This window comes from Oncorhynchus nerka, linkage group LG26 (assembly GCF_034236695.1).
Source record: "Oncorhynchus nerka isolate Pitt River linkage group LG26, Oner_Uvic_2.0, whole genome shotgun sequence".
Classification (NCBI taxonomy): Eukaryota; Metazoa; Chordata; class Actinopteri; order Salmoniformes; family Salmonidae; genus Oncorhynchus; species Oncorhynchus nerka.
In genome coordinates, this window is record NC_088421.1 from 8,510,984 (window position 1) to 8,655,162 (window position 144,179).

The 144,179-nt window shown below is 42.2% G+C and overlaps 5 protein-coding genes across 7 annotated transcripts in view; 4 read left to right on the forward strand and 1 right to left on the reverse strand.

The window, feature by feature from the left end:
• The window catches only part of LOC115110178 (ATP synthase F(0) complex subunit C3, mitochondrial-like), a 6,119-nt gene extending 776 nt beyond the window's left edge, over window positions 1-5,343 (forward strand). Inside the window, exons 2-5 of the mRNA XM_029635600.2 lie at window positions 805-852; window positions 3,624-3,704; window positions 4,604-4,782; window positions 5,019-5,343. Of these exons, the coding sequence (XP_029491460.1) occupies window positions 814-852; window positions 3,624-3,704; window positions 4,604-4,782; window positions 5,019-5,133 (414 nt within the window). The 5' untranslated portion in view covers window positions 805-813 and the 3' untranslated portion in view covers window positions 5,134-5,343. The remainder of the gene's footprint in view (window positions 1-804; window positions 853-3,623; window positions 3,705-4,603; window positions 4,783-5,018) is intronic.
• A 4,281-nt stretch (window positions 5,344-9,624) lies between these two features.
• LOC115110179 (ubiquitin-conjugating enzyme E2 Z) lies at window positions 9,625-33,091 on the forward strand. 2 transcript variants are annotated; one of them, XM_029635602.2, is made up of 7 exons: window positions 9,625-9,708; window positions 12,080-12,152; window positions 12,649-12,836; window positions 17,129-17,240; window positions 17,620-17,732; window positions 21,707-21,797; window positions 29,394-33,091. In XM_029635602.2, exons 1-7 carry the CDS (start codon window positions 9,680-9,682, stop codon window positions 29,568-29,570), a joined length of 783 nt encoding a protein of 260 aa, XP_029491462.1. In that variant the 5' UTR covers window positions 9,625-9,679; the 3' UTR covers window positions 29,571-33,091. The 2 variants fall into 2 exon arrangements, with proteins under 2 accessions (XP_029491462.1, XP_029491461.1); XM_029635601.2 differs by having other exon boundaries at window positions 9,628-10,411.
• Window positions 33,092-49,569: 16,478 nt separating this feature from the next.
• Window positions 49,570-109,460, forward strand: LOC115110181 (insulin-like growth factor 2 mRNA-binding protein 1). The gene is given in 16 exon segments (XM_029635604.2): window positions 49,570-50,179; window positions 51,427-51,487; window positions 96,476-96,524; window positions 97,328-97,379; window positions 98,114-98,177; window positions 99,192-99,479; window positions 99,805-99,939; window positions 100,147-100,269; window positions 101,124-101,259; window positions 101,478-101,520; window positions 101,523-101,593; window positions 101,819-101,935; window positions 102,561-102,635; window positions 102,945-103,076; window positions 103,284-103,397; window positions 103,571-109,460. Coding segments are annotated over 16 exon segments (1,800 nt in total). The 5' UTR covers window positions 49,570-50,004; the 3' UTR covers window positions 103,736-109,460.
• Window positions 109,461-113,466: 4,006 nt separating this feature from the next.
• On the forward strand, window positions 113,467-118,506 carry LOC115110182 (uncharacterized). 2 transcript variants are annotated; one of them, XM_029635607.2, is made up of 9 exons: window positions 113,467-113,559; window positions 113,785-113,881; window positions 114,021-114,144; window positions 114,297-114,454; window positions 114,657-114,799; window positions 115,080-115,254; window positions 115,695-115,834; window positions 116,463-116,625; window positions 116,915-118,506. In XM_029635607.2, the coding sequence occupies exons 1-9, from the start codon at window positions 113,537-113,539 to the stop codon at window positions 116,978-116,980; spliced, it is 1,089 nt and encodes a 362-aa protein (XP_029491467.1). In that variant the 5' UTR covers window positions 113,467-113,536; the 3' UTR covers window positions 116,981-118,506. The 2 variants fall into 2 exon arrangements, with proteins under 2 accessions (XP_029491467.1, XP_029491469.1); XM_029635609.2 differs by lacking the exon at window positions 113,467-113,559 and adding an exon at window positions 113,595-113,649.
• Window positions 118,507-125,128: 6,622 nt separating this feature from the next.
• On the reverse strand, window positions 125,129-133,715 carry LOC115110183 (nuclear receptor subfamily 1 group D member 1-like). Its single transcript, XM_029635610.2, is given in 8 exon segments — window positions 125,129-126,123; window positions 127,422-127,632; window positions 127,772-127,957; window positions 128,079-128,548; window positions 128,551-128,733; window positions 128,851-129,084; window positions 129,196-129,474; window positions 133,227-133,715. Coding segments are annotated over 8 exon segments (1,821 nt in total). The 5' UTR covers window positions 133,288-133,715; the 3' UTR covers window positions 125,129-125,926.
• Window positions 133,716-144,179: the final 10,464 nt, after the last annotated feature.

The following is a 144,179-nucleotide window of genomic DNA, read 5'->3' on the forward strand; positions in this document are numbered from 1 at the left end:
TCTTTTTGCAAATCGCTGCTACCCTCATTGCATATGAAATGGGTCTAATAAGCCACATTCAAGCATGGACAATTTAGTTGAAGTTTCCCCCATGGTGATTCCTTCCGTTGTCATTCGTGCTAACTACCTGCCCAGGGGCGGAATGGCGACAGGGAAGGAGGGGGGTGTACTGTATTAAAGCGTGTGGTGTTTTTTTTAACCATGAATTTAGCTCGTTAATTTTAACACTCATTCAAGCATAGCTAAAGGCTAGCTTGCCTGTCTGGGTCATATGTGCACTGGTGCTACCTACACAATTGGATTAATTAGCATTAGACATCTCTGGAGTCGAAGTTGATCATCGTTTAACTCCCCACTTAGTGTTTTGAAAGGATCTTGTTTAATGCTTCACTGTCATTTGCTTTGGGCTCTTGCCACATTCAACCAAGCCTTGCTATTTTCATGCATTTTCACTTAACTAATCTTATGACATGGGTGTAAAGATTGTAACTTGATTCTTTATTTGCGCTGAGTTGTAACCTTGTGATTCTACATTCAGACTTTACAACAGAACCTTAGTCTGCCTTTTGCGCATCCTCTTCCCTGATGCACATGGTCAAATGCTTGACTGGTTACACCTACAGCTCAGGTCACCATTACTGTACCTTTAGCAGGGCTGTAGTTAATGGAAGTCATGCACAACTCTTAACTTTTTGGGGGGGTCCAAACGACCGTGCTTAAAGATGCCTGTTGAATTGATAGGACATTTCATGGTGGTGCAATTTAGCAGTTCAAAAAAATGTAATATCTCATCTCTCTCCACAGGCACCAGCCATGTACGCCTGCGCTAAGTTTGTCACCTCACCTGCTGTGGTATGTATTTGACACTACAATGTCACTGTTTGATCCTCTACCAGTCGTACCTTATCAGTCTAGATCTAGCACTTACAATCCTGTTTAGCTATAAGATGCGCAGCAAATGAGTGTCTTGGTAAGGAATATCACATTTTATATGTCACATGCGATGAATACAACAGGTGTCAGGATGCTCTTGATGGTGCAGCTGTAGAACTTTGAGGACCCATGCCAAATCTTTTCAGTCTCCTGAGGTGGAATAGGTTTTGTCGTGCCCTCTTCATGACTGTCTTGGTGTGTTTGGACCATGATACAGGGATGCAAACTATTCACATTTCGGCTAAATTTGCCGTTTTGAATCCAAAATTGGTGACCTACGTGATTCGTCTTGGTCCGATGAGGGGGTGGGGGGCTTTGGCTCACTACTGTCTGTAAGCGAACGAGTGACGTGCGTTTGAAGCATTAACGTTGGATGTATCCAAGGCTCAGCCAATCGTTCACACAACAGAATGCAGCAGGTGACTAAAGAGACAACCAATTTGCTAGTTACATCATCAGCGTGAGGGAGAAAGTTTGAGTTCATGGTGTGAAAATTAGCTTGCTAATAAAGTCAGACTGCTAATGTTGGTAACCCAACCAATTCCCTATAGTATTAACTGGTTTACTACTCCTTGCCGTTCCTCAAGTTATTATGTGTTAACGTTGCTTCCTGGTAATCTGTTTTTGAAATGTTAACTAGCTAACAAACTAACCACATACTGTAGAGGGAAAAGGGTTAATTTTCAGAATGGGAGAATTTGGTGGCAATGAGGTTTTGCTTGTTAAACAAGTGGATTCAGGGATCAAGTGTAGCAGGGCCTGGCTTAAGCTGGATGCCACTATAGAGGTGAAAGGAACACAACACTTTTTAATACAGTGGGTAGAAAGGGGTATGTCAGGTCTACTCGCTGCCTGAAAGAGATCAATTATGCCAACAAAGGGTATCATGCGCTGCTGGCACATTGTACACTTTGCCTGTGGACCTCTGTTCTACAATGTAATGTGCAATGTAGCCTAAAGACATTGCTTTTGTTGCGTTGAACTTGACAGTAACCTGTGTGTGAGGGAGGATTATACTTTTTTTTTACTCGGTGAATGTTATTTTTGCACATGTTGCCTTGTGCACTTGATCGTGTACTATAGTGGCCACTAATAGAGCAAAAGTAGGCATTCTACTTTAAGATTTTTTTTTTTCTCCACCAAGTGCAATATTTAGGTGTGGTCACAAGTGTTCTAGGCTCTCATGGCTAACTGCAATATTAGTGTATTGTTTTTTTCTTAAGGCTTGTGTCATTTGCAGTGAAGTCCAGGCAAACATTGGATTGCTTTCTTTACATTTGTTTTTAGCTGTGAGTTAGGTTCACATTAACCACTTTATTTTACATAGACTGATCCTGTAGATCATATTTGTTCCATTAGTTAAACTGCATTTCCCCCTAGCAGGGACTATATATTTTTTGCATGTTTCAGTGCAAAAAATTGTTTCCTTTCTGGGCCCTCACCAGCTTGTGTCCCTGGTGATCTTTTGCTGGTTATGTGGACACCAAGGAACTTGCCGCTCTCAACCTGCTCCATTACACCCCATCACTGAGAATGGGGGCAGGTTCAGTCCTCCTTTTCCTGTAGTCCACAATCATCTCCTTTGTCTTGATCACGTTGAGGGAGAGGTTGTTATCCTGGTACCACACTTCCAGGTCTCTGACCTCCTCCCTATATGCTGTGTCATCATTGTCAGTTATCAGGCCTACCACTGTTGCATCGTCTGCAAACTTAATGATGGTGTTGCAGTCATGGGTGAATAGGGAGTACAGGAGAACTGAGCACGCACCACTGAGGGGCACCCGTATTGAGGATCAGCATGGTAGATGTGGTGTTACCTACCTTTACCACCTGGGGGTGGCCCATCAGGAATTCCAGGATCCAGTTGCAGAGGGAGGAGTTTAGTCCCAGGGTCCTTAGCTTAGTGATGCGCTTTGAGAGCATAATGGTGTTGACTGCTGAGCTGTAGTCAGTGAATGGCATTCTCACATAGGTGTTCCTTTTGTCCAGGTGGGAAAGGGCAGTGGTGTGAAATAGATTGCATCGTCTGTGGATCTGTTAGGGTGGTATGCAAATTGGTGTAGAATCTAGAGTTTCTGGGATAATGCTGCTAACTATGACCAGCACATGAGATGAGAAAGCACTTTTTTTTAAAGGTTGATTGAAAGAATAGTCTATGGCAGTGTTACCTGTATGCATGACCAGTGGTCAGCTGGGGATATATTGGGACAACATCACCTTGTAGGCTAATCTAACTCTATAGTACTCAATTTTTACTAAGGAGAAGATTTGGATTGATCATGACACCGGTGCACCTGACTCGGTTCCAGTACCCCTTGTATATAGCCCCGCTATTGTTATTTACTGCTACGCTTTAATAATTTATTCTTAGCTCTTACTTATGTATTTTAACTGCATTGTTTGTTAAGGGTTTCTAAGTAAGCATTTCAATGTAAGGTCTACACCTGTCGTATTTGGCTCATGTGACAAATCAAATTTGGTTTGACATTGCCGTTCTACCGGTCTTCATGCCTCTAATCCTCCTAGACGTTAGACTATTAGATGCACCTCTAGGGTCATAATCTTGGCGTGCTCCAGAACTCACCTCCTGGTAATCTACGTTTGGTAGTCTGTTAGTAATGATAGTAAGTAGAGCTTGTTACACGCTTTTAAGTCTGTCTAGGAGTCTGATGTGTAGTTTTCTCTTGCAGCTGCGTGGGGGGTCCAGAGTCCTCGCCCGGCCAGTCTCGGTCTCAGTCTTCAATAGACCTGAAGCCAGAAGTGAGCAGCAGGTAAGCCTCTCTTCAAACCCAAATTAAACCCTGTGACCGAAGCGTTGACAGTTCGGTGCTTAGGTTTGTGTAAACCTTTTGCCAATTGCCCCTTTTTTGTGTTAACCTGAAACCATTTATTAGGCCATTTTTATGTTCATAAAGTTTATTTAACTCATCAGTAACCCTTATTGCCTCTTCAGTTGTATTTATCCTTAACACCAGACTACTTTAAATCCCTATATGGGGAAATGCTAACATGGCCAGTGCTTAAGACTGGTATCCAGGCTGTCCTTGTGACCATTTCAAAGGATCCCTTCAGGACTCTCAGTGCTACCATTTTACTCGAATATCCGCCGTAATGTTTTTCTGTCCCACCCGGAATTTAAATGTAGGAGCACCAGTGTGCCTTTTATTACATGAAATATTTTTCATAGTGCTCCTAAATTTCTTTGTGCCTACACACATGTTCCTTGTAAAAATAAGATGAATTTAAAAAAGGCACTGGAGCACTCTGCACTTGTTGCCCTTGACTGGTCTCTTGAGCAGCACTTTAAACTTCTGCACTAGTCTGTTCTTCTTGATAGGTTCTGTTCTGGGCCTTTATTCAGTGGGGTCAATGTACTACTCATACACCGTAATAGTACTGAAATGTATTACGCCTTACAGTTCCTTCTGTTCCATAACATTCCACTCCTAAACAAACCCCAGTTCCAGATGTGTCCCTAGCCCTTATCTGTTATTACATATCAGTTCAGACTACCAGAAGGGTCAAGGTGAAGGCAATAGGGAGCTAGCTTCCATTGTTTTGGAGTGGTGGGCTATTATACTATCTACACCTGTCAGGTGGCCTCAGGTCCATTTCAGTCTCTAGCTCTATGTTCTGATTTTGACTGTGCTGCACCCTGCATCTTCCCCAGGCCCTGTTGCCTGTCAGTGAGGCTTCTCTTCTAACCCGGGGGTTCCAGACCAGCGCTATCTCCAGGGACATCGACACTGCCGCCAAGTTCATCGGTGCTGGAGCCGCCACAGTGGGTGTGGCGGGATCAGGGGCTGGAATTGGAACTGTGTTCGGTAGCTTGATCATCGGCTATGCAAGGTAACTGATGAACGAAAAGGATTCAATCGTTTGTGGAAGTGGACAGATATAGAAGCAAAATTGGATGCAGATCATTGATTGTGGGTGGCAGGGAAATGCAACATTTTAGCACAAGATTATTGGAGAGAGCCGGATCCTATTAATTTGGGTTCATATCATTAATGAACAAATTGCTACTGGTGCTGTCGGCCAGTTAATCATAACTTCCAGTCCTCTCCTCTTTGTCTCTCTGACAGGAACCCCTCCCTGAAGCAGCAGCTCTTCTCCTACGCCATCCTGGGCTTTGCCCTGTCTGAGGCAATGGGGCTCTTCTGTCTCATGGTGGCGTTCCTCATCCTGTTCGCTATGTAATTTAGTCTCTCCCATCCCTGTCACCTCCCTTCTCCCAGGGAATTGGAACTCTTGATGTGACGCTCATGAGGCCGTGGCACCGCCATTCCAATCAAAATCTACGATTACAAATCCTGCCTTTTTATGTTCCCCTTTTTTTCAGAAGTTTTACGTAAGAGCTCGCTTTGATTTAGACTGTCTGTCTGAATAAATGGTTGGGATAACTATAAACTTGTCGGTCCTTATTTTCAGTGGTGTTTGGGTGCTGGACTTGAAGACATGTAAAAGAGTAACTAAAAGTACTAGTTAAATTGTCACATTGAATACAATATAAGCTAAATGTACTAGTACAGGGATGAGGTCTCAACTTCCTGTTGCGTTTCGAATAATAGAATACACAAGGTGCAATTTCAATAAAATGTAGTTGTGCATCAGCAGTTGCTCAATTAGCCCATGTCACGCAAAGCATCTTTAGATTGGGTAATTAGTCTCGCAACCAGCTATGTGAACTTGTAGGAATTGAGGTCGATTTACCAACTGGGGGGGCCTGTTTTGATCATCAGTTATATTAAAAACTGCAAGCATTTGCCTCTCCTATGGCAATGTGTAGAATTTCAGGAAACTTTTAAACACAATATTTTGGGGGCCTTCACTGTCACAAGCAGGGCTGATAAAATGGTTTGCTCGCAGGGTGGTGGGTACGGAGAGCCACTGCGGATCAAATTTATTTTTGTTGCCCCTACCCCAATTAAAATTTCCATCCCTCTACTAGTTTATACAGTGTAGAAAACATTAGGAACACCTTCCTAATATTGAGTTTTGCCCTCGAACGACCTCAATTTGTCAGTGCATCGACTAGGTGTCATGCGTTCCACAGCGATGCTGGCCCATGTTGACTCCAATGCTTCCCACAGTTGGCTGGATGAGCTTTGGGTGGTGGACCGTTCTTGATACACACGGGAAACGGAGTGTAAAAACCCAGTAGCGCTGCATACATATTCAAACCGGTGCGCCTGGCACCTTCCCCATACCCCTGTTCAAAGGCACTTAAATATTTTGTCCTGTTCATTCACCCTCAATGGCACACTGTCTTGAGACTTAAATCTTTATTTAACCTGTCTCCCCTTTGTCTACACTGAAGTGGATTTAACAGGACATCAAGGGATTATAGCCATCTGGTCAGTCTGTCAAAGAAAGCATGCTTTGTACTTTTGGTGTATATGTAATACAATTTTTAGTCTGTACAAAATGTTGATATACAGGCTTGCTTGCCGCAATTTACTTTTGACTTGATTCAAAAGCTGAATTGGGAAATGATCAATTTTCTTAAGTAGAGTAACTTTGCGCAGTCTAGCAGTAAACCATGCTTTCCTCAGACATTTTGAGTTAGAGAATAGCATGAGGGGAAGCAAGTAATTGATTGACTTGTGAGATTCACCCTTGGTGTAGCCACAGGGTATAGGTGTTTTCCACATTTCCTACACCTGCCCTGTCCATTGCTTTTGAATGCAAGAGGGGGAGCCTATGTGCACACTTTGTGGGGGGAGAATATGACTTCTGCACAGACATGAGTGCCTAGGTGTTTCTGGACAACAATTTTACCTTTTTGGGTGGGTGAGCCAGTGTTGCAAGAGGATGAACCACATCTTTGAGTGCTTGAAATTAAGTACATTTTTAAATTGTCTACTGTACACTTTCGTCATTAATTTAGACGGTGAAGCTGAAATGTTTCGTTTGGTTCTATATTTTGGATTTGAGATGACATGTTTTATATGCTGCAACAATCCTGAATGTCACCTTTTTTAAGGGTATTGTCACCTTCAAATGGGGGAACTAGATGCATAGTGCTTTTATTTCTAAATGGTAGAACATATGCATGAACATGCCCTCAAATGAAAGGTGATGCTCTGTACTGTCACGTAATATAAATGTAATATAAAACATTTGAGCTCAAATCCAGAATGCTGGAGTATAGGGCCAAGTTAAAAGTTGTAGCTTCACTGTCTATATAAATATGAATGAGTTTTATTCTCTAGGGTAGTAGTTCCCAACTTTAACAAATATAATTCTGTGACACTTAAAGTCCCTATAAATGTATTTAGTGGTAATGACCATTTAATCTGATCGATACAGCAAATTATCTATTTTCTCTGACAAATGTTTTTATATATTAAATGGGGTATATTATGAATATTTTCATAGTTCTGATAGTTCCTTACTCATTTTGGTTGATTTTGTGTGTAGCCCTTTAAGTGTATTCTGCCAATCTGGACCAGATTAATGACATTTTTTAGCTCCGTTAAAGTAGGTCTTTAGTTTTTGACGGTTTGGGCTACAGAGAAGAGGTTTTCTGTATTTTAAAGGCACAACCACCAACACAAGCAATGTGCCATTTGTTTCTATGACAGATGCTGTTCTATAGTTTAGCCCAGTCATATATTAAGAAATATTTCTCTGACTGAACCTGATCAGACTTGCCGATTTAAAATGATACAAATGACTTTGCTCTGGTGTCCGCCCCTCAAATACAAATGTAACAACAGTCTGAGCACACTGGACTTGAAACAACGATACATATGTAACCATGTGCCATTTAATGTACTATCTGACCTGCACTAGTGCTCCCAAATCTAAATGCTATGTGCATTCACTATACTGGTGAGAATGTACAACTTCAATCACTAATGGAAAAAGTGACTGTCTGAATGGAATCATTTAACTATTAAATATGTTCTGGTAGGAGACAGTTAAGAGGACACCCAGGATGTTCTATAACCCGGAGTTAAACTAAAGCAATCTTCTATAAATTTACAAGTCAACATTTAAAAATAAAAAAAATTTAACTGCCAACTCATTTACGTTATAATCCACGTCAAGGTACAATTGAAGTCGGAAGTTTACATACACCTTAGCCAGATGCATTTAAACTCCATTTTTCACAATTCCTGACATTTAATCCTAGTAAAAATTCCCTGTTTTAGGTCAGTTAGGATCACCACTTTATTTTAAGAATGTGAAATGTCAGAAATGTTAGAGAGAATGATTTCTTTGAGCTTTGATTTCTTTCATCACATTCCCAGTGGGTCAGAAGTTTACATGCACTAAATTAGTATTTGGTAGCATTGATTTAAAATTGTTTAACTTGGTTCAAACGTTTCACGTAGCCTTCCACAAGCTTCCCACTATAAGTTGGTTGAATTTTGGCCCATTCCTCCTGACAGAGCTGTTGTAACTGAGTCAGGTTTTTAGGCCTCCTTGCTCGCACACGCTTTTTCAGTTCTGCCCAATTCTATAGGATTGAGGTCAGGGCTTTGTGATGGCCACTCCAATACCTTGACTTTGTTGTCCTTAAGCCATTTTGCCACAACTTCGGAAGTATGCTTGGTGTCATTGTCCATTTGGAAGACCCAATTGCGACCAACCTTTAACTTCTGATGTCTTGAGACGTTGCTTCAATATATCCACATAATTTTCCATCCTCATGATGCCATCTATTTTGTGAATTGCACCAGTTCCTCCTGCAGCAAAGCACCCCCACAACATGATGCTGCCACCCCCGTGCTTCACGGTTGGGATGGTGTTCTTCGGCTTGCAAGCATCCCCCTTTTCCTCCAAACATAACAATGGTCATTATGGCCAAACTGTTCTATATTTGTTTCATCAGGTCATTTCTCCAAAAAGTACGAATGTGGAACCTTCAGGCGTTTGGAAATTGCTCCTAAGTATGAGCCAGACTTGTGGAGGTCAATTTTGTTTTCTGAGGTCTTGACTGATTTCTTTTGATTTTCCCATGATGTCAAGCAAAGAGGCACTGAGTTTGAAGGTAGGCATTGAAATACATTCACAGGTACACCTTCAATTGACTCAAATGATGTCAATTAGACTATCATACGCTTCAAAAGCCATGACATAATTTTCTGCAATTTTCCAAGCTGTTTAAAGGCACAGTCAATTTAGCGTATGCAAACTTCTGACCCACTGTAATTGTGATACAGTGAATTATGGGAAATAATCTGTCTGTAAATAATTGTTGGAAAAATGACTTGTCATGCCCAAAGTAGATGTCCTAAACGACTTCCCAAAACTATAGTTTGTTAACAAGAAATTTGTGGAGTGGTTGAAACACTTAGGTTGGAGTAATTAAAACTTGTTTATGTAAACTTCCGACTTCAATTGTATGGTGTTGTAAAGAAACTGTAAAATACTGACTGTAGGCCAGTGGAGGCTGCTGAGGGGAGGACGGCTCATAGCAAGGGCTGGAATGGAGTCCATGAAATGGCATCAAACACATCAAAGATGTACTTTCTTTGTGTTTGTTACCATTCCATTGACCCATTCGAGCCATTATGAGCTGTTCTCCCCTCAACAGCCTCCACTTGTGTAGGCCTACTGCTGTATGTTGCTACTATCCCTGACAGACTCATAACATGGACGTAGAGTCCAACTACAATTCCGATGATCGCCGCCAGGTGGCAGTAAAGGTATTCTGTACTGTGGGGAGGAAGTGGTTATGGAAAACAGAAGAAAAAGCTAACCGATAAACAGGCTGAATCCGCAAACTGCGTTGATGACTGGCAAACTGAGAATTTGTGACGGGTAATATATTATAGCGTTAACTTTTCGACTGACTGTTTGTAGTTTTATATGACATAGCTAAACACGATTAGCTACTTTTGGAGGCGAGAAGAAAGGCATACAATGCCGTGGGAGCGCTTTTTCTCATCTTCGCCTCTCCTTGCTCGTCTTCCTCATTTACCGACTGCGTGAGGACGGACTCAAACAAGAAACTGCTGTATCGACAACTGTCAATAACTGTAGCTAGCAAGCTAGCTAGCTGTAACCTTAACAAGTGTTAATTTACAATGGCGGATAGCGTAGGAGAGGTTGCTAATGGTGAAATTGGGTTAGGTGTTGGTAGTCAGGGAAATGGAGCTCCGTTGTTACCTAGTTTGGGTAATTCTCTGCCGGGCCACTCGACGAGTGGAGCTAACCTGGCCTCACCACCTCCTGCAGCGGCCGCAGAGACTGGCCTAGCTGTCATGTCCCCTGGAGCCACAACCACCTCAACCGTGGTGACTGGGAGCGGGTTTGGAGGTGCAGGTGTTCTTAGCGCTGTAGTGGGCTCTGCCATTCCAATACCCCTCTACTCGGCCACCAATGCTCTGCCAGGCGGTATCGGTTTGGGGGTGGCCGGAGCAGGCCTCTTGTCCCAAATTCATGCAACGTCCTGGGACCCAACACTAAGTACCGACTGGGACAACGAGAAGACGTCCCAGCAATGCATTCTCCGAATCAAAAGGTAAACATCTGAGTAACCAGATATACACTGGTGGGCTTGCCTGTTACAACATATGGAATGTGGTTCCATGCTGTCTGAAAACGAAAGAACCACATCACACGTTTTTGTGACTAAATGTTACTTTTTGCTAACACCAGTGTTGCATACGGCTGGGAGCCTAGTGGTAGAGCGTTGGATAAGTAACTGAAAGGTTGCTGGATCGAATACCTGATCTGACAAGGTAGAAATCTGTAGTTCTACCCTTGAACAAGGCAGTTAACCCACTGTAACCGCGGTAGGCGTCATTGTAAATAGGAATTTGTTCCTAACTGACTTGCCAGGTTTATAAAAAAAAAAAAAAAAGTATATGATCATGACTCACTCAGTTCCATGACATTACACATGAGTCATTGGAAGGCGTCTACTGTATTGGGGAGTTTTGATAAGAGCCCTGACACTGTCTGAACTTTGGCACCTTTCATATCAGGTGCTCTGGAGTGGCGCAGCGGTCTGAGGCACTGCATCTCAGTGCTAGAGGCGTCACTACAGACGCTGGTTCGTTCCTGGGCTGTGTCACAACCAACTGTGAACGGGTGGGGCACAATTGGCCCAGCATCGTCCGGGTTATTTTAAATAAGAATTGGTTCTTAACCTACTTGCCTATTAAGATATAGGTAAAAATACAACATTTGAGGAAATACATTTTAAAAAAGCAATGGGTTAAATTGATACACATGTTCATAGGGTTAGTGTTCCCACACGGCCATATCTCCATGTTACAGCGCTTGTTTAATTAGCTATCTAGCATGTTCTGAACACTTGTATCTAAGCATAACTCGAGAAGTGTAGTTTCGTTGGATGGAGGCACCCATAACTGTATGTTTCTGTAGAAAACCTCTGCAGTAAATGTATATTTTTTATTTGAAGGTTTCTTTCCCGCTGATGGAAGATAAGGGATATGTTTCGAAAGCGATAATTAACGACGGTTAACTTTAAAACGGCGTCAGGATTGTAGTTCCAAATAGGTCGTTTTGGGCGAAGTTAATGGCTGAAAACTAGGGAGAAGGCAGAATGCCGCTTAGTTTTCAAGCGCTAGGACTGACAGTGAGGATTTGTGAAGAGCAGAATCAACAACCTCTGCAAAATCAAAACAATTGCTTTTGTGAGAAGGTGTTATTACAGAAGGTGTTATTGTGAGAATTGTGTAAATTACAGCTGAAAAGTACCAGAGGCCTGCCTTTGGTCCCATGTGAGCGCAGGTCCATTAGAGTATGACCCCGTGAGACACTGGTACTGGCCCCTATAGATGGAAACATAAAAGTCTGAGCCTTTTGGGTGAAACACTGGGGTAAATCCTGTAAGAAAATGGTTACTTACGCTACTAGTTAGGCCAATGGTTAGTATTGATTGGTCAGAGTTACTGATGTCATAACGTGTCAATCCATTTGCTTACTATGATGTGACTCTGTAATTAATATATTGACCTTATATTATGAAAAGTATAAACACAACATTGTCAACATTACATTGTTGACATAAAAGGTGCCACTTGTCTCTTAAAATGTTTTGCCCCTAGTGCCAGTCTGCTTGTGCTAATCATGCCAAGTAGGCGAGAGCACAAACAGATCAGGCTGCTATCATTGTGTATTAGCATCTTTTCTTAAGTTTGCCTTCTTATTCTCTCCTCAGGGATATAATGTCCATCTATAAGGAGCCTCCCCCGGGTATGTTTGTGGTTCCTGACCCCCACGACATGACTAAGGTAAAGCTCACCGACTTCCACCCCCTAAGTCCACAGGGTCTGTTCTGGTACAACTGTACAAAGTCAGACAGCAATGTGAGTTTCATCAATGGCCATTGTCATTTGGCTATGATGTTGAAATATGAGCCTTAGACCTTACTGTGCTACGTTTAGCTAGCCAGACTGTGAAGTGTTTGACTGGTGTATGAAACAATCCAATATGGGACTTGAAAGACAGGGGCTGCCATTCAAATGTTGATGCAGAGTTACAGTTAAAGCAACTCTTATCCCAGGCTCAAGTTGTGTGGGGGGATCCTTCTTTTAATCAATTGTTCATTTTCTTTTGTCAGGCTCTAATTTACTTTATAACCCACAGACTCAATGTTTGTACTAAGTCCCAAAAAATCCATGAAATTGGAATTAGTGTTCTGCACAACTATTATGAGGATTATGGAGAAATTCAACGCATCAACACCCTCACTAAATATTAGTCCTGACTCTAGTCTTCCTTCCTCAGATCCATGCCCTCATCACAGGACCCTTCGACACGCCCTACGAGGGAGGCTTCTTCCTCTTCCTGTTCCGCTGCCCCCCGGACTACCCCATCCACCCCCCACGGGTCAAGCTCATCACCACCGGCCAAAACACTGTGCGCTTCAACCCCAACTTTTACCGTAACGGCAAAGTATGCCTCAGCATCCTCGGGTAAGCCAGGGTCCTGCAGCTCAGGGGAAACCTGCTGCACCTGAGCAACCCATACATCTATGCCCATTTCCCTTTCTAACTAGGGGAGGGGGTGACTAGGGGTCGAAATAGGACAAGGCATTCAGCAGTCGACGTTTTAAACCCAGACCCATAGAATAGTAGCTCTTACAAACTATATACATGGGACACAGTGGGATGTGGGGCGGCAGGTAGCCTAGTGGTTAAAGCATTGGGCCAGTAACCGAAGGGTTGCTAGATTGATTCCCCGAGCTGACTAGGTAAAAATCTGTCCTTCTTCCCCTGAACAAGGCAGTTAACCCACTGTTCCTAGGCTGTCATTGTAAATAAGAATTTGTTCTTAACTGACTTGCCTAGTTAAATAGATTTAAAATGTGACCTGCAATCAATATCAGGATCCCACCTAATTAAACACAGAGAATGAAAAACAGCAGACAGTACTGCCCAATAGTTGCACGTGCTTCTGTATTACTCAAGCCTACCTGGTCTGACCACAACTGTAAGGGGTCATTCTTTGGCAGAACATGGCTATTTATGGCAGCTCTCTATATAGAGACGCAGATCATTTCTTGCATTTCAGCACATCCTCCCAGAGCGCCCCCTCACTGTCGACGTGTGTGACTTTGTCCCAGAAGATGCGATGCCATCATTCTCCTGCTTTCAATAGTACACAACAACAAAAAAATATTGAAATAATGTGCCCATGTTTCGTAATTCAAATCAAATTTTATTTGTGACATACACATGGTTAGCAGATGTTAATGCGAGTGTAGCGAAATGCTTGTGCTTCTAGTTCCGACAATGTACAACCAACGAGTAATCTAACCTAACAATTCCACAACTACTACCTTATACACACAAGTGTAAAGGGATAAAGAATATGTACATAAAGATATATGAATGAGTGATGGTACAGAACGGCATAGGCAAGATGCAGTAGATGGCATCGAGTACAGTATATACATATGAGATGAGTAATGTAGGGTATATAAACATAAAGTGGCATAGTTTAAAGTGGCTAGTGATACATGTATTACATAAAGATGGCAAGATGCAGTAGATGCAGCAGTTTAAATGAGTACAATATATATACAGTGGGGCAAAAAAAGTATTTAGTCAGCCACCAATTGTGCAAGTTCTTCCACTTAAAAAGATGAGAGGCCTGTAATTTTCATCATAGGTACTCTTCAACTATGACAGACAAAATGAGGGGGAAAAATCCAGAAAATCACATTGTAGGATTTTTAATGAATTTATTTGCAAATTATGGTGGAAAATAAGTATTTGGTCAATAACAAAAGTTTATCTCAATACTTTGTTATATACCCTTTGTTAGCAATGAGAGGTCAAACGTTTTCTGTAAGTCTTCACAAGGTTTTCACACACTGTTGCTGGTATTTTGGCCCATTCCTCCATGCAGATCTCCTCTAGAGCAGTGATGTTTTGGGGCTGTTGCTAGGCAACACAGACTTTCAACTCCCTCCAAAGTTTTTCTATGGGGTTGAGATCTTGAGACTGGCTAGGCCACTCCGGGACCTTGAAATGCTTCTTACGAAGCCACTCCTTCGTTGCCTGGGCGGTGTGTTTGGGATCATTTTCATGCTTAAAGACCCAGCCAAGTTTCATCTTCAATGCCCTTGCTGATGGAAGGAGGTTTTCACTCAAAATCTCACGATACATGGCCCCATTCATTCTTTCCTTTACACGGATCAGTCGTCCTGGTCCCTTTGCAGAAAAATAGCCCCAAAGCATGATGTTTCCACCCCCATGCTTCACAGTAGGTATGGTGTTCTTTGGATACAACTCAGCATTCTTTGTCCTCCAAACACGACAAGTTGAGTTTTTACCAAAAAGTTCTACTTTGGTTTCATCTGATCATATGACATTCTCCCAATCTTCTTCTGGATCATCCAAATGCTCTCTAGCAAACTTCAGACGGGCCTGGACATGTACTGGCTTAAGCAGGGGGACACGTCTGGCACTGCAGGATTTGAGTCCCTGGCGGCGTAGTGTGTTACTGATGGTAGGCTTTGTTACTTTGGTCCCAGCTCTCTGCAGGTCATTCACTCGGTCCCCCTGTGTGGTTCTGGGATTTTTGCTCACCGTTCTTGTGATCATTTTGACCCCACAGGGCGAGATCTTGCATGGAGCCCGAGATCGAGGGAGATTATCAGTGGTCTTGTATGTCTTCCATTTCCTAATAATTGCTCCCACAGTTGATTTCTTCAAACCAAGCTGCTTACCTATTGCAGATTCAGTCTTCCCAGCCTGGTGCAGGTCTACAATTTTGTTTCTGGGGTTCCTTTGACAGCTCTTTGGTCTTGGCCATAGTGGAGTTTGGAGTGTGACTGTTTGAGGTTGTGGTCAGGTGTCTTTTATACTGATAACAAGTTCAAACAGGTGCCATTAATACGGGTAACAAGTGGAGGACAGAGGAGCCTCTTAAAGAAGTTACAGGTCTGTGAGAGCCAGAAATCTTGCTTGTTTGTAGGTGACCAAATACTTATTTTCCACCATAATTTGCAAATAAATTCATTAAAAATCCTACAATGTGATTTTCTGGATTTCTTTCTTTCTAATTTTATCTGTCATAGTTGAAGTGTACCTATGATGAAAATTACAGGCCTGGTCTTTTTAAGTGGGAGAACTTGCACAATTGGTGGCTGACTAAATACTTTTTTGCCCCACTGTATACATATGAGATGAGTAATGTAGGGTATGTAAACATTATATTAAGTGGCATTGTTTAAAGTGGCTAGTGATACATTTTTACATCAATTTCCATTGTTAAAGTGGCTGGAGTCAGTATGTTGGCAGCAGCCACTCAATGTTAGTGGTGGCTGTTTAACAGTCTGGTGGCCTTGAGATGAAGCTGTTTTTCAGTCTCTCGGTCCCTGCTTTGATGCACCTGTACTGACCTCGCCTTCTGGATGATAGCGGGGTGAACAGTTAGGTGCTCGGGTGGTTGTTGTCCTTGATGATCTTTATGGCCTTCCTGTGACATCGGGTGGTGTAGGTGTCCTGGAGGGCAGGTAGTTTGCCCCCGGTGATGCGTTGTGCAGACCTCACTACTCTCTGGAGAGCCTCGCGGTTGTGGGCGGAGCAGTTGCCGTACCAGGCGGTGATACAGCCCGACAGGATGCTCTCGATTGTGCATATCTGTAGAGGTTTGTGAGTGCTTTTGGTGACAAGCCAAATTTCTTCAGCCTCTTTAGGTTGAAGAGGCGCTGCTGCGCCTTCTTCACCACACTGTCCGTGTGGGTGGACCAATTCAGTTTGTCTGTGATGTGTACGGCGAGGAACTTGACCTTACTACCCTCTCCACTATTGTCCCGTCGATGTGGATAGGGGGGTGCTCCCTCTGCTGTTTCCTGAAGTCCGCAATCATCTCTTTTGTTGACGTTGTGTGAGGTTATTTTCCTGACACCACACTCCGAGGGCCCTCACCTCCTCAATGTAGGCTGTCTCGTCGTTGTTGGTAATCAAGCCTACCACTGTAGTGTTGTCCGCAAACTTGATGATTGAGTTAGAGGCGTGCATGGCCAAGCAGTCGTGGGTGAACAGGGAGTACAGGAGAGGGCTCAGAACGCATCCTTGTGGGGCCCCAGTGTTGAGGATCAGCGGGGTGGAGATGTTACCTACCCTCACCACCTGGGGGCGGCCTGTCAGGAAGTCCAGTACCCAGTTGCACAGGGCGGGGTCGAGACCCAGGGTCTCGAGCTTGATGCCGAGTTTGGAGGGTACTATGGTGTTAAATGCTGAGCTGTTGTCGATGAATAGCATTCCCATAGGTATTCCTCTTGTCCAGATGGGTTAGGGTAGTGTGCGGTGTCGTTGCGATTGCGTCGTCTGTGGACCTATTGGGGCGGTAAGCAAATTGGAGTGGGTCTACTAGGGTGTCAGGTAGGGTGGAGGTGATGTGATCCCTGACTAGTCTCTCAAAGCATTTCATGATGATGGAAGTGAGTGCTACGGGGCGGTAGTCGTTTAGCTCCGTTACCTTAGCGTTCATGGGAACAGGAACAATTCTATTTTGCACCTATGGCTCCTTGAAACAGCTTTGAAATACTTCCTCTCTTTCCCTTTATAGTAGTGTTGGTCAGTCTCGGGAACCTACAGGGAGTGCAAAGTTGATCTACTATTCAGTCTACAATACTTTTTTTGGTGGAACACCGTAGCTCATATACAACTTAAACTTTATATTTTGCTTGGTGCGCGGGCTCCTGACCTGAATCTTTTGTGCTTTAACCTCTTTGTTCTGGGTTGTTGTCTAGGACTTGGACAGGGCCAGCATGGAGCCCAGCCCAAAGCATCTCCTCCGTTCTGATCTCCATCCAGTCCCTGATGACTGAGAACCCCTACCACAACGAGCCAGGCTTTGAACAGGTAAGCCTATAGCACACTGGCAAGTTGGCCTCTAATTTAGCTGGCAAGCCAAACTATAATCCCCAGAACGCAGTTAAATCCCACCGCCTTATGGGAAATCTGGTTCCCTGAAGAAATGCTGCCATTTTGATCAACAAAGCTACTGTGTTTTTGGCATATGATATTGTGATGTAATATGACTGTTGTCTGACTTACAGAAGACTTCAGCTGTTGTTCTATGTTTTTATTTAGTTGTTTGCTATTTCTTCCCCATTTGTAGACATTTGTGTAAATGTGTTTGTGAAAAGCAACAGACTGACCATATCGGTGTGGGATGTGTCACTTTTTGTGTCTTGAATGTCCCCCTTACATTTGCTCCCTCTGACACTCCCTTTGCCAGGAGAGACACCCGGGGGACAGCAAGAACTACAATGAGTGCATCCGCCATGAGACCATGCGCGTGGCTGTATGTGACATGCTGGATGGGAAGGTGCCCTGTCCAGAAGCCCTGTGGTGAGTTATTCTTGGATTGTTGACTCCAAAATAAAAGTTTGAGACTTGAAACCTTAAAAGTGGACTGATGTCGAGATGAGTCAATGTTCCACGGCATCTATTGTCTAGATCCAGCTACAATTCTTCACAAAGTATTCAAACACCTTGAAGCTTTCTACATTTTGTTGTTACAGCCTGAGTTTAAAATGGATTACATTTTGATTTTGTGTCACTGATCTACACACACTACCCCATAATGTCAGTGGAATTATGTTTTTAGAAATTAAAAACAAATGAAAAGCTGAAATATCTTGCGTCAATAAGTGTTCAACCCCATTGTTATGGCAAGCTTCAGGAGTAATTTGTTTAATAAGTTGAATGGACTTACTGTGTGTAATAATTGTTTGGCATGATTGATGATGCAGATGCTAAGCTACAGAACTGTTTTGCTAGCACAGACTAGAATTTCTTCCGGGATTCTTACGATGGCATTTAGTAGTACACCACATCACTGGCTTCATCAATAAGTGCATCGACGACGTCATCCCCACAGTGACCATAAGTACGTACCCCAACCAGAAGCCATGGATTACAGGCAACATCCTCACTGAGCTAAAGGGTAGAGCTGCCGCTTTCAAGGAGCGGGACTCTAACCCGGACGCTTATAAGAAATTCTGCTTATAAGAAATCCTTTGACGAACCATCAAACAGGCAAAGCGCCAATACAGGACTAAGATTGAATCGTACTACACCGGCTCCGACGCTCGTTGGATGTGGCAGGGCTTGCAAACTATTACGGACTACAAAGAGAAGCACAGCCGCGAGCTGCCCAGTGACACTAGCCTACCAGACGAGCTAAATAACTTCTGTGTGATCACGCTCTCCGTAGCCGATGTGCGTAAGACCTGTAAACAGGTCAACATTCACAAGACCACAGGGTCAGACGGATTACCAGGTCACGTACTCCGAGCATGCGCTGACCAACTGGCAAGTGTCTTCAATGATATTTTCAACCTGTCCCTGACAGTCTGTAATACCAACAAGCAGACCACCATTGTCCCTGTGCTCAAGAACACCAAGGTGACCTGCCTAAATGACTACCGACCCGTAGCACTCACGTCTGTAGCCATGAAGTGCTTTGAAAGGCTGGTCATGGCTCACATCACCATTATTCCAGAAACCCTAGACCCACTCCAATTTGCATACCGCCCCAACAGATCAACAGATGATGCGATCTCTGTTGCACTCCACACTGCTCTTTCCCACCTGGACAAAAGGAACACCTATGTGAGAATGCTATTCATTGACTACAGCTCAGCGTTCAACACCAAAGTGCCCTCAACTCATCACTAAGCTAAAGACCCTGGGACTAAACACCTCCCTCTGCAACTGGATCCTGGACTTCCTGGTGGGCCGCCCCCATGTGGTAAGGGTAGGTAACAACACATCCGCCATGCTGATCCTCAATACGGGTTCTCCTTATGGGTGCATGCTCAGTCCCCTCCTGTACTCCCTATTCATCCATGATTGCATGGCCAAGCACGACTCCCAACACCATCATTAAGTTTGCAGACGACACAACCGTGGTAGGCCTGATCACCGACAATGATGAGACAGCCTATAGGGAGGAGGTCAGAGACCTGGCATTGTGGTGCCAGAATAACAACCTCTCCCTCAACGTGATCAAGACAAAGGAGGTGATTGTGGACTACAGGAAAAGGACTGAGCATGCCCACATTGTCATTGATGGGGCTGTAGAGGAGCAGGTTAAGAGCTTTGTACCTTGGTGTCCACATCACCAACAAACTAATATGGTCCAAGCACACCAAGACCGCTGTGAAGAGGGCACAACAAAACCTATTCTCCCACAGAAGACTGAAAATATTTGGCATGGGTGCTCAGATCCTCAAAAGGTTCTACAGCTGCACCATCGAGAGCATCTGGACTGGTTGCATCATTGCCTAGTATGGCAACTGCTTGGCCTCCGACCACAAGGCACTACAGAGCGTTGTGCGTACGTACATCACTGGCGCCAAGCTTCCTGCCACCCAGGACCTCTATAGTGTCAGTGGAAGGCCCTAAAAATTGTCCGATTCCAGCCACCCTAGTCAGACTGTTCTCTCTCGGAAAGCGGTACCGGAGTGCCAAGTCTAGATCCAAAAGGCTTCTTAACAGCTTCTACCCCCAAGCCATAACTCCTGAACAGCTACCTGGACTATTTGCATTGTCCCCCACCATTTTTATGCTACTGCTACTCTATTATCCATGCATAGTCACTTTACCTTTACCTACATATTACCTCAACTAAACTGCACATAGACTCTGTACCGGTACCCCCTGTATATCGCCTCTCTACTGTTATTTTGTTTTTCTATTTTAATGTTATTATTTTATATATTTTTAATAAAATGTATTTAATACTTTCTTATCCAACAATGCAGTTAAGAAAATAAGAGTTAAGGGCTTGTAAGTAAGCATTTCACTAGGTCTGCACCTGTTGTATTTGGCGCATGTGACAAATCAAATTTGATTTGAATAATTTAAGATGAGTTTTGAATGACTACCTCCTCTCTGTAACCTATACATACAATTATCTGTAAGGTCTCAGTCGAGCAGTGTATTTCAAGCATAGATTCAACAACAAACACCAGGGATGTTTTCCAATGCCTTGCAAAGAAGGGCACCTATTGGTAGATGTGTAAAACAAATAAAAAGCAGACATTGAATATCGCTTTGAGAATGGTGTAGTTATTAATTACACTTTGGATGGTGTATCAATACACCCAGGCACTACAATGATACAGTTGTCCTTCCTAACTCTCTTGACTGAGAGGAAAGAAACCGCTTTGGGAGTTCACCATGAGGCCAATAGTGATTTTAAAGTAGTTGGAGTTAAATGGCTTTGAGATTAAACAACTGAAGATAGATCAACAACATTGTAGTTACTAACATAAATGACAAAGTGAAAAGAAGGAAGCCTGTACAGAATACAGAAAAATATTCCCAAACATGCATCCTGTTTGCAGTAAGGCACTAAAGTAATACTGCAAAAAAAAATGCAGCAACAAAAAAGTACTTTTTGTCCTGAATACAAAGCATTATGTTTGGGGCAAATCCAACACAACACATTGAGTACCACCACATATTTTCAAGCATGCTGGTGACTGCATCATGTTATGGGTATGCTTGCCATCTGCAGGGACTGGAGGTTTTTTTAGGATAAAAAGAAACTGACTAAAGCTAAACGCAGGCAAAATCCTAGTGGGAAAACCTGGTTAATTCTGTTTTCCAACAGACACTGGGAGGCAAATAGACCTTTCTGCATTATAATAACCTAAAATCCCAGGCCAAAGGTACACTGGAGTTACTTAAGACGATACTACATGTTCCTGAGTGGCCTAGTTGCAGTTTTGACTTAAATCGTCTTGAAAATCTATGGCAAGACTTGAAAATGGCTGTCTAGCAATGATCAACAACCAGCTTGAAAGAGATTCAAGAATTTAAACAAATAATGGGAAATATTGTACAATCCAGGTTTTCCAAGCTCTTAGACTTACCCAGAAAGACTCACAGCTATATTTGCTGCCAAATGTGACTAATGTGTTGACTCAGGGGATTGAATACTTATCTAATCAAAATATTTTATTTTCCATCAATAATAAAATTTAGTATTTTGTGTAGATCATTGTCAAATAAATGTAAATCCATTTTAACCCCACTTTTGTAACGCAACACAATGTGGAAAAAGTCAAGGGGTGTGAATACTTTCTGAAGGGACTGTATATGCCTGAACTCCAAATTAATACAGGCCACGTCTAATGTCCTTATTGTATATGAGGCATATAGTTGAACCTTAAGGGATTGCAAGAGACATGTTCAAAGCCACTGACCCACAATCCATTTCGAACACGCATCTTTCAATGGCGAGTCATTTCAATTTTAACTGTTTAGCATTTGTTTTTGTGGGTAGTTAATAACCTGTTTCTGTGTTGCAGGAGTGTGATGGAGAAATCATTCCTGGAGTACTATGACTTCTACGAGGGGGTCTGCAAAGAGAGACTACACCAACAGGGACAGAACATGCAGGTATTGCCAGAGACCTCATTCTCCCTCTCATTCACTGTGTGTGTACAGACACACCACACGTTTCTTTATGCACCTTGAAGAAGCAGAATACACAGGTTATAATGCATCACACTTCCTGATAACTAATGCACTGCACCTTCCCTGGGGTTCTAGCAGGGTTTCCTAAACTGGGTTCTCGGGACCTCAAGGGGTACACGTTTTGGTTTTTGCCCTAGCACTATACAGCTGATTCAAATAATCAACTATTCATCCAGCTTTAATTTTAATCAGCTGTGTAGTGTTAGGGCATAAACCAAAATGTTCACCCATTTGGGTCCTGATGACCGAGTTTGTGAAACCCTGGGTTAGAGGACTGAGGGATGTACATGCCCAAACGTTGAAATGGGGACTTTAGGATTTGGCGGTTAAACCTTGTATCTTCTTCCCTGGACTCAGATGAACTTGTGGATACCATTTCTATATTTCTGCTTTCATTATGAAGGAAGTTGGAGGTAGTTTCGCGAGTCAATGTAGACTAACATTAGCACAATGACTGGGCGTCTGTGGTAACAGCTAGCAATGACTGGATGTCTATGGTAACAGCTAGCATGCTGTTGATGTTAATGCGAGTGTAGCGAAATGCTTGTGCTTCTAGTTCCGACAATGCAGTAATAACCAACAAGTAATCTAACTAACAATTCCAAAATCACTGTCTTATACACAGTGTAAGGGGATGAAGAATATGTACATATATATGAATGAGTGATGGTACAGAGCAGCATAGGCAAGATACAGTAGATGGTATCGAGTACAGTATATACATATGAGATGAGTATGTAAACAAAGTGGCATAGTTAAAGTGGCTAGTGATACATGTATTACATAAGGATGCAGTAGATGATATAGAGTACAGTATATACGTATGCATATGAGATGAATAATGTAGGGTATGTAAACATTACATTAGGTAGCATTGTTTAAAGTGGCTAGTGGTATATTTTACAACATTTCCCATCAATTCCCATTATTAAAGTGGCTGGAGTCAGTGTCAGTGTGTTGGCAGCAGCAACTCAATGTTAGTGGTGGCTGTTTAACAGTCTGATGGCCTTGAGATAGAAGCTGTTTTTCAGTCTCTCGGTCCCAGCTTTGATGCACCTGTACTAATCTTGCCTTCTGGATGATAGCGGGGTGAACAGGCAGTGGCTCGGGTGGTTGTTGTCCTTGATGATCTTTATGGCCTTCCTGTAACATCGGGTGGTGTAGGTGTCCTGGAGGGCAGGTAGTTTGCCCCCGGTGATGCGTTGTGCAGACCTCACTACCCTCTGGAGAGCCTTACGGTTGTGGGCGGAGCAGTTGCCGTACCAGGCGGTGATACAGCCCGCCAGGATGCTCTCGATTGTGCATCTGTAGAAGTTTGTGAGTGCTTTTGGTGACAAGCTGAATTGCTTCAGCCTCCTGAGGTTGAAGAGGCGCTACTGCGCCTTCTTCACGATGCTGTCTGTGTGAGTGGACCAATTCAGTTTGTCTGTGATGTGTATGCCGAGGAACTTAACTTACTACCCTCTCCACTACTGTTCCATCGATGTGGATAGGGGGGTGTTCCCTCTGCTGTTTCCTGAAGTCCACAATCATCTCCTTAGTTTTGTTGACGTTGAGTATGAGGTTATTTTCCTGACACCACACTCCGAGGGCCCTCACCTCCTCCCTGTAGGCCGTCTCGTCGTTGTTGGTAATCAAGCCTACCACTGTTGTGTCGTCCGCAAACTTGATGATTGAGTTAGAGGCGTGCATGGCCAAGCAGTCGTGGGTGAACAGGGAGTACAGGAGAGGGCTCAGAACGCACCCTTGTGGGGCCCCAGTGTTGAGGATCAGCGGGGTGGAGATGTTGTTGTTGGGTCTAGGGTGTCAGGTAGGGTGGAGGTGATATGGTCCTTGATTAGTCTCTCAAAGCACTTCATGATGACGGAAGTGAGTGCTACGAGGCGGTAGTCGTTTAGCTCAGTTACCTTAGCTTTCTTGGGAACAGGAACAATGGTGGCCCTCTTGAAGCATGTGGGAACAGAAGACTGGTATAGGGATTGATTGAATATGTCCGTAAACACACCGGCCAGCTGGTCTGCGCATGCTCTGAGGGCGCGGCTGGGGATGCCGTCTGGGCCTGCAGCCTTGCGAGGGTTAACACGTTTAAATGTTTTACTCACCTTGGCTGCAGTGAAGGAGAGTCCGCATGTTTTCGTTGCAGGCCGTGTCAGTGGCACTGTATTGTCCTCAAAGCGGGCAAAACAGTTATTTAGTCTGCCTGGGAGCAAGACATCCTGGTCCGTGACTGGGCTGGTTTTCTTCTTGTAGTCCGTGATTGACTGTAGACCCTGCCACATACCTCTTGTGTCTGAGCCGTTGAATTGAGATTCTACTTTGTCTCTATACTGACGCTTAGCTTGTTTGATAGCCTTGCGGAGGGAATAGCTGCACTGTTTGTATTCGGTCATGTTGCCAGTCACCTTGCCCTGATTAAAAGCAGTGGTTCGCGCTTTCAGTTTCACGCGAATGCTGCCATCAATCCACGGTTTCTGGTTAGGGAATGTTTTAATTGTTGCTATGGGAACGACATCTTCAACGCACGTTCTAATGAACTCGCACACCGAATCAGCGTATTCGTCAATGTTGTTATCTGACGCAATACGAAACATATCCCAGTCCACGTGATGGAAGCAGTCTTGGAGTGTGGAATCAGCATGGTCAGACCAGCGTTGGACAGACCTCAGCGTGGGAGCTTCTAGTTTTAGTTTCTGTCTGTAGGCAGGGATCAACAAAAAGGAGTCGTGGTCAGCTTTTCCGAAAGGAGGGCGGGGCAGGGCCGTATATGCGTCGCGGAAGTTAGAGTAACAATGATCCAAGGTTTTTCCAGCCCTGGTTCCGCAATCGATATGCTGATACAATTTAGGGAGTCTTGTTTTCAGATTAGCCTTGTTAAAATCCCCAGCTACAATGAATGCAGCCTCAGGATGTATGGATTCCAGTTTGCAAAGAGTCAAATAAAGTTCGTTCAGAGCCATCGATGTGTCTGCTTGGGGGGGAATATATACGGCTGTGATTATAATCGAAGAGAATTCTCTTGGTAGATAATGCGGTCGACATTTGATTGTGAGGAATTCTAAATCAGGTGAACAGAAGGAATTGAGTTCCTGTATGTTTCTTTGATCACACCATGTCTCGTTAGCCATAAGGCATACGCCCCCGCCCCTCTTCTTACCAGAAAGATGTTTGTTTCTGTCGGCGCGATGCGTGGAGAAACCCGCTGGCTGCACCGCCTCCGATAGTCTCTCCAGTGAGCCATGTTTCCGTGAAGCAAAGAACGTTACAGTCTCTGATGTCCCTCTGGAATGCTACCCTTGCTCGGATTTCATCAACCTTGTTGTCAAGAGACTGGACATTGGCGAGAAGAATGCTAGGGAGTGGTGCACGATGTTCCCGTCTCCGGAGTCTGACCAGAAGACCGCCTCGTTTCCCTCTTTTACGGAGGGAAACGAGTCTAATACAGTGACAACTAAAAGCTACCAAAAACAAATTAGTTGAAAAATAATGTGGCTGTCCATGGTTCTGATGTATGTGTGTGAGCGTTTGTGCAAGGAAAAAAGACAAACATGTTGACTCACCCAACTTGTAAAGAAACGCCAATGCCATCCTCTCATTCATGTTGACGAAAACGGTCTATAACTCTGTCATACAGTACACAGTTTTTTGTGTGTTTTTTTTGTCCGAGGCTACCTGGTTAAAATGCTTACTTGCTAGCCTAACTTTCTTTTGTGAGCAACTTTAGCTAGTTAACATTAGCCGTCTATGTATTGATCCCTCAGGCCAGGGGCACAACAAATTATGTTCTGCCCCTGAACAAGGCAGTTAACCCACTGTTCCTAGGCCGTCATTGAAAACAAGAATTTGTTCTTAACTGACTTGCCGAGCTAAATAAGGGTAAAATAAAACGATGTATGGTTGGATCATAATCGCTGTCATAATCATTGGGCAGTAAGGAGAATGAAGTCAAACCACAAGTAGATCTCCATCCATGACTAATTTAGGAAAAACACAATTTTAGCTAGCCTGCAGAGGACCACAACCAAATGCAACAATTCAAGTTTCTGTCAATGATGTATGCTTTTCATGCAATTTGATAGAAGTGACACCAACTTCCCATTACACTTTTTGTCATTATTGGTGTGCCAGGACCTGTCACAGTTGAGTGCACTCAGTTTAGCGCAATGCTGATTGGCTATTATTTTATACTTTTTTAAAATTTTATCAAGCGAGGCCAAATGCTCACTTGCTTCCCTTGCATTCCATGCTATGGGCGGCAACAATGTCATAATATTTTGGATCAGACGGCATCAGATAGATGACCTACACATGGAGACAGAGGGGTGCTGTTTTGCTCTCAGATGCTTTCTCCGGTGAGGTACATTCGGTCTCTTGCGAATTTTGCTGATGACACAATCGCACTCCACACTGCCCTTTCCTACCTGGACAAAAGGAACACCTAGGTGAGCATGCTATTTGTTGACTACAGCTCACGTTCAACACCATAGCTTAATGATGAGCTTCGTGAGCACTAAGAACCCTGGGACTAAACACCTCCCTCTGCAACTGGATCCTAGACTTCCTGATGGGCTGCGCGCTTAGTTCCCTCCTGTACTCCCTGTTCACCCATGACTCCAACACCAAGTTTGCTGATGACATAACGGTGGTAGGCCTGATCACCAACAAAGAGACAGCCTATAGGGAGGAGGTCGGAGACCTGGCAACAACCTCTCCCTCAATGTGAGTAAGACGAAAGAGATGATCGTGGACTACAGAATAAGGAGGGCCGAACACGACTCCATTCACATCGACGGGGCTGTAGTGGAGCAAGTTGAGAGCTTCAAGTTCCTTGGTGTCCACATCACCAATAAACTATCATGGTCCAAGCACACCAAGACCGTTGTGAAGAGGGAACGACAACACATTTTCACCCTCAGGAGACTGAAAAGATTTGGCATCGGTCCCCAGATCCTCAAAGTTCTTGAGCTGCACCATCGAGAGCATCCTGACCTGTTGCATCACCGCCTGGTATGGCAACTGCTTGGCCTCTGACCGTAAGGTGCAACAGAGGGTAGTGTACAGCCCAGTACATCACTGGGGCCAAGCTTCCTGCCATCCAGGACCTACAGTTGAAGTCATAAGTGTACATACACCTTAGCCAAATACATTTAAACTACAGGATGTTCTAGAACACACAGGATGTTCTATAACCCTGAGTTAAACTAAAGCAATCTTCTATAAGTTACAAGTTATTTTTTTAAACTGCCAACTCATTTATGTTATAATCCACTTCCAGGTACAGTTGAAGTCGGAAGTTTACATACACCTTAGCCAAATACATTTTATACTCAGTTTTTCACAATTCCTGACATTTAATTCTAGTAAAAATTCCCTGTCTTAGGTCAGTTAGGATCACCACTTTATTTTAAGAATGTGAAATGTCAGAATAATAGTAGAGTGGTTTATTTCAGCTTGTATTTATTTAATCACATTCCCAGTGGGTCAGAAGTGTACATGCACTCAATTAGTATTTGGTAGCATTGCCTTTAAATTGTTTAACTTGGGTCAAATGTTTCAGGTAGCCTTTCACAAGCTTCCCACAATAAGTTGGGTGAATTTTGGCCCATTCCTCCTGACAGAGCTGTTGTAACTGAGTCAGGTTTGTAGGCCTCCTTGCTCGCACAAGCTTTTTCAGTTCTGCCCAAAAATATTCTATAGGATTGAGGTCAGGGCTTTGTGATGGCCACTCCAATACCTTAACTTTGTTGTCCTTAAGCCATTTTGCCACAACTTCGGAAGTATGTTTGGGGTCAAGACCATTTGCAACCAAGCTTTTACTTCCTGACTGATGTTGCTTCAATATATCCACATAATTTTCCATCCTCATGATGCCATCTATTTTGAAGTGCACCAGTCGTCCCTCCTGCAGCAAAGCACCCACACAACATGATGCTGCCACCCCCGTGCTTCACGGTTGGGATGGTGTTCTTCTGCTTGAAAGCATCCCCTTTTCCCTCCAAACATAATGATGGTCATTATGGCCAAACAGTTCTATTTTTGTTTCATCAGACCAGATGACATTTCTTAAAAAAGTACAATCTTTGTCCCCATGTGCATTTGCAAACCGTAGTCTGGCTTTTTTATGGCGGTTTTGGAGCAGGGGCTTCTTCCTTGCTGAGCGGCCTTTCAGGTTATGTCGATATAGGACTTGTTTTACTGTGGATATACATACTTTTGTACCTGTTTCCTCCAGCATCTTCAAGATCTTTTGCTGCTGTTCTGGGATTGATTTGCACTTTTCGCACCAAAGTACGTTCATCTCTAGGAGACCGAACGCGTCTCCTTCCTGAGCAGTATGACAGCTGTGTGGTCCCATGGTGTTTATACATGCGTACTATTGTTTGTACAGATGAACGTGTTCTCTTCAGGCATTTGGAAATTGCTCCCAAGGATGAACCAGACTTGCGGAGGTCTAAATTATTTTCTGAGATCTCGGCTGATTTTCTTTTGATTTTCCCATGATGTCAAGCAAAGAGGCACTGAGTTTGAAGGTAGGCCTTGAAATACATCCACAGGTACACCTCCAATTGACTCAAATGATGTCAATGAACCTATCAGAAGCTTCTAAAGCCATGGCATCATTTTCTGAAATTTTCCAAGCTGTTTAAAGACACAATCAACGTAGTGCATGTAAACTTCTGACCCACTGGAAATGTGATCGTGAAATAATCTCTAAACAGTTGTTGGAAAAATGACTTGTCATGCACAAAGTAGATGTCTTAACCAACTTGCCAAAACTATAGTTTGTTAACAAGAAATTTGGAGTGGTTGAAAAACGAGTTTTAATGACTCCAACCTAAGTGTATGTAAACTTCCGACTTCAACTGTATATACTATGCTGTGTCAAAGGAAGGCCCAAAAAATTGTCAGACCCCAGTCACCCAAGTCATAGACTGTTCTCTCTGCTACCGCACGGCAAGCAGTACCGGAGTGCCAAGTCTAGATCCAAAAGGCTCCTTAATAGTTTCTACACTGCTGCGTAGTCACTTGACCCCTACCTACATGTGCAAATTTACTTCGACTAACCTGTACCTCCGCACATTGACTCGGTACCGGTGGTTCCTGTATATAGCCTCATTATTGGATTCTTTTTTTTAAAACTTTAGTTAGTAAATATGTTGTTAACGCTATTTTTCTTAACTGCATTGTTGGTTAAGGGCTTGTAAGTAAGCATTTAACTGTAAGGTCTACACCTGTTGAATTTATTTTCTTGGATTGTTTTGGGAAGCCTGACTTCCCTTGGCATCCATGAATACATGCCACTGTCCACGTTCATCTGACTCTTCATTGCCAAAATAATTTGTCCCCGTTTACAGGTTTTCCAAACATGTATAAAGAAATTATCTCTGTATGTATACATTTTTTAGATAAATAAAAAACAGTATACACTGCTGCCACATGCTCCCACAATAGTGGAACATTTCAGATTTGAAATATGAGCTGCACATCCCACACACTCTTTCTTTCCTTACACACCTCCAGGACCCTTTTGGGGAGAAGAGAGGTCGCTTCGACTACCAGGGCCTACTGGCACGCCTGAGCACCACCCAGAGGCGCATTCGGGAGAAGTGCCCACCGGAGGACAACGATGACCACTCAGACTCTGACACCAGCTCCTCAGGCACGGACCCAGATAGCCAGGGCAGCTCCCAGCCTTAGTCACCAGATGGCGCCACACTACCTTTCTTTTTCAGTCTCCCCCTTTCTGTTTTTGCAAGATGGTTTTGGCTCAAGTGGGATGTTGAGGGGAAAGGCCTGATTTCAGGAAGCACTTATGATACAAAGGCAGGGGATAGCTTAATGTCTGTTTTGATTGGTTCCCCCCCCCCCCAATGACTGCCTTTTAATTTGTTTCCCCCAGCTGTTGTAAGTTAACAATGCCAGTCTACACTTAGATGGTGTTGGGAGTTTGGCTTGTAGAAATGGACACTGTTTTTTTTAAAGCAATTTGTCATAGATTCTGCCTTTTTGTCTTTGTTTTCCCATGCCTGATTGGATTAGGAAGAAGCGGTGAAATCTGAGATTGACCATTCTCAATATTCAGTCTGTACAACCACATCAGTCGTCTTAATCAAATCACCAAACTTCTATTCATTCATACATTGGTACACACACCTCAGACTATCCATTTCTAAAGTCCCATTGTCTCATGTTCTTTCCTTAATCTGAACAGTACTTAATAAAATTATGAACCAAGTCATAATTACATTATGAATTCATAATGAATTGCATTAGTAAAAATAAAAAACACCTCCAGTAATGCCTAGTACAAAATATGTACAGTTGCGGGCACATATATTGGCACCTTTGCACTTTACAGTGGAACAGATTGTAATATTATTTTAAAAACTGGTTGGATAGCTATTTTTACCCTGTAGGCACTTGCAACTTATGACAAGTGAGGAAAAATTACACAATCTCTTGCCTCTAACCACTTTTTTATTTTTTATTTTCAATAATGCAGTCCAGGCCATATTTTGACTTTTTTTTTTTTAAATCAAAATTTGTTTCATAACATTTGCAGATACAATTAAGTTTTTTTTTTCTCTACTTATTTGTGAAGAAATAGTGAATCGTTCGAGGGTGCCAATATATCTAATGTATATATGCACAGCGAGAGAGTTTATTGTAGTCTGTGGGGAGTTTCTTAAAATAATTTTCCAATGACTGACTGCTAAAGCCTGCATGGAAAGTTTTTTTTTTTTTTCTCTGCATGAAAACAAATCTCAATGTTTGTTCATGATTATCATTGCGCTGTATGTAGTGTTGTGGATTTCACCTTCAAGAGATGTTTTTCTTCTCTGATGCTAAAATGCTGAGTCTAATAGGGATCCTAATATCTCCATTTAAGCTAAATGGTGGAGTCTATGGACATTAGGTTTGGGGTCACTACAAAACGTTTAGAAAGATGGATTTGTCATTTGACCTGTCCCATTTAACCAATGCCACATTTTCCATTGCATTTTTCATTGAAGGCAGTGGACTGGTGCCTCTTCAGCTCTATATAGCGGAGTCAGCCGGTACCAAACAGGCACAGACCTGTTTGTTAGATCTCCACGGTGTCACCTTTTCAGTCATCTGAAAGCCACCACCAGGATTTTCAAACGAGCCACGGGAAATGTTTTATGATGGTAACATAAATACCAGACACCTGCTTCGATGCCGTGACAACTTTCATTCATTGAGAGTTTCCGCCTGTGATGCGTTTCTGTAGATTGGTTTGTAGAATGATTTTATGTTGTTTTGGCCGCTTTAAGCACTAAATGTTCTACATTGGCTTACATATCTGGTGTCCGAAGTGCGTTCCACAGGTTGAAACAGTCTTAAGATACAAGTTCAATATAAACCTAACCTGGCAGTAACACTGACAACACAAACTTCAAATGGACTTAAAGTGATCGAGGATTTTTTTTTTTTTTTAGTATGAGAAACCGTATGACCCGTTCTAAACAGTGGTCTTGTCTGCTGTAAGGGGTCAATCTTATTTTTTCATATTGATGTAAAGTTCTTATTCTCGCTTTGAAAGACGTTAAGCCTTATCGAGACTTCTTCCCGAGCCACATTTGTTTTCAGTCTCTGAATTGTCCCCCTTCAAAGTGTCACGAAACATTGCCTATCAGCCTGGGCAGCTCACCAATAACCTCTAGTGAGGCCTCAGTGGCTGTTCAGCGGATAGGGGGCTAAACACCTCTACCGTGTCACTTGGTTTGTAGTCCTGTCTAGCAAGATGCAACAAATAATTATACTGTCTTCAGTCTTTATTGCATTTTGGAACTACCCACTCAGGATACAACAAAACCTCTTGCTTTGTAATTGCCTGTCTGGACCACAATCTACTGTCTAATTAAGGTCAGCTCCAATGCAGAGTGGCACCCAAACAGGACTGGACCACACCCTTCTTTTCCTTCTCATGGACATGTTTTTCTATTCCCTCCCATCTGGGTGCATTTCTGCTCACTTCTCTCAGTCGACAGGGACTGGGACTTCCTCTCACAGGAAAAAATGTTGGATTTAATAGATCTAATGTTTGAGAGTACTGCTAACTTTGTTTGCAAAGTTTGAAAAAAAATGTTTAAAATGTATGACTCTACTGCAAATGAAAATATTAAAGCAAAGATACTACTGGCCAGCTCCACTGCAAAGGATTAGGTGTGAGATGCTCAATGTAGCGACCAGTCAGTTTGAAGCCTTGTTATGGTTTGGTGTGTATATTCCTGTAGCATTCTGATGTGACCCGTCTAGTGTGTCCCTTGTCTGATGGTTTATTTTGGGTTTGTGCCCCCAACCCAGAGATTCAAACTGAATCGCTTTTATTAAGGCATCTTCAATCCATAATGATATGGATTTCCATGTAGATGTTTTCAGGAAGTGACTTATGTAAAGTGTAAACTTCTAGAATAAATGTTGGCCATGACATAGTAAAAGTATATAATAATTACAAATGGGGATACCTTATCTGTCAGCCATCTCAATGAGATAAGTAACATTTGTATTGAGTCCCATTGCGTTAGATGTCTCATGGTATGTCCGACCTTCAATCTATGTAATTTCTTATGAGATTAGTGTGACACTATAATAATACTGCACCTTTTCCCCAAGATTGAATTTAGGACTTGGGATGGTGTAGAGTAGACCACATTGCTTCTTAGATGGCTACCAGCAATGTACAGGGCTGCTAAACCTAGCTGCCACAGAGCTGCTGCTCTACGACAGGGTTTCCCTGAACTCTGTCTCGCCCCCCCACCCCCACCCCCTTGTGGTGCACATTTTGGTTTTTGCCCCAGCACTACACAGCTGATTCAAATAACCAACTCATCATCAAGCTTTGATTATTTGAATCGGCTGTGTATTGCTATGGCAAAAAACTAAACGTGCACCCAGGGGGTGGCCCCCAGGACGGAGTCTGGGAAATCATGCTCTACAGTACATTCCCACAGGGGCGTTCAACACTCTAATGGCCATTCATTCTGTCTCAGTCAATGGTAAGTGAATGGTTTACATTTTTGAGTTGACAATATGTGGGACCCATTTTAGGCCTTGACTCAACGTTCCAGGCCAAGGCATTAGTCCCAAAACTTTGACTGCCACGTTTATGCAAGACTATTTTCATCTGATTTAATTTCTGTTTTCATTATATTGTATATGTAAAAAAAAATACTAATAAAATATACAAATGGCTATTTTGATATGTTGCGTTCTGTTTCAGTGCAAGTGTTATATTATTAATAGTGACAATTTTATAGGCATTCAGTACCAAGGAGGACTACAAGTCCCGTAAGCCCCATATGTAGTCAGTTCTGAAATTATGTTGCTTTTTGTGGTCAATTAACAATTTCTTTGTGGATTTTGATGTGTGCTTGGGGTTATTGTCTTTGCTGGAAGATCCACTTGAGGCTAAGTTTGAGCAACCTTGCCTGGCTACCCAACCACATTGCTCTGGGCAAACACCTAGCCACTCCCACAAACGTTTTGCAATCATAGAGCAGCGGAAGAATTCACTTTGAGTCGTCCATCAAGAGGCAACCAGGTTTTTGGCTAAAATGTCCTGGTACTGGGTAAAGTTCACGATGCAGTTGACCTTAATAAGGGCCCCAGGACCAGTGAAAGCAAAATAGCCCCATAACATCAAAGATCCACCACCATATTTTACAGTAGATATGTGGTTCTTTTCTGCTTATGAATTTCGTCACCAAACCCACCACTGGTGTCGGTGGTCAAAGAGCTTATTTTTCCTGTCATCTGACCGGTTCCAATCCAAGTGCCAATGCTATTTAGCAAACTCCGACCCCCTGAATGAGACATGAGTCCTCCTAAATGCAACAAAGTCAAACTTTGGGGAGGTCTCTAAATAATGAATGCTAATTTAACCATTCTCCTATTTGTTAAAATGTAACTTGTACTGCGACAGTGGTAAATATTAAAATAAATGCTTATTCCAAAATAAATGAACACCCCCACCTCTGTCATGGTTTAAACCATTTTTTCCCCAATGTGACTGCACCCGGGACAGTCCCGTATCTCAGCCCCTTTTCAGGTGTCCCAACTTTTCTTTTTACAAAAAAGGTCCTTCTGTCAGCAAGACAAATCAATAAATTCAGGGTGCAAGAGTGAAGACCCAATGACAATTGCTGAATGTCATTACACTTTTTGTTTGACAGTAAGATTGGTTGTGTTCACTCCTAATTAAAAGGTGCTGGTTCAAATCCCCGAGCCAGCAAGGTGGAAGAATCTGCCGTTCTGCCCTTGACAAGGCAGTTAACCCCCAACAATAATTTCTCCCCAGGCGCCGATGACGTGGATGTCAATTAAGGAATCCTTTTAGCTAAAAACCTGGTTGCCTCTGCCAGGAGGCTGACACTTGATCTTCCAGCAACACAATAACCCCAAGGACACAACAAAATCCACAAAGAAATTGTTAATTGACCACAAAATCTTAATTGTGCAATGGCCATCTTAGTCTCCGGACTTGAACACCATTGAAAACTTGTGGTTTTAACTGAGCATGGACTATAAGCGGATATCAATGACCTGGAACGATTCTGTATGGAAGAATGGTCCCAATGTGTTCTCCATTTTTTTTAAAGGTTCAGTGCCGTTATCCTTGCAAGGTGAGGTATTGAAAGGTACTGAAAACATGGGTGACAATCATTTTGATCCTATCTTATTGAGAGAAAAAAAGTATTACTTGTTAAACATCATCTCTTTCTGAGCAATTGTATTAGTATAAAATACAAATGTGGGCATACAAAATACAGTAGCTCAGTATTTGTATAATTTATTTTATGCAGTCTTTTTTTGTTCATCTTTATTAAGGGTGCCAATAATTTTGTCCCCCCCCCCAGTTTTATGATTGGAATGAGATACAAAATGAGCTCTGGTGCGCTTTAGGACCATGCAGATACCTCCAAGCGGTCGGGTATGCTGTTTGGAGTGTTTATCAGACTGGGTAAAATAACTTCTAAATCCAAAATTGTGCCTCTCTTTAACTTCACTATGTATATCAATACACAGGAATTACATGAATCTATGCTACATGTGAGACTTGACTAAAATGAGAGCATTCCATCATGTGAGATAAGGGACTACTGGATAAATGTTGAAATGTTGGCTATTCTGAGGGTAGCCTGCTTTGGACTACGTAAAATAACGTTTTATGAATACATTATTTTCTTTCTTAGACTTTGGGCAATGTTGTGTGCTTGTCAGGCACAGGCAGTAAGGCTTTCATCTGTTAGAGTTTCACAGATTTTATTTATTGATTATTTCTAATTATGTTTTTCTTTTCTCATTTGTAGTTATATTAACAGTTTAAAAGAGGATTAAAACATTGAATTCAGACCAAAAAAAAGACTATTGATCTTAACTATTGATGAAACCATATAGAAAGCCACAACTTCATGATGAAACATTTGTGATTGATAGACTAGTACATTAGTTGATGACAGCTTAATGTGAGACAGTCATTCTCTCCAGTTGTCTCCTCCACGAATAACATGTTGCTATTGTTCTATAGGCCTATTTAATTTATACATTTTTAAAACGACTTTTTGACATACGTTTTATACAGTATTCATCTTCAATCGTGATAATGTTGGATTAGTAAACGCTCCTTCTATCTGACGGACCAAATACCTTCATTCTATCGACCCTCCCTCACACACTGCCTATTATTGAGATGGGCGGGAGGCGCTTTCTTTCAACTCAACAGGTAGCTGCATCCCAACCGACAACAACATAGATTATTGGTATGAAATACAGTATATTGAAAGAATTGAGTCAATTTTGATACCGGGATCCAGTATGTTTTTGTCATTTCGAAATTGTACAAGATTCAATATGATACTGATGGGCTTCCAAAGCATAACTTCGAGGTCGCGCCATACCGTTCCTTGTTTTTTCGATGTAGTAACTGATCAAGTCTCTTGAGTTTTGTTTTGTAATTATTCATATGACATGTGTGTTGAATTTCAAACGGAATATACTCTGCAAACATGAATTGTTAAGTTAGTAGGCAGTCTTGACACTATTTCAGATGTCTATTGTAGTATATCATTTGTATCCTATTATTTATATTATTATCATTATAATTACTACACAATTTATACAATAGAAAATCAAAGAAAACAAAGGTGTATTCAATGACATGTTCACACTTACACCTGGAAAGCTATTTCATGTCATGTTTTCCCTTGTGATGGTCTGATTCGTTTAAGGTGAGCGTTGATTTGTAATTATATGCCTTTTCGATAGCTTTTCGTTTGCGCTTTCAATAGAACTGTTGATGAGAAATGTGAAGAATTGTTCTATCGTTCCAAAACATAAGTTAACAATTTTATAACACAATAATGAACGATGACTCAAAAAAGATGTTCTGTGATAGCTTCTAATAAATTGAATACATTTAAAATACAAAGGGATTTAACCAGATAGTTCACAACAGTTAATTATTACATTTGTTGTGAAATATTCCCGTGGAAGTAAGCTAACATCATTGCAGTCAGCCTCTAGTCATGTTTGAAAAGAGATAAGCTACTTCGATATGCTGAAGAAATCATAGTTTGGCTTTAGCCAGCATATGTAACAATGTAGCCTATATGTGCATGTATTTTATATGTTTGATTTTATATTGTTTGGTAGGCTATTGTATTTCAAATGTGTACTTCGCTGCAGTAGCCTGCATTCAGTATAAAAAAACATCTTAATTTGAAAATAAAGTTTAGTATTCTATGATGATTTGATCATTTCCCTTACAGGCCTGTTAACGGATTACTGTTTAATGAAGGATAATACAATATAAAAATAATGTTCATGGTGGGTTATGTTTTGAGTTGAGGAAAAACATTATACAATTGAACCATTTTAGTTCATTTATGTGCACATGCAATGCGTTATCTCAGCGTGTCCACTTGGTGGGGGTAGCTACGAGCAGAACAATCTGGGTGGGTGACACGTCTAGGACCACCTCTTGATCGATCATTCTTCTGAACACAGAACTGTTTATGTTCTTAAAGATCTTCTGTAGCAATTGATTAATGATTGGAATATCGGGCAGATTTGCTGATATTGCTAGATAATATGACAAACAAGCAATAGATTATGGGTTAATGAAGTAGCAAACAAAATCACATGCACAAAAATTCCAAATCAAAACTATTTGTGATTTTCAAAGAAATATTTAAGCCATTCGTGTTTTGAGCAAGGCAAGTTCATAATAGATTGAAAGTGGCTATTGCAATTAGGCTACCGAAAACTTGGGGATATTGAAAAAAATAACTGAACACCGTTTATTTATTTTCATATTCGTTCAGGGAATAACTCAGTGTTTTTTTTTGTTCCTGTTGGCGCTTTTCTCGTCGGAAATAACTTTGCCCTCTTCTCTCTCTCTCTCTCTCTCTCTCTTTCCCTCGCTCTCCCTCTTTCTCTCTCTCTCTCTCTCTTTCCCTCGCTCTCCCTCTTTCTCTCTCTCTCGCTCCATTTTGAGCATTGACTGAAACAACAGAAACTATCGTATCAGAGAACGACACATGAGACATTTCTGAACAAGTCAATGGTAAGAATTACTAAGATTTTCAATAAGTACATTTTTTAACGTTTTTATTTACTTCGGTTTCGTAGCCTTTGACTTAATATGAACAAACCTAGTAATTTCTACCTTGTCCTTCTACCTAAAATATCATATAACAATGTTTTGATCACTGACTAATATCTCTCATAGGGAATACAATAACCTCAAATTATGTTTTGATATATATAAATTGCGTAAGAATATATTTGGTGAATAGTAATAAGTCTCTAACATGATTATTTTGAGTACAATTCAATTACAAAATACATCCCTTAATGTTACTAAAAACGTGTTTAGTAACTGTTCATCTGCCAAAGTTGTCTTTGTTTCTGTAATGAACAGAATTATGAAGTATCATAAATAAGTCTTTGTTTTTCTGTATCGTTGTTATAAACATGGATCAAATTGACTGAAATGTTTATAGAGTTTTAGCAGTTTTTCCTGTCATGAAATTGAGGTTGAATTAAACTTTTTCACAAATATTTAGTTGTAAATCTTTTAAAGCATGAAACTTTATAACCTTCATAATGTTGTTGTTGTTCAACTTCTGTCTGAATTTACTGTGAACTTCTTGGACTTATTTTCCTAAATATGTGCCTTGCAAAATATATATATTTTTATGTTTTAGTTCCACAAATGCTGTATCAAGTAAGACACACTTTTGAATAATGTTTATACACCCACGCCTGTTTCAGGCTTATTGAAGAACAGGAATGTAATACCCTTTTAGCCATAACTACTCTGTAACATTACAAGTTTGGTTCCAGACTTTAAAGCTGATGTTTTAATACATTTTAGACTAGCATCCTCACTTCCAGTTTGATTTGACATTCAAATTGGAGAAAAAAATGCCATATACTAAATCTGGCCACATTCTCACTTAACACTGTAATTCTCTAAATGGGTAGAAACGTAAGTCACCATGGAAATTTAAACTGCACAAAAAATGTTCCCGAAAGCACACTACCATGTATTCTTATTACATTCATGTAGCCAACCTTCACATTAGGAAGTGTGTAGTACCACAGAAGTAAGAGTGACTGACAACCAGAGGGAAAACACAAACAAGAAACAACACTTAACAAACAGCACCCTGATACCATTGATATTGTATACAAAACTCTGAAAAGGTAGCACACTTTAGGACTCTAATGAGTCCTACTGTCCCCTGAGATAAGTACATCTGGAATAGGACGGGGGTCCTCAATCAAACAGATGATGTAATATAGCTGCAGATGCATCCCAAATGGCACCTTATTCCCTTTATAGTGCACTACTTTTGGCCAGGACCCATATGGCTCTGGTCAAAAATAGTGCATTATGTGGGAATGAGAATGATAAACATCATCATTACCTTACGCAGATTGAACCAATTCACAGACATACACCTGATGTGTATAGTCAAGCATTGTCTAAACTACATTTGGAATCCTTACATACTATAGTAGTATGTATCTGTTGTAGATGACAGCGTATATGAATATCCAGGGTCACAATGCCAGTAAGACTGTATGAATTAAGTTTTCTTTATATCTTAGGATATTTTGGCTGTGTAGGCTATGCTAGCACGTAAACACTCCATCTCCAGTCAGTCAACCTCTACTGGTATCAAAAAGAGCCATCACTGTGATGGTACATATGGCACATTCTCATTGGATGTTTCATGTATCTTCTCCAAAGGTGGAAACGATAAATACAAGATGATGTGTTCTGTGACAATATTGGATAGATGCTGAACCAATGTGTTCTCCCCTCAGGTGTTCCGCCTAAATCGCAGACAATACTTTACATTCTAAAATGTAATACCATGTTTGCAGCATGTCACTTCCCTTCCGGCTCTTGATTGTGTCTTGCATGTCAACATGGTGTCCCTCTTGGCTATTTACAATAACGCTTCACTGTGTTTACTACATGTCTTTTCTTCTAGGTATCAATCTCTTGTTATGATTATGCCACGAAAACAAGTGTAGTGTAGAACACACTCTAAAGACAAACTGACAAACCGTTTTGGGTGGCCGTCCGGTACTGCCTCTTAGGTAGAGCAGCAGCAGCGTAGCCTCGTGTCCTTGTTGGCATGCAGTCTCATCTTCATTGAGAAAATTGCATTTGAATTCTCTTGAGCTGTGGTTTTTTCTCACCTAATTTGATCAATGATCAGTAGACGGTTCATCAACTGCAGCTGTTTTTTGTGGAAATACATGACAGATATTATTATTACTACTATTACTTTACTGGAATTGCTTCTAACTAAACTATTCTATCTTCATCACATCTTCTTTCCATTTATTTTCATTAACTACCAAGATCACCTCGTGTTTTGATGCCTCTAAAAATTGTACTTTGAACCGTTTTATGCAGAGGCTATGCAGTGATGGGAAAAGTACTCAATTGTCCTACTTGAGTAAAAGTAAAGATACCTTACTAGGAAATTACTCAAGTAAAAATTAAAGTCACCCAGTAAAATAGTACTTGAGTAAAAGTATTAACAATCTGGTTTTAAATGTACTTAAGTACAGTGGTGGAAAAAGTACTCAATAGTCATACTTGAGAAGGTGTAAAAAGTAAATGCTTATATTAAGCCAACCAGATTGTAAAATGTTCTTGTTTTTTTTCTATTAACGGACAGCCAGGGACACACATTCCAACACTCAGACATGTCTAGTAAGTCCGCCAGATCAGAGGCAGTAGGAATGACATGTTATATTGATAGGTCTGTCAATTGGACCATATTGCTGTCCTGCCAGAGCATTTGTAATGAGTACTTTAGGGTGTCAGGGAATATGTATGGGAGTATAAAGTACATATTTTCTTTAGGAATGTAGTCGAATGTAGTACAAGTAAAATATAAATAGTAAAGTACAGATACCCCAAAAAACTACTTAAGTAGTACTTTAAAGTATTTTTACTTAATTAGGTACTTTACACCACTGATGTTATGTTATGTGAGCCCAAAGGTTTATGCTGTAGCTTATGAAGCTACATTTTCATTAAATGTAACAACAAAAAGAGAGGACATCTTGGTAAATATAGTATCACCAACATCATTGAATCATTGAATAGAAGCATAATTGAATAGAAACATTCTTACTCATGTACCATGCAGCCATTATACCAGTGTAAGAGTGGGAACGCGGTAAGACCTTGTACGATTGCTGAACTCCATACAACCTTCCTCGTTGCTGACCCACTGCGTATGTTTCATGCAGCTTAGGTTTTAGTTTCCTACTTAGATGTCTGTCTATCTCAGATATAAAATGGAGAATACAGAGAAATCAGAAAAGGGTCCATAGAAAGTGGTTGAGAGGACATCGCTTTGCAAGACAGGTGGAGTGACAAGGATACAGTTAGTTCAAACTCAAAAGAAACTAGCTACCATGTTAGATTAATACAGTTGAACTTTCTTTCATCGCCTTTGGTCCATCAATGTTTTGCAAGCTGTTCTTTCCATCCACAAAGTTCTCCTTACAAATATGTTGTGTGTTAGGCAGTGTAACTTGGAAATGGGAGTCTCGCCCTTTTTTAATTCAACAATATTACGTTTGTGTCACAGGGATTTCCATGGTATTTTGAGGGTATTCCACCTAATCATTCCATGGTATTTTTAGGATAGTACACCTAATCATTCCATGGTATTTTTAGGATAGTACACCTAATCATTCCATGGTATTTTTAGGATAGTACACCTAATCATTCCATGGTATTTTTAGGATAGTACACCTAATCATTCCATGGTATTTTGACGGTATAGCAGCCAACCTAACTAATGGCTCAATTTATAAATGCAGTTTGGTATTACATCACCACTGTTTACTAGGTTTTTCCCATCATGCAAAAAGTGGTGAGACACCATTCTTCTAGTTCTGCATTCCCGCCCAATTTAACCTCTGCTTATCCTAACCTCTTGACCTCCTTCTTTGCACCTCCCCCCAAAACATACATACACACAACCACCACTACCAGTGAAGAAGGGGAGTTGAGCTGATTTGGTGAAAGTCAAAGTAGGAAGTGGGTGTTTTTTGTTTTGCACAGCACGTCCATAACTCTCCCATCTGCATAGCTTTTAACCCACAATGTAAACAGCAACCCACACAACACCCTTTAAACCCCATATATATATATACAAAATAGTTATGCTTCATTGTTACATAGGTGCAGCTTGGGTATTCGAACCAGCTAACTTTCGGTTACTGGCCCATAAATTCTAACTGCTAGGCTACCTGCTGCTGTTACACAGACAGTCATGTTGCTGGTAGACCAGTGAAATAGCAGTGAAGAGGAATGAGGATTTGGAACACCCAACAATGGATGCCCTTATGATGTGCCATCAGGCATCAACTGACATAACTGTTTTTGTATGTAGAAAAACTTTTCATTGGGGTGCCAGAGTTAGTAATTGACCGTGCATAGCACTGATTGAACAGCATTCTCTGTTGTTACCTCTATAACAAAGTTATCGTCAGTGTCCCCCTCACTCATATAGCAGCAGAGAGATGGTTGAAAAGCACAAGAGGGGATTCTGTACAGCAAAAGCACTGGTACTCCTGTATCCTAGATGCCGTCTCCTGCCGTTGTGCACTTGAGCAAGGCACTTACTCCCTTAACTACTCCAGGGGTGTTGTACTATGGCTGACCCTCTGCTTTAACCTCGCCACCCTCTGTGTGTGTACGCTATGGGTGTCTTTCGGAGGGGTTGGGATAAAGTAGAACACATCTTTTTGTTGAACATTCGTGGACAATGGACAATAAAATTATCTTGATTTTCAATATGTTGGCTGCACCATCCAGAGGGTCTTGAATGGCTGCATCACCGCTTGGTATGGCAACTGCTTGGCATCCAAAAAAAGCAATGTTTGGTAAAAATGAGGTATGTGAATTATGGTCATACTAAGGCAAGCAAGTTATGGAGGGAATTAAGGGGCTACAATGTTGTAGTTATTTAATTTAACGTTTTCCATTTAATTAACAGGTATTGCCCCCCCCCCAAAGATTAGTGTGTTAAACTCTATTTTATACATTTTATTTGGACATTTTTTAGTAATTAACTCTTAAAAGTCTAAAATCAAAACATTGAAACAAAATGCCATTGCACATCTCACTATTAATATCCTCACTATGATGAGGTTTTAATGTAAGGGGGGGAAATCCAATGTTAGCCCCAACACACTTGCCTTAAATATTACTGGTTTATTAAAAGCTAATTACAATTTTTATCTCAAAACAAGTGGATTATTTATATTTAAGCTTCCCAATTGTATATATATATATATATATATATAAAGTGTATATATTAGATGATATATATATATATATATATATATAATATTCATAATTTAGATATAACTTTTTTCTAAATGATGAATATTAGATCAAATTACCTCCGAATTTCCAACAGACCCAACAAAAATTATTATAATCATTTTCCTCAGAATCGTTTTGTTAGAATGGCTTACATTTTTGGGATGAAACAGATAATATTTTTAGTTAAGCAACAGTAGTGGCAGCCAGGGAAAGTGAAAAATAGACAACAAAGTGGTTTCTGTGAGAATTATAGGGCTGGGGGCATCTACCGCAGGGGGATAGTTATCCCACGTTTACCCTACATATTACCTCAATTACCTCAACTACCTCCTACCCTTGCAAATTGACTCGGTGCCGGTACTCCTTATATATAGCCTCGTTATTTTATTGTTTGCAACTTTTTCTTTTTTTAATTACTTTTTAACTCTGCGTCATTGGGAAAGCGCTCGTAGGTAAGCATTTCACTGTAATGTCTACACCTGTTGGCACACGTGAAAAATTAAATTTGATTTGTTGATGAAGTTATCAGAACCTCATTTGTTTCATTAAGTTATCAAACTTTTTAGCTGGGTTCAATGTATTCCATTACCAGTGTGTGTTTTACATACCAGTGATCCCATACATCTTAATTAGAGCCATCAGAAAAATGATACTGCAGCAACAGGAAATGTGAATTATTATGTTGATTTATAATCAATGTACATTTTTATAGAGTTTAATACATTTTTCTTAAGGGAAAATTCAAGTCTGAAATTTCAGAGGAAATTACAGATTTCAGAAGCCGTTTTTAACCTCAAATACACTACACGTTTTAAATTGCCTGCATTGCAGGAAAGTTTTCCTGCAACAGATTGATCAAATTAAGATCCTACATCTGTACATACCAGTTCCCTATCATGCACAGTTGTGTGTGGGTCTCCATAATACCTGCATTTATCTTTTTAGTGAGTGCACAAGACATAAGCAAAAAAACATGACTTTGCAACCTTTCCATTTAGACCATTAAAAGTAGTTTGAGTTATTTATTTTGTTGCCCTCGGGGTATTTTCTGCAATTTATGTTAAATATCTTGTGATTTGACCTAATGTAGCAACCTCCTGGGTTACAACTTCAATTCCCTAGTGACTAAGACTTCCACATTGTACCAGACTGAATAACCCGTTAACATTAAGTTAACTCAGAAAAAAAAGACATGTCCTCTCACAGTCAACTGCATTTATTTTCAGCAAACTTAACATTAAACATTTGTATGAACATGGCAAGATTAAACAACTGAGACAGAAACTGAACAAGTTCCACAGACATGTGACTAACAGAAATGGAATAATGTGTCCCTGAACAAAGGTGGGGGGGTCAAAATCAAAAGTAACAGTCAGTATCTGGTGTGGCCACCAGCTGCATTAAGTACTGCAGTGCATCTCCTCATGGACTGCACCAGATTTGCCAGTTCTTGCTGTGAGATGTTACCCCACTCTTCCACCAAGGCACCTGCAAGTTCCCGGACGATTCTGGTGGGAATGGCCCTAGCCCTCACCCTCCGATCCAACAAGTCCCAGGCGTGCTCAATGGGATTGAGATCCGGGCTCTTCGCTGGCCATGGCAGAACACTGACATTCCTGTCTTGCAGGAAATCACACACAGAACGAGCAGTATGGCTGGTGGCATTGTCATGCTGGAGGGTCATGTCAGGATGAGCCTGCAGGACGGGTACCACATGAGGGAGGAGGATGTCTTCCCTGTAACATACAGCATTGAGATTGCCTGCAATGACAACAAGCTCAGTCCGATGATGCTGTGACACACCGCCCCAGACCATGACGGACCCTCCACCTCCAAATCGATCCTGCTCCAGAGTACAGGCCTCGGTGTAACGATCATTCCTTTGACGATAAACGCAAATCTAACAATCAGCTCTGGTGAGACAAAACCGCGACTCGTCAGTGAAGAGCACTTTTTGCCAGTCCTGTCTGGTCCAGCGGCGGTTGGTTTGTGCCCATAGGCGACATTGTTGCCGGTGATGTCTGGTGAGGACTTGCCTTACAACAGGCCTAAAAACCCTCAGTCCAGCCTCTCTCAGCCTATTGCGGACAGTCTGAGCACTGATGGTGGGATTGTGCATTCCTGGTGTAACTCGGGCAGTTGTTGTTGCATCCTGTACCTGTCCCGCAGGTGTGATGTTCGGATGTACCGATCCTGAGCAGGTGTTGTTACACGTGGTCTGCCACGTGTTTTTCAGAGTCAGTAGAAAGGCCTCTTTAGTGTCCTAAGTTTTCATAACCTTAATTGCCTACAATCTGTAAGCTGTTAGTGTCTTAACGACCGTTCCACGGGTGCATGTTCATTAATTGTTTATGGTTCGTTGAACAAGCATGGGAAAAAGTGTTTAAACCCTTTACAATGAAGATCTGTGAAGTTATTTGGATTTTTACGAATAATCTTTGAAAGACAGGGTCCTGAAAAAAGGATGTTTCTTTTTTTGCTGAGTTTATAAGAGTATAGGAACCACTGAACCAATTAAGCTTTGACCAGGCAGTTTGTTCTAGAATTTTAATTATTTTTGCACCCTACAAATTACATCAATGATACAACACCAAACATATGGGTTGACTCAATATTTAGTGACATCAACCATTTGTTTTTGTTGAGTGACTGGTGCCATTGTTCATAGCTTTCAACATAAACAGTGCATGTACTAGGCTGTTGCAGTTCCTCCATACATTAGTCTTTGTGAATCTTTTTTAATCTGGTGTGAAGTACAAGTCCTCATTATCAACTCAATTATCCCAATGTGTTCATTATTCTATTGTTTTGTGCATTATTGTATTGTAAGTGTTTGCCTATGTTGTTTTTCTAATGTTATGGTATGTTTTGGCCATATGTACTTTCAAAATATATGTTCCTTTTGTCTTTTACAGTTTTATATCTTAAACTGACTTTCATTATGTGCATTTGTGTGTTTGTAAAACGTTTTGTAAAAGATAAATAGTGAAGATACAGTACCAGTCAAAAGTTTGGACACCTACTCATTCAAGGGTTTTTCTTTATTTTTACTTTGAAACACACATGGAATCATGTAGTAACCAAAAAAGTGGTAAACAAATTAAAATATATTTTTGATTTTAGATTCTTCAAAGTAGCCACCCTTTGCCTTGATGACAGCTTCGCACACTCTTGGCATTCTCTCAACCAGCTTCAACTGGAATGCTTTTCCAACAGTCTTGAAGGAGTTCCCACATATGCTGAGCACTTGTTGGCTGCTTTTCCTTCACTATGTGGTCCAACTCATCCTAAACCATCTCATTTGGGTTGAGGTCGGGTAATTGTGGAGGCCAGGTCATCTGATGCACCACTCCATCACTCTCCTTCTTGGTCAAATTGCCTTTACACAGCCTGGAGGTGTGTTGGGTCATTGTCCTGTTGAAAAACAAAGGATAGTCCCACTAAGCGCAAACCAGATGGGATGCCGTATCGCTGCAGAATGCTGTGGTAGCCATGATGGTTAAGTGTGCCTTGAATTCTAAATAAATCACAGACCGTGTCACCATTAAAGCACCCTCACACCATCACACCTCCTCCTTCATGCTTCACGGTGGGAACCACACATGCAGAAATCATCCGTTCACCTACTCTGCGTCTCACAAAGACATGGCGATTGGAACAAAAAATCTACAATTTGGATTCATCAGACCAAAGGATTTCCACCAGTTTAATGTCCATTGCTTGTGTTTCTTGGCCCAAGCAAGTATCTTCTTCTTATTGGTGTTCTTTAGTAGTGGTTTCTTTGCAGCAATTCAACCATGAAGGCCTCATTCACACAGTCTCCTCTGAACAGTTGATGCTGAGATGTGTCTGTGTACATTTATTTGGGCTGCAATATCTGAAGCTGGTAACACTAATGAACTTATCCTTTGCAGCAGAGGAAACTCTGGGTATTTCCTGTGGCGGTCCTCACAAGAGCCAATTTCATCATAGCGCTTGATGGTTTTCGCGACTGCACGTGAAGAAAGTTCTTTACATTTTCTGGATTGACTGACCATCATGTCTTAAAGTGGATGGGGCCACAGTGTCTCCTGACCCCTCCCGTCTCAGCCTCCAGTATTTATGCTGCAGTAGTTTATGTGTCGGGGGTCAGTCTGTTATATCTGGAGTATTTCTCCTGTCTTATCCGGTGTCCTGTGTGAATGTAAGTATGCTCTCTTTAATTCTCTCTTTCTTTCTCCCTCTCAGAGGACCTGAGCCCTAGGACCATGCCTCAGGGATTACCTGGCATGATGACTCCTTGTTGTCCCCAGTCCACCTGGCCGTGCTGCTGCTCCAGTTTCAACTGTTCTGCCTGCGGCTATGGAACCCTGACCTGTTCACTGTGATTACTATTATTTGACCATGCTGGTCATTTATGAACATTTTAACATCCTGGCTATGTTATTTTATAATCTCCACCCGGCACAGCCAGAAGAGGACTGGCCACCCCTCATAGCCTGGTTCCTCTCTAGGTGTCTTCCTAGGTTTTGGCCTTTCTAGTGAGTTTTTCCTAGTCACCGTGCTTCTACACCTGCATTGCCTGCTGTTTGGGGTTTTAGGCTGGGTTTCTGTACAGCACTTTGATATATCAGCTGATGTAAGAAGGGCTATATAAATACATTTGATTTGATTTAAAGTAATGATGGACTGTAGTTTGTCTTTGCTTATTTGAGCTGTTCTTGCCATAATATGGACATGGTATTTTACCAAATAAGGCTATCTTCTGTATACCAACCCTACCTTTTCCAAACACACCCGATTGGTTCAAACACATTAAAAAGGAAAGAAATTCCACAAATCACATTTTAACAAGGCACACCTGTATTCCAGGTGACTACCTCATGAAGCTGATTGAGAGCATGCAAAGCTGTCATCAAGGCAAAGGGTAGCTACTTTGAAGAAATATATTTTGATTTGTTTAACACTTTTTTTGGTTACTACATGATTCCATATGTGCTCTTTCATAGTTTTGATGCCTTCGCTATTATTCTACAATGTAGACAATAGTCAAAATAAAGAAAACCCTTGAATGAGTAGGTGTGTCCAAACTTTTGACTGGTACTGTATATCATGTGGTTACATGGAATTTCAAGTTCTTGGTATAATAACTATGTAAGTACACAGTACCTATTCTTTAGGCTTACTAGTGGCTAATTTGAAACAGAATTTTGTCAGTTTCCTTTCAGTACAATTCGGCCATTGTTCTATCTGCACTTACTGTGTGACGCTGAAGAGGTATAGGCTAAAGATTCTGTTATTAATATTAAATAGGTTATAGAGTAGATGCATCTAAGCGAAACTTAGCCTACTGTAAGGTTTAGTCAAAATGTGTAATTCATTTTTTAACAACATTTCATTAGCCTAAAAATAATTTTGCGATTAGTTCTCAAGCCCACGTCTTCGTATAGCATTAATTATTGTGATAGTATTGTCATTTTAATTTGAATTAATACATCACAAATCAAGCGTTCCATAACACCTGTGTTATAACGTGAGCTGTTGCCATGTGTTATGCATAATGAAATTGTTGGAAGATTTTGAGTTTTTAACCCTCCAATGTCTGTAGGCAAGGCATTTTACAACAAAGCGATACAGTATGCCTATATGCCACGTTGAATACAGTATATGCTGCACTCTCAGTAGTTAACAAAATGCCTCAATGCAGATTCATTATCGTATAATTTATTCAAAGTTATGTTCTGTCTGCAGAGATAATTAAATTATTATATTAAACACACTTAACTCACGAAGTTCGTGACTGTTCATTATGAAGTACACGACTTTCGGTGGAGCACACTGTGCACACTGACTGCAGCAGAAGCTCTGCCATTTCCCCTTCCAATGAAAAGCTGCCCTTTGCGCTTTTGGGGCCTGCACCACTGGATCCTCCATTTTGAAAATTAAATCAGGGGATTGGGCGTATTTTGCCTGGTAGAGTAGTGTACACCATGTGCAGCGATCTGTCAGTTTCCTAAAAGCCCTATACAGAAATATGATGAAAACGGAAAACTTGTAAGGCTGGCTATATGGCCAAAGAATAACCTTAAACCAATGAATCGTTGCTCCAGCGAGGCCTTCTAGTTTCAGGCGAATGCAACAATGTTACGAGTGAAACAATGAACCTAAACAATGATACAATGTAACAATTTCCTTCCACGCTCGGCAGTTTGTTACAATGTATCTTGCTTGACTGATGTTGGCCTCGTTGCCCATGTCACAACCTTTGTTATAGACTTTCGAAAATGACTTGAAGTTCATGATTTTACATTCATGTAACATCCTCCTGGCGACCAAATTCTTTATCACAATGCATTTTCATTGGAGAGGCGGGATGACTTCAAGAGCTGGGCTGAAGAGAGAATGTCTTGACCAAATGGTATATGAGCTAAGAGCTGATATTAAACAAAGTAGACCACAACTCGCACACGTCCGACACAATAGTCATCCATTATGTTCATATCCAAAATCTGCGAATGATTTATATATTTTTAAAGGACAAAACACACATCCGCATCTTGAAGGAAGTATCCCCTCCCGGTGACTGATATTCAGCAGACATCAGACATGCCCAGCACACTCGCGCATGTGTGAGCTACGTATGCATAAAGCCTATACGCACACAGCACGGTGGCATAGCATGAAGGCTCGCTTCGTACACTCATCTGGTGAGCTACGCCGCCAGGAGGCTGGCCCTTTCTCTAGCTACTCCAATACCACGTGGTTTCCTCTTCGCAAACAAAAAAAATGTGAATTCGAGTCGGTTTAGAGGCGGTGCCATCGCCAGGCAGAAGGATCTGTGACAGTGCAGGGTACAACTCGAGGTTGAGGGGCAGAGAGAGGAAAACATTTCTCCCGATCCCGCCATACTTCTACCACTATTCCACCATAACCACCATCACATTAATTCAAATTGATCCATTCTACATTGTGCGATTCATTCGCTTGGGTTGCTGCAGTCAAGGTTTCTCCACTTCAATATTGGACTTAATCAGACTACAACATTACCATTACTTTAAACTTTTTTTCCTTTTTCTTTTAGTTTTACTTTGAAAATACATGTATTTCGTTTTCTTTTACTGCTTGTGGACATTTGCAAGTGTTTTCAACCTGTGATCATCCTGGGTAGATCTATCTCGTTGCGTTTTCAAAGAAAAAAAGTTTTGTTGCTCAGATTTTTTCATTTCAATTGGAGGACCTCTATTTTTCAACATGAACAAGCTATACATTGGAAATCTCAATGAAAACGTGACTGCAGAGGACTTGGTTAAAACCTTTGATGACAACAAGATTCCTTACTCTGGGCAGTTTCTTATGAAAACTGGCTACGCGTTTGTTGATTGTCCGGACGACCAATGGGCTATGAAAGCCATTGAAGCATTTTCCGGTAAGTAATTGAACGTAAATGATCACATCAATAGCGTCGTACCTTTATGTAATTTAATTCAATGGGGAAACCACCTAGGCTCAAATATATAAGGGTTTGCCCACTCCCCTCACGCGTCCCAATCCTAATTGTCCAGTAGAAGACATGATATAATTAAGAGACACTTCGTAGCAAATATGTTGCATAGGCCTATAATAATCGAGAAGAGGTTTATGAAGTGCTTAGCCGAACAACAATATACTCAACTTTTACAGGGAGAGGGGGCCCATCACATAGGCCTAACTATTTGAATGAGAACATCAAGATATCCAGATTTCTCGAATCGTATTCTATTTTAGGTCTATTTACATACACTAAAGCGCAGTTTTGTCCTGGATATGATAGCCAAATGCCTATATTTCAGCCTTTTGGCCACACGTTTTTATTGTACTTACCGAAGCCTTGCTCTCTGGTGCCTTGTATGACTAGGTTCTGTGTACTCCGTAGAGCTGTAGAATCAAATCTTACACCTCCCCCTTTTGGCGAAAAGGCCACTATAGCTAAGATAAAAATGCGTTATATGTGTAGTTTAAAAGCATATATCGACACTATTCTTTCATAGATTAATGGCTTTGATTGCCTTGACCGTTACATTGCCAAATTACTTCCCCATTCTTCTCACAAGTCACGAACAGGCTTGATTTCCTTAGATGTATCTTCATGATTTCCTACATATGTAGCATGTGATGTGTTCTATATAGCACGAAGTGTGTTATGCCTGAAATAGATCACTAAGAACTCTAGGGCACGCAAATGTGCATCTTCAGCTTTTAATAAATGTTTGACAATGTCCTTTTCAAATGGACTATAAGTGTTCTGTTGTACTCTATATGACATGAGGGACTGGGAAGAATGAGTTGTAAAAGATCAACAATGTGTGGAAGTGAAATAGTAGTTGATGAGTTAATTCACAACGCAATTGTTGAATGGCTTTCCATTTGAGCCAGGAGGGTAACTTCTTGCCCATCATATTTCAATGACAGGCCTATTGCGTTATTGGGCACTAACTACTTATTTTGAACATGCATTAGTGCATATTAGACAACATAAGACACAATTATTAGACAACATAAGACACAATTAAGCAACACACAACTCAGTCACATGGTAAATATGATTTATATGTGGCAAATACATGCAATACACTGTCTACACTCTGAATGGAGGACATGGCCTCATTTTTTTCAACATAAACATTTATTTTACAGGTAAAGTGGAGCTCCATGGGAAACATATTGAGGTCGAACACTCTGTCCCTAAGAAGCAAAGGTATTTAGCACCCTCCCCCAATAACACTTCAGTTGTTGCATCTGTTAATGTATGGATTTAGCTGGAGAAGGGACATGTTGCTATTTAAGTTAATGCACGCATTAGATGTCGAGTTATATGCCTGGTGTGTGGATGTAGTAGTAAGACTCGCAAATCTAGTATTTTTATGAAGTTTTTGTATTTAGGCTACTCTTTAATTACATTGCTGTAAACGGTGTGGCCTACTCATGTGTGGAGTATGTGGTGTCGCGAGTCTTGTCTACGTATGCACTAAAGGCTACTCTTAAAACGAAAATGAAGGCTGTCCATTAATTACTGGGACACTTATTTGACACTGTGAAGGTAATATCGGTTGCAACGTCATCACTTAAATACCTCATGTTCATTTTCACCTCCGGAAGGCCTTGTCATAGGCCTAGGCCTTCCTGTGTGCAGAATTATTTATTTATAAAAAATGTGTAGGCCATAGCTACTTTTCACAGCTACTTTAGTGGCATTAGGTACGTGGTTACGTTGTGTATGTTGGCACTATATTGTCATGCACAGCCTAGTGACAATTGAGTTGCTATGTCAATATGTGGGATTGAAATTGGTTTAAATCACGTTACGACAACTACTGAAACTTCAGTAATTTGTTGCATTGCGATTATTCGTTATGAAGAGCGAAGCCTTTTAATTGCGTTTTTGCTTTAATTGCACACGAACGTTGTTTTGTTGTTGTCTGGGCGTTGTTTTATAATGTTGAATCTCCAATAAATTTGGTCTCTGGGTTAGAAATGTGAAAAATACTATTTCTGGTTATTAATCATGTAGAAAATAAATGGTTATATGTGCATGCATAGGCTATGCCTATTCTTGCTCTGGTCTAATTAATATTTTGTCATTAAACAGACGTGTATGTCAGTAAATACATATTGTGCTGAAATGTAATGCAATACTCACATCAAGTCAATGGACATTTCGTCAAAAATAATTTGAGTAGCCTAGGTTATTTATCCTGTCTATACATGCTATATCAAAATGGGGACAATTGAGCCCTCCCTCCATTACAGTTGACCCAGTTAAAAATATTACTAAATTTCAGCGTAGTTAAAAATAGTTTCAAACAAATATTCATTACCATTAACCTTTTAACACATGTAGGTTATTTGAAATTATTCGTCTACGAAAGTACGGGTTTGAGATTAGGGTGTAACAGTTTGAGGTTAGGCTAAGAGTTTTTAATTCAGGTGTAGGCACACCTTTTTTTTACCAGACTTTTTTTCAAGAAAACGTTTAATCAAAGGCAATTTATTTTGACTTACTAATATGTTGAAACATATGTTATGCCCTATCTGTAAAAGCGGTATGTGTGGAGGCTGATGTAAACGTATAGACTACATTCAAGTCTATAATAGACCGTAGCCCTGACAAGGAAAAGTCGTGGCTGTATTGCAATAATAATAGAAATATGTGTTATAGCCTGCCATTCATTGGTGGATTCTAGGTCTGTATGGGACCAACAATTATACCATTAAATTGATGCATATAGGCTTTTTACAACCTTTGTCTGTATAACAAATTCACGGATATGCATAGGCCTATGGGGTAATTTGAACGAGGCTGTATGTTCACCCTTCAATGGCATAGAGAAATATAGTTTAGGTTTTCGCCCTTGCAATAGCCTACATTTCAGTGCAACTGTTAGAATATAGCTGTGTTGAGGTTTTCGCCCATGGAATAGCCTATATGTCACAACTGTTAGATATTACCTGTTAGTTACTGCTGCAATGTTGGATCTAGAATCATAAGCATTTCGCTACACTTCCAATATCATCTGCTAACCATGTGCATGTGACCATTAAAATTTGATTTGATTTGAACTGGAGAGGCCTACCTTTGGTGATATACAACACGTGGTCGCCCCCACTGAGAGAAGTCATCCAACGTCACTTGAGTGGGAAAAATGGCGATCCTCATCATGAATGGCAAAGGGTGTTCTTTCTTTCTGTCATTCACTGCTGCAAAGCACGCACTCCTCTCTATTAATGTAGCAAAGCTGTTTAAGTTTTGTTTTCTGTTGATCTTAGGCCTTTATAGCCTTTACCATGAAGTTAAACATAGGCTATAAATGTATGTTTCGACTAGGCCTAATATCTTGCTGACACTCAAAATGGCCGCAACAACTCAACTAGCGGTGGCCAAATTCCTTTAAAACCAGCGTTAGGAATTTAAATTCACGTGAATACATTTTTATAGTTCTGTCATTGTCACCTGAACATATAAATTGTAGTCCTATCAATTATTTGGGAATTCTGCAAACGCTACCACAGGAGCCTGTGCTGAGTTGTGTTGTTTTAAATTTCCAATTAAACATGCTTCGCAATGCCTCATTTGATTTTGATGAGAAGCCCAGACATAGGGGCTTTAATGTAAAAAAAAAAAAATTTGAAGAAAGTGGTCATTTTATGGGGTATTAGACAATGGTTCAAACTCTGCTCCTTTGGCTCATGCCTCTCCTTGAGAAACCATGTGACTGGAGTGCAACACCAACCCATTGTTCCATTTTATTTCGCCCACTGTAAAATAACTCATTTTGACAAATATCTATTCTACGTGCCACTCACTATAGGCTACTTAAAATCACTTCAGCATATTATCTTGATCTAGTTTGTTTTCTGCACACTAGTGCTTAAATTAGGCAACTCTCCAATATTCAAACTATATTGTGTATTTATAATTGTTTCTTTGTATTGGCTTATGTTGCCAGTCTTGTTGATTAACACAAATATATATCTTCACAAGCCATGTCCTTTCTGCAGCGTCCTAAGTATTGAGGTGGACTTAAGCCTGTGAGTGAAGTAGAACCTAGTGTGCGATGTAGAGTTGTGGTTGTGTGTCAGAGAGAGAGAAAGGTGAGAGGGGGAGGGGTGATAGAGGAAGGATCTTCAGACATAACTCTGTCCCGCCTGACATAAGTGCATACACTATAAATTAGAAATGTATGCAGAGAGGGAACCCCCTCCCCTGCAAGTAATCTGTTGATGTGGCCCTGGGCATTGAAATGTACTACAAAATCAAATAAAATGTTATTTGTCACATGCTTCGTAAACATCAGGTGTAGACTAACAGTGAAACGCTTACTTACTATTAGAATTAAGCTGTTGTGACAACTCCTAGTTTGTGTCTGAAGTCTTGAGAAAAAATGGGAGACTTTGTTTGAGATGAGAAAGTTAAAGGTGCAATATGTAGAAATTGCCCCACCATTTCCTGGTTGCTAAAATTCTAATAGTTCGCCTGATTTCAGTTTAACAAGCAAGTGTAGAGAATCAATGTAACATCTAAACCGCCATGAAATATATGTTTAATAACCAAAAATATTGTATTTTCAGCTGTTTGAAGATGGTGTACAAAACCGAAAGTAAAAGAGCCAAAAATTAAACTTAAGAACGGGAAGCATAGAAATAATGCACATAGAACAGATCTACCACTCCTTAGACTTGCTTCCAATGAGAATGAAAAATCTGTTACTCACATTTCTATGGGAATTTGGTGAGGTCACACAAAACGTTAAGTGTTATATATTTTTGGCATGGCTTGCCACAACTCTAAAAAGTCATTTTGGAACATTATGAACAGAATTTTCAGATTTAAAAGAGTAGTTCACTATTTTTACAACTTGATGTCAGATGCTTCCAGGGCCTGAAATTAGTCTATGGGCCAGGAGAAACTGTAATCCATGGTTCGGTTCTCTTTATTAAACAGCCACTACAAACTTCAGCTAACTTTAGCCACCACAAGCTAATAATCAATGGAAGGGATGGGAGCATGTGAGCATTTTCTAAATGGCCAAATCACCTTTAAGGAACATCAAACCAAAAATTGAGTTGATTTGAACTGATTTCAGGTGAAATACTGGAAATACTTTAAAAAAACATACTCACATGGTCCTCTGTAGCTCAGTTGGTAGAGCATTGTTCTTTGCTATGCCAAGATAGTAGGGTCGGTTCCCGGGTGGCTAAGAGTAGCTGAAGTTTGGGGTGGCTGTTTAAAGAAAACTGAACCCTGGATTGCAGTTTCTCTTGGCCCATAGCCTACTTTCAGGGTGAGGAACCATCTAACATCAAGTTGTAAAATAGTGAACTACTCTTTTAATATATGTGTGTTGGTGTGGGTATGTTCAGCTTTTGTGTGTACCACACCTCTTCCACTCACGCTTGCACACAAACCCATGGCCCTGCTTCACTGATTTAAGCTTAATGAGGAATGCTACGTTAGCTCGAGCATGGCCGTTTGCAACGCCGTGTTGGGCCTATTTTGATGTGCCTACACTTCTGAGAGATGTTGAAACAAAGGGAAGTTCCAGACCCCCTCCTAAATGCCAGGTGCTGGTAAAAAAAAAAAAAATCTCCAATAGCCAACTACTACCCCCACATCACCCCCCGCCCCCCTCCTCTAGTATCACCCAACACCACCCTGAGAGAACCTGAAATGAAAAAAGAAAGGTTGGCTTCCTATTGTGACATCATGACCAGTGTTTGCAGGCTTCCAGGCCACTTGTCTATGCCCAGTGGGATGCAGGGATTGGCTATTGAATGCTTTGGGCACATCTGTATTTGGGGGGCAGGGTAGTTGCAGGAGTGCTTAGTGAAAAGAAAACATGCCCTCTGTACTCCTGATTGCATTCATTACTGTAAATATATATGAACTGTTTTGTAATTATCCTCCCATTTTGTCTCCTATCCATCCAGTATGACTTTCTGTTACTGTTGCGCTTATGTGCAGAAAATATGTTGTCCTCAGGGTTTTATAGAATTTGAACTGATTGTATTAGTTTGTCTGATGTCCTATTGATTGCAATAAACATATTTGCATATTTACTGTTTTAAAGTATGTTGGTGCTCTTTTAAAAAAAAAAAGTAGTGTTAAATGAGGGAAGAAAGTTTCCAGGTATGATTTTATTATGAGGGAAAAGCCCAGTATATGATTATTCAAATAATGTTTCACAAAGTTTCATTGAGAATGCTTGAAATTACTTTGAAATGTACATCGAAAGAATGAGTCAAAATGTGTATGCAAAACAGGTCCTATTGGGTTTTTTTCTTTCCCGCGTTGCTAACAAACTTCCTTGAAATATGTGGCACATATGAAAAATCCTTGATCTGCATCAATCAAGCACGTAGTAGTGCTGTAGTATTGCTCCCATTGCCTGTCTCAAGCTAGCAGCCAGCAAACTCAGTTTCTTCCTCTCATGATTGTTGTACTACCAAAGGCAATGCGAGGGAGGGGGCGTTGTAAGAGAGGGGGTGCGACCAATCAGCTGGCTGGAACACCTGTGTGCAGCGCCGAGAGGCCGTTGACGCTGCAGCACACAAAAAGGCAGTCCCTCGCTCCCTCCCTCTCCTTCTCCCTCGCTCTTTCTCACACACACACACATCCACTCACAGCTGGCACACACACCCGACCTCTCACACACCCACAGCAGAAAGGCATGTTCTGCGCTCTATTACATTCCTGATACATAACTTTTTGCCAGCCAGGCAGAATAAGAGAATGAGTGTGAGTGCGAGCGGCTGAGTGAGTGAGTGAATGAGAGAAAGTGAGACCAAAAGACAGAAAGAAAGAGAGCTGTCGCATACATGCACGCACGCTCCTCTACAGGGTCATATGATTAGCTGCTCGCTCTCTTTCCGGGGCTTCAGTTGCGGAATATAGTGGAGGGAGGAGAGGCAGGGGCGCTGCATCGAAGGACTTCCTTATGGGCTTTCAGAAGGAATGAAAATCTAGTGGGGGGTTGTGTGGGTTGTGGAGATGGCGAGAGAGACGTGTCCATTTCTGTGTGTATGGATTGGAGAGAGGGAAGGGAATCTGTTGGAGGGGGCTAGCTGGGGGGAAATGTGCACCGTCTCTTTAAGAAACTGCCAACCCCTTGCTAATGTGCCTTCTTCCCCCTCTCTGGTTTGGACCATCTGTCCTGTTTTTAAAGGGGCTGAGTCCCACTCCCTTCAGATCTTCTCGCAGCTTTGGACTTGCCATGGACACCACTAACCTCTAAATCCACCCCAACCCTGTCCCCCTCCCAACACACACACATCAACCAGCCATGGCTGCTGTGGGAAAAACGCAGGGGGATTGGCAACGTGTCTCGTAAATTTAGGTAAAAATGTGAACTGTTGACCTGGAAGAAGCCAAGGGTGAAAAGAAAGAAAGGCAGGGGGAAAAGACAGAATAAAAGAGGAGATCTTTGGGTTTTGTGTTGAATGGGAGAGCCTATATGGCGGTGGAGCAGGGAAAAGAGCGATCCACTCGGCTGGGATCAATGTGCAGCCAAATGGATTTGTCTCCATATGTGCGAGAGTCAGGATTTTCCGAGCTGCAACTGAAATGCAAGGGAAACCAACCCTTCCCACCTACACAAATCAAATCAAAATGTATTGTTCACATACACATGGTTAGCAGATGTTAATGCGAGTGCAGCAAAATGCTTGTGCTTCTAGTTCCGACAGTACAGTAATAGCTAACAAGTAATCTAACAATTCCCCAACAACTACCTAATACACACAAATCTAAAGGGGTGACTGAGAATATGTACATATAAATATATGGATGAGTGATGGCTGAGCAGCATAGGCAAGGTGCAATAGATGGTATAAAATGCACTATATACATATGATATGAGTAATGTAACATATGTAAACATTATTAAAGTGTCATTATTTAAAGTGTCATTGTTTAAAGTGACTAGTGATCCATTTATTAAAGTGGCCACTGATTGGGTCTCAATGTAGGCAGCAGCCTCTCTGAGTTAGTGATGGCTGTTGAGCAGTCTGATGCCCTTGAGATAGAAGCTGTTTTTCAGTCTCTCGGTCCCAGATTTGATGCACCTGTACTGACCTCGCCTTCTGGATGGTAGCGGTGTGAACAGGCAGTGGCTCAGGTGGTTGTTGTCCTTGATGATCTTTTTGGCCTTCCTGTGACATCGGGTGTTGTAGGTGTCCTGGAGGGCAGGTAGTTTGCCCCCGGTGATGCATTGTGCAGACCGCACCACCCTCTGGAGAGCCTTGCGGTTGAGGGGGGTGCAGTTGCCGTACCAGGCTGTGATACAGCCTAACGGGATGCTTTCAATTGTGCATCTGTAAAAGTTTGTCAGGGTTTTGACTGACAAGCCACATTTCTTCAGCCTCCTGAGGTTCAAGAGGCGCTCTTGCGCCATCTTCACCACACTGTATGTGTGGGTGGACCATTTCAGTTTGTCTGTGATGTGTATGCCGAGAAACTTAAAACTTTCCACCTTCTCTTCTCCACTGCTGTCCCTTCGATGTGGATAGTGGGATGCTCCCTCTTCTGTTTCCTGAAGTCCACAATCATCTCCTTTGTTTTGTTGACGTTGAGTGAGAGGTTGTTTTCCTAACACTCAGAGTGCCTTCACCTCCTCCCTGTAGGCCGTCTCGTCAATGTTGATAATCAAGCCCACTACTGTTGTGTCATCTGCAAACGTGATGATTGAGTTGGATGCGTGCATGGCCACGCAGTCATGGGTGAACAGGGAGTACAGGAGGGGGCTGAGCACGCACCCTTGTGGGGCTCCAGTGTTGAGGGTCAGCGAAGTGGAGATGTTGTTTTCTAACTTCACCACCTGGGGCGGCCCATCAGAAAGTCCAGGACCCAATTGCTTTGAGGGTATTATGGTGTTGAATGCTGAGCTGTAGTCAATGAACAGCATTCTTACATAGGTATTCCTCTTGTCCAGATGGGATAGGGCAGTGCGCAGTGTGATGGCGATTGCATCGTTTGTAGACCTGTTGGGGCGGTATGCAAACTGAAGTGGGCCTAGGGTGGCCGGTAAGGTGGAGGTGATATGACCCTTGACTAGTCTCTCAAAGCACTTCATGATGACAAAAGTCATTTAGTTCAGTTGTCTTTGAATTCTTGGGTACAGGAACAATGGTGGCCATCTTGAAGCATTTGAGGACACACACACACACAGCAGCGAGGCCCCGGGGTAGAGTTGAGCGGTCCCTGTGTGGACAGACAGAGGCTCGCCTCACCGTCCCATCTAAACAATTAGATGATAATGAACCAATGTGGAATTCGTTTGCATTGTAAAATGTGAACGGTACAATGTTTAAAAATGATCTTAGATATACTTTTTTTATCGAACTTTCTCTAGCTTCATTATGAAAGTTAAATATAGTTTCCTAAGAACAGTTGAAGTGTGAGAAACACTTTCTTATAGCTCAGACATTGTGGTAGGCTTGTCAAATATTTGCCTTCCGACAGTACTTAGTACCTCTGAACATTGTCACTTTTGTGTTTACCCAGCAAAGACCTTGAAGTCATCAGCCACTCAGCCTTGTTAAAATACTCCAAACCAGAAGGTGACAGTAGCGTTGGTTGGCAATATAGGTCTATGTGTGGAGCTTATTTTATGGTCTAGATTCCAATGTTAGCTAGCTATAATAGCAAGCTGCGCTAATGTTGCTATTTTGTAGAAAGCCATAGTTGATACTGGCCAGATGGCCACAGCTAGATAACTACCTAACATGAAGAATAATAAACTATTTAATTATCTCTCCATAATCCCCTACTGCCAGTGCCAGCTCATAGCCAAATATTTAGCTAGCTAATGTCAGCATATTCTCTAGCTAGCACAGCATAGCTAGCTAGCTAGGTAAGGAGTCTGCCCTATCTCGGCAGCTAACACAGGCAGGATTTGTAAACAAATCCATTGTGATTTAATTATAGTGTCAATATTAGTTATCTAGCTTGGAGGAATTATTTCGTTTTGTGTGAATTGCATCTGTGCAATTCGCTAGTTACCATCCCATAGCCTACATTGCATATGAAGTGTGACTTGCTCATGACATTTAACCATGGATGTAAATTGCCCTCTTTTTTCCCTTTTTGTTGTCACTCCTGTTGGCTTCCTCACGTGGGGGTTTGTTCTCTCTGATTGGCTCAAAGTCAAGTTATTGGCCACTGATGAGCATTGCGATTCTACAAGTAGAAACGTCCGGTTTGTTGCTACCGGGTCGGCACGAAGCAGGTACCAGTTTTGTCCTAGCAAGAGAAGGAACGGGTTCCTACAGTGATACAATTCTTTCGGCAGTCTGATTCATGCTTTAGGTTGTGCCCATACACTTTAAAGTACTTTGTTAAGTTAAATCCCGTCCTTTTCTCTCCTTTATGACATTTTACAGACTGTTCAATTTGGTTTGAATAAAAACATCAACGTAGGGTTAAATAAATGCCATTTAGAACGTTTATGAATGGAGTAGAACTGAAGGTATGTGGCCCTTTTGTGATGTCTGGCCTGTCTGAAGAGCTTTCACTACTAAGGGCGTTTGTTGATTTGTTTTTATTTATCACTTTTATTTACTCTGGGTCACACAGTCAGCTGATGTTTACTTACTTACCTCACTGTTCCTGGAATACAAAGTCTTAAGTCTCGCTCAGTCTAGCAGAACGCCCCCCCCCCAAAAAAAAGTACTTCCCTGTGTTAGGGGCCTCCCGCCCCCTCACCCCTGACCTCTCTTTGTGTGCCTTGTGAACCATCCTCTCTGGATGCTCGGTTGGGTGAGGAACACAGTAAACACCCCCAAAGTTTCCCCCTGGGGAAAACCGGAGGATAGGAGGGGTGTGTGTGCATGAAGGGGCAGTGCCTCTTAGAACTAAATACTTAAACATATATTTTGCAATGAGAGAAATTTAAGATCAAGGAGCTATAGTGTTTGTATGTCAGTGGTTCTTGTGGCAGAGTTATTCTGTGTAATTAAGTCCCTCTCTTGCTATTCATGTGGACCTTTACAAACCTGAAGTTGACTGCTTTCCACAGGAACTATGTGTACCATGGGTATTATGTCAAAGGCACGTTTTTCTGAAATAGTCTTTCTATTACATAAACTATTGAGGCTGGGATATGTTCCCTCTTTAAGTTGTCACATAGCTTCTGCTCCAATATGATGCAGCTTTTTGTAAATAAGTTAACCTGACACAGTAATAGCTAGATCCGACTGACATCCTCGTATTTAGTACCTTTTTATTAAAATGTATTACACTATCAGTACGTTTGCTGTGGTCTGTGGAAAGACCCATATGTGGTTGTCTTACCTAGTTGAATGCACTGACTGTAAGTCACTCTGGATAAGAGTGTCTGCTAAATGGCCGAACTGGAAAAAGGTATTCAAGGAGAAAGTCTCCTTTTACACTGAACATCATCTTCCCTCTAAATGTGGGAGAACGTTAAAAGATGAATAACATCATAGGTGTGCATCTTGTGTGATCTTCTTCATTTTTGCGAGTCCTTATTGGATTTCTCCTTGACTTTGTTGGATTTCCGTACTCAATGCAGACAAGCTTGTCTCGTTGCCTTGTTATGGCTTGTTATGAAATTGTCTATCAGTGCTATGTCTATCACGCCTGTTCCTTTGTATCCTTCCGAGTTGATATGGAAAAGCAAGGCCAGAGGGAACAGGGCAGAGCCTCTGTATTCTGCATCTGCAAACCCCCAAAGAAACTAAGATAAGCCTCCGGGCTGCAGCTCTAGATGGCATACAGTACGTTGCATCTCTCAGCACCTTTAGCCACAGTCAATCCACAGTGGGTCAGTAGGCAAGACCAGAGTGTCACAGTAAATGACTGGTGACAACTGCTATCCCCTCCATATCGATTCATTGAACATTGAAGGGTGTTAGAACAAACGGGTGATAGACAATCATACGCCACGTCCCACTGCTATATGTCTTGTTTCATTTCCCCGTGTGAAAATTCCAAGAGATCAATTTTTATAAAGGTGTGACTGGTTTATCTTTATTTCTGTTGTCTATTTATTAAATCAAAGGATATTGAAGTAATGTTTTCATTGGGAGGAACTAACATCTTGTTAAAATACTGTTATTGCCATGTTATTGTTAACTTTATGTGCTATAATATATAGTGCTGCAGAGTTTTAATGTAGATACATTTAGGCATCATCAAAAGACTGCTGAATGTTTTTCACTGTAATTCACATTAAGTTCACATGGCCCATGTTGTAGACCGAAACGCTTGTTTCTTTTGGAAGTTTAAATGAAACCACCACATTTATTTTCTCAAAACTTTGCTCTTCATTTATTAAACAGTTGAAATTGAACATGCATTACTTCACAATTTGAATGGATAGGTGTTGTATGCCAAGATGTTGATTTTTCCTTTCAAAGTGACTGAGCTATTCTGATATCGACTATTTGTGGGATTTTTTTAGTATACATTCATTAGTTCACAAATACGTTTGAATGTGTTTGCACATTTTGAATGGATATATATTAAATGCCAAGATGTTGATTACTCATTTCATAGCCAACGATGTTGACAATTTGTGTAGTGACAAGTCTTTCTCTCTTTAGATTTAGTTCACAGCAGTAAAAAAGTCACTTTTCACCAGCTCTGTTGCATTTAATCACCTCTTCTCATCAAGAACCCAAATGTTGTTTGTCATGAATGTGCTTCATCATCCACCTGTTTGATCACCCAGGGCAGCCATTTTGTTCCAGAGTGCTCCCTGTACACTTGGACGCCAATGAGCAGAGAGCCTAGTGGGCGGAGCTTCCCCAGTCAGTCCCCTTTGCTGTTCTGCTCTGCTTTAAGAGGTGTTGTGTCTCGTGTGGATTTTCCAACTGTGCTCCCACCTCCTTTCTGTGGGTGTCACAGTGGGGCTTGGCACCCAAAAGTGCCGGAATGTGGAAGGTCTCGATGGGGAGAGAGGATATTTCTTGCTCGTCTTCAGAAATCCTTGGCCCACTTCTCAATAATTTAGTCCAGGGGTTCCAAAGTAGCGGAGCTCTAAATTGTCTGCCAATTTCTATACATTTTCAAAAAATAAAAAAATAATAATCATAGTTTGCATGTCTTCAACATCCAAATCCTGTTTCACGAGTGGTAACCCAGATGTGAGTGCAGATCCCAGTTGTGGAAAGCGTAGATGCAATTCTAGTGCACATATTGTATGTACTGTACAAGGTCATTAAAGCTCTGAGAAAGATAAAACTGTTGTAGACAGAATGCTCTTTGGCAAGTTGCTTTCTATGGGTTTTCTTCTAAGTTAATGGACTGTTGAGCATTAGTTCCATTTTCATAATACATTTCAAATAGCTCAATGAAGTTATTGAAAGACTGTCTGCAGTGTTTCTGTCTGAAAAGACAGTTTGAAGTGGGAATGTGATAGTCGCAGTAGCAGCATGATCTAAGGATTGTGGAGTTGTGTGGGCTAAAGATTCATAATTGTATTATGTTCTTATATTAACTTAGAATGGGGTTCTTGAATGCTAATCAGACTGTTTACCTTTTTGTAATGAATAACTATTGATTTATGAAATATTGTTTTCATATAAACAATGATCTAATGCTATTAACATGTTCAGCCTCAAAGGACAACTTAAGACTTTTTGAAAACGGTCTTCAAATGACCGAATTAAATCTGAATGACATTTGTCATAGTATTGAATTGGAAAAGAAAACCTGTCTTTAAAGTATGTAATATGACATCACGCATAAAAGTGTTACTGAACCTTAATAAACTATGGTTTATCACAGGTGAGAAAGCAGTGTTATTCTAGACATCCAAAGTGACCAATTGATTATTGAGACAATGAAAATAATTGTGACTGAACAGAGTGTAGGTTTACAGGTCATTTATCTGTATTTTTAAAGTATGTCTTAGTGACCAAATAGCTCGGTCCTTCACGGGTCAACACTCTTGGTAGTGCCATTGCTCTATACAGTGGCCAGAAGTCATCACCATTTTCCTAAATAGTTACTGAAGGTCTACTTCATGTAAACCTTCCCATACAGTTGTATCTGAGGCACATGAAAGGATGACTTAATACTTGTCAACAGTCATGTGTTAATGGGGTTTCCCTTAACATTGAGCTCGGTGACAGTTTGAGGTTTGTTTCCCAACCTTTCCTAAAGTCAAACGACCTAGTTGCCTCATGGGTGGAATGTTATTCATGTTTTTCATAACTTCAGAATGTATAAACATACATTTTTTTTCAAACCTCAGAAAATCTAGTGTTTCTATGTCAAACGGTTTTGTTATATTTCAGTCTTCTGTGATGTATATAAAGTGTAATAGTGGGATGCAAACTCAAAATGTTATGCATTTCAAGACTGTATATCTGAAATTGTACAGGTAGGTGTTGTCTTCCATTTTTGAAGCCCATAACCATTTGTGTGAGGTGTATACTTCTGTAGATTTGTAGATTTGTTTAAGACTACCAAGTAGATTTGTTTAAGACTACCAAGAAACACTCTGTGTGACCCTGATTTAGCCCACGGCAGTATTAAGGAAATACTCAAATATATATATAAAAAATGTGCCTATCTCAAGCTTTAAAATGTGTAGTATTAGAGGGCAACATCAATGGAAAAAGATAGAAATCATCTAATATCATTGAGCATGATTACTTTAGATGTAGGAAGATAAGTGTTGACGTCTCTGCTGCAATTCACATCTTGATATAAGGTGGTAAGAAGGGGGTGTGTCAAATGATATGTAAGTATTTTATTATTATTGTTCTCTTATGTGGCCTGACAAAGCAAAGTGAAGACCCATTTTCTCCCCTCCTCCATTTTTCTACCCTCTATCGCTCCTTCTCGCTCCTTCTCGCTCTTTCCCTTTCTCGCTCTTTCCCTCAGTCTCACAGCTCTGACTCTGAATCAGTTAAAATGGAGCCTCCAGATCACATGTCTGCCAAACAGGCATGTGCTGGTATGGCCATGCTATCCCCTTTCACACACACACACACACACACACACACTACAAGGCAGAGGGAGCGAGGGCGGCTTACAAACCTACACCCTTACTCAACCCCCTTCCCCCACCTCATACCTCTCCCCCTCATACTAGTCACTTCATCACACTGGGAGTGTGTGCCATGTCACACCAGGACACATGCTCACATGGATGTGAGTGTGAGTGTTGGATTTCTGGATTAAGATAATTTGCTGAGTTGCTGCGCACATAGATCGAGGAGCGATGAGATCTAAATCTATTGAAATATGTTTTGTGTTGATATTATTTTTGTCCGGCAAACATACAAAAGCCAACGTGCATGGTTGCTTTGTTATTTGATAATGCACAGCTGTATTTTGCCTCCCCAGTTGTGGTTGCAGGTGTCATTTCAGTCTCATACGAAAAGGATGAGGTTGAACACACTCTGACCGATGTAATGAATAAAACTTGTTTTTGTGTGGTTTTTAGTTAAGGTTCAGGTCTAATTAAAATGACTGGCATGTTGGGATGCCATTGGGTCAAAATGTTATCCTTGTCTTCATTATCCATATACAGATAACTGCCAAAATAATGGAAACACTTGAGTAAATGAGGGTTCTGTCGGCTCTGTTATGGTGTGGGGTGCATTTTCCTGGCATGGTTTAGGTCCTCTCATCCCCTTAGAGGGAAAGGTAAACCCCAATTAAATACACAGCCATTCTGAGTGATCACCTTCAACCTATGGTGAAGCACTTCTATCCTGATGGAAGTGGCCTCCTCCAGGATGACAATGCCCCCATCCACAAGGCACGAGTGGTCACTGAATGGCTTGATAAGCATGAAAACGATGTAAACCATATGCCATAGCCGTCTTAGTCTCCAAATCTCAACCCAATTGAACACTTATGGGAGATTCTGGAGCGGCAACTGAGACAGCGTTTTCCACCACAATCAACAAAACACCAAATGATGGAATTTCTTGTGGAAGAATGGTGTCACATCCCTCCAATAGAGTTCCAGACACTTGTAGAATCTATGCCAAGGAGCATTGAAGCTAGTTCTGGGTTGTGGTGGCCCAACACCCTATTGAGACGCTTTATGTTGGTGTTTCCTTTATTTTGGCAGTTACCTGTTTGTTAACCAAGGTGTTGATTGATCTCTGCATAGTGAGTTTAAATGTGTTTCAATTCCTCTTCAACTCTAGTAATACTTCTGTTACAACTTTGCTAATAGTTACTTTATTGAGGGAAAATGTACTTACTAGACTGTGATATGTGGTTGTCTCACCTAGCTATCTTAAGATGAGGGCACTAAATGTAAGTCGTTCTGGATAAGAGCATCTGCTGAATGACTAAAATGTGTGAATATTAATATTTTGAGTCTGAGAATTTGATAGATTTGTTGAATGTTCATAAAACACACATGTACAGAGAACCCCTGCAGTTTGCTAATTTCTTAGAATAACTTCTGATACCTCAAGTAAATGTGAAAAAAAAATATTGCAATCTACCTGAAACCATGCAATGGAATTATGATGAAGTGGGTCCTTGCTTCAAGGTTCAAGTATTGAGCAAAAGGCTTGACAGAACTGTTATTTGTCATCTAGTTTAGAACTAATTTAGTTGCATTAGATTTAGCTCTTGTTATTTCTCTCTAAGGCTATGTGGACTGTACCAAACATAACACATGGTTAACAGAGTTGCGCTCTAGTGTGTCTTGAAACAGTTTTTTATTAGAATATAGAGCCCAAATATCTTTGCCATGTTGATCAGCAAGGATCATTACCCGACGTTCCTCAATCAATGTTTGGGGCAGCAGCCATGGCGTTGTGCTGTGTGTTGGAAGTTACACATGAGAAGGGAACAAAACAGAGGAAGGGAGGGATGCCGTGGCTGTTCCTAGGAGTCAGTTGCATATAGAATGGACTGGCCCCCCACATTCTGGACGTTGTATAGGTCCTTGGGGTTCATTGATTCAAAACAAAGTCAGAGCTGACGTCACACTCTCCGAGGAAGAAACCACCCTCTTGTTTTTGAAACACAAGTACATTGTGGCTCTCTTTCTCTCTCGCTCTTTCTCTATCAAAGTGAACTTTGAAGTTGGAGATGCTTGTTACTTTTAGCAAGGTTTTGAAAACTGTTTGTGGTCATATTGATTCATATGGATATTTTGGTAGATGTTTTTAGAGAAAGGTTTTAAGCGTTTATTTTTGTTAATCTGTTTATGTGACTGGGGAAAACAGAGATCTATACATGAGCATTGTAGTGAATAATTACCTCACACTTTGTTACTTTTCAAGTGTTCCGATTTGTTCAAGGACTCTAAATTCTCAAAAGTAGGAACATCTTATTTAGTCAAAATACTTATTTACCCTTTTGAATGTAAATGGGGAGAATAACTTCTCTATTCTTCTGAAGTGGATCTCACAGAAGGCTTCTGGTTGGACCACGTTTTTAGTTAACTAAAGATGGTGGTGTTAATGGCATAGAACGTTGTGGTTGAAGAATTTATTAGTTTTTTGAAAATAGAAAACAGTATATGTTGTAGTGCTGGAAAACCAAACTCTGAGCAATTGAATGTCACTTAACACAAATTGTACTTGATAGAAAATGACATTCTTTCCACAGTTGTGTTTTTGTAAATTGTTTGTACAAAAGACAGGCTTTACCCCAATGCTGACCATTTGGAGAGGGTCCTATAAATTAGACTGGAAATAGTACTGCATAATTGAGTATAATACAATACAATTTCTGTTATTACTCTATGGAAATTAATTTGTTATTCAATTATTTTAATTTATGTGTAAAGATATGTTCACTTTTTTGAGTATGTTATGTTAATTAATTGTACAGTTTTCTGCGCTTAATTGATTTGTAGACTAGTTGTATTGAATTGAGAACTTTGCAGTGGTAACGTTGTGATTTCATTAAGCTGTAGGCACAATGCTTTAACACTATCAGATTTAAGACAACTATCTTAATATGATGTTCATGTTTTTCTAATTTAGGAGGAGTTATTTGTCTCCTCTCACTCCCTATTCTCGCGTATATTCACTGTGCATCCTAAAGGTACTCTGATAGTTGTTTTACATCGGAGTTATAATGTAATGTATCTCGATATATAATAAAGCAACAAAAAATAACCATTTGACATTACACCAACTTTAATGTTATTCAGTTTTCAAAGTATTTTTTAAACATTTAAATTCAAACAATTATCAGTGATTGATATCAGATTTATAGCAGTAGATCTAGGCCTATATCAGTTCTCTCAGAATCAGAATCTCCTTCATTCGCCAAGTACATTTAGCATACTCGGAATGTTACTTGGTGATATGGTGCTGTTAGTGATAGACAGCATTTAGAAACAGAATACAGAAAGCAGAGTTTAAACAAAGTTTACATACATTATATTTATTATATACAACTAGGTAGAGTGAGCGTAGAGGTAGCAATAAAATAATGAGCAAATATGCAAATACACAAATGTTCACCAGTGTGTGTTTCATGTAATTGTTTATTGTTTCTTTGGCGTAATACTTTATATATTATTTGTGGGGAATAATTATTTATCTTAAAGAATGTAGTTTGGAAAAATGTACATTTCTCATTTTAGAATTGGAAGATTTCGAAGTTCTGTTCATAGTGTACATTAGACAGCAATGAGTTGACGACACTAAAGTTGTTACTCTGGCAAAACAATGTGGATAAACTTGAGAATTGTACATTTTATTTGAGTTTATATAATACTTACATGAACTATAATTCGTTCAACTAGTAGGCATTCTCCCGTAGTGTTTTAATTATTTGTTTGCAATCATTGGCATGATGCTTGCGGTTGACAACATAGATCTAAAGTACGGATTCAGATGGAACATAGTGTTGTCATCTTTATGCTACATTGTGATTTCGAAGAAACGTAATAAGATGTTTTTCATTGATTGATAATGATATTTCAATAGCCATTACACTCTATAGTGTAGTTGGGTGTTAATCCTTAAATTGGTATGTGTCTTTTCTCGCTATCAACACAAATAACTCGGTTAGTACATCCATTTCAAGTAGAACGTTTAGTGGCGTTTTGTCATGCGTCTCACTTCTTGCCTATTTGGAATAAACAGTGGTTTATCCTCCTCCCATGCTTTGATGAAAACTGACACACGTTGTGTGATCGAATGGATTTGTCTTTGCTTTCTCAGACGTATTATGGGCAATTAAGAAATACATTTTGCACGTTTATGAGGACGCATGAGGCTTTGATAATTCATGTATAGCCTATAATGCATATAAAATGTAGGCTAACCGTTTAAACACTCCCTTATTCTCGGTCTCAGTAGATCCAGTAGACATGTCGACATCACATGAAAAGCGAATGTAAGGATGTGGGGTTATGTTTCTGCTCCATGAGTCATGTTAAACGTTATAGCAAGTAGCCTACGTGGTTCTATGACTTCTCCTGGACAGAGCAGGGACGGGAAGCAAATCGTCCACGTCAACCGCAGCAATGATTAATCTGAAGTAAGGCACTCTTCGAAAACAGTGCATATGTATCAGAAATGTGTCACTGCTCGATATCACCAGCATAACCAAACCCTTGCTATACCCCCTGTATGCGTCAGGCGTGCTCTCTGGCATACATTGTAGCCACACGCTCCCTCCTTTCTTCTATCCAATGACTGCTTCTATCTTCTCCCCCTCCCCTCCCTTTCGCTTCTCTGGGTGGGCGGTGCAGCTACTAGGAGAACCGCCTCTTCCACGATGCTGTAGTACTCTCGAGTAGTTTACAGACTTTATGAATGAAGGCAGGTTTTCCTCCAAACAGCAGCGCTAGGCTGTAGAGCGAGCGCTAGCAGCTGAGCGATGGGGGAGGTGTGTAGCCATCGCACTGACAGACAGAGAGAAGCAAGAGTGTTTGCTTTCTCAATAGGATGCAATGAACAGTCTTTCCTTTCCAACGAAATATAGCCAGACGTGCATTCATAATATGTAGATGTACAATATTGTGCATGTCTTCGACTATGGTTGCATAGCCTATAAAACGCCGATTGTTTAACCTTTAAACAATAGTGATAAAATGGCAGCTGTTTTTTTGTTTTTGTGTGTAAGTTATTAATAGTATATTATCTTTATAAGCGTTTGTTTTACCCATACAGGAACCTAGCCACGAATTCTCAATGTGGTGACTGACTGTGACACTCATCCATATCAATTTATTCAATAGGTGACGCCCAGATGAATAGTGCTCTCAGTGATGTTCCTAAATGTTCTGGTATATTCTGCGCTGCCACATGTGACTGTATTTCATTGTAGTAATTGGGCGTTGTCCAATAAAGATGGCTACCTACTTGCTGGCTCACATGGTTCAGACTTATCTAGGGTGGTGTCATTCGCAGTGAACTAGAAAATACGGCTTTACAGACGTGTGTGTCTACGAGCCCTGTAAGTGTTCAAACTGCAACCATAGCAAGTTATATGCGGTGTTTTGTTTTTATTCTGAACATATGCATTCTCATTAACCAACAGACCATTCACATTCATCCTAATCCGGACTACTTCTAATTTGAAGAATAGCTTTCTTATCTATCTGAGTCAGATGTTTACCCGCTGGGTTCTGCATGGCAAATATGGAATATGGACAGAGAGACAAGTAAGGAAAATAGCCTTCGGTTCTGATTATGAGGTTATAGACCATTATAGCCTAATGTATGAGGAATGTTTAGGCCTATGGTCTCAGTCAAGTAGCCTACATTTCTCTTTTATTGCCTTTTGGGAAATTTACGGCGATAAGTATTCCTATGCCTATGCAAAAACTGGATACAGGTTTCTACAGACTTTTGTCTTTTGACCATCAGTTGATTGGATAAACTGTGAAAGAATAGTACTTTTAAACCTGTATAGCAGTGTTAATTGTTGATTTTTAGAGCAATATAAATTAATTGGCAATCATTTGGGCATTAATATTGCATACACATATCAAATCAATAGGTCTATGTGGGCATAGGGCCTCAGGTGATATGGCAGAGCCTGTCAAATTGGGTGGGTTACCGAGAAAGGGACAACGAAATATCATCGTTTTGGAAGAGAAATACATGCAAGATCATCCACCTAGATAGACTGCTCTTACCAAAATTATTACATTTGACCCTCCTCTTCTCAGTAACTTCAACCCAAATCTGAGTGACAACTTTTTCTAATGATCAAACTGTAAGTAATTAAACGAGTAGCCTGTAGACTATTCTTGAGCTCTTATAAATATATGGAATAATGTCAATCAAAGTTATTAATTTACTTTATATGCTGTAAAGTGGACATATATTTCTCTCGAACCCATGCAGTGCATAAATTGTAGGCCATTGTTGCGCACAAAATGACGCTCGAGGAAGACGACGAGGCGCTGGTAGCATCAACCTATAGCCTACTGCAAGGCTAAGGGACTGACCATATTCACATGGCATAAAGTGACCAGACTCCAGTAGCACATCTACAGTGTAAAGAAAACGTGCATTAACAACTGTCATGCATAAATATGTCTTTATTATTCCATTTCGTATGTTAGAAACAAATAAATGCACTCATAGCCCTGCATGCGTAGGCTTATAGGTAGATTCTCGAAACCTTGCTCTTATCAGAATGGAAATATAGGCTATATATGTGTTTTTCAGGAATCAGAATGTATAACAAAAAATATAAATATTAAGTTATGTGTGAATAAAGTGACAATGGCTAAATATACTCGATGGAGATCAATATCTCACCTACAACGTACTGTTAGGCTACTGTGCCACACAAAATGGAGACCTTGCGGCTGCCATCTTCTCATGACGAACGGGTCATTGTGGAGATAAGCATTAACTTTGAGCCATACTAAAGGCACATCTCTCCTTCTCCACTGCTAAATGAACTCCAGAGTTGTTCTCCCAGGTTCAGCTTCGTCTCACTATACCAGCCACCGCAACGACCACCCCACCTCTTCCAGGCAATGGCGCGAATGCGCTCTCTACTGTGTAGGTCAGACCTGTAGAGTAGACTCATTTCAACAGTGAAGGAGAGGGTCCTTGGCTGCGATTCGCATCATTCATTCATGTGCACAGTGTATTTACGGATGTGGGATCTTAATTTGAGCAGCAACAGGAAATGTTAATTATTATGAGGATTATAATAATCGACATCTTTGTACTCAACTGCTCTGAAAATGCAACAAAACGCCTGCATATCAGATGCTATCAATCTCCCGCTTTCGGGCGGTTGTAGGTTGACGTGTCGGTTTTTGTGTAGCATTTTGATTCAAGCAATTACGTAAAACCTCACATATGATATCCCTATGTAGCCTATCGGCATGTATGATGTCATGTAATAGGAGTGCCAGAGGAAGCTCTGTGAAAAATGAGCAGTAGTGTGTAGCTAGCTGACTGTGTTCCACATACCCTGCACAGCCAATTTTAAGTCAGGGGAAGCCCATCCCCCGTTATGGTGGCTGCACCTCAGCTGAAGCTGCGGCCCATTTGAACAGTTAAATTGTTTGCTGCTAGTGCTACGCCCTCTGGCCCTTTCTAAACTCTTAAACTACAGCATTTCATAATCACTCCGGGGTCAAGGGTTGTGGTGTATGGTTCGGGTCAATCCGCCATTGCTGCGATGGAATGAGCTAGGATCGAAAACCTCTCCAGATTTGTTTTAGGCTCGGGAACTGTGGAATTCGGAGCCTGGAAGAGGGCGGAGTGAGAGGAGGGAGGAGGAGGGAGGAAAGGAGGAGGGAAGAAGGGGGAGCTCGTAACGTGATAATGTAGGAGAGGACCTGTGTTTCCTCCCCTGCTGGTTGCCATGGCAGAAGCCCCACATTCCTCAGCTGAGCATTTTTTCCCCTCAGTCAATCGGTGTTTGTGTGCGTGTGTGGTGCAGCACTGTGATGCATGAGAGAGATGGCACCATAAACACAGAGGCTCCCAGGGGCCTCAAACTGCACACACACACACACACACACACACACACACACACACACACACACACACACACACACACACACACACACACACACACACACCACAGATATACACACACACACACCACAGAGATATACACACACCTTGATGGCCAGGTGTTTTTGTTTCACGTGGTCATCGGCAGAGTTTAAAGCAGCATAATAGTCAGTAACACCTTACCTTGACACTATTTTAGAAAACATCCATAGTTGACTCATAAGCAGTAAATACATATAATACGAAACAGCTGCGGTTTAATTTAAGTAGGCATATTACTTAATGGTTAAGTGAACAATTACATACATTACCTCAACATTAATGTCATATTGTAAAAATGTATAGGCAACATTCTAAACCTATCATTGGTCATTAATAATTTTCCTTGTCATGAAGTGTTAGGCTATTAATACCTAATAGTGTATTCATGCTGTATCTGTGTAATAATATGTTTAGAATGTAACCCTGTAACTCTCGTGTTCCTTTAGTGCTTATGAATGTGTTATGAATGCTTTATTAGTCCATTCATTTTTTTTATGGCTTTGTCAAAAAAATATGGTCGTCGTATATTCGATTAATACGGATGCCTTTTCAAAGATGAGGAGCTTTTATGATTCTGAAATATATGGGACTCGAAGACAAAGTTACTGATTCGATTGAAAGTCGTGTATTGTACCGGAGCAAATCGACAAATTCAAATCAATGCGTTTTTAAAATAAATAAAAAACTAGAATGCCAGGGACACTTGATTGCAAAGAAAATACCATCCTTTACCTGAGTTATGATTTGGTCATTTTCTGTAATTGATTGAGGTTTGTTTAGATAAAATTGGGATGAGAAACAAATCTTATCATGACATGACATATTTGGGTTCTCCAGAGAAGAGGAAGCTACAGTGCCTTGCAAAAGTATTCAGTATTCAGCTCCCTGAATCAATACATGTTAGAAACACCTTTGGCATCGGTTACCGCTGTGAGTCTTCTTGGGTAAGTCTCTAAGAACTTTGCACACCTGGATTGTGCAATATTTGCCCATTATTCTTTCCACAATTCTTCAAGCTCTGTCAAAATGTTGGGGATCATGGTTAGACAGCATTTTCAAGTCTTGCCATAGATTTTCAAGCAGATTTAAGTCAAAACTGTAACTTGGCCCCTCAGGAGCATTCACTGTCTTCTTAGTAAGCAACTCCCGTGTAGATTTGGCCTTCTGTTGTAGGTTATTGTCCTGCTGAAAGGTGAATTCCCTTCCCAGTCTCTGCTGTAAAGCAGATTTTCCTCTAGGATTTTGCCTGTGCTTAGCTACATCACACTTTTTTATCTTGAAAACCTCCCCAGTATTTATTGATGTCAAGCATACCCAAACCATGATGCAGCAACAACATGCTTGAAAATAAGTAGGCAGTTACTCAGTGATGTGTTGTGATAGATTTGCCCCAAACATACGGCTTTGCATTCAGACCAAAATGTGTATTACTTTGCTGTTGTTTTTTTGCAGTATTACTTTAGTGCCTTGTTTAATATATAATCCACAGCATAATTATTAACTTGACCATGCTTAAAGAGATGTTCAGTGTCTGATTTGTTATTGTTGCCCATCTACCAATCACTGCCCTTCTTTGAGGCTGTCGAAAAGATCCCTTATCTTTGTAGTTGAATCTGTGTTTGAAACACAATACTTGACTGAGGGACCTTACAGGTGTTTTCTGTATAGGGGACAGAGGAAGGGTTTGTCATTTAAAAAAATAATGTCAACCCCTTTTATTTCCCACAGAGTGAGAACATGTAACTTATTATGTGATTTGTTGAGCAAAATGTTTACTCCTGAACTAATTTAGGCTTGCCTAAACAAAGGGGCTGAATACTTATGCAAAGACTAAATCTTAGTTATGACTTTTATTTTTAATAAAACATTTTAAAATAATATTTCTTCCAATTTGACATGACAGAGTATTTTGTGTAGATTGTTGACCAAAAAAAGACAATTGAATCCATTTTTAATCCCACTTTTTAACACCACAAAACTGTGAAGAAATCCAAGGGGTCTAAATACTTTTGCAAGGCACTGTACATGGTGTTAGTTATTAGTACATTGTCTTGTTTGTTCTTCGTCTGTCTTTAATCATGAACCATAAAATACTAATTGCGAAGGGAGCAGGACCAGGTCAGTGCCAGGGGAATCACTCCTCTACTTTCAACCACTGCTCCTCACGGTAGCCCTGCAAGCCCCTCTCTCTCCCAAACCCGTTGACCACCTCCGTCCACCGGTACTGTACAACCACAGAGGAAATGTATTGTGACATATCAATACATTTTTGATTGGAAGAGATTCCTCCCTCTCAGCAGGTTTTCTCGTTGGCCGAGTCTTTGAACTCTCCCGGCTATTCTTGGTACTGTAGTCTTTGTAAGGTAAAAAATTATTTGTCTTTTCATTACGTAATACATGTCCACTTGCGCTTGAGCTGGGTAGGTGCACACTTGTAGTGAGTACCAGGACCTTGAATTTAGATTCAAACTCTATCGAATATTGACTCTAAAATCTGACTCCAGTACCTCAAATGAGTACTGGCATCTATTTCATTCTAAGCAGTGGTATACCCAAGCACACTGAAGCTCAGCCTGTGTAAAGAACATGTCATGCATGCTGCCAGTTGACTGCATGCTGCCAGTTGACTGCATGCTGCCAGTTGACTGCATACTGCCAGTAGACCACATGCTGCCAGTTGACTGCATACTGCCAGTTGACTTCAAGAAATCACATCAAGTGCTTGTGCCTCCTACGTCCTCTCCCCTACCACTCTTTCTTTGCACTCCTCTCCACCCCCTCCCTCTCTTGCAACACTCTAGCTATTTAAAGCATGAAGTACAGTATTACATCCACAGAAGGGTTCATGTCTGTCTTTGATTGACACACTGAGGAGTATTGGCACTTCAGGCTCTAGCAGCTAGATCGTACAGTGTTGTGATATTTGGTTGCCTTTGCACCTTCCCATTAACAATTAAATATTCATCTCTGATTTTATGCTCGCTAGATAGTCCCCATAAAATATTTACTTATCTACTTCTCTCTCCTACGTAATAGCTGCTCTTATAGCAGTGTGGGTCTTTCATTTTTATCAATATGTCAACTTGCAAGCTGCTTTTTTGTTTCCTGTCCTCCCTCACTCTGTTCTCTGCTCTTTGAAAAATGTGAGTTAACATCTTGGTAAGCTTTTATGGCGCATTGTGAAGATTTGCACATTGAAACCTTTCAACGAGCATAACCAATCCATGCAAGTGGAGTTTTTAGTCGGTTAACAACCGTCAGGCAGCTGCCATGCTGGAAGTGTGATCTAGCGTGTGTACAATCCCTTGTTTGTCATGCAAATAATTCTGCATTGCATTAATGTGACGCGTTTCTATCAATCATTTATCAAAACAGTTGTCAGCTCGTCTGACATTCATGTAGCCTATCTGTCACTGATGAGCACAGAGCTCCAATCATCTCTTAGTCATTGTTTTGCTTTGTACATTGTTTGAATTTGAGATTACATCCTCAATAGGACTTTCAAGGAGTCTGTTTCAGTTTCAAGTTTTGTGTAAGGAAGCGCACGGTATAAATCGTCCAATGAAATGCTTACTTGCAGGTTCCTTCTCGACAATGCAACAACAATAAGAAATAATAAAATATAAGAATAGGAACATAAAGTCAATGACAGTAGAATATAATGAACATTTTAGCATAAGTATAATACAGGAAGGCACAATTTATAGTCCAATATTTACACGTGTATTGGGGAAGGGGGGCATGTGTATACATTTCACAGTATAAGAGTATGCTAGCAGCAGTTGTGATGTGTGTGTGCAGCATGAATGTATATGTACTGTATGTGTGTGTATGTCTGTGTGGGTGTGTGCATGAGTGAGCGCATGTGTACTATGGTGCGAAGAATCAGAGCAGGTGGTCAGTCCAGTTTGACTGTTCAGCAGTCTGATGGCTTGTAGATAGAAACTGACTGGTGAGGACGTGTAGATTTCCATTTATTGTGTTTGAGTGCCTAGACATGATGGAGGATTTTTCGGGTTTCCCAGTTTTGCTTCCGACTTTTGATTTGGCTCCACATTTTCTTCGATTCGTACCTGGAAAGTGCCCATATCCTTCATTTTGGGCATAGTGTGAAAATAATGGGATTTTGAACTGACAAAACCCACTGGGAACACCATGTCATGTCAACGGGGAAATGTGGAAAATTTTTGTTTGAGACATTAATCAATGATATTTCAACCTTTATTCACCCACTCAAAAAGACAGCAAGAGTTTGCTAAATTCCCAGTATGTTATAACTATGCTCTCAACCATATAAAAGCACAACTCAATTCCAATAAAAAAACTATATCTGATTTTGGTTGTCATCTAATGGCACTTTGAACCATTTAAAAGCACAACAAAATTGAAATAGGAATACACTGTCAGACATTTTTATATAACAACTTAATATGTTATCACTGTGCTTCATCTAATAGCACAACCAATTGACCTGGATTGTAGTTGAGATTATATTAAAAGTACATAGTGCAAGTGATCAATGCTGTTTGAGATTCTACACAGATATTTCAATTGTGAAGATCGCCACAGATCCTGCGACCTTTGCATACTGTCTTGAACATGCACAGTTTCTGTGATTACATAAAGACTTTTATAGTTACAGTAACCTTAAAATGTGACCGTGGATGAGTTACTCATTTAAGGTTGAATAAAAACTGCCAAATTAGTTTGAAAGATAGCCTTAACTTTACTGTTTTACAAAAGGCATATTGAATTGTGTTAGGTTGACAACGCAACAACATTTCAACATTTAAAGGAGATTTATGTAATGCTTGCATAGTTCCATTTGAGCCACTGGCTTAATCCTATTCTTTAACAATATTTTTGGTTTAGTGGGAGACTTGAACATAAATTAATAGGCTATTTACTAGTTAATAGGCTATTTACAAGTTAATAGGCTATTTACTGTATAGCAAAACTGATATTTAAATGTGTTTTGGTTTTAAACACAACCAAATATTTACATTTGAAGAAGATATATATTTTGTGCCACTGACTTAGTCTGACTTTAATTCCAGTTTGTCTACAAATTAATAATTGATATGTTGGATTCATGTCCCCAATCTCAACCAAAAGTCAAAGTTAAAGAATAGGACTAAATCAAATCAAATCAAATCAAACTTTAAATACACAAAATAAAGTTTGATTTGATTTAGTCCTATTCATTAACTTAGATCTTTGGATGAAATGGAGACGAGAATCCAACATATTTATTATTAACTTGAAGATTAAATTTGACATCAACCAAAGCTTGAAATCCTAGGCCTTTATGTATTGTCTATTTTTAGTTGAAACCTGGGTTGAATTAAAACAATAGCTGTTGATGACTTTGCAAATGCCACACTGAACAAAAATATAAATGCAACATGTAGTGTTGGTCCCATGTTTTATGTGTTGAAATAAAAGATCCCAGACATTTTCCATACCCACAAAAAGCGCATTTCTCTAAGATGTTGTGCACAAATGTGTTTACATCTCTGTTAGTGAGCATTTCTCCTTTGCCAAGATAATCCATCCACCTGACAGGTGGCATAACAAGAAGCTGATTAAACAGCATGATCATTACACATGTGTACCTTGTGCTGGGAACAATAAAAGGCAACTTTAAAATGTGCAGTTTTGTCACACAACACAATGCCACAGATATCTCAAGTTTTGAGGGAGCGTGCAATTGGCATGCTGACTGTAGGAATGTACACCAGAGCTGTTGCCAGAGAATTTAATTGTAATTTCTCTATCATAAGCCACCTCCAACGTTGTTTTAGAGCATTTGACAGTATGTCCAACCGGCCTCACAACCGCAGACCACGTGTATGGCATTGTGTGGGCGAGCGGTTTACTGATGTCAACGTTGTCACAGGCGGGTTATGGTATGGGCAGGCATAAGCTACGGACAACAAACACAATTCAATTTTATCTAGGGCAATTTGAATGCACAGAGATACCATGATGAGATACCATGATGAGATCCTGAGGCCCATTGTCGTGCCATTCATCCGCCGCCATCACCTCATGTTTCAGCCTGATAATGCACGGTCCCATGTCACAAGCATCTGTACACAATTCCTGAAAATGTCCCAGTTCTCCCATGACCTGCATACTCACCAGACATGTCACCCATTGAGCATGTTCAGGATGCTCTGGATCGACATGTACGACAGCGTGTTCCAGTTGCCACCAATATCCAGCAACTTCGCACAGCCATTGAAAAGGAGTGGGACAACACTCCACAGGCCACAATCAACAGCCTGATCAACTCTATGCGAAGGAGATCTGCATGAGGCAAATGGTGGTCAGACCAGATACTTACTGGTTTTCTGATCCACGCACCTACCTTTTTTAAAAGGTATTTGTGACCAACAAATGTATATCTGTATTTCCAGTCATGTGAAATACATAGATTAGGGCGTAATTAATTTATTCTAATTTACTGATTTCCTTATACGAACTGTAACTCAGTGAAATCTTGGAAATTGTTACATGTTGCATTTATATTTTGGTTCAGTATATATAGGCCTAAGTAGTATAATGTTGATGATGTATGACTTATAGAGAGTATGGTTGTTATATGTGTTATATTTGCTCTGTTAAACCTTCCCTTTGGAATGATTTAGTTATTAAGAGATCTCTCAATAATTCATTCTCATGATAGCACATTGTTAGTTGTTAGTGATGAAAATCAAAGTTAAGCAGGGCTTGGTTAAAGATGGGAGACCAAATGGAGGTGCTGCCCAACTTGTTATTTTTTTCTTCTAGTGGATATAACGTTGAAGATCTGATGTTGTTTCAACGATAGAAATTCAACATATTTTATAAAAGGTTTGTCTAGGTCGAAAATCGGTTACCATCATGACATCGTTCTGTGGTTGAAATTTCACACGCAAAACAACAGTTTTTGATGACTTTTTGCAAATCCAATGTATTTTCCACGTAGATTCCACATCACAATACGTTGACAAATTACACTGAAACAACGTTGATTCAACCAATTTGTGCCGAGTGGGAACTTTCTCTTTTATTCATATAGGCCTACTACAGTTCACAGTTGTAGCATTTGGGATGTTAACCATTTCCCCAAGTCTTTCCACTCTGTAGTGTTTTTCAGTGAGTTCTATATATGTATGTACCTTCAGAGCACCCTGAGAAAATAAGGCTCGTGCATGCTATTTCTCAACCCTTTTGTTGTTCAGCAATTCTCTCCACACGGGCAAATTTGGAGCCTCTTTTTCTGACCTCTGTTTTTGAAGTGTAATGAACCAGGTGAAGATTGTAATCTTATAGACAGCGGCAGTCTTTCCACCAGCTCTCTGTTCTCTCTTCATGCAACAGACTCTACCTATTTAGACTCTCCCTATGCAAGATCTCCCTGTGTCTGTTTTTGCTAGCATGTCTTGTTTTGGGCATTTCCATATGATTCTACTCCAATAGGCAGTGACATAGACAGCCTGCTATAGCAGCAGAAAGGCCCAACTCTGTCCATGGCGTGTTTAGGGTTAATGTTGCATCGGTGCCTCCTGATTGCCTGGCTAGTGGAGTGACCTTTCACCCGTTGTAGGGCAGGGCGTGGAGCGGAGAGAGGAGGGGGGTAAAGGGCAGGTGGGGGCGGCTATCAGGTATTCTAAGTGGGAGGGGGTCCAGTAAAAAAAAAATAGATTTTTATCAAGTCAAATGAATGTATTGTGTTAGAGGTTTCATGATGCTTGCATCTAAACCAACGTAGATCATTTTAAGATTGTTCAGTTGGGATCTCTATACGCTTCAATATGAGGTCCTAAGCCTAGCATGAAAGTGCATCCTTGTAGATGTGTGGGCTAATATAGTCAACATGTTTTCCTTGGGGTAAGTTGAGCCAATGACCATGGGGTAAGTTGAGCCATTGGTTGAGCCAATGGTTGAGCCAATGGCAAGTTGACCAAATTGAAGTGTTTTCTTCCCAGGCGTAATGCAAGGAATTATCGCTGGGATATGAGGTAACAACAGGGCCTGGCCTATGTTAAAAGTGTTAAATAAAGTACACAATGTTTGTTAAGAGTTAAGCCTGTGTTAAAAGATGCCTAAAATGATTGAAAGACAAAAAGGTGTGTTGAATTATGTTTGGGAAATAAAGATTGTTATGGTTTTAAAAAGGTAGTGATAATATTTCATTCAGTACAGAAATGTGTAGGCGGCTTAACTTACTCTGTCCTGCGGATCAATTTACGCCATATCCGGGGTAAGTTGGGCATAGAGACCACTTTTTTGGACAAGCTATGTTTTAAGAACTGTAAGGTTTACATGAATTTCCAGGGATACCCACCATACTGCAATATATGTAGATATATTTGTTAGAAAGAATACTATATTTCGCTTGACGGAGTGATGCTGAATGTAAAAAATGGCTCAGATTACCACACTCTTCCCTATATCTTGTCTCATGTCAGTGCTCCTTGCTTACACTGTATGTTGATGAAGTCATTTAAGCCTCCATGTTTTGTTGAGAGCTTCTTGGGTGGTAGTAAGGCTATTTCACAAAGAATTGTGATAAACATACATCCACTACTTGTTTCTGAGTAGGTAGCTCCTTGGCTCTCATTTGTCCTGTCTTGTGAAATGCCTTCCTGGAGTCATGGGCACCAACATCCTGGTATGGACTGCATGGAATCTCCGTCAAGATGGCGCCAACAGACACGGTCTCCCTGTTGCTAGCTTTGCTGTGTACATTTTTTTCCCATGTTATTTCTTACATTATTTTCTCAGAACTTTTCTTGTATTATTACCTTCAGCCAGAAATAACTTTTGGACATTAGATCGGTGGTCACTCACCAGAAATTCTAGCAGAAATTTGTTTGCATACCATCCACCGCTTATATTACTCGCTAACGTTCAGTCCTTGGACAATAAAGTGGATGAGCTCAGGGCAAGGATCTCCTTCCAGAGAGACATCAGGGACTGTAACATACTCTGTTTTATGGAATCATGGCTCTCTCCGGATATATTGTCCCCGTCCATTCAACCAGTGGGGTTCTCCGTCCATCTTGCGGACAAGAAGAAAAAAACTCTACCGGAAAAAGAAAGGCGTTGGGTTTTGTTTCATGATTAACAAAATACAAACTAGCCAAATATGAACTTTGCTCTGCAATAAGGAAGGCCAAAACAAACCACAAAAAACACCTGAAAGCACAATTAACTGCCAATGACTCCAGATCAGTCAGGAAACATTTACAAGAGATGACAAATTACAAAAAACAATCCTCCCCACTTCAAACGAGGACCCTGACCTCCCCAGACAAGCTCAATGTGTTTTCTGTGCGCTTTGAGGAAACAAGTGCATAGACACTTAACCCCCCACTTCACGTACCCCCCCTCCCGACACCATTCACCATACAGGAGGATGAGGTGAGAACTGTTTTCAAAAAGCAGAACATAAGGAAAGCCGAAGGGCCGGATCAACTTGCCCCAGCTGTGCTCCACCACTGTGTGGAACAACTGGCTCCAGTGTTCACTGACGTTTGTAACATTTTCCTTATGCCATTGTACAGTACCACAGTATCCACCATCATCACTGTCCCCAAATCACCCAAATCACCCTGCCTCAAACATCTGAGCCCCATCGCCCTGACTTCAGTGGCCATAAAAGCGTTTCAATGCCATGTCTACTTAACATCATGCACATCCCCATTGATGGATCCACTCCAGTTTGCCTAGAGAGCTAATAGGCCCATTGAAGACGCTGTCGACCTGGCATTCCACCACAGATTGCAACACCTGCAGACACCTAACAACTACTTACGCCTCTTGTTCATAGACTTTTGGCTCGGCCTTCAAAACCATCAATCACCACAAACTATTCACTAAGCTGAAGGACATGAACATCAACCCAGCTATGTGCCACTTGATACTGGACTTCCTGAGGAACAGAAGCCAGACTGTCAAGGTAAACAATCTGACATCTCAACCTCTGACCCTCAGTACTGGTGCACCACAAGGTTGCGTGCTGTCCGCTCTGCTCTTCTCCCTCTTCACGAACCAGTTTACATCCCATGAGACCACAGTTGAGGTCTTTAAATATGCTGACAACGGCACAATAGTCAGCTTCATCACAGACAACAATGAAACACACTACCGCCATGAAGTGGCCTTTTGCCTTTTGGTAGGCCGTCATTGTAAATAAGAATTTGTTATTAACTGACTTGCCTAGTTAAATAAAGGTTAAATAAAAAGTGGCTCAGGCGGTGACGTAGTGTAAGGACTACGACCTCATGCTCAATGCCTCAAAAAACACAGAGATAGCCATAGACTACAGGATAAGAAAGAACCCCAAGGTCATAATCACTGACCAACCAATAACCTTGATAGATTATTTCAAATTCCTTTGCCAACTCCAACCACATCATCAAGAAGGGCCAGCAGAGGCTTTACCTTCTAAGACAACTGAAAACGTACAGGGTCAGCTGCTGGTTCAGTTTTACACAGCCATCATACAGTGCACTATCATATCATCCATTATATTTAGGTATGGGAACATGGACAGTCACATTGAGAAGATACTACAGAGGGTTGTGTCAAATGCCTTCAAGATCACTGGCTTTGACCTTCCCTCTGTGAGCTCTCTGCACACCAAGCGCACATTCAAATGTGCGGAAATAAATCATCAACAAGCCAATGAACTCTTTCAGCCCCTACCCTCTGGAAGGTGTTTAAAAAAAGGTTTTCCCCCGCAGCAGTCAGAACGTTGAACTCCCTTCGCATTGGTTGTATGGCAATAAAGTATATTGTATCTTGTAACGCATGGTGTGATTGTGGTAATGTACAGGAACTCAAGTCCTTTTGTTCTCTCGATCTGGAATCCTTCACAATTAAATGCCGACCGCATCACCTCCCGAGATAATTTTCTTCAGTCATCATCACTGCCATGTATATTCCCCCCAAGCCTACACCGTGACGGCTCTCAAGGAACTACACTGGATTATATGCCAACTGGACACCGCATATCCTGGGACCACATTTATTACAGCTGGGGACATTAATAATGGACATCTGAGGAAAACGCCACCGAAATTCTATCAACACGTGTTACACGCTGAACATGGACCCTGGCGCTTTGCTACTCTCCCTTCCGGGACAGCTACAAGGCCCTCCCCCGACCTTCCTTCTGTCACGACTTTCGGCCGAAGTTGATGCCTCTCCTTGTTCATTTTTGTTTTTGTTTTCATTTTCCATTTGTTTTGTCTTTTGTTTTCTACACACCTGGTTTCAATTTCCCCATTACATGTTCATTGTTTAACCCTCTGGTTTCCCCCATGTTTGTGTGCGTGTTTGTTTTATTGTAAGGCTGTATCTGACGGCTGGTATATTGTTGCCGGGTTATGTTATTTACGCCATTTATTTCGTGGTACCGGTATTTTTCCAGCTCCATAGTGTAGTATTTATACTGGTATTTTCTTGTATTAAATACCTTGTCCACGCATCTCAGCAATCCTGCGCCTGACTCCTTTCACCAGTTACCCACAGCCTTGCTTGACACCTTCAGCAATTTAGAACACACCTCCATTCTGCTCCTCCCCACCTATAGGCAGAAACTTAAATAGGAAGCTGCCATGAAAAGGACTGATCAACATTGGTCTGACCAATCGGAATCTATGCTTCAAGATTGTTTTGATCACGCAGACTGGGAAATGTTCCGGGTCACCTCTGAGAATGGTATCAACGTATACACTGACACGGTGACTGGGTTCATCAGGAAGTGCATAGAGGATCTTGTTCCCAATGTGAAAATTAGAACTTATCCAAGCCAAAAACAATGGACAGGTGACAGCATTCCCGCAAAACTGACAGTGCGAACCATCGCAGTTAACCATGGAAAGGTGACTGGGAACATGGACTTGCACAAACAGACCATCCACAACCTCCGTGAGGCAATCAAAAAGGTAAAACGACAGTACAGGGACAAAGGGGAGTCACAATTCAATGGCTCAGACATGAGACGTATGTGGCAGGAACTCAAATTAAATCAAATCAAATGTATTTATATAGCCCTTCGTACATCAGCTGATATCTCAAAGTGTAAAACCCCAGCCTAAAACCCCAAACAGCAAGCAATGCAGGTGTAGAAGCACGGTGGCTAGGAAAAACTCCCTAGAAAGGCCAAAACCTAGGAAGGAACCTAGAGAGGAACCAGGCTATGTGGGGTGGCCAGTCCTCTTCTGGCTGTGCCGGGTGGAGATTATAACAGAACATGGCCAAGATGTCCAAATGTTCATAAATGACCAGCATGGTCGAATAATAATAAGGCAGAACAGTTGAAACTGGAGCAGCAGCACGGTCAGGTGGACTGGGGACAGCAAGGAGTCATCATGTCAGGTAGTCCTGGGGCACGGTCCTAGGGCTCAGGTCCTCCGAGAGAGAGAAAGAAAGAGAATTAGAGAGAGCATATGTGGGGTGGCCAGTCCTCTTCTGGCTGTGCCGGGTGGAGATTATAACAGAACATGGCCAAGATGTCCAAATGTTCATAAATGACCAGCATGGTCGAATAATAATAAGGCAGAACAGTTGAAACTGGAGCAGCAGCACGGCCAGGTGGACTGGGGACAGCAAGGAGTCATCATGTCAGGTAGTCCTGGGGCATGGTCCTAGGGCTCAGGTCCTCCGAGAGAGAGAAAGAAGGAGAGAATTAGAGAACGCACACTTAGATTCACACAGGACACCGAATAGGACAGGAGAAGTACTCCAGATATAACAAACTGACCCTAGGAACTCCAGACAGTCACGGATTATAAAAGGAAAGCCAGACACGTCGCGGACACCGCCGCCTCACTCCCAGACGAGCTAAACACGACGAAGTAAACATACAGCTTCACGAGGACTGTGTACTCTCTGTCTCCGTGGCTGACGTGAGTAAGTCATTTAAGCGTGTTAACCCTCGCAAGGCTGCTGGCCCGGACGGCATCCCAAGCCGCGATCTCAGAGCAGGTGCAGACCAGCTGGCTCGAGTGTTGTCAACATGTGCTTCAAGAGGTCCACCATTCTTCCTGTGCCCAAGAAAGCGAAGGTAACTGAACTAAATGACTATCGCCCCGTAGCGCTCGCTTCTGTCATCATGCAGTACTTTGAGAGGCAGATCACTTCCCCGTTACCCGACACCCAAGACCCACTACAATTTGCATATCTCCCAAACAGATCCACGGAGGTCGCAATCGCCATTGCACTGCACACACTGCCCTATCCCACTGTTTGCGTGTGTGTGCGTGTGCGTGTGAAAAGGTGGCTGTTTTTGTAGTGTTGCTCTTCTTTTCCCCATCTTCACCAACACCAAGGTGGACAATGATCCAATTCCTGGTGGTTTTAATTTACTTCAGTAGCCCGCATGTTCTCTCTCTCTCTCTCTCTCTCTCTCTCTCTCTCTCTCTCTCTCTCTCTCTCTCTCTCTCTCTCTCTCTCACACACACACACATTTGGCATAATCAGCTTAGAACTGCAACCATGGGCCAGGTTCCCAGCCCACCCCATAAAGACAGCACACACACACAGTCAGCTTTCCTGACCACCATTCCCCGGATGTATAGGCTGTTGACCCACACATTACAGTATAGGTCATACAGGATCTTCATTTTTTGTTGTTGTAAGTTTGCTACAGCAGGAAAATGATCCTGCACAACAGGAAATGTGAATAATTATGTGGATTATAATTAATGGACATTTTTGTAGGGGTTGATGCATTTTCCTCAATGGAAAATCAACGCTGACATTTCAAAGTGGAAATGACAAACTTCAGAAGACTTTTATAACCTCAAATGCACTCCAAGTTGAAAATGTCCTGCATTGCAGGAGAACTTACTATGCCCTGGAGAAACCGCTTGAAACCAAAAACATTCCTTTAACATGTTGAACTTTGTTAATATTGCTAAAATTAGAGATGAAGGATTTGAAGTATTTTAAAAAATAGATATTTGTTTGTGTCACTATCAATACTACCAAATCTCAAGGTATGATTGAATGGTAAGCAATATCTGCATCTGTCTTACTATTTCATTACTATTAACAACATATCATAAAATCAAGGTGCAACAACAGTGTCTCCCAACCATCGTTTGGGACAATTGAAGGAGGAGTGTGGGGCTTTAGGGTGTACGTTGTATGGCAACCTAACAAGACACTTATGAGCCAATTATTGGAATGAGCTTTTCAATTAAGTGATTACAATTCGCATTTAGCGCCATCGTTCTCTCTGAGCAGAAGCTATGGTGCTGCAAAGCTACATCCCTTGCTATTGTATGGCCTTGTTGTAACAGTTATTATCTGGAGCCTTTGAGCTTTGTATGGTGAGAGTGGATTTGGTTTCATTTATGGTGGAGATTCAGGCTCGAGTTCCATTGCGTCCCTGAGAAAAACTGCTACCTCTTTTGAAGGGAGTAGGCAGCAGAGAAGGGCTGGTAGGGATGTGAGGTGTATTCAGCTAAGCTGAAATGTTGAATTATCGCTCAAAACAAAAACAGTATTGGATTTAGCGTTTGCTACGAACGTTGCAACTTTAGGCTTTCTGAATGCAACGTTTGTGGAATACAAAGTTCGAACAAGCCGGTTGTGGATGTAGCCCTAAAAATTGCGTGTTGAAATGATTTCTCAACGTCAATGTTGACAGACTGGTCTTTTTTAATGTGAAATCAAAACATGAATTCATTAAAAAAAATTAAATAACAATAAGGTTTTATTGTCAAATTCACCGGATAGTTGCAATGAAATAAGCATCAAGTTGTAAATACCAGATAAAATCTACACATTATGTCGTCTACACGCATAAGGTCACGCATAAGGTCAATCACAGCTATAGGAAGAAGACGTGAGCATTTTGACTGAAGGGCTTTATAGCAGTAGTACAGAGCCAACATATATCACAGCTTTGGCAGTCCGCTGCTTAATCTCATTACCCTACTGCTCTATAGACTCTTAGACAAAAAAGGTCCTATCTAGAACCTAAAAGGGTTCTCCAGCTGTCCCGATAGGAGAACCCTTTGAAGAATCCTTTTTGGTTCCAGGTAGAACCCTTTCCCCAGAGGGTTCTACATTGAACCCAAAAGAGTTCTGCCCGGAGCCAGAAATAGTGTACATAGGAGCCGTTAATCAGTAGCCCTGTTTTATTTGATTTTTTAAGAGGCACCTTTTTGAGGGCCCCACCCCTTTCCCTTCCTCCATCTCTCGCCCCTCTCCTCTGCTCTCCACATGCATTGAGAGGAAGTTAGCTGGGAGTGGGGGTGTGTGCACGTGGGGGAGGGGCGCAGTGCTCGGAGAGAGAGGGAGAGAATGCAAGCTGCTGTCTTTGAAGCCTATTGTTTTTTTCTTCTCTCTCTCTTTCTCTCGCTCGCTCTCTCTATCTCTCTCCCTCTCTGCATTTCATTCCCTACTCCCCCATCATCCTCTGAGCTTGGTTGCTGATTGGCCAAGCTACCGAGAGGGTGAAATTAGGCAGGAAGTAGCTCTGGATAAAAAGAAAAGGCAAAGCGGTGCTACATGACTGAGACTTCCTGTGTGCTCCATTTCCTGCTTGACCTTTCACCTTGCCCATGGGCCCCACATAGTTAATTTGGTGGGATTTGGAGGTCTGCAGCTACCCTGGTGCACGTGTGTGTGTTAGCATGTGTGTGTACTTCTTTCATTCCGCTGAGTTGGTTGAGTTGTCGTGGGCCCCTTTGCTTGGTAGACTGTATATGTATTGTTGTTGTGTAATTGTCGCTATTCTTCGGCTACGCCATCTTCCCTAAAACAAATTTTGGCCTCCATTTTCAAAACTCCATGGTCTGTTGTAGTTATACTCTTAAATGAAAAGGACTGTAAGGGTTACTTAGGCCAACCACCCCACTGACTTAAGTTTAAAAGTGAATCACATAATCACAGTTTGTATGTGTGTATTTGTGTTGGTAGGTGTTTACAGTATGTTAGTATAGTCGTGAGTATTTTATCTATGTGCCCTTTTATTTTAGCAAGTGTGTTCAGACCTACATTTATGCCTTTGTTGGTTTTTGACTGCATCTTGTAAATCAAGGGGCATCTACAAAGTCTGTATGCACTTGATGCTTGTGGTGTGGGTGTGTTTGTGTTTTCAGTACACATAGTGTGTGTGTGTGTGTGTGTGTGTGTGTGTGTGTGTGTGTGTGTGTGTGCGTTCAAACGTGACTGTGTGGAGCCTAAGTGACTGTGTGGGTGTGTTTAAAAAAAAAAAACATAAAAAAAAAAAACTTTTTTACAATACAAATTCTGATGTATGTGCAAATATGCACATGTGCGGACGAGTGGGTGTGTTTGTTTTTAATATGCTTGGTGGGTGTGTGACTTGGTGTGTTATGTGTGGGCGTCTGGGTGTGTGTTTATGATTATGGGCTATGGAATGCTCCTCACTGTTTTTTCCTTCCACCGGGAGGACGGCCGGGTCCTCCAGCCCTGCTGAGACTGTCCCATCATGCATCGGTGAGCCACCGGTGGGGGGGCGCTCTAGGGACCTTTCCAATGCTAAACAGACAGCCTGATGGGAATGGGAGGCGAGCCACCCAAGGCGACATGCATGCCTGTGTAACAGCTCTCTGTGAAAATCGCACCTCCTCTGTGTATGCATGTGTGTATGGTTGTGTAGATTTTACCCCTATGTAAAATTATCTGAGGGTGTGTGTGTTATGCAATTGAGCCCGAACTTGGCACGGGAAGTTTTTTTTTTCTACATTTGTGGTTCCTTATTTGTAAAGTCTACAGTATGAAAGTAAAGGTTTGAATATTGTAGTTGTGTTTGTTTATTAAATGGTGAGGTGATACTATAGAGCAGAGTTCTCCAATAGGCGGCCTGCCGGTGATTTTTTTTTTGCCCCCAAGGTTTCTGAGCAAAATAAAAAAGAGAATAAATAAATATACACTACCAGTAAAAAGTATGAACACACTATACTCATTAAAGGGTTTTTCTTTATTTGTATTACTTTTTACATTGTAGAATAATACTGAAGACATCAAAACTATGAAATAACACATATGGAATCATGTAGTCACCAAGAAAGTGTTAAACAAATCAAAATATATTTGAGATTTGAGATTCTTCATAGTAGCCACCCTTTGCCTTGATGGGGGCTTTGCACACTCTTGGCATTCTCTCAACCAGCTTCATGAGGTAGTCACCTGGAATACATTTCAATTAACAGGTGTGCTTTGTTAAAAGTGAATTTGTAGAATTTCAAATCAAATCACATCAAATTTATTTGTCACATACACATGGTTAGCAGATGTTAATGCAAGTGTAGCGAAATGCTTGTGCTTCTAGTTCCGACAATGCAGTAATAACCAAAAAACAAAAAACTGCATAGTTTCCTAGGAACGCGAAGCGAGGCAGCCATCTCTGTCGGCGCTGGAAGTAATTTCTTTCCTTCTTAATGCGTTTTTTTGCCAATCATTTGTGTTGTGACAAGATAGGGGTGGTATATAGAAGATTTGGTAAAAGACCAAGTCCATATTATGGCAAGAACAGCTCAAATAAGCAAAGAGAAACTACAGACCATCCTTACTTTAAGACATGAAGGTCAGCCAATCCAGAAAAAGTATAGAACTTTGAAAGTTTCTTGAAGTGCAGTCGCAAAAACCATCAAGCGCTTTTTTGGTCTGATGAGTCCAAATTTCAGATTTTTGGTTCCAACCTTTGTATAGACGCAGAGTAGGTGAACGGATGATCTCCGCATGTGGGGTTCCTACCGTGAAGCATGGAGGAGGAGGTGTGGGTGCTTTGCTGGTGACACTGTCAGTGATTTATTTAGAATTCAAGGCACACTTAACCATATTTCTGCAGCGATATGCCATCCCATCTGGTTTGCGCTTAGTGGGACTATCATTTGTTTTTCAACAGGACAATGACCCAAACACACCTCCAGGCTGTGTAAGGGCTATTTGACTAAGAAGGAGAGTGATGGAATGCTGCATCAGAAGATCTAGCCTCCACAATCACCCAAGCTCAACCCAATTATGATGGTTTGGAATGAGTTGGACCACAGACTGAAGGAAAAGCCGCCGACAAGTGCTCGGCATATGTTGGAACTCATTCAAGACTGTTGGAAAATATATATATACAAAAGTATGTGGACACCCCTTCAAATGAGTGGATTCGGCTATTTCAGCCACACCCGTTGCTGACAGGTATATAAAATCAAGCACACAGCCATGCAATCTCCATAGACAAACATGGACAGTACAATGGCCTTACTGAAGAGGTTAGTGACTTTCAACGTGGCACTGTCATAGGATGCCACCTTTCCAACAAGTCAGTTTGTCAACTTTCTGCCCTGCTAGAGCTGCCCCGGTCAACTGTAAGTGCTGTTATTGTGAAGTGGAAACATCTAGGATCAATAATGGCTCAGCCGTGAAGTAGCAGGCCACACAAGCTCACAGAATGGGACCGCCGAGTGCTGAAAATAAAAATCAGCTTTCCTCAGTTGCAACCCTCAGCTTCATGAAATGGGTTTCCATGGCCGAGCAGCCGCACACAAGCTTAAGATTACCATGCGCAATGCCAAGCATAGGCTGGAGTGGTGTACAGCACGCCACCATGGGACTCTGGAGCAGTGGAAACGCCTTCTCTGGACTGATGAATCACGCTTCACAATCTGGCAGTCCAACGGACTAATCTGGGTTTGGCGGATGCCAGGAGAATGCTACCTACCCCAATGCATAGTGCCAACTGTAAAGAATAATGGTCTGGGGCTGTTTTTCATAGTTAAGGCTAGGCCCCTGGCCTGCACAGTCAACCCCATCAAACACCTTTGGGATGAATTGGAACGCTGACTGCGACCCAGACCTAATCACCCAACATCAGAGCCCGACCTCACTAATGCTCTTGTGGCTGAATGGAATAAAGTCCCCACAGCAATGTTCCAACATCTATGTAATTTTCGTTATTGGACATAAAATGCCAGGAAATTATATTGAAAGTACATTTACATTTGAGTAATTTAGCACACTCTCTTATCCGAAAATACTTACAGTAGTGAGCTCCAAGTGATTATAATTTTTGAAATCTGTTCCCAAGTATTCCCATGTGTAAATAGAGGGATATGTGATCGTACCCCGATGTTACCAAGGCATGAAATGATTGTGTTTTTGTAAAATACTGTATCTGTTAAGGATTCTTGTGGTCAATTTGCAGTGTATAAATTATTTAGAGCTATGTCCCGGCACCCCGACCAAGGAGAAATCAGCCCACGGCTGAATGTAATTGGGGACCCCTGCCGTGGAATCCTATCCTTGAATGAAATGTTGCGGGATAGATCTTCAAAGGAGAGATATACAGGAACCAAAATTGATGACATGAGTATAATGGAGGACAGAGAGTTAAGCTATTCAGTTAGGACCTTTCGAAACCTCCAGCAAGTCAATTTTCCCTTGCATAACCAATCAGTGTCTTTACAACATGTACACACTTACGTACATTCAAACACACCTTCTCTCTTTGTCACAGGTCTGTAGCAAACGTGCTCCCTGGCACTTTCACTCTTCCTCATTTTCAATGTTTGGGATGTCTGTCCTTTATAGAGTGCTCTCTCTCTCTCTCTCTCTCTCTCTCTCTCTCTCTCTCTCTCTCTCTCTCTCTCTCTCTCCTCCCCACCTGCTGTGCTTCTCCCACCCCACCCTATATTCCCTGACCATTCTATTCTTTCACATGGTAAACTACCTCCTCCTTGCCCCTCCTATGAGACAATGCTATGGTCTCACCCCCCCCCACCTTCAGACCAATAGAGTCTCCTGATCAGTCTTAAAGGCCCTTCCCATTTGACCCCACAAGCGCAAAGCTGTGGGCTTGAGGCTTCTAAGGGTCCAGGCCCCTCGTCTTTCTCCCATTGTCCTGTTGGTACCACCACAAGCTATATATGTTAGATGCTACCTCAAGGACAAAGTCAGTAACACAGACATAAACATTCCTTAAGCTTCAGCTGAGCTTTGTTTTTCAAGAATTTCAAATGTTTGTTCCTTTTGGAGTATTTGCTATGTGAGGTCTGGAGCATGTGGAGGAAGACCACCCCTGAAGGGAAGAACAACAACAGATGAATGGGTGCAACCATATTGTCTCCTCGCCACTCACCCATCTTCCCCTCCCCTCCCCTGTCGTCATGGCGTCAGCCAATGAGGTGCCTGGGAGTTGGCGGTCAGTGTTGTCTAGGTTCATTTAATTTAACAGTTGGTGTGGGTGTGGGGCCGATAGTTGAGGGGGGTTGAAGGGGCAAATGTGAGTTAAGTGTTGGGTGGGGGAGTATGTAGATGTGGGGGTTGGGTGGATGGTTACGTCTATTGATGTATTGATTTGCGGGACAGGGACTTTGATGGATGAAAAAGGGTTTTCGCCGAGGAGGAAAAGTACCAGGAGCTTGGTGGCCTTGGTAGTTCTGCTCACTGCACCATCCCACATTCTCCCCTAACCCCCCAGACCAGCCCGCCCCCATCACACCAGGCCTAAATCTCAATTCAAAGGCTCACCCATCCCCCCTCACAAATAGCCTACCGTGGGTGGTGAGGCCTGAAGCTCGGCCATGATCTTGGCTGTTGATTTGGTGGCTTTCACAAGTTTACCCAAAATGACCAAAACTATTTGTTTTCAAGACTTTGTGGTGGCCTTCGAGTAACTGAACCATTCTATGTGGCTAAAGAGTCGTTAGTGCCTTAATGGTTACAGCACATTCAACCCATTGCTGAACTACCATCCAACCGTGTTGCACAGGAAACAGGAACATCATCACCAAAATGCCCTGAAACCTTTCGGAATGTTGCTGCTCTTGAAAACAACCTGTGCCGTGTTTGTATTGGGTGGCTTTATGGTAATATATGTGTAGAATGTCATTTACCTGAGGCCCATGAGCTTAGATTTGCCCTTCCATGTGTTTTGTCGTGCAGAGCCCGAGAGGCAAGGCAGGGAATTTTTATTGGGTTGTGTCTCTCCTGGGTGTGGAAACTAGGGTTCAGAGGTCACCAGGGGATTGCCACATATTAACCCTTTACAAACCAGCAGAGCAGTGAGCTGCCCCTCCCGTATGACCCCTGGCGCCCATTCTCTCCTCTACACACACACCAAACACACACACACAACCTCTCACATAGATCATTAGAGCTCCCTCTAGAGTTTCAATCAGGACGCTGGCAACCAATTCCCAGCTCTGTGTTTCAGTTGCCCTTAGGCACACAGATCTAGCATGAGCTTACCCTCTAAAATCTGGTGGTAGATGCAACCTTACATCTAGCAGTGACGTCATCCTACTCCCAGACAGAGATCCTAAGGGGTTAAATCAGGAACATTTGATAGGCTACTAATACCTACCTGCTACCCCTCCTTGTCCTCTTTTCTCTCCTCTCTATATTCCCCTGATCTCCTCCACTTTGCCTTCTCTGTGGCCAAATCTTTGAATACATCTGTGAGTACTACTTTGGTACTGAGTGGTTCAATATATAAGTTATTCAGCTTGTTTGTTTATTCTTGTATTTTGGGGAACCTTGATGTTGTTATGGCAGTTGTCCTCCCCCTGCTCCAGTTCTTTCTCTCTCACTCCTATTTGCGCATTGTGACACTCTGTCCCTTTCTCGCATGCGTTCCCCTGCAGTCAACTCTCTCTCTCGCTTAATGCCAACCTCACACACTCTCTCCCTCTACTATACTCCGTAATAGTTTGACTCCCTCTCTCTCTCCCTCTCTGAGTCCAGGCCAGCAACAGGCAGCGGGATATGCAAGCTGGCAGATGCTGATGAGATGAGACACACACACACACACACACACACACACACACACACACACACACACACACACACACTTTCAGCGTTGCTCATGTGTACTGAACCAGGATGTTTAAGCCTGAAACACAAGACTGCCAACCGTGTGTGTCTGTCTGTCTTTCTTGACAGCTTGTCATAACTTTCAATGGAGGATTGGCGGTCAGTACAATGGAGCTCATCGTTTTCTTTTATGGTCACAGACTTCTCAGTTGAGAGGCTCAAAGTATTGGAGTTGTACATATATAAAATATATGGAGTAGTGACACCGATGCTCTTTCCTCTCACAGTTGCTGCAGGCAAACTGTGATACACTGGTATTTTATGATGCTGAACTGCGAACCAGAGAACACAATCATGCTGCTGATTCAATGAAATAAAGAATGACGTTTTACCAGTTTGGTAAATTTCCATGTAGGTTTACAATAAAAAATATTCCGAATTGGATGGTTAATTGAGTAATAATGCCCGAGAAACTGGTGTTTGGAGGATATATTTAGAACACAACCCAGTCGTTAGTTCTAAATGTTCTATTGCCATACTGGTTGGCAACGTTCTTATCCCTTGCTTGCTAGCTAGCCAACTACGGCTAACTTACAGTCATGTCAAGAAATGCAGCCAGAATAACAGCAAAGTAACTGCATTTGCATTCTAGTGACAGTTATTTGGATACATCCATAACAATGAGCTAATGAGGCACAATTTCGCCTGGCTTTGAAAAGGTGGTCACTCATCAGGACACTGTTGTTCAGAGGAACTAGACAACAACACAATCACTTCAAACTGGAAGCTGGAAAGACTGCAAACTAGCTGCACTTTGTTTCTTTTTACATTTTGTAAATTGACAGTTGTTTATATCTATAAAAAATGATGCCAGCTGATTCATGATTTAGACTGGCTGAGAAACGCAGCCTGCTTGTCTGTCTTGTCCCGACTCCCGACACGTTCATTATTATGGGACAGCTGGAGATTGAATTTCAATATTGAAAAATGTTGCAAATGTTGGTGAGACAGCGAGGTTCATACAAATCTCCGCTGTTGAAAACTAAATGTTAGTCTAAAAGAAATCTAAGATAATGTCTAGATGCTTTTTATAGTGGAGATCAAGTATATAAATTGCCTGGCTGGGGAGATGAGACAGTGGATTACGCAGTCAGATGGAACAGAGTAAATAGGCATTTTAATGTCATAGATTTAGCCGGTGGTAACTTGTGGAATAGACACCGGCTGGAATGAGGTTTCATCCAATCAGCATTCAGGATTAGAACCACCCATTGTATAATATAGTATAACCACACAACAGGTAATAGTTGAACATAATCCATTTGACTGCATAAAATATGTAAATGTTTTACAGGATTGTTTGAGTTGAATATTTTCGAATAGTATTTCTCTCTCTTTCTTTCTCTCTCTTTCTCTCTTTCACTCTCTCTTTCTCTCTTTCACTCTCTCCTAGGACCAGGAAACTCCAGATCAGAAACATTCCTCCACACCTGCAGTGGGAGGTGAGTGCCCCTGGTTTGACCAGGACATAGTTAAGGGGGTAAAAGGCATTTAGATTAACTATGGCTGCGGGCATGAGAGTGTGTGTTCGTAAGTGCATTTGTGTCTTTATTGTGTGTGTCTGTGTGAGTGTGTGCTGGCGTGGGCTTCGAGCGGCGCACGCTGCCGCTGACAGCTGGACGAAGACAGGCCACATGTCTCTGCTAAGGCGGGGCTCTTTTGCTTTCTCTCTCTCTCTCTCTCTCTCTCTCTCTCTCTCTCTCTCTCTCTCTCTCGACTCTCCGTCCTGACGGGCGCTCTCGTGCAGCGCAGCGTGTAACTTCCCTAGCTGGCCACACGAGGGTAACGTTTCTCCACTCATGTTATAGCCCTGCACGTGAGCCACAGTAAAAAATAAAGAGGCCCAATGTCAGAGGTAGAAACAGCAGGGAAGTCAAACCAAGCTTCTGGACGGCCACATATGCCATTCATCCAAGCGACATACAGTAGTGGGTGCCACAATTATACGTATGGGTGGTCCCGGAAATCAAACCCATTATCCTGGCATTGCAAGCACCATGCTCTACCAACAGAGCTACACACAGGACATCAGTGTCTGATTTAGACCAGGGAAGTGTCTCTCCAGTCAGTAACACTAATTAGTTAAGTGGCAGGTTGAAATGATGCAGACACTTTGACTCTTGAGGACTGGAACTGCTTCGCACTGATGTAGCAAGTGAGACAAATAAGAGAACATTGGAGAAACACAGTTTAGGTGCAAATGTTGTAACACAACTATAATGTAATCGTGTTCTCCCCTCCCTAGGTGCTGGATGGTCTGCTGGCCCAATATGGAACCGTTGAGAACTGCGAACAAGGTAAGATACTGAAGTTACCTCTGGGAAAAATAGAGTTATTCTGTCCTTTTCATAACCAGTCAGACTCCGCTCTGAACATCTCACCTGCAAATCCAATGATAAGGCTTCCTTTACACACTCACTGGGCGAGATTATAATGAGATTCACAGTAACTCTTTGCACTTTGCTCAATGCTTTTGCACCGCAAAAATGTCACTCACTGTTTTCTATCCCTGAGACCTGACCGGATCTGCTTACATATCCATCTGAGCTACAAAACAAAAGCATATTCATAAAGCGTCTCAGAATAGGAGTGCTGATCTAGGATCAGGTCCTACCTGTCCAGGTAATCTTAGTCATTAAGATCTAAGAGGCACTCCTACTCTGAGGCGCTTTATGATCAGAGTTCTGACATTCCTTCTGTCGTCCAAGCACCTCTCTTCGTGAATACAGCTCATTAAGAAATAGCTTGAGTCTACCGGAAACACTGCGAGAGGGAAGTCTTTATGTCAGTGGTAAATCACTGCTTCTCAGTCCTTCTCTGTCAGCGAATCAGGTTTGATCAATGGGATATCCCATGCTCTGTCATAGGTCAATCAATATCAATAACTCTCAGTGCTCAACTGTTCAGGAAATGGAAAGGAGGTGGGTTTATAGCCTCTGACTTATGCAATCTCCCCTCCTCTCTCTCCTCTCTTTCTCTCCTTGCGTCTCTCTCTCATCCCGTCTCCTCTCACTCTGGCTGCTTTTCTTAGTGAACACAGACAGTGAGACTGCGGTGGTCAACGTCACATATGGAACTCGGGAACATGCCAGACAGTAAGTCTCCCATAGTACATAATATTTTCTATATCTCTACTTACAAATGTACCCACTCCATATCCTTTCACACCTTGCTCATCTGAATGTTTTTGTGTCCATATAATATAGGCCGTTGAGCAGACGCATTTATCCAAAGGGACTTACAGTCATGAGTGCATACATTTGACATCCCAGGACTCAACCACACTATCATGGCATTGCAAGCACCATGCTCTACCAACTTGCTCTACCAATTCTACCTACAGAGGACCGTACGAACAAAGCGTATAGGGCTAAATGATGTCCAAATGTTTTTTCAATATTTGAGCACTCAAATCAAATCGAAGTTTATTTGTCACGTGTGCCGAACACAGCAGTGAAATGCTTACTTACAGGCCCTAACCAACAGTGCAATTTTTAAGTAAAAGAAATAGGTATTAGGTGAACAATAGATAAGTAAAGAATGTGTTTTCAGTCAACTTACCCGTTTAAAAAATAAAAATTACAGTTGACTGAGGCCGCTCTAGCATGGAAGAAATTTGATCAACTGACTTGTTGGAAAGGTGGCATCCTATGATGGTACCACGTTAAAAGTCACTGAGCTCTTCAGTAAGGCCATTCTACTGGCAATGTTTGTCTATGGAGATTGTATGGCTGTGTGCTCAATTTTATACACCTGTCAGCAACGGGTGTGTCTGAAATCCACTAATTTGAACGGGTATCCACATACTTTTGTATATTTAGTGTATGTATATATATATATCACTCGCTTGACCTCTAGTGGTATGATAGTAGGACTGCAGTTGGGGATTGCGCTGTGCTGCAACAAAAATGATCAAAGATATTAAAGATGAACTACACACATAAAACTCATTATAAAAGTGTTTTCAGAAAACCTCATGGATAAATGACACCAACCACAGGAATTATTTCTTTCTCTTTCGTCATCCTTATAAACGACCATTTCTAGTTTTGTTGATATTGTCGATGTGTGATTAAATGTGAAATGTAACATCCACCTCCTTCTCCCAGGGCTATCCAGAAGCTGAACGGCTACGAGTTTGAGAACAATTCCTTGCGCGTCTCCTACATCCCAGATGAGACGTCCGATGTCGACTCCCAACGTGGCCAGGACAACAGTCGTCGCCCCGGTTACGGGTCCCGCGGCCCCCGTGGAGGTTCCCCGGGCTCAGGCATGCCTTCGAAACACCAGCACGCTGATATCCCCCTCCGACTCCTGGTGCCCACCCAATACGTGGGGGCCATCATCGGCAAGGAGGGTGCCACCATCCGCAACATCACCAAACAAACACAGAGCAAGTGAGTACCAATATGACTTGACCAATATACTGTAAGTAACAGATGAGTGCCAGAGAACCAGATCAAGTAAGTGCAAGTCACCGGTATGGCCTCTAAAAGAGAACATGTTGCTAGAATAGACCGAGCAAAGTCATTACTGATATGAGGCTTTACATCCCATCTTTGTTAATGTTTTGAAAGTGAGTATAAAAAGGTACTGGGAGCATTGCACAACCCAAAGGGCTTTCGATTGAATTTAAACAAACCAAAAGTGCCCAGCCCACCTGTTTGTGGACACCATATTGTATGGCCAAACTGACTTTCCTGCGTTTTCCGTCCCTGCTAGAATTGACGTCCATCGCAAAGAGAATGCCGGCGCAGCTGAGAAACCAATCAGCATCCACTCCACCCCTGAGGGCTGCTCCTCTGCCTGCCGTATGATCCTGGACATCATGCAACAGGAGGCTAAGGACACCAAGACGTGAGTGCAGTGTCCATGAAGCAGCTGTCAACCCTGCACAGTGTGAAAACTTTAAAGTGACCCTCCAGCTATTTTGTAACTTTTCCTATTAAAAAACGGTATCTCCAATTGTGCTAGGGGTGGACGTTTATGCATACAGTTAGGAAATGGTATATTTTGATTTTCTCCTGTGTTTAATCTCATACTGTGTTCTCCTCATCCTCTCAGTGCTGAAGAAGTACCCCTGAAGATCCTGGCTCACAATAACTTTGTAGGCCGACTGATCGGCAAGGAGGGGCGCAACCTGAAAAAAGTGGAGCAGGACACCGACACCAAGATTACCATCTCCCCGTTAGTCACACACATCTAAAAACATACACACACATCTACACACATCATGAAACACACAGGTCCCTGGTTATGTTTACGCAGAGCTGCCACGGTCAATTAGGAAAGATCTTGCACCATGTAATTGAAACCTATGACTATATCTAATGACTGAGACTGAATAATTGTACAGTTGTACGGGCCTCCCGAGTGGCGCAGCGGTCTAAGGCACTGCTCCACAGTGCTAGCTGTATCACTACAAATCCGGGTTCAATCCCGGGCTGTGTTGCAGCCGGCCGTGACCGGGAGACCCATGAAGCGGTGCACAATTGGCCCAGCCTCGTCCGGGGTAGGGGAGGGTTTGGCTGGCAGGGATGTCCTTGTCCCATCACGCTCTAGTGACTCCTGTGGCGTGCCGGGCGCTGACACGGTCGCCAGGTGTACAGTGTTTCTTCCAACACATTGTTGCGGCTGGCTTCCCGAGTTAAGTGAGCAGTGTGTCAAAAATAGCTTGGTGGGGTTGTGTGTTGGAGGATGCATGGCTCTCGACCGTTGCCTCTCCCAGAGTCTGTATGGGAGTTACAGTGATGGGACTAGACTGTAACTACCAATTGAGGAGAAAAAAGGGGTAAAAAAATAGAACTATATGTACTGAGTGGTTTCTTCATTAGTGTAGTCTCCAATGATCACCTATGGTTGATTAACAGCGTTCCTTGTTCTTTTTCTCCCTCTGCTCCTCTCCCCTTCTTCTTTCTTATTCTACCCACTCGTCCTGTTTCTTATCTTCCTCCTTTTCCACCTGACCTCTCCCTCTTTCCTCTTCTCCTCCTCTTTCACTTCTCCCACCCTCTCTTCCTTCCCTCCGCACCTGTCTGCAGACTCCAGGACCTGACCGTGTACAACCCAGAGAGGACCATCACAGTGAAGGGACCCATCGAGGCCTGTTGTCTGGCCGAGACAGAGATCATGAAGAAAGTGCGTGAGGCCTATGACAATGACATGGCCGCCATGAATGTGAGTCAATGCACAATAAAGTTACTGGCCTCCAATTCTCTTCAAAACACAATGGTCTCTCACATAGATCTTTCCCCTGGCCCTGGCACTTTAGGTTTCCACCTGTATTTGTTGACTTTAATAGCGAGAAATGCACATACAGTCATTGTCACATGCACTCAAACTATCATGCACTCTCAGTTCAGTTCCTTTGGCACTTACCTGCTTCTTGTCTCCAGCAACAGACTCATCTGATTCCCGGATTGAACCTTGGAGCGCTTGGACTTTTCCCCCTTCCGGTTCCATGCCCCCTCCCCCACCAGGCAACTCTGCATCCCCCTACGGCTCTTTTGGGGTAAGTTCACAGGCTTCTATCTAAGCTAGTTGGGTTCCAGTCATTGAGCTTTAGCTCAGTTTGCTGTGTTTTCAAACGCTGATGCTAGCTCTCACAAACATTACCTCGGTCTGCCTCAGGGTTGGGTTGTGGTGTGGTAATAACCTCTAGATCAGCGGGGTCAGATATTGGTTGGGCTCTGGTCATGTTGTGATACAGTTGTAACTTTTTCATGTCACCCTACAGGCCCCTGAGCAGGAGACAGTCCATGTGTACATCCCGGCCCAGGCAGTAGGAGCTATTATTGGCAAGAAGGGACAGCATATAAAACAGCTGAGCCGCTTCGCTGGAGCATCAATCAAGGTGAGAAATTTACTAGGATACACAGGCGGCAGGGTAGCCTAGTGGTTAGAGCGTTAACCGGAAGGTTGCGAGTTCAAACCTCCGAGCTGACAAGGTCGTTCTGCCCCTGAACAGGCAGTTAACCCACTGTTCCTAGGCCGTCATTGAAAATAAGAATTTGTTCTTAACTGACTTGCCTGGTTAAATAAAGGTAATATAAATAAAATACAAAAAATTGCTCACACAAGGAGTGAATGTCAATTGGTCAATGAAGAAAGATAATACACCAAGCTAATGTAAATAGTGCATTTCATCACTGCTCTGAAACTGATTCGAAAAAACAATGACTTTTTGAGACACCGATACTTGTACTTATCATCATAAAGGACGTTACGCTGCTTGTTTAGCGGGTAACACTTCCTTCTGATTCGGCCCAAACCTGGCTCAAATTCAGGACCTCTGCCTTGCTAGCACACGTGACCGCCCTCCTGAAGCATCTTGCCAGTCGGCGCCATGCGAAAAGCTCGCTATTCGCTGGCACAAGTGGGGAGACTTCAGGCTGAGGAGTCCGTTTTGCATGTTCCCATGTGCTACAGACCTCTATCTATGTGGTTTAAGTTGACCTTCATATCTTTTCCCCTGCCAGATTGCCCCAGCTGAGGCTCCAGACTCCAAGATGCGAATGGTCATTGTAACCGGCCCACCTGAGGCCCAGTTCAAGGTACAGTAGAATGGGAGCATGATAAGACAATCTCTTTTTCAGCCTCTGTTTGTCATCGTGTTCAGAACTGGGGGCCCTCTTCTTGGTGTTTGCATCTTTTGTTGTGTGTGTGGTCTCTGCTTGCCTGTCCTGCCTTCTCATCCTTCATCTGTTTCCTCTCCTCCAACCTGTGTTTCCCTACTTTTAGCCTTACACTCTTCCTCTCCTTCATGCTCTCTTTTTTCTCCTCCAAATCCCTGTTGAAGTCACACGTCAAGCCATAGGGTATAGTTACTTTTTGATGTCAAACTCTCTTTGTTGCCACCTCAGGCTCAGGGCAGGATTTATGGCAAACTGAAGGAGGAAAACTTCTTTGGGCCGAAGGAGGAAGTGAAGCTGGAGACGCACATCAAGGTAGCTGCTGCCGCTGCCGGCCGAGTCATCGGAAAAGGCGGAAAGACGGTGAGTGTAAAGGGTCTTCTCTAGGTCCTTTGCATCCCTTTCTCTTTTTGTACCCTGTGTTACAATCAATTCTGTTCCTCTATGTCCTTTGTGGCCATCCTCTCCTGAGCTAGAATAACCGAGCATAGGACCACTAATCACGATAAACAGTCATGTTAGTTTTTTATCTAAGTGCAAATCACTAACATAACCTTCTTTATTCCTCAGGTGAATGAGCTACAGAACCTCACTGCAGCTGAGGTGGTGGTCCCTCGCGAACAGACCCCAGACGAGAATGACCAGGTTATTGTCAAGATCATCGGCCACTTCTACGCAAGCCAGGTGAGGATCTCCTAGTCCTCATTCTCTTTCATAAGCTGCCTATAGGAGTTGGCTATATAGAACCTACCAAGATTTGAAGAGGCCCCAACCTCTCCTCATCATTTCCGTCAACAGTTTCTCCAATACTCTTCAGTCTTCTCACATGCTCACTCATATGTTGTTGTCTCCTGCAGTTGGCCCAAAGGAAGATCAGGGACATTCTTACGCAGGTCAGGCAGCAGCAGAAGGGAGGCATGGGGGAGCGCCAGGGGGAGCGCCAGGGGCCACACCCACAGGTCTTGTCTGAGATGGGGCCCTCCCAGGGACTGGCACAGGAGCCCCGGCCCCAGAGAAAGTGACGGGGCAGAGGGACCTTACCGGACAGACAGACAGAAAAACGAACGGAGGATAGATGAATGGACGTATAAAAGAGAGCGACACACGGACCCAGCGATAGACAGGAGAGATGCGAGTCAAACTGAGTCAGAGAGAGGAAACACCTGAGAGAGGACAAAGTTTAGAGAGGAAAAAAAGAGAGGCAAAGTCAATTTAGAGAAAACAGAGACCAGATGCCAGGCCAGAGCGACTGACTGGGAATGGTGAGTTGTTTGGAGGAGGTGGTAGGTAGAGGCGTCCTTGTGTGTTTCAGAGAGGGTCTCTCTCTCACACACACCAATGGGGGTCATTTAGTTCTCTTCATATGGAGAGCGACTACTTTCCCTGATCACACTTGGATAGGCCAGCCTACTTGATACTAAACCCATACTGAGCTCTTAACCATCTCCAGCCAGTCCTATATTTTAAGGGTGGTTTTTTTAAAGATAAAGATATATGTATAGAAATGTTTATTCAGAGGTATTATTAATAGAATGCAGTGGATCGGGAGCCGGGAGAGGGGGCGGGGAAGCCATTGCAGTGGGGGCGGGGTCATGGATTAAGTGACCCTTCGTCAGCCAATGAAAGTTCAGCAGAGGGGCCGCAGTTGTTAACACTGCTCTTTGACTCCTTCATAGAAATCTAAGAAGAAAAAAAATAAAATATGAGGTTGTAAATAGAATCTTCATGAAATGTAATGAAATGCTGCGCTCAATCGCCTTGCCTTTTGGGGTCACCTCGAGACTCAGGTCTGCCTCGTTTCCGAGACACTGTTTGTTCCTGAGGTCCCGATAGGCGTCTGGTGGTCGGAGCAGTGAGAGATCAGTAAGAGCGTGGAGGCCGCGGCTAGTCCTGCAGTTCTATTGCAGAGGCTTAGCTCCGAGACGCGGAACAAGAACGACCGTAAACTAGCTAGCCATGCTCGCTGGCGAGCGGCCCACGCCTAAACGGCATATTTTATATATATTATATATATATGATATGTGAGTTAACCCAAGTCCCTCGGGAGAATGAATTGAGGGCAAGGAGAAATACTGTGTAGCAGTCCTGCAATGACTGACAGGCAAGAGGTCTTATTTGATTTTGCTCGTTGCCTTTTTCATGCTCAGACCCAATTTAGACCCAAACCGGTTCTTTGGAAACACCTGTGTGTTCTGGATTTCGTTTTATTGGATCTACGAAAACGTCAAAAACTAAATATATTGTTTAATTTGATACCAAGCAGGATTGGGCCCATACGTACTGAGGTCACAAACGAGTTAGGAGACTAGATGGGATCAAAAACAGTACACACAGCAGTCTTTGAGGACCACGACTGCATGGGTCAGGTGAGTTGATCCACAGTCCTTGCCTTTAGATGGAAAGGTAATAACAGTTAGTGGGGATGGCTTCCTCTCTCTCTCTCCCCCCTCCGCTGAAGGCCTGCTGGTGACGCTTCCAGACCCCACCTAATGAAGGAGGGGTAGAAGCATGGGGCGCTCTCACCGTTACTAGAAAAGATTAGATAAAATGAAATTAAAAATAAAAACCTACCTCAGGGTATTGTTACCTCAGTATTCCTAACTTTTTTTTTGCTTGCTGGTGTTTTATATAAAGCTGATAGTCCTGAATATTTTTTATTTTTTTAAGAAAAAATAAATACATTTTTTAGGTTTTGTCTTGTTGCTTTGGTTATTTTTTTCTGTTTTTTTTGTGTGACTTTTATTTTGAAAATCAGAATGACCCAGAGGTGATGCCCCAGAAGAGAAAGTGAAATTAGCCAACAATGGCTAGGTGATAGAGGACCATGTCATGTGTTGTCATGCCTGCTTTGGGGGCAGCCTCTGGCTCTTCTGAAGTATGATTGGAGCATTCGGTCTTTAAAATCAGAGTATTGGCCAATGGGGAATGGCGCTGTTAGTCAAGAGGGTCTCTGGGCACATTTTGGTCCATACCACACCATGGGTGTGGGTTATGATTAGGTCCCGGTAATTATGTTTTTGACATGGTCAAAAGGTTATTTATGATTATATATGTTTGTCATACAAGCTATAATTTGTTATACTGCTGAACTAGAATACTGACAGCATGACAGGATAGGTTTTTGAGGCAGAATTCCCATGATATGACTTTGACCACGGTGTATCCGAGGCCCTCTTGTCTGTTTCATGATGACATCATCTTAATGTGCAGAATGTTTACTTACATGTTGCAGTCCATCTTTAGTGCTGTGCCAGAGAAATGTTGATGTAAGACTGAAGGGCATTCAATCTGTCCCCTTGCTCTGAAAACACTGAATGTGAATATTTATTAGCTCTGTGCACTGACCAATAAGCCTCAGCCCTCCCCACACTCACAGATCTGTGAGTGTGATCGCGTGTGGGTTTGGGTGTGTTAGTGATTTTTTTGTTTCTTGGTTTTAAGTGTTACATTTTTTTTGCGGGGGAAGTGGTGGGGTGTAAAAAAAAAAGCAGAAAAAAGTAGAAAGAGAACCTATGGACTCGGTTTGTCTTTCAACAGACAGAGGGGTGTTCAAAAACCCTTTAAAAATGGGAGCAGAAAGCAAGGAAGTTGAAAAAAATGCATCAAATAAATAGATTCAACCTGTTCATTAGATGTAAAAGGAAACCGATCACCAGACTTTTGTATTTTTGAAATAACTATGGGGGGGATGATGAGAAATGATGGAAAAGTCGAAGAGTAAAACGTGCCAGGTCACTGATTGACACTGCCAGATAGCATCATTTCCACAGCCTGAGCTATTCACTAAACACATCCAGTAGACTGGCCAGCGGCTTTGAAACATACTTTCTCACCATCGACAGGTGAAAGTCTATTCTACTGTTTATGCTTCCATTTTTTTTCAAGAGACGGCAACTTCTTGTTTCGCCATGGCAAGAGCTGACTTGACATGTTTAGAGGTCTCTTTGGCAATGAGCATATGAAAGGAGCATATGACTCCATCATCATGTGGGGTAAATGCTCCTCAGAAGTTTCCGTCTCTTTCCGACCCATAGAGCTCTGTTCACAAACACCAAGACACACTATTTTGGATTATTCAGACTGCAGCCATTTTTATTTTATTTTATTTTTTGTATACAGCAAGCTTTATTTGGACATGACATCTGGTTAAATACTGTTACACTAATTGAATAATGTAAACAACTAAATATTGAAATGACCGAGAACCTCCAGGACTTTTTAAACTTGATGCAATTTAGTAAGGGAGGTGTAGAAGAGTGACGGGAGATGGGCCAATCTTTTGTGGAAAGCGGGGGAGGGACTATTATCTACTATGTCAGAGACTGACAGACAAATAGCGTACCCTTGTTTGATGTACAAGAATTGCCTATTTATGTTAGGTCACTGGAAATGCAACTGTACACCATATAGTCCAGTCAAAGTGGACTTAACGTCACACACGTAACCTCCTCCCCTCTAGTCTTCTTTCACAATCTCACCACCCTGGTTTAAGATCCTTCTACTCACACTCTCTTACTACCAGGATTTTATTTGTACTTTTCTGTACTCCACAGGACTAGGAGGACCTTTTTTTAAAAATCATTTCATTTTTGGGAGTTGAGGGGAACTACGGAGTCCTCCACCCTCTCTTACGCTGGCCTCGATTGTGTTCGTTTTCTCACTTCTGTTCAGATGTTTCTAGTTTTATTACATATACTTTTTCAATTTGTTTCCGTTGCTTTAGTTTGGAAAAATAGTTGATTACCTTTTTTTCTTCTGATCATGTTTTTAATGCACAGATCTCATAAACAGCTACTAAATAAAGACAAAATACTAACATGTAACGCATTACATGATGTAAGTAATAACTGTGCCAAACAAGTTTTAGTACTCAAAAAGAGAAAGAATAAGAATTTGGTTTTATCTGTAATGGATGACGCCTGGTCTGTTCACTGAGTGGCTTAGTCTTCAGCCCTCACACTTTGAAGCACTATAACATGAAATCCATGCTCGTTGTCTGTGGCAAAGCAAATGGCTCACTATTGTGTCCACAAACAAAATGTTCTAAATCTCTAAACTGAAGTCCTTTTTTATGCAATTTGAGTGATATGTCGACAAGCTATATTCATGGTCAACATTTGGCATGTGGACTGTTGATTATCCACTTATAAAACAAACCCACAACAATATGACAAAACTATTTTGAAACTACCCGTCAAAGCTTGTAGCTTAGCATATTGACGACAGATTCAAGCTTTCGTAATGACGGCTATGATTATTGAAACAAAGATGCACACCACAATGTTTTTTTCCTCATTGGTAGACTCTGGTCTTCACTTAAACGAAACATCATAGATGTGTGCTACAAAGATGAGACAAACCTCACACATAACTGGGAACGCTACCTCAAGACTTAGCCATAAGATTGTTTTTATCAACCAGACAAGAGCAAACAGTGCATGTTACAGTATTTTCTTTCATTCACTTTAATTTATTTTTTTTTTTTATTTTTACCTCTACAAGCTTTGAGTTGGGACTGTAAAAATAACAATAGATACAGAGAGTGAAGTGGGGTGCAGGAGCAGGGCAGGAGAGGACTATGTGTGGGGAGTGACTGGGTCTATTATGGGCATCCTCTAGTAGGCTTGGGACATGTTGGTTTGAGTGATAAGGGGGCACTGAGGATTGGAACAGTGAATACATGGGAAACTAAACCCTCTTTTGGTGGAGCAGGGTTGTTCGGTCTCTCTTGAATGAGAACCCAAGGGCCCTGAAATTGCTTCTATCCCTCATTAGATTCACCACACTCTGTGCCTGTTCCACATTTCTCCTTGACCCCTTCAGATAACCAGCTCCCCCATAGGCCCTCACCTTGGGGTCCTGAGGCCCAGTGTCCCACCCTCCTCCTCCAGCTCTGCCCCTCTTCCATCTCTCCCTTTGTTTTGACTTCCTCAATCAAGGGGAACGATACCTGTAACCATGTAAATTCTTTGTTGATCTACCTCTTAGGAAAAAAATTGGTAAAAGGTCAAATTAAAAAAGGACACGAAAAAGTTTAACATTTGAAAATGCTCAAATAAAAATTAAGTAAATGAATAAATAACTGGGTAGCTGCATCTCCATATACTGTAGTTCGTAGTCTATTAAAGGAAAATAAAAACTTTTACTTCTTCCAAAGATGATTTTGTTTTCTCTGTTGTTAGAAGCTGTTTTGAAAGTTGAACTTAAAATTGAACTTAAGTATTTGTTTTTCTCAAAAAACAAGATAAACAAGATTTAATTATCCAATTGCATTTTTGTTCTTCATTACATGTACGTTTTAGCCTCAACATTCTTTCTCTTTTTCTGTTTGATTTATTTTCTGATTGCTTTTTCAAATGACATAGGATTGTATTTCTTGTGTTTGGATGCATTAGGATTCTCTCTCTGTGAACTGCAACATAATAACACTCAGTAAACCCTTTTCAGAGCAGCATGATGTCTAAACAATTTAGATTTTTATTTTTTATTTTGAATGATTAATTTGAAAAGAAAGGACCTGTTTAGCTGGTCAGTCTCCAGAGTAGCTGGAGGAGGAGGACATGGAGAGAGAGAGGCCCATCTATCGGGCTCTGCTCTGCTGCCAGCCCTCCTCCACCTCTGGGGCCTTGGCCTTTCAACTTCTGCCCGCCTGATTTCTTTAGTTCTCATCAAGACTTGTTTTAAACTCCTTGTAAACAAAACAGAGCATAGATATGAATGTGTTATTAAAAGATGAGAAAACCGGAACCCGCTTCTGTCTTGTGTGTTTGCTGTGTTGTCTTTTTCCCCTCTATACAGAACCTCCACCACTGCCTTCTTCCCCCACTGTGGTCTTTACAGAAAAATGACCATTTAACCACAGAACTAGAATAATTCATTATATTTCTGAGTGGAACACTGTTTTTTTTTTCTCACCTTTATTTAACTAGGCGTGTCAGTTTAGAACAAATTCTCATTTACAATGACGGCCTACCAAAAGGCCTCCTGTGGGGACGGGGCCTGGGTTTAAAAATTAAAAATAAATACAATATAAATATAGGACAAAACACAAATCATGTGTTGTGTTGTCTCTTGTTGTGATTTGTGTTTTGTCCTATATTTATATTGTATTTGTTTTATTTTTAAACCCAGGCCAACACAACACTACATAAAGAGAGACCTAAGACAACAACATAGTAAGGCAGCAACACATGACAACGCAGCATGGTAGCAACACAACATAACAACATGGTAGCAACACAACATGGTAGCAGCACAAAACATGGTACAAGCATTACTGGGCACAGACAACAGCACAAAGAGCAAAAAGGTAGAGACAACAATACATCACACAAAGCAGCCACAACTGTCAGTAAGATTGTCCATGATTGAGTCTTTGAATGAAGAGATTGAGATAAAACTGTCCAGTTTGAGTGTTTGTTACAGCTCGTTCCAGTCGCTAGCTGCAGCAAACTGAAAATAGGAGCGACCCAGGGATGTGTGTGCTTTGGGGACCTTTAACAGAATGTGACTTGCAGAACAGGTGTTGTATGTGGAGGATGAGGGCTGCAGTAGATACAGCTGAAGTCGGAAGTTTACATACACTTAGGTTGGAGTCATTAAAACTTGTTTTTCAACCACTCCACAAATTTCTTGTTAACAATCTATAGTTTTAGCAAGTCGTTTAGGACATCTACTTTGTGTATGACACAAGTAATTTTTCCAACAATTGTTTACAGACAGATGAATTCACTTATAATTCACTGTATCACAATTCCAGTAGGTTATAAGTTTACATACACTAAGTTGACTGTGCCTTTAAACAGCTTGGAAAATTCCAGAAAATGAAGTCATGGCTTTAGAAGCTTCTGATAGGCTAATTGATATCATTTGAGTCAATTGGAGGTGTACCTGTGAATGTATTTCAAGGCCTACCTTCAAACTCAGTGCCTCTTTGCTTGACATCATTGGAAAATCAAAAGAAATCAGCCAAGACCTCCAAAAAATTGTAGACCTCCACAAGTCTGGTTCATCCTTGGGAGCAATTTCCAAATGCCTGAATGGGACCACTCAGCCCTCATACCGCTCAGGAAGGAGATGCCTTTCGTCTCCTAGAGATAAACGTACTTTGGTGTGAAAAGTTCAAGTCAATCCCAGAACAAGAGCAAAGGACCTTGTGAAGATGCTGAAGGAAACTAGTACAAAAGTATATCCATAGTAAAAATAGTCCTATATCGACATAACCTGAAAGGTCGCTCAGCAAGGAAGAAGCCACTGCTCCAAAACCCCCATAAAAAAAGCCAGACTACGGTTTGCAACTGCACATGGGGACAAAGATCGTACTTTTTGGAGAAAATACCCTCTGGTCTGATGAAACAAAAATAGAACTGTTTGGCCATAATGACCATCGTTATGTTTGAAGGAGTCTTGCAAGCCGAAGAACACCATCTCAACCGTGAAGCACGGGGGTGGCAGCATCATGTTGTGGGGGTGCTTTGCTGCTGGAGGGACTGGTGCACTTCACAAAATAGATGGCATCATGAGGTAGGAAAATTATGTGGATATATTGAAGCAACATCTCAAGACATCAGTCAAGAAGTTAAAGCTTGGTTGCAAATGTGTCTTCCAAATGGACAATGACTCCAAGCATACTTCCAAAGTTGTGCTAAAATGTCTTGAGGACAACAAAGTCAAGGTATTGGAGTGGCCATCACAAAGCCCTGACCTCAATATTTGTGGGCAGAACTGAAAAAGTGTGCGCGCAAGGAGGCATACAAACCTGATTCAGTTACACCAGCTCTGTCAGGTGGAATGAGCCAAAATTCACCCAATTTATTGTGGAAGGCTACCTGAAACGTTTGACCCAAGTTAAACAATTTAAAGGCAATGTATGTAAACTTCTGACCCACTGGGAATGTGATGAAAGAAATAAAAGCTGAAATAAATCATTCTCTCCTATTATTCTGACATTTCACAATTTTAAAATAAAGGGCTGTTCCTTACTGACCTAAGACAGGGTATTTTTACTAGGATTAAATGTCAGGAATTGTGAAAAACTGAGTTTAAATGTATTTCGCTAAAGTGTATGTAAACTTCTGACTTCAACTGTATCTCAGATAGGGGGAAGTGAGGCCGAAGAGGGTTTAATAAATAATCATCAACCAGTGGGTCTTGCGACTTGTATACAGAGATTACCAGTTTACAGAGGAGTATAGAGTGCAGTGATGTGTCCTGTAAGGAGCATTGGTGGAGCACTATGTATCATGTCACATCAAATGTCTTGATCTAGAGTTTGAAATTCCAATCAAAGATATTGATGAAGAGTCTAGGAACCCTATGGCTATTGAACTTTCATGGAATAACTTAGAAGCAACCTAAAACACTGGTATTAACAAATACTTATTTAGGCCTATATACTCTCAGCAGAGTTTACCAAAATGCTTTACTTTCTGAGGCGATGTTCCTCTGACACATTGAATAATTATATCATGGGTACACACTTGGCTAGGTCAAGGTCCTATAATTATTTTTTTACAGTCTATGAATTTAGCAGTACCCCCCTCTTATTAAAAAGAATAACTAGCACATAACGTTCTGAGAACCATGTTTCTTAGAGCTTGGTGAGAGCATGGTTGTTCTATGGTTATTTTGCATACAACCTTCCCACAATTTTCTGGGTACAAGATACCCACATAACATTCTGAGAACCATAAGTTTCTTAAGTGAGAATTTCAGTACTTCAGCATAACTTTTTCTGCATGTTTACTCATAGTCCTATTTAAAGTTAATGTTCTCAGAACATTAAGAACATTTTTCATAAAAAAAGAAAAGATTGGTAACGTTCTAAGAATATGTACATTCTGTTCTCAGCTCCAACAAAACTCTCTATCCTCTGTCGTATTAAGTGTGTTTCAGTGCGTTAGCGGAGCACACTAATTGGCAACACCTGATCTTAATGAGTGCTTGTTTCCTTTTAAATGGGGTCTCTTAAAATACACACACCATACTAGCTCCATCCTGGTGGCGCTGTGGACGAATTCCATGGATAGAGAACAGAAAATCATAGGTTTGAGCATCACTGACTCCATGCCACAATTTTAAAAAAGATATGTTTTTGCATGGTTGATGCCTAAGCAAAATAATTTCCATGTGACCTATCTGTGCTTGGAGTTCAAAACAGTTAACCCAAACTGAGCTAGCAGTGTTATTAAAAGTCGTATTAAAATATCAAGTGAAAGTTAAGTTATTCTAAAACCTCCAAATAACCTATAATTTCCAGCCTCAGAACGTTAGTAAATCTTCCCAGGAAAACTTTCAGAAACCATAGAAAAACATTGTCAGAACCTGCCTGCAACCTAAAAATGAACGTTCTCAGAACAAGCTAAATGTTCACTTCTGTTCTCAGAACGTTTAAAACCTTTCAGTTTTACCGGTCAGGAAACGTATGAATTCGTTCCCAGAACCAATGTGAAACCAAACACTTCCATTCCCACAACTTCCAAGGAACCAAATGTGCTAGCTTGGTAGTGTCCTGATTGAAATGTCACTAATCATACCTGTTTAAGACCAGCACTGTGTCGTGTATTTATGTCTAAAGTACTGTTGAGTTCGGTAGTCAGGAGCCTGTGCTGCTAATAAATACATTTGAAAAAATCTAGGAAAATGGAAAAAGCAGACAATTTCTATGCTTTTACATAGATTTTCTTATAAATGTTGCCTTTTATGGCTATGAAAGAAGCCGCTCCCTTTTTCATGACGCAAGACCTACTTTCAACCTAATTGGACAATAATCTATCCAATCACATTCCACGTTGAATAGCGGTCGCTGAATTTTGAAAACCAGAATGGCTACTGAGGCTGTTCAAGCGTAAGTTCCTTAAGCATTTTTATCAAATTGAATAATCGTATTTCAACCCTATTCCGTAATATAGTGCCTTTCGTCAAATTATGAATCGCGGTAAGGCTTGTTATAATAGCCTAGTTAATTGTAAATCCCTAAAAATATCTGTCAATATGTGAGTATCTAGACAAGCAAGCTAGCTGCTAACGATAACTAGCTTTTCTTAGTTTGACTCTGAACCATCGTTTTCAGGTTGCTTGAAAGATGCGACCATGTACATTTGGATTTGTACGATGGGGCAGAGCATCAGGAGGGTGGGGAAGCGGAGTTGATGGTGCCCTACCTATCTGTGAGTAGGTTAACACCTCACCTACTTTAGACACTTTGAAATGCTTGGCCAAACAACTCGTCAAAATGTTGGAGTTGGTCAAAGAAAAATATATGCATTCGCGTTAATTACATTTATAAGTACTATCTGTGTTGTTCAGGAGAGTCGTAGTAAACAGAAGATTTTGGGCAGACAGTTGTTTGTGCTTGATGACATGATGCAGCTTCTGGAGAGACTGGAGACAACTGACCAGCTGTTTAATGAACCATGCCCCCCAAACCCCGGTAACACACAGATACACACCCAATACATAATCAGCAATAATGCCACTCAAGATATCCTCACTTCCATGGCCTCTTAGTACCACTTAATAGTACTGGGGGGTTGGGAAATCCCCTTTTGTAGTACTTGGAAATGACTGGTCTTCTGTGTACAGGCAATGAGGCTCACAGCCACTGGAAGGTCCTGAAGAGTGAATATAAAGAGGGTGTCCAGGAGGTGGAGGCACTCATTAGCACCTTACGGGACATGATGGACAAACTGCACCACAAGCGGGACCGACTGACAAACCTGGTCACAGCACTAGAAAATAAGGTATACGTGCACTAATGATGCGTTCTCACGGGGACACACACACCCTTTAGTCTGTACGGTGACTTTCCAATTTTTTAAAAGAAAGCAACGGTCCTATCACAATTTGCAGACTTTCAGCGGACATGGTCTTTTGTTTGGTTACTTTGTATCAGTCCTTTGCCATTTTTTGGATATGTGATGTCTTTCCACATCTCTCCCATAGAAAGATCTCAGCCTGCAGATGGGGGAGTCTCTCCAGACAGCCTACAATGCCTTGCGTGTGTGTGAGGGGCAGCTGGCCCAGCTGAGGGCGGAGACCGACGCCACACTGGACCGCTCGGCTGACTGGCAGCACCTGAGAGACGCGTGAGTGACAAGCAGCGCTATCCACCAATCATACAGCCTTGCAGAGACGTCCTATTTCTACTCTCCCACCTCCACTAATTTGCTTTGACTTTAGTCTTGAGCTACCACACTTCCATATTGTTCACTCCGGTATTAGAACTCTCATTCAATGTCCCATTTCATAATGAATGTGAGAAAGACAAACATTTAGATTTTCCCCAGTCTAAAATCAAACCAAACGAGGGTGGGCACCTGACTGCCCTGCTCCAGTCCATACTCACCTCTTTCTCCTGTCAACCAGCCTGCAGGGCTATGTGGAGGAGACACAGGGGGTGATGCAGTGTAGGCTGCTGTCGGTGGGGTCCTCAGAGCTGTGTGTGGAACTGAGGCCCTGCTCCTGTGGGTCCACCTCTGGCCAGCTGGAGCCCCTCAGACTGACTGTCACTTGGAGCCCTGATGACCACTTCCACCTCCAGGTAAACAATACAGCTGACCTCCGATCTGGGTGGTATTCATTAGGAACCAAACCAAATGTATCGGGACCTTCTTGAATTTTTCCAATACAAGCTCTTGTTTTAGTTGCTCAAAGTTTTCAGTTTCGAGTAATCGGTTTCTGTTGCAAAACATTTTGCTACGCTGTGCGACAAATTAATACACTCCTGGTTTGGTTTCTGGTCCTTACACATATTTCCCATAGCTCCTGGTCCGGTTCCATCCTAGTTCCTACACCTCTTCTCCTTAGCTCCCCCTGAGCCCCTTTGTATTCCTTGTGTTCTAGATGGGAATCATTCTTAGATTTAGCCAAGTAAGATATCTGTCTACATTATTTCTCTGTTTTTGGCACCTATTGAGAATCTTTTTTTTTTTGCCACCATTAGTCACAACCCCCACTTTGTCCCTCTCTCCCTCCTTCTAGGTGTATCAGGGTACTGCAGGGCTGTTAGAGGTGTCAATGAAGGGTTGCCTTTCTCATCTCAGTGCTGCCTTGCTGGAGGTCATGCAGTGCTACACCAGCCAGGGAGAGATGCTGGCTGAGATTCAGGTCCTGCATTCCAGGTACACACACGGTGCCTACAAAGATCAGTCAGTGATGATAGAAGCGAGACCCTTGATGTTCAATGATAAAGTGGAATGATGTTTCTTTCTGAGATCGAATCCTGTTGCTGTTTGAATGGCATTACCACATTATCTGAAGCATTAAAAGCAGCCGTTAGACTATATCCCACTGCCTCTCTCTTGGAGAGGGATCATTGAGACACACACACACTTACAAAAACCAATGTATACAGTCGATCAGATCAACACACTCAAACTGAGCAATTTCTGCAAACTAAAACGTGGAGTAGCACTCAACAACCATAACTTGCTCAGCTACGAACCCAACAAAGATTGTTTTTAATGACCCCTGACAGAGTATCTTCAGTATTCTGAACTACTCAGTTCTACTGAAGGTGAGTAGAAGTTGCCAGCCAATATTGAGTACCTTTTCCAATGCATTCTCAATCACACTATAACACTATGTTCATAATATTGCTTATACTCCAACACTTCTAAGCAAGAATTAGTCTGTGAGAGCTTATTCGTATCTGTGGACATTTTCATATTCCAAACGCAATGACACATGATGACGTTTTCATTCTTTAACACCTGTGTTTGACATGGTGAGTATTTCTCCTGTGTGTAGGTTTGCCATAGACTGGCGTCCAGGCCAGAGACTGCTCGTGTTCCTGAAGACTGCCTCTAGTGTGTGTAACCTGAGGGTGGAGGAGGGCTACCCCTCCAGAGGCACAGCTACACTCATCTCTGTACGCAGGGACGGAGAACTGGTCGACAATGCTGTCCTACAGGTAAAACGTCCATCGCCATTACCTGTTTATTGATGTATTGAGTCCCATTGAAATGGTATTAGCAAACACCTTTTTAGCAAAGATGGAGCACTGTCCTTGCCCTTCTAGTTATCTACCCTTAAACATGAATTATTTTGTTCTTGAAGTTATTATTTACCCTCTGGGGTCAGTCTTTTTTTTGGAGATCCCCTTAAAATTGGAAATCCACAGCTACAAACAACCACGTAAGTGATATTGATTTTTACATTCCATTCCGTTACAATGTGAGACATGTTGTTTGAATTTGCAGCCTCCCCAGAAGACCCTCTCTCTGACAGAGTGGCTGGAGTTCCTCTCCTCCAGTCCGAACGTCTGACCATCCTCTCTCTAGTCTACGCAGAGGAAGTGGCTGTTTCTCTCCATGATCACTAAATGGCGCTCTTGCCTCTGTAATATGTAAATATTAGGAATGTAACAATTTACTGATGCATCGGTCCTGGTTCAAATGTTTTAAGATACTAGTGCATGGGTTTGCAGGAGCCCAAACCAATCCAAATTAAGTGTGCGTTGGTCAGAAAACTGATTCAAATGTTACAATCGTCAGTTCACTGGTGTTTTTCACTCATTGTTTTATTCCAAAAATACCTCTTATGTGTTATGACTGAGTTAATGCGTCCTCCTTTAGTTCAGTAGGCTATTGAACTTTTATGTATGTAACTGCGTATGACTGTCAGATAATTGTGAGCATAGTGCAGGTAGAGACAGCTGCATGCGCCAACTAGAGGTAGGCCTATCCCTGTTCCAATAGGCTGTTCGTACATCAGCGCGGCACCTTCAGCATTCAGATGCTTTGAAAATGGCTTTCACAATGTCATCATAGGGTTTATTAGTTGAGTGACAACCAATGTAATTTGCTGGGACATTGTTACCAAATGCTATGTATAATAGTTTTTTTTACTGGAGTTGTGTAGTCTACCGGATTGGACACACCTCGCATCGAACTGCTGATTGGAGTTTTCAATCATTCCGATTTTTAGATTGTTCAGGTCACCATAATAAATAGTTTGTGTAGTTTTTTTTTTTTAAACAGTCAGTGCATTTGGTCATTTCTTCATGAATGGGGTAATTTCATAAAGGCCCTCAATCATTTTTGAGAGCTGCGCATGGTCACATACATTGATCAGAGCAGGATAAGCTCCATAAAATTCCAAGCGGTCTAAACCATTTGCTTTTGAAACTGTTAAAATCCAATGCTACATTATATTAAATGCCATGCTAATTTGTGAAGATAAATATTGACATAGTACAAGCTCAACACGTTTTATCTGCAAAAATGACAAGTTAATGAGTGGGTTATGGTAATTGCAGATTTGTTTTTAAAAACTGGGGGGGACAAAAAGCATAAATTGCCCTAATCTGATGATAGTGGGGTGGTATATGCTCAGTCTGCCCTATGGCTCAGCTCATGTGCCCATATCATTGATATTGACACACAATCACTAACAGAGGAACTCTCAGTTTATAGAAGTAATCTCAGACAGATCCAGCTCAGATAGGCCCAGCTCCTGAGCTCTAATCATTAGCAGATATTATTCTTAAATTGAAAATTAATGTGTTCATACAATGACAAAAAAATACTAAATAGAAACAAATCGCATCAATTCATTCCCCTACTCAAACCGAATCATTTAAGACTTAAACATATCGTTCCTGTATCATATCATAGCCCATGTAGCTATCTAGATGCGTATCAAATCATTCATGAAGGGATTTGCACATCCCTAGTAAATATCTCATGTTGCTCTGTTTTGTTTTCTAGCTGTATCTCTTGTCTTGTCTATGTATTATTGTAACAATATTACGACTCGCATGTAAATAAATAACATACCATTTTGGTGAAAATGTTTTTGGTTTTCTTCATATTTAGACTTAAAGAAAAGGTGAAAAATAAATAAATCACATTGTGACGAATGAAGAGTGCAACTTTTAAAGTTTATGCTCTTCTAGTCATCAGCACCCCTATAACTACTAGAGTAGTAACTATGTACACTGCATAGATCCTGTGGCTGGGCCTCTGAATTATTTTGCTCCCCGTAGGCTGACAGCATGTGGTTAGATAATCTATGGGTTGACAGACAGAGCCTATGGCTCTGGATAAAGTCAACCCTGAAAGCTGTCAAAAGCCTGAAGAGAAATGGCCTGAGATCTGAGATGGGTCTTCAATGGCTTCCACAAGTAATGTTATATATTTCTTTCCACCTGACTTTGTAACTTAACGTACAACCTGTTGACAACCTGCTCTTGTATTCTTGAAAAGACATGCCCTTTGGTGGTTTGTCTGAGCTACTTGGCACTTCAACTTGAGAGCCTGCTCTCCCTCGTTTTTCACACTGTCACAGTTAACCTCGCTGCTTCATGCTTCGCTCCTCATTCCTCACCTGCTGACTATCAATTGGCTCCCTGGGATGCAGCAGGCGGGGCCAATGTCGGAGCTGTGAAAAGTTTGTTATGTGAATGGTTTGACCCACTTCTGATCCAAGTGTGCAGCAGCTTCTGCAGTTATTAGGTTACATTCTCCTCACTTTGGGGTTGGGTGGTTTGATAATCCTCTTCATAGATCAGATTCCACTCCACTGTGGATGCAAGTGAAAGGGATCTTGTTTTTCTGTCTTCAATGTGATACAGTAGTCTCACCAATCAGCATCAGTCGTGCTTTGTTTTTGTCCTCAGTAATACCAGTGTCTAGTCACTGGGAGCTCCCTAGCTTTCCCTAGGGCAGTTTTAAACAGACAATTACTTGTTTATGTTATAGAGGTGTTTAACAGTTATAGTGCATTCGGATAGTATTCAGACCTCTTGACTTTTTCCAAATTGTTATGTTGCAGCCTTATTCTAAAATGGATAAACAAACATGTTCTTAATCAATCTACAATACCCCTTAATGACAAAGCAAAAACAGGTTTTTAGACATTTTTGCAAATGTATTACATTTTTTTAACTATACCTTACTTACATTAGTATTCAGACCCTTTGCTATGAGACTCAAAATTGAGCTCAGGTGCATCCTGTTTCCATTGATCATCCTTGATGTTTCTACAACTTGATTGGAGTCCACCATTGGTATATTCAGTTGATTTGACATGATTTGGAAAGGCACATGCTTGTCTATATAAGGTCCCACAGTTGACAGTGCATGTCAGAGCAAAAACCGAAAAATGTCTGCAGCATTGAAGGTCCCAAAGAACACAGTGGCCTACATCATTCTTAAATGGAAGAAATTTGGAACCACAAAGACTCTTCCTAGAGCTGGCTGCCCGGCCAAACTGAGCAATCGGGGGAGAAGGGGCTTGGACAGGGAGGTGTCCAAGAACCCGATGGTCACTCTGACAGAGCTCCGGAGTTCCTCTGTGGAGATGGGAGAACCTTCCAGAAGGACAACCATTTCTGCAGCACTCCACCAATGAGGCCTTTATGGTAGAGTGGCCAGACGGAAGCCAATCCTCAGTACAAGGCACACGACAGCCCACTTGGAGTTTGCCTAAAGGCACCCAAAGGACTCTGACCATGGAAAAAAGATTCTCTGGTCTGATGAAACCAAGATTGAACTCTTTGGCCTGAATGCCAAGCTTCATGTCTGGAGGAAACGTGCCACCATCCCTATGGTGAAGCATGGTGGTGGCAGCATCATGCAAGGGGTCTGAATACTTTCCAAATGCGCTGTATGTACAGTATATTACAAATTGCTCTCATTAATGAAAACCTTGTGTCCATGGAAATGTTCTTACCCATACATAATTATTACATAATCCGACTTCTAACCTACGATTTGTCTGCAGGACTGTAGCTCATTGACTTTTGCTAACCAAATTATTGTCTTTATTGTCAACGGTTTGATTTGTCTAATCTTAGCAATTTCTTCCTAGCTAGCTACACAGCCGTCTTTGTATCATAGATAATTGCGTAATTATCGTATTTCGTCGTCCTAACGCAGTCTACACTGCCCTGCAGCTAGCCAGCTAGCTAACGTCCACCGTTAGCTAGTCCACCGTCTACCGATTAGCAGCACAACTATTACACTCAACTGAACGACTTGATTAGTGTAGTGTTAGCTAGCTACATAGTTGTCTTTGCTGTCTTCGTACCCAAGATAATTGTGTAGTTTAGAGTGTGTAGTTTTATGTCGTCCTTAACATAGGAGACTCTGCTAGCTAGCCAACAGCTAGCCAACGTCTACCGAACAGAACTTCTGCACTCAACAATCCGGTCGCATTTCGCTTCGCTCCACAGGTAGTATCACATTTTTCATTTCATTTCATTACAGTACAACGGCTTGATTTGTTTGATCGTAGCTAGCTACATAGCTAGCTACATAGCCGTCTTTGTATCAAAGATAATTGTGTAGTCTAGAGCGATTTCCTAGGTTAGCTAGCCAGCTATTGTCGTTCTTTTAACGCAACGTAACGTAATCAACACTGCTAGCTAGCCAGCTAGCCCCGAATAGCAGCACAGTAGAAACTATTACACTCAACGGAACGACTTGATTAGTGTAGTGTCAACAACGCAGCCAATGCCAGCTAGCCTACTTAGTCAACAACGCAGCCTCTGCCAGCTAGCCTACTTCAGCAGTACTGTATCATTTTAATCATTTTAGTCAATAAGATTCTTGCTACGTAAGCTTAACTCTCTGAACACTCGTGACGTGTAGTCCACTTGTCATTCCAATCTCCTTTGCATTAGCGTAGCCTCTTGTGTAGCCTGTCAACTATGTGTCTGTCTATCCCTGTTCTCTCCTCTCTGCACAGACCATACAAACGCTCCACACCGCGTGGTCGCGCCACCCTAATCTGGTGGTCCCAGCGCGCACGACCCACGTGGAGTTCCAGGTCTCCGGTAGCCTCTGGAACTGCCGATCTGCGGCCAACAAGGCAGAGTTCATCTCCGCCTATGTCTCCCTCCAGTCCCTCGACTTCTTGGCACTGACGGAAACATGGATCACCACAGACAACACTGCTACTCCTACTGCTCTCTCTTCGTCTGCCCACGTGTTCTCGCACACCCCGAGAGCTTCTGGTCAGCGGGGTGGTGGCACCGGGATCCTCATCTCTCCCAAGTGGTCATTCTCTCTTTCTCCCCTTACCCATCTGTCTATCGCCTCCTTTGAATTCCATGCTGTCACAGTTACCAGCCCTTTCAAGCTTAACATCCTTATCATTTATCGCCCTCCAGGTTCCCTCGGAGAGTTCATCAATGAGCTTGATGCCTTGATAAGCTCCTTTCCTGAGGACGGCTCACCTCTCACAGTTCTGGGCAACTTTAACCTCCCCACGCCTACCTTTGACTCATTCCTCTCTGCCTCCTTCTTTCCACTCCTCTCCTCTTTTGACCTCACCCTCTCACCTTCCCCCTACTCACAAGGCAGGAAATACGCTCGACCTCATCTTTACTAGATGCTGTTCTTCCACTAACCTCGTTGCAACTCCCCTCCAAGTCTCCGACCACTACCTTGTATCCTTCTCCCTCTCGCTCTCATCCAACACTTCCCACACTGCCCCTACTCGGATGGTATCGCGCCGTCCCAACCTTCGCTCTCTCTCCCCCGCTACTCTCTCCTCTTCCATCCTATCATCTCTTCCCTCTGCTCAAACCTTCTCCAACCTATCTCCTGATTCTGCCTCCTCAACCCTCCTCTCCTCCTTTCTGCATCCTTTGACTCTCTATGTCCCCTATCCTCCAGGCCGGCTCGGTCCTCCCCTCCCGCTCCGTGGCTCGACGACTCATTGCGAGCTCACAGAACAGGGCTCCGGGCAGCCGAGCGGAAATGGAGGAAAACTCGCCTCCTGCGGACCTGACATCCTTTCACTCCCTCCTCTCTACATTTTCCTCTTCTCTCTCTGCTGCTAAAGCCACTTTCTACCACTCTAAATTCCAAGCATCTGCCTCTAACCCTAGGAAGCTCTTTGCAACCTTCTCCTCCCTCCTGAATCCTCCTCCCCCCCTCCTCCCTCTCTGCAGATGACTTCGTCAACCATTTTGAAAAGAAGGTCGACGACATCCGATCCTCGTTTGCTAAGTCAAACGACACCGCTGGTTCTGCTCACACTGCCCTACCCTGTGCTCTGACCTCTTTCTCCCCTTTCTCTCCAGATGAAATCTCGCGTCTTGTGACGGCCGGCCGCCCTACAACCTGCCCGCTTGACCCTATCCCCTCCTCTCTTCTCCAGACCATTTCCGGAGACCTCCTCCCTTACCTCACCTCGCTCATCAACTCATCCCTGACCGCTGGCTACGTCCCTTCCGTCTTCAAGAGAGCGAGAGTTGCACCCCTTCTGAAAAAACCTACACTCGATCCCTCCGATGTCAACAACTACAGACCAGTATCCCTTCTTTCTTTTCTCTCCAAAACTCTTGAACGTGCCGTCCTTGGCCAGCTCTCCCGCTATCTCTCTCAGAATGACCTTCTTGATCCAAATCAGTCAGGTTTCAAGACTAGTCATTCAACTGAGACTGCTCTTCTCTGTATCACGGAGGCGCTCCGCACTGCTAAAGCTAACTCTCTCTCCTCTGCTCTCATCCTTCTAGACCTATCGGCTGCCTTCGATACTGTGAACCATCAGATCCTCCTCTCCACCCTCTCCGAGTTGGGCATCTCCGGCGCGGCCCACGCTTGGATTGCGTCCTACCTGACAGGTCGCTCCTACCAGGTGGCGTGGCGAGAATCCGTCTCCACACCACGTGCTCTCACCACTGGTGTCCCCCAGGGCTCTGTTCTAGGCCCTCTCCTATTCTCGCTATACACCAAGTCACTTGGCTCTGTCATAACCTCACATGGTCTCTCCTATCATTGCTATGCAGACGACACACAATTAATCTTCTCCTTTCCCCTTCTGATGACCAGGTGGCGAATCGCATCTCTGCATGTCTGGCAGACATATCCGTGTGGATGACGGATCACCACCTCAAGCTGAACCTCGGCAAGACGGAGCTGCTCTTCCTCCCGGGAAGGACTGCCCGTTCCATGATCTCGCCATCACGGTTGACAACTCCATTGTGTCCTCCTCCCAGAGCGCTAAGAACCTTGGCGTGATCCTGGACAACACCCTGTCGTTCTCAACTAACATCAAGGCGGTGGCCCGTTCCTGTAGGTTCATGCTCTACAACATCCGCAGAGTACGACCCTGCCTCACACAGGAAGCGGCGCAGGTCCTAATCCAGGCACTTGTCATCTCCCGTCTGGATTACTGCAACTCGCTGTTGGCTGGGCTCCCTGCCTGTGCCATTAAACCCCTACAACTCATCCAGAACGCCGCAGCCCGTCTGGTGTTCAACCTTCCCAAGTTCTCTCACGTCACCCCGCTCCTCCGCTCCCTCCACTGGCTTCCAGTTGAAGCTCGCATCCGCTACAAGACCATGGTGCTTGCCTACGGAGCTGTGAGGGGAACGGCACCTCAGTACCTCCAGGCTCTGATCAGGCCCTACACCCAAACAAGGGCACTGCGTTCATCCACCTCTGGCCTGCTCGCCTCCCTACCACTGAGGAAGTACAGTTCCCGCTCAGCCCAGTCAAAACTGTTCGCTGCTCTGGCCCCCCAATGGTGGAACAAACTCCCTCACGACGCCAGGACAGCGGAGTCAATCACCACCTTCCGGAGACACCTGAAACCCCACCTCTTTAAGGAATACCTAGGATAGGATAAAGTAATCCCTCTCACCCCCCCTCCCCCTGAAAAGATCTAGATGCACTACTGTTCCACTGGAGGTCATAAGGTGAATGCACCAATTTGTAAGTCGCTCTGGATAAGAGCGTCTGCTAAATGACTTAAATGTAAATGTAAATGTACATTCAGTATGTTTTTCCTCCGAGCACTAGTGTCATACCTTTACTTGGTAACAATTACCGGGCAGATGGCACTCAACAATTCTGCATTTTGGTTAGCTACAGTATATTTGAATATTGGCTACAATGCAGAACACTACTTTGTGGTTGTGATCATGACGGGATGCGGAAACAAAACAGGAACATGAGAAATGTTTTGAGTGGAAGATTTACACCTGCTTGTAGTGTGTTCTGTGAAATAATTATAGACAAGACCTTGAGGTACAGCAATAATCTGTTACTATTGATGGGGCTACTGCTTTATCTTGGCCAGGTCGCAGTTGTAAATGAGAACTTGTTCTCAACTGGCCTACCTGGTTATATAAAGGTGAAATAAAAAAATGACTGTCAGCATGTCCTTTCAAATAAATTCATCACAAGGTCAAAGTGCACTGGGTTACTCAAATTTGAAATGTATTCTATAATTAAGACCTAATCCAAGCAAATGTACAGCCTTGGTCATTGGTCAGTACGAACTGTTATTCGCACTTTAGTGTTGTGTCAGCATCCTCAGTGAGTGTTGTGACCTGTGGCTTACTGATTACATAGCACAGCCCTCTAAAAGCTAGGTGAGCTAGGTCTCTCCAACCCAGTCACAGACAGATGTATAATAACAAAATCGGTACTACAGAAAAAGATCACACAAAGGAATTCAAATAAGTATTTTTTTTTGTATAATGCCTTCATTACATAAAACATTTTTGAAATACAGTTCTGGATATTATTTTTTGTATGCATACACTCAATTTGTATTTTACACATTTGTACCCACACATTTATAACTATGACCATTAGAGAATTTCATCTTAACAAAAAAATATATATATTATACACATTTTTCAAACATTTCAAGTAAGCTTATTGACGTTTGTAGCTAGATATATACAAATTTGTACAAACTCAGTTTGGAATATGATTAAGTTTACAACACTGCACATATTTAACTAATCATTTACAGTCATGATAAAACAGAGCAGATGGCTTTAAAATGCATCTAACAGACTCTTGGAAGGAACCAGGCCTAGTTGGACATAGTAGTAAGGCCCAATTGCTGATTTTGGTTCAGCTCAACCGACAAATGGTCTCTGGCCCCCTCAGACCGGCTGGTGTAGAGGGGGCACTTGTTCTGGGCAGTTTTGAGCTGTGACCACCCCAACCTCCAAAAATAATTTATGTAAAATAATTTTTGTCTCCCTAATCTCCATGGGTCTATTGGCCTTACCCCTATCAGTTGTCAATCACTGTCTTTCGGTCATGTCATTGGCTGATGCGCACATCAGTCAACTCGGAGGTGGGTGTCCCTGAAGGGAGCAAGCGAGCAGACGGAATCAGATCCCCTGTCACCTCCCCCAACTTGCCCCGCCCCTTAGCCGCCCAACCACCACTGTCCGTGAGGTGGAGATGGGCGACGAGTCCAGACGGGTTTTCTTGTCATCCGTGGTGACAGTCTTATACGTCGATGCGGAAGGACAGCAGCTTCTCTGAGTGCATGTTGTTGAGTGTGCGCAGGTCGGGCATCTTGAGCAGCAGCTTGGTGAAGCGAGAGGAGTCGCAGGGGTTGCTCTTGCTGACCAGGGCACGCAGCACTCTGATCAGAGACTCCTGAAGCAGCTCCACGGAGTTGAGGTTCTCGATGCCTGAGCGATCTGAAAGAGGACAGAGAAGAAAGAGAGCACCGTTAGACTACTTAACACTTTAGTACAGACCATTGCTATGCCATAACAGTGAGTGATTTTTGAAGATTCAATGTCCCCCATCAATTTTTTCGGCGCTGAGCAAATTTCAAGTCTGCTGAGCGCAAACTTCAACATTGTGAAAATTCTGTGCAACTTCCAGCTCGCATTTACTGGGAACACTGAGGCTGTATCCGCTTTAAGTAACAGTGTCAGACAGTGGTCAAGTAGGCTACTGTGGCTATTTGATCATAATGTAGGCCTACGAGAATGGCCTCCCATCAAAAACAACGGAAAAAATGCATTCCATAACATTTTAACATGGAAATGGCTGTTCTATCATTCAGCCTAAAGTAGCAGCCTATGTGTGGTGTTCAATGTAGGCCAACTTGCATTGCTTGACTGAAAATGTTGTGGTGTTGTTTGATGAAACCACTTTCCAAAATATTACAGAGAATCAGACAAATGATGCTACTGCCTATAGGCTACTTAGCTTATTTAAGACTCTCTCAAAATACAACACTGCTCCTTTAAGACAAAAAAAGTTATTTATCCAACTCCCTCTTTTAAAGATGTCTAGAAATGTACATGGTTTGTGCTCTTGTAGGAAGCATTCACTCCCCTATTGCTGAATACATATGATCTATAACTGGGCTAATAACTCCTTAACTATCAAAGGATATGAACAAATGTACACACGTGGCTGCATGCAGCTCCTACTTTGTCCTCAAAACAAGCGCATCTACTCTTGACTGCTCATGCTGTTAACACAGTCCAGTTCAAAGTGAATGGCACAGATCCATATATGGCAATGGTCTATTTGCATATAGGCCTACTGCATTTCTGATTGGTTATGCCACACCAGTCTGTGTAGAGTATGGGCTGAGTTGTGCATGTCAATGCAATAGAATCCTACTCCGATGCGTTCTGCCTACAACAAAATCTCTTGCATAGTTCATTTTGCATACTAAGTCTTGCATAGTTTGTTTAGTTTCGGTATGTTGCATTTATAATGGCTAATATTTATTTGATTCCATCACAATTCCCACAGTAAATGGAAATGTTGATGGTGTTAACTAAGGGGGGAAACTCTAGAAAGTTGAGTGAAGTTCAATCTCACGCTTCTTTGCACGGGCTGTTATTTCTTCTGCGCGGCAGTCCCGTGGGAACATTGGTCATGGTGATTTACTGGCAGGACAAGTACAGTACTTGAGCTCTAACTGCTTAAATAGGTTGTTAAAGTAAATAATAAGGCTTCTCATTGTTCTTACCTGCAGACACTAGCACTACAGCGGTGAAGAGACCCAGCTCCTCGGCCGTGAGCTCTAGGAAGTTGAGCTTCTCGCTGAATTCAAACATGGTGTCTAGCAGGCCTCCCATGCCCATTCCCTTCAGTGCCTCCAGGCTGTAGGTGGTACCAGAGATGAAGGTGACAGTCTGCTCCTTCACGTTGAAGAGGGAGGCAAAGCGCACCATCAAGACCTGTAACAGAAGCAAGGGAAAAGTGAGTGGGTGTTGAGTCATTGTATCTTCTCAATACAGTACAGCTGTGAGTATTTTTGTTTATCACTGTATGAAGTTTCTTTGCATATCTGTTTGCACACATTTCACGGATGCCTACCTCAAAGGTGCCGGCCTTGAGCAGGGTGACTTGGTCGTTCTCGGAGAGTGCACTGAACCCTGGAATGTGCTTTGCGAACTCCACCACCTCACGCACAGCCGGCGTGAAGCTGAGCGAGAAGTCCTCCCAGATCTCCTGGGGGGTCTTGTTTGGTTCGGCTTGGGGGAACATGTTCATTGGACATGCCTGGAGGACCGAGGAGAACCGTAATCAGCATTTTCCTATATGCTATGACTACTTGCCACTATTATTGACAATCTTTGACATCAAGATCTTTTCTATGTTGCTGTTCTGTTCAGTGACTCACCAGCACAATGTCCTTGTGGTTTTTCCATGGGAAGTTCTGGCCCTGGGGGACGCTGCTAGTCTCAATGCTTTGGTGGCTCCCGAACAGGTTGCTGTTGTGGAACTGCTTGCCGTTGTTCTGGTGATGTCTGTCAGACATGGCCAGGAAGCCATGGTTCTGGAGGGCCACGTTGTTGTTGTGGTGGTAGATTGTGTTGATGCTGTTCTGGTGGTAGCCAGCAGGACAGTAGTTTGAGCCCCAGTTGTCCACCTCTCCGTTATGCAATCTTGCAGAATCGCCCAGCTTGTCGTGGGCGTAAACAAAGGTCTCACGGTGCGCCCGGGCAATGGCCGTTATGGTGCAGTCCACCCCAGGGCTAGGGCACAGGGGTGGAGAGCTGGCCAACAGTGGCGGGCTTTGGTTGGATGGTGGGGGCAGAGGGGAAGCAGGGGCTTGTACTGAAGGAGAGGGGAAGGGGCAAAAGGCAGGGCCTGGGGCTGGAGTGCCACAGTCAGACCCAGGCAGGGAGAAGAGGAAGTGGGAGAAGGGGGAGAGTTGTGAGTCAAGCTGGTTAGCTGGAACTCGTTTTGCATGTTGTTCATGCTGTTCATGGTGCTCTGCATCTCTGCCAGCATGCGCTGCTTCTCACGCTTGGGTATTCTGCCAAAGCGAACAGCTGGGGAGAGAGAAAGAGTTGAGTCAACAGCCCTAACAGGGATGAGAGTGTAGTAGAACTATTAAACCTTTTTTGTGGCTGCATGTGTCATGTTTTAGCATATGAAGCTGTACTTACCATCGCGGGACATGCCCATGGACAGACACTTTTTGAAGCGGCACTGCTGGCAGCGGTTGCGGTTAATCCTCATGATGGTGCAGGTCTCGTTCTTCAGGCACTTTTTGTACTGGATGTTCTGCTGGATACTGCGTCGGAAGAATCCCTTGCAGCCCTCACAGGCATGGACCCCATAGTGGAAGCCTGAGGCGACGTCTCCACACACTTTACACAGCAGCACCATCCCATTCAGTTCTGTTACAAACATAAAGAGGACTTAAAGCTGTAGTTCCAGGAATGACAGATAGGGGTGCACAATCTGGATTCATATAAAGTATTGGGGTTCTGGTATGGGGGTCTACTCACTGGTAAGGCTTGCCACGGACTTGCTGGGGGAGCAGCGAGAAATGCTGCTGTCATTACGACCCCTAAGCCTTGGGGACCCTCCGGAGCCGGAAGAGGAGTTGCCATCATCACCATTGGAGGAGCTGGAGCTACCACTGCTGGAGTAGGCATTGGAGAAGCCCTGGGAGCCGTTGGGGGAGGGAGGGAAGGAGGCTCCGAAGGAGTTCTCGCTGTACATAGACACTGGGCTGGTGCGGTTCGGTGAGCAGCCACTGAAGCCGATGTAGGAGATTACGCCCCCTGGCGACAAAAGAAAGAGCGAGAGGACTGCTTGTTAGAATGGATGCGTGGTTTAAAAACAGTGAGATAATTTAATTGGTCACATTTAGTGCTCTGTTCTTTGACACTCTAACCATTGGACATCAGTCAACTGCCAGTGAGGACCGATGGAAACTAAAACAGAGGAGGTAAAGAGGAAGAGGGTTGGAGAGAGGACGCCCACTGGTTAGGATTGATATTGCGGCCATTCATGTTCATTGACAAAAAACGTGGGAGCGGCTGCAATTTTGTATAATTCTATACATTCCAAATGTTCCCGTAGCTACCCAGGACAATTATGGAAGGAAACCATGGCAATGTTATGATAACCATAGCAACAGAGTGTCCAAGAGGACAAGTGGCTGGGAAGAAAACTTTCCAGGAAATGTTGGCAGGAAAGGCTGCCCTGGCTTTCCGTTTATTTTTCTAGTTCAGAGGTGGTCACCACTCTTTCCAAAACAGAGGCCTTGACCACAGAGTACATTTTATAGGAAGCCATAAGGGCAAGATTGTCCTGTGTGGGTTGTACCACGTGAGCAAGCATCACCTACAGAACATTCTTGACATTACGGAAGAAGCCATTGCAGCATGGAGAATGATCACGTTCTTTTTGGATCCTGCCCAATGGCACAGACAGTGCTATTGCTGTTGTGCAGTCTCATTGGCCAGACATAGCCACCCACACGAGTGGATTGGATTTAGATACTCTTGCGCTCTCTCTCTCTCTCTCTCTTTGTTGGAACTGTCCTGACCATTTTTACTTGCCCTACTTCCCTTTCTCTCCAACTCTCCCTTTACACTCTCCTTGAAACTCTGTTATTATCTCTCCACACCCCCTGCCCTCTGCCCTCCTTTTTGCTCATACTCTGTTTCTCTTCTCCCTCTCTCACTTTCATTCTCTTTCTCCCTCCTGCTTGTTCTAATCCAGCGGTCTCAGTTTCTCCCGCTGTGAAGGCTAATTCTCACAAGTTCCGTTCAAGGATCACGTTTCACCACAGCTGGCCACCCACTACACCAACTCGTGCCCGGTCGCCGGGGGGTGCCATGCACATGGCTACCAGGAATGGCTAATCGCTTTTAAAATGCCAAATGGTGTGCCCCGCCCTTTTCCACACACAGCGTCCCTGCCGAAACCCGAACCTACAAAGCATGTGCCCAAGACTTTCTGCACTTCCTGTTGACTCCAATTAACCTGTGCTCTAATACCAGATCAACTGTATTGTGTTGTTGTTAGGGGATCATGTGTTGTTGTTAGGAGATTATACGTTTTTGTGAGGAGATAATCTGTTGTTTTAAGGAGTCATTTGCAGGACATTTTATTGTGTTGTTGAGGCTTTAATTGATGATGCCCTTAAACCGTCTTTATGATTTAATTTCCCCGCATTGATGGCAAGCTGCCCACCTACTGTATGTTTGGATGGGGCCTATTGAAGGATGGGATCATTGTTTTGTGCTTAACAAAACCAAACTCTATACTTCTGTTCTGCGAGCCTGACGACGCCAGGACAGCGGAGTCAATCACCACCTTCCGGAGACACCTGAAACCCCACCTCTTTAAGGAATACCTAGGATAGGATAAAGTAATCCCTCTCACCCCCCCCCCCTTAAAAGATTTAGATGCACTACTGTTCCACTGGATGTCATAAGGTGTATGCACCAATTTGTAAGTCGCTCTGGATAAGAGCGTCTGCTAAATGACTTAAATGTAAAATGAATTCCAATTTCCTGATTGAACAAACAGTGAGAGAATGTTTGTCTGTTCTGTTCCTTTTGAGACATTCCAATCTCAGAATCCAGCCAGCCAGGCAGCCCTGGAGGAAAAACATAATTCACTGTGGAATGGAACATAAGGTCTTATAGGGTCACTGGGTCAGGTGTCACCACAACACGTGCACTTCCTTGTCCTGCCTGGTGCTATAGTATTAATGCTCCTCCTTCTCTCTCCACTGCATGTTTTCACTCCCTTTGCTCTGTCTTCCACCTCCTGACTTTCTATCCCCAAATAATGTATTATCCACAATAACCAATCAGTGAGTGGAAGATAAGATTGCTTTTGTATCAAAATCAATAACTTGCCATGTTAAACCAACACTTGTAAAGTCAACGTGAAATGAAGAAAACACATCAATAGATATAGCTCTGAATATTGAACTAGTCTTAGTGAGTGAAAACATACATTCAGAGTGAGGTATTTGAAAGAAATGTAATAGTTCATCGAAAGCTATGCATGGGAGAGCCATGGAATGAAAACGGGTTGGACTGCAGACTTGCGTTGCTTGAGGAGCAGCACTAGTGTAGGCTGGCTGGAATACATTCTAGTCACGCCCGTACTCAACGTGCGCTCCTCCAACAGCAGGTTATTCAACGAGGCTGGCAAACTGACTGGCTGGGCAATACACCCCCCATGGAACACGCCAACTGTTTCTAGGACAGCCTCCCGTTCCCTCCCGCCTGGCGCTATCCATGGTACCTAATAGACAGTCAATTCCCACAATATACTCCTTAGATAATCTAATGTAATTTACAACATACTTGCTGAATATAGCTGAAAAGCTTGGCATCTATCTATGTTTTCACTTTGCTATGTTGTAGCTGTACAATATAATTGTATGTATTGAAAATGTATTTTCTCTGAACCTATATTCAAATGAATGAACCTATAAATGCTTTATTAGACCTACTATCGCCTTGCCCTAATAATAATATAATAAAGGTAAGCTCGTTATTTTGGACATCTTAGATATCGAAAGGGAATGTCCCAATCACCCTGCAAGTATTTGGTTATGCCTGTGTAATTATGTCAGCAACAATAAGTTTTGATGCCTTACATAAATGTTCGTGTCCCACGTTTCAATCTAACACGTGACTGAATGATGTCCTGATCGAATCGCAATAATTACACCCGCCAGCTATCCAATAGCAGTGCACACATGGCATCCAAGACCGCTTCACCCATGGGACTCTGACGAGAAATTATGCAATGAGCTTGCTCTCTATACGGATGGAGATTGGTGGAGAACGGTGAATGAAAACAAAACGCACATGGCTAGCTTGGCGGGCCATGTGAATTGGGCATAAACATGCGCGGATGTCTGCATCAAAGGGATGTCCGTCCACCTTACATGACCTACTTCCCCCCGAACTATTTTAGAGCACTGTCTCAAACCATGATGTTCTACCTACCACACGTACACCATCAAACAATGTATAGTACTTTAAATATTTAGATAACTTATAGGCTATTACAAACTCCACGATACAACATTTCTTAATTTAGCTTTTACTGTGGCCAGTAATTCGACCTTGACAATGACAATTATGAAGAACGGTTGGGGTAAAATATATAGGCTACAGTAATGATAACACACAATCATCAGTGAATTCAAAATAAACACTATGAGGAATAGGCCTACTTCAAGCCTCATCAGCCATGGACTGAGGTTTGGCATGAGGAGAACTGTACAGAGACCCATTGAACTTTCCCCCATCTAGTGTTGCATCACAAGGATGATTCCATCAGCCACGTAAGTTCCATATACACAAGTGTCTCTACTTAATCGACAGGTGTACATCAATACAATACAACTCATCATTGATTTAAGCATTACGGACTGATAAACAACTAAATGTAAAGAGCTTCAACAGATTGCCAACAAGCCAGGTAGCCAAAACAATATGCGTAAACCACATAACCCCATTACACACGCATAACATGATAATCCTGAATTATGTACCTGTATTGTTGTTATTTGTGTCCATTGCTGTTGTTGCCATCCTGGGCTCCAAAACATTCATATAGATATCGGTGAAAATAGAAAACAGTTTAGGAAAGGATCAATTCCCTTCTGGCTAGGTTCTTGGCAAAAATAAGGTCCTCTTCTCTTGTTATAACGATGTCGTCATTATGTTCCTCTTTATAATAAAAGCTGTATTTGAGGTCGAATACCCATTACAATACTTAAGAACCAAGGTTAATAAACTACCAAAGGATGCAGCTGCTATCGAGCACGTTCCCGCGTAATGTGAAACACTTCTCTGTGAGTACTGCCAGCGAAAACAATTACGAAAAGCGTCTATGCTGTCACTGGCTCTATCCGTGTAGGTCTGACCGCAGTTCCCAAGCTGGTCTGGTTTTTCTGTTTCCCTAGTCCTTAGGAAAGGAACGAGGGCGCACTGCATGCCTGCTCTCACGGGGCTGAAAACGGGACCATGTGACCCCCGGGGAGTGCCTCGTGTCCCAATGACACACTTTTTCTCCGAACACATCAAGCTTTTCTTTTAAACCCCCTGCGCACATGGAGATGGTAACTCCTACTAAAATGGCTACGAAAGATGTGGGGAAATAATATTTTAACTCTACCATTTTAACTATAGGGGATAGGACAGACATATGCACAATATTTAATATAACCAAATGCGCAAAGCCATGGCACAAGTTCCATCTATCATTCAAATAGCGTCTAATTTGGATCTAATTGGACGTGTCTTTATATACTGGCTCACAAAGGGCGCCCCTTTTCATGTCTGGTGGGAATGTGGACGTGACCACAGACATTCATTTGATAAAATGAAAAGAATAATGCAACCTTTTGTGAAGCGATGAACATTGCATTTCAAACATCGTAATATGATCAATAACAACGATGAGCTTTTATTCAGCTTTTCTGGCAGCATTGCACGCGATGGGAATGGGGTGATGGTGGTATAGAATACAAAAATAAAACTGTCCAAAAATAATTGCAGACAGTATCATAACACCTTACTTATTACCATTTTATAACCCGTGTTTTTGTAATAGGAAAACTCTGCAGGATCAAAAGGAACATGATATGCCTGCATATAATGCGCACCATTTCTGCCAGACTGTTTACAGCGCCCCACTCTATTCTACTCTGTGTACATTGTCCTCATGCCCCCACATTGTGCTGCTGTGGGTACATGTAAAGATCACCTAGCCCAATTCTGCGACTTCCCCTGAAGATCTCATTTATTTCCCATTATACGCAGCTACAGTAGCACATTTGGTTCATTGGAAGTTGTGAGAACGTATGTTTGTGGTTTCCAATTGGTTCTGTGAACGAACCCATACGTTTCCTGCCTGGTAAAATGGAATGTTCAGTACATATTCTGTGAACTTATTTTTAGGTTGCAGGGAGGTTCTGAGAACGTTTTGCTCTGGCTTCTTGAAAGTTTGTCTGGGAGGTTTTATTAACGTCTGAGAATGGAAATGATTGGTTATTTAGAGTTTTTTTAATAACTTCCTTAAAACTCTTTAGAACCCATAGCAGCCGTCAACTGCCTTTCTTTAAATTACTATAACGGACACGAATGCCCTTGTTTTTCTAACAATAATACACTATATATACAAAAGTATGCGAACACCCCTTGAAATTGGTCGTTTCGGCTATTTCAGCCGCACCTTTTGCTGACAGGTGTATAAAATCGAGCACACAGCCATGCAATCTTCATAGACAAACATTGGCAGTAGAATGCCCTTACTGAAGAGCTCAGTGACTCATAGGATGCCACCTTTCCAACAAGTCAATTTGTATAATTTTTGCACTGCTAGAGCTGCCCCGGTCAACCGTAAGTGATGTTATTGTGAAGTGGAAACGTCTAGGAGCAACAACGGCTCAGCCAAAAAATGGTAGGCCACACAAGCTCACAGAATGGAACCGCCGAGTGCTGAAGCACGTAGCACGTAAAAATCGCCTGTCCTCGGGTGCAACACTCATTACCGAGTTGCAAGCTGCTTCTGGAAGCAACATCAGCACAGTGACTTTTAATCAGGCACTTCATGAAATGGGTTTCCATGGCTGAGCAGCCGCGCACGCAAACCTAAGATCCCCATGCGTAAAGCCAAGCCTCGGCTGGTGTGGTGTAAAGCTCGCCACCATTGGACTCCGGAGCAGTGGAAACTCGTTCTCTGGCCATCACACTTCACCACCTGGAAGTCTGATGGACGAATCTGAGTTTGGCGGATGCCAGGAGAACGCTACTTGCCCGAATGCATAGTGCCAACTGTAAGGTTTGGTGGAGGAGGAATAATGGTCTGGGGCTGTTTTTCATGGTTCAGGCTAGGCCCCTTTGTTCCAGTGGACATTTTAACTCTACAACATACAATGATATTCTAGACTATTCTGTGCTTCCAACTTTGTGGCAACAGTTTGGGGAAAGCCCTGTCCTGTTATGGCATTCCAATTTCTTATTTATTTAACTAGGGAAGTCAGTTAAGAACAATTTTTTTTATTTATAATGATGGCCTACCCCGGCCAAACCTCAACCAAGATGATGCTGGGCCAATTGTGCACCGCCCTATGGGACTCCCAAGCATGGCCGGTTGTGATACAGCCTGGAATCAAACCAGGGTCTGTAGTAACGCCTCTAGCATTGAGATGCAGTGCCTTAGACCGCTGCGCCAATCAGGAGCCCCCTACACTGCGCCAATGCCCCGTGCACTAAGTGAGGTCCATATAGAAATGGTTTGCCGAGATTGGTGTGGAATAACTTGATTGGCCTGTACAAAGCCCTGACCTCAACCCCATTGGACACCTTTGGGTTGAATTGGAACGCAGACAGGCCTAATCGCCCAACATCAGCCACCAACCTCACTAATGATCTTGTGGCTGAATGGAAGCAAGTCCCCGGAGTAATGTTCCAACATCTAGGCTGAAATCAAGGATAGAGACATTTGTTTTTATCTGTTGGGCTTAGGTTATATGTTTGCTAGGTGCAGATAAAGTGACCTTTTCCACATTTTGTTGCATTACGGACTTTTTCTAAAATGGATTAAATAGTGTTTTCCCTCATCAATCTACACACAATACCCCATGTTCCTCTAGGTCAGTGAAAGTGAGGGAAGTGATGTGGAGAGTCAGGGCTCAGCAGCAAAAGGCAGGGATGAAGAGGAGTTAGAGATGATTGGAGGGATAGAGATGTGGAGCAAGGAGGGAGAGTAGAGTGGAGGGAGAGGAGGAGGGAGAGGACGAAGTAGAGGGAGAGTACAAAGCAGAGGGAGAGGAGGAGGGAGTTGAAGAGGGAGAGCACACCTGAGAGTGGAGCCTACGTTTCCATGCATTGTGTCAACCCCAAGTCCCACCATTCACCCTTGTACCACACAGCCTGGCCCTAAATTGACAGTGGCATGTGTTTTGGAGTTGTTTTTAAAAGTAGTAGGAATTTATATATTTTCCAGAGCTTGTAATGGATTACAACAAGAAAATGGGCGGGGTTGACCATCTTGACTGAGGACTTATTGCAATGTTGGACGCACAGGCAGAAAATGGTGTAAGTATGTGCTTTGGGGGATGCTCAACATTGCCATCATAATTATGTGGGGGACCCTGCAAAGGCCCCTTCCCAGAAACCACAGGTGCTGGTCCCTGAAGGCATTCAAAAAGCAGCTTGTGCATTCACTTTGTGATATGGCTACAGTGGCAGGAGGAGGGGAGAGAAGAGGGCGTGTGGACCGAGTTGTAACTCATTTGAAAGCAGGGGAAGTCTGAAGGGCGCAAGAGAGGGTGCGCATCCGGGGAGGATGCAGGGCAAAGAGTGAGAGATATGTAGAGACCTCCTTTGGGTGCTCTACATATTCTGTGCCACTTTGCAGGATGGGGCCATGCTTCCAGAAGTTCCATGATATGTTGTAGGCTAAATGCAAACATTAAAGTGACAGTGTGGAAAATGAATTTCTCCTACAAATATTTGATTGTCTCTGAACAGTTATGTTTTGTATATTCTCTCTTTATCTCTATCTAATACTTGTTGCATTCACCGAATTGTTGTCGAAGTAGGCTACTATTTCTACATTTTGTGTCAAGCCTGGTCTGTACTAAATCTTATTGAGACAGGTTACCTACATTTTTAAATAGTCCCCGAATGGTTGTTTGCATTTTTACATTGTTGCAGAAGTAATAATCATTGTCAATCAAATAGCCTACTTTGTGTGGGTTTTGAAATACTTTCTGAATTTTGTCCTCTGGTCACATTTAGGATATTTTTGTATTTATATGTAAATAATATTTAAGTATATACTGAACAGAAATATAAACACAGCATGCAACAATTTCAAAGATTTGACTTAGTTCCAGTTCATAGAAGGAAATCAGTCAACTGAAATAAATAAATCAGGACCTAATCTATGGATTTAACATGACTGGGCAGGGGCGCACTGGGTAGCCAGGTCCAGCCAATCTGAATTTTTTCCCACAAAAGGGCTTGATTATAGACAGAAATACTAATCAGTACCCCCCCCCCCCCCCCCCCCCCCTCAGACAATCCCACAGGTAAAGAAGCAGGGTGTAGAGGTCCTGGGCTGGCGTGGTTACTATACATCCTGTCGGGCTGTATCACCACCTGGTACGGCAACTGCTCCGCCCACAACCGTAAGGCTCTCCAGAGGGAAGTGAGGTCTGCACAAAGCATCACCGGGGGCAAACTACCTGCCCTCCAGGACACCTACACCACCCGATGTCACAGGAAGGTCATAAAGATCATCAAGGACAACAACCACCCGAGCCACTGCCTGTTCACCCCACTATCATCCAGAAGGTGAGGTCAGTACAAGTGCATCAAAGCAGGGACCGAGAGAGACTGAAAAACAGCTTCTATCTCAAGGCCATCAGACTGTTAAACAGCCACCACTAACATTGAGTGGCTGCTGCCATACATGTAAAAAATGTATCACTAGCCACTAGTCACTAGCCTTTAAACAGTGCTACTTAATCTCTGTATCACGGAGGCGCTCCGCACTGCTAAAGCTAACTCTCTCTCCTCTGCTCTCATCCTTCTAGACCTATCGGCTGCCTTCGATACTGTGAACCATCAGATCCTCCTCTCCACCCTCTCCGAGTTGGGCATCTCCGGCGCGGCCCACGCTTGGATTGCGTCCTACCTGACAGGTCGCTCCTACCAGGTGGCGTGGCGAGAATCCGTCTCCACACCACGTGCTCTCACCACTGGTGTCCCCCAGGGCTCTGTTCTAGGCCCTCTCCTATTCTCGCTATACACCAAGTCACTTGGCTCTGTCATAACCTCACATGGTCTCTCCTATCATTGCTATGCAGACGACACAAAATTTATCTTCTCCTTTCCCCCTTCTGATGACTAGGTGGCGAATCGCATCTCTGCATGTCTGGCAGACATATCAGTGTGGATGACGGATCACCACCTCAAGCTGAACCTCGGCAAGACGGAGCTGCTCTTCCTCCCGGGGAAGGACTGCCCGTTCCATGATCTCGCCATCACGGTTGACAACTCCATTGTGTCCTCCTCCCAGAGCGCTAAGAACCTTGGCGTGATCCTGGACAACACCCTGTCGTTCTCAACTAACATCAAGGCGGTGGCCCGTTCCTGTAGGTTCATGCTCTACAACATCCGCAGAGTACGACCCTGCCTCACACAGGAAGTGGCGCAGGTCCTAATCCAGGCACTTGTCATCTCCCGTCTGGATTACTGCAACTCGCTGTTGGCTGGGCTCCCTGCCTGTGCCATTAAACCCCTACAACTCATCCAGAACGCCGCAGCCCGTCTGGTGTTCAACCTTCCCAAGTTCTCTCACGTCACCCCGCTCCTCCGCTCTCTCCACTGGCTTCCAGTTGAAGCTCGCATCCGCTACAAGACCATGGTGCTTGCCTACGGAGCTGTGAGGGGAACGGCACCTCAGTACCTCCAGGCTCTGATCAGGCCCTACACCCAAACAAGGGCACTGCGTTCATCCACCTCTGGCCTGCTCGCCTCCCTACCACTGAGGAAGTACAGTTCCCGCTCAGCCCAGTCAAAACTGTTCGCTGCTCTGGCCCCCCAATGGTGGAACAAACTCCCTCACGACGCCAGGACAGCGGAGTCAATCACCACCTTCCGGAGACACCTGAAACCCCACCTCTTTAAGGAATACCTAGGATAGGATAAAGTAATCCCTCTCACCCCCCTTAAAAGATTTAGATGCACTACTGTTCCACTGGATGTCATAAGGTGAATGCACCAATTTGTAAGTCGCTCTGGATAAGAGCGTCTGCTAAATGACTTAAATGTAAATGTAAATGTCTGAAGTACTGAAATTTCCACAGAAGAATGTTGTTTCTTAATGTTGTCTGAACTATTTGAGAGCATTTCCAATGTCAAGCCATGCTCTGTTAATATTATGAAATACAAATTTTAAAAATCAGGTTCCTTAAATGGGCTGAGAATGTGCTAAAGCTAAGTAACTGTCTTGCACCATTCCCCAAAAGTTGTGGGAAGGTAGTATGCAAAATAACCATAGGACAACCAGCTCTCACCAAGCTAAAAAAAAAAAACACATGGTTCTCAGAACGTTATGTACTAGCTGGGGACTGTTCTGGAATCTTGATCAAGGGCACTGCTCAGGCTGTTGCCACCTGCAGTTAGGCTACCTTCACGCATCTTGTAAATGCACTCCCCGTGATAAAAGTGTTTAAAACCCCAAAAGAGGAGGCCTAGGCTACCCGCTGTGCTGCTGCTGCATATAGCGCAGGAGAGAAAATAAGCCGAAAGCGGTTATTCAAGTTCAGTAGACTATCATTCATTTTCAAAGCTAGAATCCTTAATTGAAACAATAACAATGTGTTTTGGTAGAAAGCTTAGCCGTGGGCCTGAACAAATGTAACCACTCTCAAATTCATAGACAGAGCTATGGATGCAAGGACATACCAAAATCAAGCCTATAGATTTAACCATGTTTAACCTGTATTTAACCATGTTTTGTTGACATTTAAAACAAGCTTGTATTTTGGGTACGATAGTTGAACTAAGCTAATGATGCATTTATAAGTTACATTCTTCAAGATATAATGGGTATATATAATTCATTTATAAGTCCAAAAATGTATGTAGCAACTATATAAGGATTCCATCTTTAACTTCGCTGTACACGTGTCCGAGAGAAATGTGATTTGAAATAGGCATTACCAAGCAAGGGGAGGAATAACTTGATTATGTGTGCGTGCAAACCTGTCGAGCGCACTTCTAACTGTAAATTGTTAAGGCGTAGGCGTACTTACAAAGCAGTCACTTATTGTCAAATGTAAATGTCTGTTCATTTAGCATCTGTGGAGGCATGAGACATAGCCTTAACATCAATATAACCAAGTGAGTCATTCTATTTCATGTATCATATCAGTGATTATTGTGGAAGTTCATTAATCACACAAACGTGAGTTTATTATCCGTTTGCATCTGGTCTGATGCATACCAAGCGCACGTGGCTCCACCGGTGACTATTTCTGTCTTACTTGGTATATGGAAAGACTTCATGGGTGTTGGTTTGGAATTCTTAGGAACTGTTTTACTGTATGCAGAAAAACAGATCCAGTAGGCTATTTATTGCCATGGCTCTTGAGACCCATGAGTACATTAGGGAGGTTTCTCTACAGTGATGGGTATGCTGTGACAAGTTAATGAACGGATGTAATTAATTCTGCAACTCTGGTAGACAGGGGTAGATCAAGGCTAACGGATAGACGGGGGATTAGATAATTGTGTTAAGTTTTCGTCACGTTTACTCATCACGTTACTTGTCTGGCCAGCCACCAAGAGACAGCAGGGAGCGCGCACGAGTCAATTATGCCTACAGGCTTGACAGTTTACCACCGATGTATAAATTTAAAAAATACATATATTATATATATATATATATATATATATTTTTTTTTTTTACATCCGTGGTAAGCTGTCAAGCCTATATATATATATATATATATATATATATATATATATATATATATATATGTTGTATTTATTTAACCATTATTTAACATTTACATTACATTACATTTAACTAGGCAAGTGTTTAACTAGGCAAGTGAGTTAAGAACAAATTATTTTTTACAATGATGTCCTACCAAATGGCAAAAGGCCTCCTGCGGAGACGGGGGCTGGGATAAAACAATATATATATATATATATATATATATATATATATATATATATATATATATATATATATATATATAGGACAAAACACACATCATGACAGGAGAGACAACTTTGCATAAAGAGAGACCTAAGACAACAACATAACATGGCAGCAACACATGACAACACAGCATGGTAGCAACACAACATGACAACAACATGGTAGCAACACAACATGGTAGCAGCACAAAACATGATGCAAACATTATTGGGCACAGACAACAGCACAAAGGGCAAGAAGGTAGAGAACAATACATCACGCAAAACAGCAATAACTGTCAGTAAAGAGTGTCCATGATTGAGTCTTTGAAGGAAGATATGGAGATAAAATGTGCAGTTAGAAGACACAGATCACTGCGAACTTCTGTTAGAGAGGAAAGAGCTGTTGAATAAATATACAGAACCTTTTCTATCCTGTTATTTGCTGTATGTGTTTACAATATACAGCCGACCATTTCAGACTGTTCCATAAGATACAATAGCTGTATCCAATAGTGTGCGTGGGACCATCATTAGGCTATTAATACTTGGTCAGGCTTATTGAAGCTTTCAAAACGGAAATGTGGAACAATATTGTTGGAACATTATTTACTCACTGTGTACCGTGCAGACAATTAGAACCATCACTCGATATACGCTATATTAGTGTCTTTACGCGTAACTGTGTTTAATGGTCGGCCAGCCTATTATTTGAGTCACAAAGCAAGTCTCGAGTCACAAGGTCTTAGTCTCAGTCGAGTCCCAAGTAAAACGGGTCGAGTCTCGATTTTTTTTATTTTTTTTTATTTCACCTTTATTTAACCAGGTAGGCTAGTTGAGAACAAGTTCTCATTTACAATTGCGACCTGGCCAAGATAAAGCAAAGCAGTTCGACACATACAACGACACAGAGTTACACATGGAGTAAAACAAACATACAGTCAATAATACAGTAAAAAAAACAAGTCTATATACAATGTGAGCAAATTAGGTGAGAAGGGAGGTAAAGGCAAAAAAGGCCATGGTGGCAAAGTAAATACAATATAGCAAGTAAAACACTGGAATTGTAGTTTTGCAATGGAAGAATGTGCAAAGTAGAAATAAAAATAATGGGGTGCAAAGGAGCAACATAAATAAATAAATTAAATACAGTTGGGAAAGAGGTAGTTGTTTGGGCTAAATTATAGGTGGGCTATGTACAGGTGCAGTAATCTGTAAGATGCTCTGACAGTTGGTGCTTAAAGCTAGTGAGGGAGATAAGTGTTTCCAATTTAAGAGATTTTTGTAGTTCGTTCCAGTCATTGGCAGCAGAGAACTGGAAGGAGAGGCGGCCAAAGAAAGAATTGGTTTTGGGGGTGACTAGAGAGATATACCTGCTGGAGCGTGTGCTACAGGTGGGAGATGCTATGGTGACCAGCGAGCTGAGATAAGGGGGGAATTTACCTAGCAGGGTCTTGTAGATGAAAAGAATCAAATCGAAGTCGTGCATTCTAAGTCTCAAGTCAAATATTTTTTTGTATGTATTTATGCAACGACTTGTCTGTTTTTTTTAGGCTACCAGGCAGCCCTTTTCATTATTTTGGCTACAAAACATTTCGATGACGTAATTGTAAAATATGGACTTTGTAGCAGTCCTAAGAGAATTACATCAGCAGAAGACAATGCAGGTTGAAGTGCTAAGAGTGTAGATGTATTTACAGGTCTTGGTGATCCCATGTTGAAAGTACCATATCGTACAAAATATACACTGGCAATAGCCCAAAATAAATAACCTCTGTTCCAGGCTAAATAGGGACACAGGTAGACACAGGTAGAGGGCAAGACTGCACAGCACAGATTCAGACCATTTGCTATGAGACTCAAAAATTGAGCTCAGGTGCGTCCTGTTTCCATTGGTCATCCTTGAGATGTTTCTACAACTTGATTGGAGTCCACCTGTGGTAAATTCAATTGATTGGACATGGTAAATTCAATTGATTGGACATGATTATATATAAAAGTTCCACAGTTGGCAGTGCATGTCAGAGCAAAAACCAAGCCATGAGGTCGAAGGAATTGTCCGTAGAGCTCTGAGACAGGATTGTGTCGAAGCACAGATCTGGGGAAGGGTACCAAAACATTTCTGCAGCATTGAAGGTCCCCAAGAACACAGTGGAGTCCATCATTCTTAAATGGAATACGTTTCAAACCACCAAGACTCTTCCTAGAGCCTAGGGGCGAAGGTTCACCTTCCAACAGGACAATGACCCTAAGCACACAACTAAGACAATGCAGGAGTGGCTTCGGGACAAGTCTCTGAATGTTCTTGAGTGGCACAGCCAGAGCCTGGCCTTGAACCTGTTCAAACATCTCTGGAGAGACCTGAAAATAGCTGTGCCTCGACGCCCCCCATCTAACCCCCCATCTAACTTGAAAGAGCTTGAGAGGATATGCGGTGAAGAATGGGAGAAATTCCCCAAACACTGGTGTGCCAAGCTTGTAGTGTCATACCCAAGAAAACCCGAGGCTGTAATTGCTGCCAAAGGTGCTTCAACAAAGGACTGAGTAAAGGTTCTGAATACCTATGTAAATTTGATATTTCAGTTGATTTTTTAATACATTTGCAATAACGTCTAATAGCCTGTTTTTACTTTGTCATTATGAGGTATTGTGTGTAGATTGATGAGGGGATTTTTTTAAAAGAAGTCTGTAACGTAACAAAATGTGGAAAATGTCAAGGGGTCTGAATACTTTCCGAATACACTGTATAGGGACTTGGCCCCTCCCAGGACCACACA

Excerpts from the sequence above, each read along its gene's own strand:
- LOC115110179 (XM_029635601.2), top strand. The coding sequence starts at position 9,975 with ATGGCGGATAGCGTAGGAGAGGTTGCTAATGGTGAAATTGGGTTAGGT. Across the intron at positions 17,241-17,619 it reads ACGAGCCAGGCTTTGAACAG|GAGAGACACCCGGGGGACAG; the intron begins GTAAGCCTATAG and ends TCCCTTTGCCAG. Across the intron at positions 17,733-21,706 it reads CCCTGTCCAGAAGCCCTGTG|GAGTGTGATGGAGAAATCAT; the intron begins GTGAGTTATTCT and ends TCTGTGTTGCAG.
- LOC115110182 (XM_029635607.2), top strand. The coding sequence starts at position 113,537 with ATGGCTACTGAGGCTGTTCAAGC. Across the intron at positions 115,835-116,462 it reads ATTCAGGTCCTGCATTCCAG|GTTTGCCATAGACTGGCGTC; the intron begins GTACACACACGG and ends TCCTGTGTGTAG. Across the intron at positions 116,626-116,914 it reads TCGACAATGCTGTCCTACAG|CCTCCCCAGAAGACCCTCTC; the intron begins GTAAAACGTCCA and ends TTGAATTTGCAG.